At 27.8% G+C, this 144,179-nt stretch overlaps 8 protein-coding genes across 11 annotated transcripts in view; 5 read left to right on the top strand and 3 right to left on the bottom strand.

Moving 5' to 3' along the window:
- The window catches only part of LOC101236943 (O(6)-methylguanine-induced apoptosis 2), a 39,702-nt gene extending 36,145 nt beyond the window's left edge, over positions 1-3,557 (top strand). For both annotated transcript variants that reach the window (XM_065814167.1, XM_065814168.1), the window contains exons 10-11: positions 2,974-3,155; positions 3,280-3,557. In XM_065814167.1, the coding sequence (XP_065670239.1) occupies positions 2,974-3,155; positions 3,280-3,347 (250 nt within the window). In that variant the 3' untranslated portion in view covers positions 3,348-3,557. The remainder of the gene's footprint in view (positions 1-2,973; positions 3,156-3,279) is intronic.
- Positions 3,558-10,655: 7,098 nt separating this feature from the next.
- Positions 10,656-30,428, bottom strand: LOC100201274 (excitatory amino acid transporter 2). 3 transcript variants are annotated; one of them, XM_065814164.1, is made up of 9 exons: positions 29,819-30,428; positions 28,051-28,093; positions 27,613-27,956; positions 23,433-23,666; positions 20,763-20,908; positions 19,002-19,050; positions 18,524-18,658; positions 11,135-11,316; positions 10,656-11,058 (listed from the first exon to the last, which is right to left on the bottom strand). In XM_065814164.1, the coding sequence occupies exons 1-8, from the start codon at positions 30,274-30,276 to the stop codon at positions 11,160-11,162; spliced, it is 1,566 nt and encodes a 521-aa protein (XP_065670236.1). In that variant the 5' UTR covers positions 30,277-30,428; the 3' UTR covers positions 10,656-11,058; positions 11,135-11,159. The 3 variants fall into 3 exon arrangements, with proteins under 3 accessions (XP_065670236.1, XP_065670237.1, XP_065670235.1); XM_065814165.1 differs by having other exon boundaries at positions 10,656-11,053; XM_065814163.1 differs by lacking the exon at positions 10,656-11,058 and having other exon boundaries at positions 11,092-11,316.
- Positions 30,429-37,903: 7,475 nt separating this feature from the next.
- On the top strand, positions 37,904-40,615 carry LOC136088283 (uncharacterized). Its single transcript, XM_065811972.1, has one exon. It carries the CDS (start codon positions 37,904-37,906, stop codon positions 40,613-40,615), a length of 2,712 nt encoding a protein of 903 aa, XP_065668044.1.
- Positions 40,616-47,304: 6,689 nt separating this feature from the next.
- LOC100212535 (copper-transporting ATPase 1) lies at positions 47,305-125,882 on the top strand. The gene is made up of 18 exons (XM_065814161.1): positions 47,305-48,014; positions 55,167-55,352; positions 55,586-55,749; positions 64,872-65,104; positions 67,954-68,116; positions 68,962-69,072; positions 88,927-89,147; positions 104,644-104,692; positions 106,073-106,306; positions 111,812-111,946; positions 112,121-112,309; positions 113,802-113,984; positions 114,160-114,334; positions 114,426-114,572; positions 121,072-121,214; positions 121,289-121,492; positions 121,595-121,815; positions 125,334-125,882. Exons 1-18 carry the CDS (start codon positions 47,348-47,350, stop codon positions 125,497-125,499), a joined length of 3,591 nt encoding a protein of 1,196 aa, XP_065670233.1. The 5' UTR covers positions 47,305-47,347; the 3' UTR covers positions 125,500-125,882.
- Positions 75,918-78,569, top strand: LOC136088932 (uncharacterized). The gene is made up of 2 exons (XM_065814162.1): positions 75,918-76,183; positions 76,285-78,569. Exon 2 carries the CDS (start codon positions 76,631-76,633, stop codon positions 78,536-78,538), a length of 1,908 nt encoding a protein of 635 aa, XP_065670234.1. The 5' UTR covers positions 75,918-76,183; positions 76,285-76,630; the 3' UTR covers positions 78,539-78,569.
- A 2,499-nt stretch (positions 125,883-128,381) lies between the features above and the next one.
- On the bottom strand, positions 128,382-128,702 carry LOC136088282 (SCAN domain-containing protein 3-like). Its single transcript, XM_065811971.1, has one exon. It carries the CDS (start codon positions 128,700-128,702, stop codon positions 128,382-128,384), a length of 321 nt encoding a protein of 106 aa, XP_065668043.1.
- A 900-nt stretch (positions 128,703-129,602) lies between these two features.
- Positions 129,603-130,151, bottom strand: LOC136088281 (SCAN domain-containing protein 3-like). Its single transcript, XM_065811970.1, has one exon. The coding sequence runs from the start codon at positions 130,149-130,151 to the stop codon at positions 129,603-129,605; it is 549 nt and encodes a 182-aa protein (XP_065668042.1).
- A 12,099-nt stretch (positions 130,152-142,250) lies between these two features.
- Positions 142,251-144,179, top strand: part of LOC100214253 (DGAT1/2-independent enzyme synthesizing storage lipids) — a 7,148-nt gene continuing 5,219 nt past the window's right edge. Inside the window, exons 1-2 of the mRNA XM_065814160.1 lie at positions 142,251-143,254; positions 144,046-144,179. The exon at positions 144,046-144,179 is cut by the window's right edge and continues 170 nt beyond it. Of these exons, the coding sequence (XP_065670232.1) occupies positions 144,076-144,179 (104 nt within the window). The 5' untranslated portion in view covers positions 142,251-143,254; positions 144,046-144,075. The remainder of the gene's footprint in view (positions 143,255-144,045) is intronic.

Raw genomic sequence — 144,179 nt, 5'->3', positions numbered from 1 at the left:
TAAAATTAGTGCATTTTTAGCCTGCCTTCTTGCTTTAAAAGATGAATAGTAGATTAACTCTTTTGATGTTCTTAACTCTGCTAGTTCCAGAATTAGTTTTTTAACCAAAAAAATTTTTTATGTTTGAATTTTTTTTTGCCAACATTTTCAAATTGTACTTTTAGCCTTCCCATGGAACTGGAAGTAACTTGGAGCAGTGGTAGTGGTAGTGGTGCTTCTTTGTCTACAGTGATATAAATCTCATTTAACCAATTTATGGACTTTTTTTCAAATACTGTGTTATTATCATCTGCAATCCTTCATCTTTTTTTATAACTTTAGGTGAATTCATTTAATTTGTGACTGCTGATACAAAACATATACACTTTAAGTTTGGAACTTAAATACCTTAAGTTGTTCCAGATTTAAAAGTTGTTCATGAGCTTTAGAGTTAAAAATGCTAAAACTGTTTTCACTTAAAAATATATGAATATTCAATTTTATAATCGTCGTTTCTGAGATATAAACAGTAAAGTAAAAAGTACCCCGGCTTTTTTTTTTTTTTTCAATTAATTCTAATGAATATTAGCATTAATTTTCAATTAATGCTAATATTCATTTATAACAGCTTAAAATGACATTAGCATCTATACTGTGGCTAAGTATTACCTTATAAATATATAAAATAAATTGTAATAAAAAGCAATCAATTCTGGTGTTAGGCGGAAATAATCAACAAAATTAGGTATCCGTAGCAACCAAATAAAATATGAATTTCATATGGAGTTTGAAACTCATTTTAATACACACGCCTAATATAAAACTGTTAAAATAACGTTAATGTAAAAATAGGTTGCTATTTAAAATTAGTTACCATAGCAACCAAATTGTAATCAATGTGTAGAAATTAAGGAAAAGATCTCCTCCATAACTATCATTTTGCCATAATCAAAACAGGCTGCCATATCAAACTTTTACCGCGTTACAAGGAGATACCAAGTCTAGAAGAACCTCTTTTTAAACAATTCTGAGCCGAATTTCGACCAATGGATATTAATAAGTCAAATTTAAATTTTTTGAGTAGCTTACTAACATCAAATCCAAATCATAAAATTACTAACATCAAATCCAAATCATAAAATTACTAACATCAAATCCAAATCATCAAATCCAAATCAAGCAAATTTAATTCCTAAATGGGTTTATTTATGCCTCAACTAGAAAACATTTCCACAAGAAGACTACCTTATTTTGTTTGCATTGGGCATTAGAAGATTGGGCAAAAGTAATTTAAACGATGAGTTAAATTTTTGGGTTGAAAAATGCCAAGTATTTACGTAAAAAGTTCGTAGCTGAGAAATATTACAAATGCTATTTAGAGAGCAAGACGAAAATGCGGTAAAAGCTCATCGACGAAATATAATACGAAAACATTTTTTAAACAAAGGCCTTTGATTTTATCGAGAAGGCAGCTGTTTGGCCAGAAGCAAACAATACATCCTCCATCAAAATAAGACTCCGCCTCACACCACACATAGTATAACCATGGTGGTTATACTATGTGTGGTATAGAATGGAGGGAGAACGAAGCCGAAGTTCGTTTAAAATCGTAGTACAGTCGTTGTTGTATTATTCCAATATCCAGCTGCAAGTCGAAATAGCGTCTTTGCGTTGATAGAGGAAAATTTTAAAATGTAGTTTGTAATCTTTGTAAGCTGTTATCAAAATAGATTACTCTCTTAAAAGTTGACTAGATAAGTTTTTTAACAACTGTTCCAACTATAAGGTAGTAATCACAACAAAAATCATGATTTACGTAAAGTAATCGTTTTTTAAATACCTCGATACTAGGTACAAATATCAAAGTTTTAGACAATCTCTACTACTTGATTGAACTTATTGTTGTCTTTATCTTATCCTTAACCTTATAGCCTATCCTATCTTATCCTTAGCCTTATAAGCTAACCTTTATTTTTTCCTTAACCTTATCTTTTGCTTCCCCGTTTAGCTATAGGTTTGTTACGTTCTTAAAGAACGTTTTTTCGGCAAGGAAGTTATTATATCTCTCCAGAATTTTGTCTTTTGTTGCAGTATTTTTGCTGGATTTAAAAACAAATTGCTATATTTTGAATATAGACATATTAAATACCTTTTTGTAAATCCGACAAAAATACTACCAATTCTCATCTAGACATTTACCAATTCAGTTCTAATCTAGAAATTTATTATTAGTCGTTCAAAAAGCACAGCATAAAAAAATATTGTTTACGAATTTTTTAAACTTTAATCTTTTTATTTGCAATGCTTCAATTACTTATGACCTTTCGAAACAATATCAATGGATAATTTTTGTTAAAAGTGGAATATGATTGGTTAACTTTAAATTAATTACGCGGTGTTTAATAGAAAATCATGTTACTACTAAGACTGTTCCTTGAGAAATGACGTATTTTAACTTTGTTCTCCCTCCAGTCTATTATGTCTCTTTGGTATAACACACAGGTTTAACACAAAGAAGATCAATTAGTAGCTTTGGTGCCCGAGATCATCAGATCTCAACCCAATTATTAAAATATTATTAAAATTATCATGATTGTGATTGATTTGTTAAATAAATCTGTTAGTTGATCATAATTTCATACTGTGGAAGAATATTCTTTTTAGACCACCTGTCACTTTTCTACATTACTGTTAAATAAACGGTTCTCTATTTGCAAATAGAATATTTTGTCCAACATCAATGTCGCCGCAACACTCTATAGCAAATAGATTTTAAAAATGAAAAAAAATAATTAAAGTTATTATCCAGAAACTTTTTAATTGAAAAAATAAAAAATTTATATTCTTTCAATTAAAAAGTTAAAATAGCGCGATTTGATTTTCTCTAATTCAATCTGCTTTTTTTTTGTATGTTTATTTTAAATTTAAGTGTCTGTTTGCAAGTAAATATTTTAAAATAATTGCAATGTTAAATTGCTTTAGTTTTATTTTTAGACATAAACGTTGTTATTGTGTATTTCATCATGCAGCACAACTACCGCCTAAACCTATCACTCCAGGGCCTGGCCATTATGAACTAGTAAAATACGAAGAACCAAAACTCCCCATAAGTAGTTCTATGTTTGTGTCGTCGACTAACAGATGTGCTAAGAATGCATTTAACAGTCCTGGACCAGGTAATAATAAAAATATATTATTAAGTATATAATATATTATATTATAGTTAAGCATTTTTGATGAAATATATCAAATTATATACTACATATCTAAGAATATTTAATTAAGTCTGCTTTATTTTAGCCGCGTATGATCCTCGTCATACCTTAACGCAATCGTTCTTTTACAATTTTGAGAAGAAATGGATATGAGTTTTAAAATAAATGTTTTCTTGTTAAAATTATATACATATATTTTGTTAATAAATTCTTATCAACTTAATAATTTTTAAACACAAACCTTCATTCGCAATATACATTGTTAGTTTGGTTATTTTTTATTACCTAAGTTGCATTGTTATATGTATTTATATTTATGATCAACGTTTTATAAATTCTGATAATATACTTGTTTATTTGTTATATATTTTGTTATATAGTTAATTGTTAAAACAAATATACTTGTATATTTGTTATAAAAATTAACTCTGCTGTGGTGAATTTTTAAGGTGTCTAGATATAAAAATTTAGCTGCCCACGTCTGTTCGTTTGATTTTTATTTTTTTCAGACCAAGCGTATTCTATTATAAAAGTGGAGTTATTTAAAGAATGGCGAAAATATACAAAGAAAGAACAAAGTTCTTTTTTGTGTGTCTTTATTCGGAAAGGCTATAGTACAGAAGATGTTACTAGTCATTCGAAAAAATATACATTTAAAAAATACAATCATATCCGCTAAATTTGCGAAAAAGTGAAAGGCAGCCAATAGAACTATGAATAACTTTTTAAACAAAAATAAAAGTTATATGGCAATAATTTGGAATTTAAAATAATTTTGTATCGGTCCTAAGCTTCCACAATATCTGAAGGAAGTTGGTCTCAAAGTCAGACAAAAAAAAACTTTGAAGAATCATCTATAAAAAGTAAAGTTTAAAACCAATTAGTAATAAGTTGAAGAATTATTACTATTGCGGAGTGATCCGATGAATTAATTATAACTGCTGAAATAGCACATCGTTTGTTTACATTAAGCAAATGGGGATGTGACGGAAGTTCATACCTCCAAGCAAAGATTTGAGAACTCCGATGTTAATCATGAGTTTGCGTTTGTCCCATTGAGATTTAGTGATGACTATTGCAATAATATTGTTTGTCCAAATCCTCGGCTATCGTTAACACTTTATTGCCGACCAATCAGACTCATAATTTCAAAAAAAACACAGGAATTTATTGTAATAGAAACTAACAAAGTTTTGAAAGAAATCTGAACTTCTTCCAATACTGTGTACTGTTGGTGAATTTAAATTTATTGCGAAACACAACCTGTTAGTTACGATGACAGACAAAAAAGTATGCAATGCTTTAACCGATACGCGCTCTACACAAAAATGTTATATATGTGGTGCTACTCCAAAAATGATGAATGTTGAATCAAAAAGTATGTTTAATAAAAAAGTAAATTACAATTTCTGTTTGTCTAACTTGCATGCTTTGATACGTACTTTTGCATGATTGCTACACATTAGCTACCGTTTAGACATAAAAAGTAGCAATTTAGAAGTTAGAAGCAATGAGGATAAATGCTTTATCAGACAAAGTTCGGAAGAGATTAGACAAAAGTTTAAAGAACAAAAAAAAAACTAATTGTGGACAGGCCGATACTTCGTTACGGGAACACAAATGATAGCAAGACAGCTCGCAGGTTTTTTCTAAATCCAGAAAAGAGCGGAGAGATTGCAGGACAAGACATCAAATTGATATAAAAATTTAGTGTTTTGTTAGAATTCTAACGGTGGAATGCAAGAAGCGAACTTGAAATTTGAAGTCATACTTCAAGTCTAAAATTTAACTCGAGCAAATGCAAAGAGCGAGCTTAAACTCAAGTTTAACTAGAAAACCTGCCGTTTTCGAGTTTTTTCAAGTTAGACTTAAAAGGCCAACTAGAAACAGCAGAAATCTTTTCCGAATGCAAAAAGCGAACTTGAAATTTCAAGTTATACTTCAAATCTGAAGTCGGACTAAAGTGTTATGCAAGAAACAAACTTGAAATGAATTCGTTCTTCAAAAATCGGATTTCAAGTCGTTTTTTTAAGTTCGGTACAGACCAGTCTTGAAAGAAAACTTGAAATAAAAAAATAAATCACCATTATTTTGTAAATATGTGGTAAAAAGTTACATAGATTTTTTGTCAATTTAATCAATTCATGAGTGAATTACTAATGAATCATTTTTTATATAAATACATTTCATCAGTGTAACAACTGTCAATTGTATGTCGCTTTTATGCTACTGATTCATTACAGGTGAGAAAGTATTTATATTATCACTTAAAAGTTATATTATAATAACTAATATATATATATATATATATATATATATATATATATATATATATATATATATATATATATATATATATATATATATATATATTGATATTTAAGGCTATTTTGTATTATAATAATAAAACAAAACTCATAGTCGTAAAAGAGTGCTCAATATTAAAAAGATACTTCAAATATGTATATAAATATATAAATATATATATATATATATATATATATATATATATATATATATATATATATCAATCAATCAAATCAATCAATCAAAAATTTATTCACAGGCTCAAGGCCCAATATAATAAATATACAATGGGTAAAATAAAGTGGATTAGAATAAAACAAAGAATAACGCACAAAACCCAAGAATATAAAAAAATTAAAAAAAAAAAATAAAGATAAGAAATTAAAGTGTTATAAATATAACTTAGCTCTCCATTTAAACATCAGTGGAGATTGCAAGAACCTGTCTGAGTTAACAAAAGCTTTTATGACGAGGTTCTCACTATTCTGCAGCATTAACAGTGAGGAGTATTGTTGCTTGCGAATAACAACATTAAGTGAATGGGCACTATGTTGCACAAATAATTCACTTGCACTGTTCCATGGTGGCTTGTTTAATATCAAGCGAAGTGCATTATTATATGCAACACATAAGCAATGGAATGAGTCTTTTCTCCAAAGATACCAAGCAACAGCCTGCAGTAGTTTTATTGAGTAAAACACTAAGATTGTTAATATATATATATATATATATATATATATATATATATATATATATATATATATATATATATATATATATATATATGTATATATATATATATATATATATACATATATATATATATATATATGTATATATATATATATATTTATATATATATATATATATATATATATATATATATATATATATATATATATATATATATATATATATATATATATATATATATATATATATATATATATATATATTAAATAGAAGAGGAGAGAGTACACCTCCTTGTCGCACTCCATTACTGATATTAAATGTTTTGGATAATATTCCACCCCAAAGGATCTGAGCTGTTTGACCAACATACCAGACAATGAGTAAGCGTAAGTTATCAATCTTACACAAATTTTGTTTTTATCATATTTATACACTAACATTATCTTGAAATGTGGTAAATTAACTTATAGTGAAACATCTAAACTGTCCTCCAAAATATCAGCAGATTATTTTTATTTATTGTATTTTTTAATTTAATTGGAGTAATATAGAAATATATTTCTCGGATTATTTTTACTTACACGTTATTATCTTGTTGTAATTGGTATTTATTTTATTCATGTCTCGGAGTTGTAAGCTTTTGAACTTTATATTTATGATTTAAATTTTTATATCTTTACTGTCAATCAGTGATTGGTAACTTGTAATTACTTTGTAGTTGTAAAATAAAACATGTATAAAATAAAAAAATAAAAAAAAGAACTGTTTTTTTAACTCTCTTGCGTCATTTAAAGTTATTTGATGTTTTTCATAGGCTTTAAAAAACTCATATATACCGTAAAATCACCAGATCAATCCGAGATCGAAAGAATGGCTCACTCAAAACATTGTTCTTCCAAATTCAGTAGAAGGTCTGCAAGATCAGGACACTGGAGATGGAAAAAATTGGATCCTGGCTTTCATGTCAATTCAATGAATTGAACAAAAAAAATAAAATCTTAAACCCAAACACACATATAATCCTCAAACTTTTTCCTTTATCTATTTTTCATCTGAGCTGAAATGTCTTTATTTTAATCCAACATCTTTCAAAAATAAATGGGATGAATTTGTAGCCACAATTAAATCACTCGATTACCCACACTTTATCGGAGTAACATGGTTTACTGTTACATCCTTAACAAATGTAGACAATAACACTGTGTACTTTAAAGTAAGAACGATTCGTGGTCATTTATATTAGAAAAGACTTTTATTTAAATGCGATTTCAGTGATAAACAAATGGGTGAGAAAATATGGTTTCAGATTTCAATTGGAAATGATATCTTGTTAATTGGTTGTACTTATCGTCAACTGTAGTTTATTTACCGTTCACTATAATTTACCAGCCAATTGGTCAATCAAACGGGCTAAATCTCTTAATAATAGTGGAAATTTTGCAAGTTTTGGTGAATTTATTCTTTTTTTTTATTAAAATCACTAACAATTTGACTAATGTTGTTGATTTTATTCATAGCAATATCAGGTAGAGAGACTTGGTTGGTCAATGTAAAAGTTGTACACAATGGTCTAATCTTTTTTTATATATCAATTTTATATATCATTTTCTTCCTATCTCAGTTTCTCACCAATCCTACTTTTATCAATAACACGCCTAATTTAGTGCTGTCATATGATCCTGATTGTATTTATAATATTACAATTGGTCCTCCGCTTGGATGTACTCAAAAAAACTCTACATTCATATCTCCACAACTCTGTGGGATTTCAAACTTTATTCATTGACCAAATCTTCCAGACTGCACAAAACATATTATATCGATCATAAATGTGACTATAATGTCTATAATGTCTATAATTAAGGCCTGAAACCAATCGATTAACCGAACTTATTCTCAAACAAATCAGCAGACGACAGTATTATTACAGTGCTTCAAGCAAACTTAAAGACAGAATTCGAGTCTAATACAACAAACAAAATCACCTTGTTAAACAGGTAAATTTAAAGTTATGTTAATGAAAGAAAAAAATTTATATAACGTCACAATATAACATTAAACAAAAAGATTTAGTAACGGGATGGTATCAAATGCCTGCCAACTCCCGATAAGGTATAGTTCATAAATAACGCAACGCAAAACTTATTTTTGAAATGTAAGTAGAAGATCATTTTGCTCTTTTACGCGGCGGTTTTTGCTTGACTTGCAAGGTTGTTTATATACTTGGTTTAAGTAAAGACTCTGCAAGGGAAAACTTTTAATCCTTTCTCTTTTGTCTATAAGTTTAATTTTTTAAACTTTTCTTATATAAATTAAAATAATTTAAAAAGTATTTCATAACATTGCTTATATAACATTTATATATCATCTAACATTATTGTGTTAACGCAGTTAAAACTTGATGTAAATTTAACATGTTTTGCATTAGTCGTTTTAATCATGTTATCACTGTATTCGTTTCATATTAGTTTAAATATATACCCCTTAATTAGATCTTAAATATATAGTTAATAATACTGAGAGAAAAAACAACAATTATAAATAAGAAATATCTTGTTTCAAGAATTATCTTTAAAATAAAATCAACCATGGATAATGCAAGCTAACTTGTTTTTACATGCCTTGTTTCGTGGTGCCCGATCTCGATTATAAAACCTTATATAATAAGATATTCTCATATAAACATAGTGTCTGATTAAATTTTCTTCTAAATGAAAAACATGATCGATATGTACATCATAAAGAAATGTAAAATTGCAATCGTCTTTTATTACTTTAATAATTTGTTGCATAATTTTTTTTTTATATAGTAAAAGTTTCATTTGCGTTATAAAAACAGTTTCCATTTCGTGAAGTAGGTTTTGTAAAAAAGAACTGTATTAAATACGATACTTTCACAGGGTATCACACTTGAAAGAACTTATACACATTTTTGACAGACTTGAACTTTGATGAACATATGAACATAACAAATGAACAAATCATCTGCAATTAATTTCAAAACCTGTTTAATTGACTGTGAAACTGAATCAGTTGAAACATTTTGTAATGCATAAGGTTGTTGTTTGTTTTTAAATAACGCAGTTGGCTGTTTAAAAATCAATCGTTCATTTGAAGAACTTTGATTCTTAAATATTGAGTTGGTAATTGAGTCAATGGTAACTGCAGCTGAGAAATCTGATTCAGGGAGACAATTACTGTTAGAGGTAGATTATTCTACTGAAAAGAGTACTAAAACATTTTTATACGCTGAATTAAACTGCATTGTTGTTGGTCAGTCATTCCAGCCTCCTTTACTTCGTATTAATGCAAAAAAATTTTCTAAACCTCCTGATTAAATTGAGCTGAGCAAACATAAAAAAAAATCCTCATGAAGCAACTCATTAACTCATCAACTCATTTGCAAATCCTCATGAAACTCATCAACTCATTTGCAAATCCTCATGAAACTCATGAAGCTCATGAAACTCATTAACTCATTTGCAAATCCTCATGAAACTCATAAAACTCATCAACTCGTTTGCAAATCCTCATGAAACTCATGAAGCTCATGAAACTCATCAACTCATTTGCAAATCCTCATGAAACTCATGAAACTCATCAACTCATTTGCAAATCCTCATGAAACTCATGAAACTCATCAACTCATTTGCAAATCCTCATGAAACTCATGAAACTCATCAACTCATTTGCAAATCCTCATGAAACTCATCAACTCATTTGCAAATCCTCATGAAACTCATGAAGCTCATGAAACTCATCAACTCATTTGCAAATCCTCATGAAGCAACTCATCAACTCATCAACTCATTTGCAAATCCTCATGAAACTCATCAACTAATTTGCAAATCCTCATGAAACTCATGAAGCTCATGAAACTCATCAACTCACGCAATCTGATTCAGGGAGACAATTACTGTTAGAGGTAGATTATTCTACTGAAAAGAGTACTAAAACGATTTTATACGCTGATTTAAACTGCATTGTTGTTGGTCAGTCATTCCAGCTTCCTTTACTTCGTATTAATGCAAAAAAATTTTCTAAACCTCCTGATTAAATTGAGCTGAGCAAACATAAAAAAAAACCCTCATAAAGCAACTCATCAACTCATCAACTCATTTGCAAATCCTCATGAAACTCATGAAGCTCATGAAACTCATCAACTCATTTGCAAATCCTCATGAAACTCATTAACTCATCAACTTATTTGCAAATCCTCATGAAACTCATGAAACTCATGAAACTCATGAAACTCATCAACTCATTTGCAAATCCTCATGAAACTCATCAACTCATTTGCAAATCCTCATGAAACTCATGAAACTTATGAAACTCATCAACTCATTTGCAAATCCTCATGAAACTCATGAAGCTCATGAAACTCATCAACTCATTTTACTCAATACTCTTTTTTGGAGTTTATTTAAGCCATTTTTAAGTTTGCGTATAAAGCAAAATTAGTTTTTATTAAACGTGACTTTAATTTATTATTCTTTTTAAAATTATTAGAACTATTAAAGAAATTACAATAATAAAATAGTAATGCTGATTTTTTACCTTTATATTTTAAAAAAGTTATAAAATCTTATAAAAGTTATGAAAATAAAAAAAAACGGAAACAAAAATTGATTTTAAAAAACTGACCATGTTGCTATTAACTAGATAAGTGTATGTTTATTTTTAAAGAAATATTTTCTCTATTCACAAAATTAACGACGCTAATCAGGTTTTTCGATGCTAACGCAAATGACTTTTAAGCATGAAGCAATCTTCAAATTTGTTTTTCAAACCATTATTTTACGCCTCGTAAAATTACCTTAAGTTGACAACTGGCATCAGGTCTGATCAAAATGTTACGACTGTGCTAAAAAATATATTTTTCAAAAAATAAGCCATCTTTGGTTTAAATATGTAGCAAATATAAATTTTCAAAAAATTACTGAAGAATATGTAGTAGTTCTAAGTTTAAAATGACGAAACCATCGTTTCATCAACTTCATTGTCTATGCCAATATCTTTTTCTTCAGAATATTCAACATTTAAATCTTGCTCAGATAAATGTTCAACAATACCAGCTCCATAGGCGTCACCAAGTACGTTAATCATTGTTCGAATACGATCTCTAAATAAAATGAAAATCAAATAAAAGTCAAAAAACGATACTTTGTTACAGTTCAAACACGGGTTTCGAAGCGGAGGGGAACAATCATCAATTTCAAAAAAATGTCCTTTCGCCAAATTAAATTTAGTTTAAGCTAAGACGGTAAAATTATCAAATCTCTAAAATGAGCAAATGAGAAAACAAAAAATATATCCGATTTGTTTTGTTCCGTAATTTACATAGACGAACGATTTAATCAGCTACGCTATCAGTCAAATTTAAATCTAAATTCAGATTAAAAGTCATTGTCACAAATTTAGTGTACTAGAAAACAAAATGCGCTATTTAAAATCACTTTCCATTAGTAAAACAATATTTTGAAATTGTCTGGATTTTATTCTTATCTCGATTTTTAGTTAACAATATTTATTAAAATAAAGTATAACGCCAATCTTATGGTCTGAAAATAGTTTTTTAAGTGATTCAGTTTGCCCAGTGTTTTTGGTTGAAAAAATTGCGACACAAAAAAAGCTAAGTCGCTATCAGAGGTCACACTAGATCACTAGATATAATATAACTCTACATAGTTATAATTAAAATGTTGTGGCTTACATACACACAGAAGATCATGGGGACTTTTAGTTGCTAAGGCATTTTAGATACTCAATGTTTAAAAATACACTATTGCAATCTCAATCAAAAAAATTTCAATATCTAAATATGTAAATATATATATATATATATATATATATATATATATATATATATATATATATATATCAGTGGCGGATCCAGCATTTTTTGATCTTTGAGAGGCTGGGAACAAAAAAGCCCCAAAATTTTTGCTACACCTGCCCCAAACATGAGAGCAACAAGTTAATGAAATATTTTTGTATTATTCTCAACTAGACTTATATTCATCGATAATTTTTAAGTTTCATAGTATTATCTCTCAGCGTTCAAAAATTATGACCATATAAAAACTACAACCCCCTCAAATTGAGGGGGTTTAAACTTTATATGGCCATAATTTTTGAACGCTGAGAGATAATACTATGAAACTTAAAAATTATAGATGAATATAAGTCTAGCTGAGAATAATACAAAAAATATTTCATTAACTTGTTGCTCTCATGTTTGGGGCAGGTGTAGCAAAAATTTTGGGGCTTTTTTGTTCCCAGCCTCCAATCACCGCAACTTTTTGCAAACCCTCATTATTTGATATAAGTATAAACATAAAAATGTTTGGAGTTAGCTCCATGTCTGGAAGTTAGCTATCTCAAAGATTAAAAAATGCTGGATTCGCCACTGTATATATATTTACACTTTTAAAAGTATAGAGTATATACTTATATATACTTTTAATTTGTATTGCCCTGAATGCTCAAATACACAACTAGCTTATTACATATAACGCATACTTATTACATAAATTTTTATCCCTGAATATTTTTTAGTTAAAAACACGAGAAATGTTTGTCTTTATTAGAGTTGTGTTTCTAATTTAATGTGTAACATAAGTTGTAAACAACTTTCTCTTCAAGCAATCATGGAACACCAAATCTAAATTAAACTTTCAGACAATGCAACAAAAAAACTTTGTTCTATATTAGATTGAATCGAAAAGATTCAGTTATATAAAATATTTTGCAAAGGATAAATAATCTCAAAAAACATAAAGATGAGTTCTACAGTGTAGAGCAAGTGAATTGCTTTCTAACCAGAATGAGCTTTAGTAATCATTAAAAATTTTTTTGATCATGCATGTTCTTATAGCTCATCTGTAACTTGTAACAGTTTCAATAAATAGTGGAGATGGCTTCCTAAAAATTGGTATGAATGTTTTTAAGGAGCAGACAATAAATTTAAGAATAGTAGATTTTAAAATGTTCTTAAAATAGCCATTGGTAAGATATTCCTAAAATATGAAACTTTATCATGAACGTGAACTTAGTTGAGAAACTTTATTTTGAAGGTGTAACATGTTATATTATTTTTGATCCTAAATTATTATTGGAGCTTTCATCACACGAAGGTAAAAGGCATGCTCGTTTTGTATTGAATGTACACTTGACAGGAAACTTTAGAACTGAGGAAACATAGAACTAACGACAAAAAAGTTGTTGCGATATAGTTCGATATTTTGTGTTTTTTTTTATTTCGAAAACCTTAGAGTACATAATGTAATGTTAATTTTTTTAAATAAAAACAACTGTCGCTGTTAGAGTTAGTAAAAACATTTGTTTTAAAATGCATTATAATATTGCGTCAAAATTAAATAAAGTATTTAAAAAGGGGCGACAAGAATTTAATATTGTAAAACTAAGAAATAAAGTTAGATTAAAAATGAAATCTCAAATTTTAAAAAGTTTAAAGACTATTAATCAATTATTTTCATTAGAGTCCATTAATTTTGTGGTTTTGGCAAAGTAGAAAGATATGTTTTTATTTTAGTAGTAGTAGTAGTAGTTGCAAAACCTAAGCTAAACATGACAGAATCTAAAAGTTAAACATGACAGAATCTAAAAGTTAAACATGACAGAATCTAAAAGTTAAACATGACAGAATCTAAAAGTTAAACATGACAGAATCTAAAAGTTAAACATGACAGAATCTAAAAGTTAAACATGACAGAATCTAAAAGTTAAACATGACAGAATCTAAAAGTTAAACATGACAGAATCTAAAAGTTAAACATGACAGAATCTAAAAGTTAAACATGACAGAATCTAAAAGTTAAACATGACAGAATCTAAAAGTTAAACATGACAGAATCTAAAAGTTAAACATGACAGAATCTAAAAGTTAAACATGACAGAATCTAAAAGTAATCTTGGAGTGATCTCCTCAAGCAATCTGAAAAGTTATCTTTTACCTATTCAATCTTAATCGTTATTGATTATTCAGTATTGATTATTGAATATACCAATATTCGCTTTTTTGCTTTTTCAAAATTATTTTTTTGCTTTTTCAATATTCAATGTTCACTTTTTCTTTTATAATAAATCATACGGAATTTCAGCAAGTGATATAAACACAATTAAAAAAAGCTATTAGTATTGCAACCATTAGGATGTCGGATTAACAAGAAAAACTTCAATGAATGATTCATATTACATTGTTTAAATGTTTTAAAATCTTCATTAAAGAAAGCACTAATTGATACAAAAGCGGACATAAATTTCGGAACTAAAATTTAATTAAACGGAATGAGATGCAGTATCGCAGATATCAAAAAATTTGGCGCCAGTAAAATTAGCTGGGGTCGCGTTATGCCTTGCAGACACCAATTTAATTTTTGTGGGCGCAACATTTACGTTTATGTTGCGAAGTTTAAGTGAGGGTAGGAATGTATATTTTGACGAAGATAAAAAAATCGGAATTCGGAATTCGAAATTAAATTTTTTTATGCTTATAAAAATAATAAAAATAACTTATTTGAGATAATTCATTGATATTTATTGCATAAAAAATACTTTCTTTAAAAATAAAAATTGAACATAAAGTTATACCAAGTTCAATTAGTACAGAAACATTCTGATATGGTATATCATTTAATAATAAAAAATATAAAATTATTGTTTTATTTTCCTAAAATATGCCTTGAGGAAGCAGAGACCACTTAAAACTGCGTCTTCGAGTCTCGTTCGAGCTTTTGTACAAAAGTTACCAGCAATTGAGAAGGCTCGCTTAGACTCCACGCTCGATGGCGGAATCAAAATCAAGTATGAGTAGACGGACTCTAATATTTTGTCACCAACGCCATTCTCTTCAAAGAATTTCATTTCAGATTTAATTTTTGAAATTAAGCAACTATTCTTTATATGTTGAGTTTAGTTGGACGTTATGTTGGACGATAAATTCAATTGAATTTTGTTCTCCAACTTTTCCATTAATGTTAAGGGCTTAGTTTTGTTCTTCCAACATCACTTTTATCACATCTTCAGCTTCTGACTGCTCACCTGAGGAAGTTTTCATGTTAGTATTAAATATCAATCTTTGTGCAAAGTTTTCAATAACTTTATCTATTGTTTTTTTCAATGGTCTAGTGAAAGATACGTGAATCTCACTTTTTCCGCCATTGTGTAAGTGCTGAAGAGTTCCAGACACATTAGTTCATCTTTGGCTTATTCGGTCTTCTAATTTTTTCTTTAATTTTAATAAAAGTTCATCAGATACGAAATTCTCAAGCATAAATGAAAATGTCGCATCAGTAGAAAGCAGATTTGCAACTTCTCGACAAGGGGCTTCAACAGTAAGCTTCACTAAGAGAAGTACATAGATAATGTTTTTAATCGACAAAATTTCACCATCTTGAATAACGATATCAGATGCAACGTCAATCAATGCTTTTCTAACACAGCTTTTTAGCTTGGTAAACCTTTCAAGCATTTCGACTAAGCTATTCCATCTAGTTCTAGTGTCCATAATAAGTTTCGATTGTTTTCCGAATTCTTGTTTCACGCATACTTGAAGAATATCATTTGATGTTCTTGAAAAATCGAAATTTATTTACAATCGAACAAACTTTTTTGACGAGAAAACTAAAACCAAATTCTTGAGTCTCAACAAGCTCAGCTTCATTATAAGTTTGTTCAATCAAGCCAACATTTTTATCATCCGATTCATCGAAGTCACTTACTTGATCTTCTACATTAATATTTTCTGTATATGTGTGAGCCACCAATTTAGTTGTATTCGAATTATTATACAGAACATTAATTACAGCTAAATGTATCGCATATGCGAAGCACAACTGCTGATTACATGGTAAAAACCGTCCAACTTTTTGCATCACAGCTGCCCCATCAGTTGTTATAGACGTAATATTTGTATCGATATTTATATTGTTGTTTTGCAAGGTGGTTTTCAGAACTGTAATGCATTTCTCTGCAGGAAATGTCCTTCAACAGGCATTAAACTTAAATTCCAAAACTGTTTCTTGCTATGGACATTCACATTTAGATAACATCAGTTTCTTGAAAATATCCATTCATCTAGAGCTAAGCAAAATCTTTTTCCATCTTCTTTTAAATTTTTTTTTGCCATCATTTTAGCCCGCATTATTTGTGCGTATTCTAAAATTATTTTGCGAATCGAGTTAGGTGATTTTGGTAATACATAACTTCGAGCGCCTCTAGCCAAAAATAAATTTCTCAAATTAATAGACATAGAGAAAACTTTGAATGGCATATTATCTAAGGCACTTACTTACTTATATGCAGAAAGTAATTCATCTTTTTTGTTGAATAAATATTTTGTAATCATCTTTTTTGATGCGCTGCTTTCTGGACCTTCATCTTGCACGACATCCCGTTTTAAAACATTATTGTTGTGTATTGTTCTTAAACGCGTGTGCTGCGGCGTTGTCGTTGAATCAGCGGTTTTTACTATTTCATAACATATTTTACATTTTGCTGTTAGTTATTTTGATCCTCTTAAAAAATGAATCCAAACAGAATTTTTATTTTTACATTGCTTAGTGTATTCCGAATAACTTTCCTTTGAAGACATTTTAGGATGTACTTTTGATAATAAATTAACTTGTTAAACAAAACAAAATTAAAATTAAATAGTTATCAATAAATGTTGTCAAATTAAAACTGCTATTATCCCTGCTCTTATTTGCTATTATTGCTTACCTGCTATTATTTGCTTACCTATTTAAAAAATATTGATCCAAATAATTCAATACACACCGCACTCCAATAAGCAAATCTCAACACTGTTAAAAATCGTAAAATATAACGAACACGAACACGAGGTTATACCAAATATAAAATTAATATGTGGATATGAAATGAAGACATGAAACCATTAACTGCAATTTAGGAATATTTTCTCTATGCCTACTTGTATTATGCAGGATAACTGTAACTTACAATTGTTTTCTTTATTTCTTCATAAATAATTAGAATGTAGAATATTTATATGTACAGAAACAAAAACACAATTTAAAAGTTGGGGAGAGCACGAAAAAAAAAAATTTTAGTTTCGGAATTCGCTGGAAAAATTTTCGGAATTTGAAATTATACTATGAAAACGAATTCTGGAATTCTCGAATTTCGAATTCCGAGATGCAATCCCAAGTGAGGGTAACGAAATTGGCCTTGAATTCAAAAAAGAGCTAGAAATCCATATGAACCGAAGAAGAACTATTTTATCTGATGTTTTACATCTTACATTTTATCTGCATAGTGGAGATGGATGGAAAATAAAAATTCATGAGAGTATTTCTGTTCATTAAAACGGAAATAAATGGCTTTAATGTAATCCAAGCCCAACTTCTTAATATTTTTATCTGTTTTTATTTATTTTATTTTTTCATTAAATTTTTTTTGTATTGCTAAAATACTTAAATAAAAATTTTATTTCATTTATACTTTTAAACTTTGATTTTTTCTTTCGTTTTTTTTTTTTTTTTTTTTTTTTGCAATTCCGGAATTATATCGGAATTCCGAATTTTATTTTATGTAATTCTAAAAATTTCGGAATTCATTTTTTGATAAAAATTGGATTTCTTAACACTAATGATACAAGTAGATTTTTTTACGGCACAAGAATCATCAAAGTATGGTACTCACTTCCTGAGTTTGCCTTCACTGTCTGTATTTTAATCGAATTTGAAAAAATTTGATCTACAAGTTCATAGTGCAACTTATAAACTTGTCATTTTTATGTTTACTTTTATTGGAGTTTTTATTTTTCTTGATGTTCATAAGAGTATTTTAGTAATTAACTGTTTCACCTTTTTATAGTGTGTACATTTTTCAAATGCAAATTTTATATATTTGCATTTGAAATAAACAAAAATAAATAATAAAAAATATTCTTATTCAAAAGATCGTTTAAAAAACATCAATTTTTTTTCTTTAACGACTTGTTTATAATTCATCATCAATTACTTGTTTAAAATTGTTCATCATTCAACAACTAGTTTGAAAAGTATACTTATTATCCAACTGTACGTTTAAAAATTGTCTGAGTTGTTTGTCGTTTGTTAATAACTAACATGTTCAACTTTTCTTGTTGTCATAATATTACAATAGATTTTCACATAAAAAAACTTTATTTTTTCGTTTTAAAGGTTATTTCCTTAAAAATCATTATAAAATTTTCCCTTTGAAATTTCCTTTTTTTTTTTATTTTCCCTCTAAATCAAATAAATATATACTTAAAATGTATCAAATACATTACAAAACAACTAACTGAATAAAAAAAAACTTACAGAAACCAATCAACTGAAAATATTAGCGCTATCATGTCGGAAGGAAGCCCGACTGTATCCAATACAATCAACATCGTAACGAGTCCTGCATGTGGAATTGCCGCTGCTCCTATCGAAGCCAAAACTGACGTAAAACTAAAGTATTTATTACTGTTAAAACAAAGTCGGCTGATTTGTAAATGGCAATTAAATTATTAGGCCAAAATTTTAAATTTCTATATTAAAAGTATTATTAGGAGAGGTTGGAGCACCATGGGTGATGGCAACATTATCATGTGTCATTTTTTCAGTAATTTATTCTTATTATTATCATTATTATTATTATCGATATTATATTTATTATCATTATAATTTTTTTTATCACCGTTGTTATTATAAAATAATAGCAATTTATTATCAATACTTTAGCGGCTTACAAAAAAATGTGGAACAATCTTCAACAACAATTAGAAAAACGTTCGTAATATTTATATAATACCTTATAGCAGCATATTCACCAAATGTTAGTGTTCGACCAATAGATTGTGCTATTATATATATATATATATATATATATATATATATATATATATATATATATATATATATATATATATATATATATATATATATATATATATATATATATATATATATATATATATATATATATATATATATACACACATATATATATATATATATTTATATATATATATATATATATATATATATATATATATATACATACACACATATATATATATATTTATATATATATATATATATATATATATATATACACATACATATATACATATATACATATATATATATTTATATATATATATATATATATATATTTATATATATATATATATAAATATACATATATATATATATATATATATATATATAATTTATTATTGCTCAGTTCTTTAAGAACATTGAGCACTCTATTTGTAGAATACACTTCATAATTTAAATACATATAAATATACACATATATATATATGTATATATATATATATATATATATATATATATATATATATATATATATATATATTTTCAATTTCTTATTAGATAAAATATATATTGCAATCGATACTTAAAATATAGCCAACACAGAGTCCAACACTTTGCAGATGAAAACAAACCTTCTCTAATTTAATGCCTATTATAAAAATTAACAATTATGTTAACTATGACGTTAAAAAGCTGAAAATTATGGTTTAATATTATCTAAAAGTTGTGACAAAAAATTAGATTAAAATTTATTTATTGTGCTTTATTTCACACTCACCTCATATATTGCCTTCTATTATGAAGTCAAAACATAAGTATTGTGATTCGTCTGTGTATCATCCGGAAAAAAGCAGTCAGAGTTATTTAATTTCGGCCAAAAAATTCACGTACATCCACAAAAACATCTTTTAAGGCATTAAAAATTTTAAAATTAAATGACATAATTGAAATTGAAAACTGTTTATTCACAGCTGTCTTAACAAAAGTCTACTTTATTATATGTCTACTTTACATCCATACTAAGCCTATCCACTATTTGCAAATTATTAATCAAATCCCGATCTCCATCAATGAAAGGTTGACCAAAAAGACAAAAAAATCTTTAACTCAATATAATCAGAATACAAGGAAGCCATAAAAAGAAATACTTTAAAGGTTTTAATTTAAAATACTGCCCTAAGGAAACCACAACAAAAAACCATTTCGATGAACCCAACCATGGTTTTAGCTTGCAATTGAAAACCAGGGTAAAATTTGCCCTATGAATGAAAATTGTAGATGGAAAAACTAACAAACGCAACTATGCTTACTTTACTTTGGGATACAAAAAATAAATTAAAATCAACACCCATTTTACATGGCCAATTATAAAATGATGAATTATGAGAACGAATTTTTACAAGATAATTACAAACCAAAAGACAAGAGTTCTGTAACGTAGTTTTCTTTTTCTTTTATTTAGAAATAATCTCACGAAAAATCATATATTTCTACCTGATGATTGTAATAAGCATGAAACTAATAGTCTTGAAAAATAGGTAGTTTATATATATATATATATATATATATATATATATATATATATATATATATATATATATATATATATATATACATATATATATATATATATATATATATATATATATATATATATATATATATATATATATATATATATATATATATATATATATATATAATGGTAATCAAACTTAACTAAACTACTTACCAATAAAAATAGCGCTAATTGCTTCATAAAGAGCCGTTCCATCCATGTTTATAGTAGTTCCAATTGGTAAGATGAAACGAGTTATTCGTTTATCAACATTCAAGTTGTCTTCGAGACACCGGAAAGTAATCGGTAAAGTTGCTGCGCTGAAGATATATATATTTAGACTAAACCACAGAAAGTAATAAAAAATGGGATGAAAAAAGCTTTAAATGTTATACATTTTAGCGTGTGATTTTTTTTTTAAATTTAAAGTACTTTTTTTTTTTTACATTAAGTACTTATATTTAAATTCTTTCAGCTGGTAAAAATTTACCAGCTGAAAAAATTGTGAAATTTCAAAATTTTGTGATATTTCAAAATTTTTTGAAATTTCAAAATATTATTTTTTTTTTTTCACATTTTTTAGATGTCGTAGAATTTTGTGCTATTGTGCTAAAGTTGCATTTAGCTATGACTAATTCTGTGAGCAAAAACAAAAGGGAGATGAGTCATGAAATGTCACTTTACAGCAGAAACAATATATAATTGGTGCAGTTGCAACTTTTTTAAAAAGTACGATTTCAAGCCTTTTATAATGAATCATGTGCTCATTTTTTGAAGAGATATTTAAGGTTTAAACTTTTTTCCTGGATACTTAATAATATAACTATTCAAATGTTATATATAACTCATTTTCAATATTTTTTGACTCGTCTCCCTTTTCCTTTTGCACACAGAATTACTGTGCAAAGTTTGACGCCCTACGGACAATCTTTTCTGGAAAGAAGCCTGAAATTACTGCAAAATTGGCAAATAAGCTGCTTTTTTATTGTTTAACTAAAATTCATTAAACATAGACATGAATCATACACTTGCATACTATTATAAGAACTATGAAATAAGCATTTAGAATTGAGAGTGCAATAGTGTGAGCTTTGTTTGGTCTTTAGGTTTTATACTGTCTTTTGAACTTAAATTCAGGCATGGCTTTTCTTGATTTGATAGTGTAGCAAATAAATCCGACCTCTTTGTTATGACGTCACATTTTCTTTGAGGCCTCTCTAATTTGGCTGTTCTTCCAGTAGCTCGGCATTGGAATGGTGCTTCGAGCATACTTCTCAAATGTTCTGTAGTCAAATCATTTAGAATTGGTAAACTTTTTAGCCCTAATGTGTCCGACTGTGTTATGACTCTTCATATGTTAAGGACTCTAATTTGTGTTCTCTTATCAGTCCGCATTGCAAACAGACTTTTATCCAGAGATACAAAGTATGCATTTAAGTAATCACTGGGTCGATAACGTTGCGGTTAACTTGATTCAAGTATTTGGATGATAAAATCAAATGATAAACGCGCTTGATTCTTAATGGAATAGTGGAATTTGATGCGGATCTTTTTTGGCACATACATATGGATAAAAAACTCTATTATGGTAGAGTTGTCTGATCGTTCCTTGGTTCCAAAAATTGTACAATCAGTCTTCTCTTCTCTTATCTTCTGATATCTCATCTTGAATCTAACATTTTTATCCTCTCATTCTACAGCTGTAGTGTTATAACAAGAAGTTTATATTGTGCATTAGATGGAGGTGGCAAGGCAAAATCTATTGCACTTGACATTTCAAAGATTTTTGATAAAGTCTTATATATTGGTTTTTACTTATAAACTTGCTTCATATATATCTAATAATTTTTGAGGCTATTGAATCCTCCATTTCTAGTTACAGTATTAAAGTTGTCTTTTATAAAAAATACTCTCCTTTATTTCTAGTAACTTTTGGGGTATCGCAACGCATCCTTGGTTTTGCGTTATTTTTTATTTACATTATAGATCTTTTTGACAGTCTTATATCTAAATTAACTGTGTTCACGCCTCCTTCCTTACCATGACGCGAAAATATGTCCAGAGTTTGTTTCGAAACTGGACTGCTTGAAGTAGCTTGTGAATTTAACCGAAAAGAAAGTTAATTATTTCTAAAAGCTATCGTTATATTGATGAATGGTAACACTCTTATTTAGTCCTTTCTTATTATTCTGACCTCTCATGGAACTACTACTATGCGACTGACCTCTCATGAAAACCATTTTATACTATACAAAGTAACAATTTTAAACACAAAAAAAAAAGTTAGTATCTGCTAAGGTTATCTTTCTTTATTGTACTGGTTATTACGTTACATCCGATTCCATTCACTATCTCTATAATTTGGGCTTGTTCTTCTAACGATGTTCATGACTTTTCTAAACAACGTCAAAAGTTGTATTATAAATTTAGGTGAACGTGCTCAAGCTGCAAAGTTTGAGTATATGTTTTTACCGTCATAGTTTTGTGTCCCTTTCTTTTTGTTACAAAAACTTGTTACATGTTAAAAATCATTTGTGGTTTAAACACGCTATCATCTCTTTTCCGTTTACCAAAATTTACTCTCTCGTGACTCGTTATTCAGCAAAGTTGTAACACTTTACTGTATTTATATTGTTATTTATTCCTTCATGCTCTAAAAGCTTTTATTAATCTTCTTATTTCAATCTTTTATTTTCTCACACATCAATGCTTTGGAATACTAGAGTTTTCCTCACACATCATTCACTTAATACAATATTTACTAATATAAAGTAATATAGTTTAATATAAAATTAAAAAAATATTTAATTAAATAGTTTTTATTTTAAATTTTATTTTTGAAACCTGGAAGCTGTTCCAAAAGCTGTTGCCATGGCACTAAGCATTCCTTTAAGATAACTGTAAGGATTTTTTCTACAAACAACAAAGTATATTAAAGGAAGAACTATGATACCATGAATCAATAGAGCAGCAAGCACAGTACCAATAAATAAAGCTAAACTCGAAAATGTTTCGTTTACTTGCGACATTTCGGCAAATTTTGCTAGAATTAGCGACCCAATACCAATGGGTGAAATCCTGAAAAAAAAAATTAAAAAAACTATACATGAATCATTTGCTGCTTTGAAAGATTTTAAGTTAGAGACATTTTTGCTTCAACATTTTTAATCACTTTTTTCCGTAAGTTGGTATGGAAAGTAGTTAAAAATAAAACCATAAAAAGTAAAGCTTTTGTAAAAAACGTCCCAAAAATATTCTTTATAGAAAATTTTAAAATTTTTTATATCATCTGGTCATCTTTGAGTTCGAAATATAACTTAAATAATTTTTTTTTTAAAACAAGTTTTGATTAAATTTAAAAGAGAACAAATTTTTTTTTCCATCCGCTACAGACTTTAGTGGTATTTTTGTTTATGTAGTTTCATTTATCGCAATCAAAAAAATTTGACACAAATTTTAACGTTCAAATAATTGAATAAGACATTGTTTTCAAAATTGAAAGTTTTGAATATTATTGAAGGAGTTTGAAAATTCTTGAAAGAACTTTGAGTATTCTTGGAAAAAAGCTTTACCTTAGAAATGGCACGAAAATCTATAAATATAAATTTAGACAGGTGAAATAACAAAACTGAAGTAATAAATCTAAAAATAAAAAAACTAAAGTTAATCAACTTATGCTTTAACCATGTTTCAATTTTTTCAGTTTTTAGTCTGATAGTTTGCCTAAATTAAAACAAGTTGTCTGAATGTTGATATTTAAAGTTAAAATATCTTATTATGTTATTAAAGTAAAGAGTCTGTAAAAAGCAAGTCTTTATTTTAGAAATGAGAAATGGGTCTGTTTCCAATGCACAGTGGGCCAGGTGGTGGAAAAAAGTTTTAAAAAAATATTCTCAAAAATGACATTATTATATACCATTTTTTAGCTTAAACTTCCGGCGTTTATAAAATGTATATATTTCTGTATAACTATCATGCCGTTTGCATTTTATGCTGTTAATAAAAAAGGTTGTTTTTTTTTCAAATTTTTTTTTTTTTTAATTTAATAATATTTTTTGTGTTACTAATAAGCATAAAATTGTTATTAATTTTTAAAGCTTCATTTTTTTGTTACATAAATAATTAAAACTAAATAGTATCTATCAAATGAGCTATTGCAAAATTATTTTGCACGTAAGCTATATCAAGTAAATTGATTTATAATGATGGCGTATTTAAAGTACTTTTTTTAGTGAAAAGTTCACTTAAATAATGAAGTACTTTTGCATTCCAGGGTGCTCCAGAAATTTGAGACTTGAAATATCTTGCCCAATATGAACATTATTGATTTATATTTTACCTACTGTCGGCGGATGTCAGCTGCGAGTTATTTTTTAATTAGGTGCCCCAAGAAGTCCTGACGGTCTTATTACAGAGTACCGCGGATGAGCATTTAATTGGAAGGTCACGTCTCCTTCCTAACCGATGTCGATAAACTGCCCAGAGGTGGGTTTGAACCACGGATCCTTTGTTTCTGAGGTAAGTGCGCTACCACTGCGCCAAGGCTGCTCACGACTGTGTCTCTATACATGATTTTTATAAGTTTCATCTTTGGAGCAGGGGGGCCAACAATATATCTTCATTTGTTGCCCAACGATATTGCAATTTTCTATTTAATATAGACCAGAGATTTTCTATTGGATTTAAATCAGGAGACTGTGCTGGCCAAGACATAACTGGTATCAACATCGATTCTAGATATCTTTTATTCCATCTTGCTGTATGTTTGGGATTTTTATCTTGTTGAAAGATGTAGTCATTATTAGGGAAAAGTTCTTCTATACTTGGTCCAAGTTGATAAACTAAGATTTTGTGGTACAAATGCTGGTCCATGGTACCCTCCACCCGGTAAAGCTTACCAACTTAGTGTGCACTAAAACAACCCCAAACAATAATCTTTTTGTCATGTTTAATGGTTGCCTTGCATGTTTGGGGGGTTGAACTTTTCCCCAATTAATTTCCAGCAGTGAGATCGACTATTATGAAACAACACAAAAGGAGAGTCATCGCTCCAAATAGCTTTAGCGCATTGCTCAAATGTCAAATCTTTGTGCTCAATGCACCATTCTAATCTTTTTTTGTGATTGATTTCACTAACAAAAGGTTTTTTTGTTTGCTTTCCAGCAAAAAACTCCCCTGATGCTTTTATCCGACGAGATATTGTCCATTTTGAGATATTAGTAAGGTTCAATTCTAGTTTTATCTCAGAATATGTGAATTTACAATCTTTTTTGACGGCATTAAGAATATAGCGATCTTCCTTTTTTGATGTTTTAGGCTTTCTCCCAGATCTAACAGATCTTTCAGCTGTGCCAGTGTGTTTATATATCTTCACCAATCTACTAATAGTTGAGTTTCATTGTTTGAAACGTTTTCCAATGCTTCTGTGAGACTCTCCTTGGTCAGCAGCTTCAATAATTTGTCTAATGTCTATATTTGTTAGTTGTTTTCTAAAATATTAAATGTGTTTGTATTAATCTGTTTTTTAAAGATTTTATTTAAATAAAAATTAGTGTATATATAAACATACCTTTTCTGTCCAAGGTGTTTCACTACCACATCCAATTTTTTAGTTTTACTTCCTTATACATTATATACGTAAAATCAAGGGAAAATGTTAGTGTGGCTTTTTTTTTGCACCCCACTGTATATGAATATGTGGCTGTAAATTAAAAAATGTAGTTATGCTCAATCATATTAGAATCATCAAATTAGTTTGCATACCAAGTTTAGAAACATTTGGCTAAAAATAACCCTTTAGAACTAAGCATAAATATTTGTTGCTATGCAACTGGGGTTACTATGGCAACCACAAAAAAAAAACATGCTCATTCAAATTATAATCATCCAATTACTTTATATACCAAATTTTGAGGCCTATGGATGAAAGGAAAAAAAGGTATGACTTTTTTCCAAAATATATGGGATTCTGGCCCACTGTGCAATGTGTAGATAAACTAAAAATGTTTTCAAAGATGAACAAGCCAATTATTTAACTAATAAATTAGTTTGTGAACCCTAGATTCAATTGGATCATAAATTTTTATTTAAATGAAGTATGTGTAAAATGCAAAACAAACATCAATCTAAAAAAATCGAACAGATGTTCGACAGAAAGCAATACGTACACATACTGAACATCCAAAACAAAACCATTTTGTGGTTCTTTACTATGCCTTTTATTTCTCTTACTGTACATAAATGATCTTCAACATTAAACCTATTAAGTTTTATTTTATTTCCAAATCACTCTAATCTTTTTTATTTTCATAAAAATATTGAAACACTTTTTAAAGCCGTAATATGCAATATAAGCAACTGTCTTTGAATGTTCTAAAAACGAAATTTTCTTTTTTCCGCAAACTAAATAAAACAAAATAAATACCTAACTTTTTAAGTCTTATAAAGCATACTTATGGTGTAAATTTAGAAAAACAAGTTTTCAAGATACGCTGTTGCTGGCAGAACGGTACCGTCGCTTTAATTTTTTTTCTTCAAGTCACGGTAGTGATTTCTGATTAATTGATTTTTTTTTCTTTTTCTAAATGAATGTATGCCCAAACCAAAACCCTTAATCGATGTATGTACGCTCCACTTCGCTTATCCCTAAATCAGTGGATGTATGTACACTAACTGCGGCTACCCCTATATCAGTCCATGTATGTAATTAATAAAAATCCATGTAACTTTCAATATACAACAATAATAATAACTTTCAATAAAAAATAGTTAAAAAACGTTTTTCTTAGTGAATGACACGACCCCGGATCACCGCGGAGGACGAATTAATGAGACACCATAATGCTAAACGCGCATAGTGAATTTGCGATTCCTTTAAAGTTTTTCTCAAATAAAACTTTCAAAATCAAATAATTATATTCGCAGCCATGACTTAAAATAAACTAATCAAACTTTACTACCGTGACTTTAAGATAAAAAGATAAAGGAACGGTACCCTTGCTATAAATATTATAACTACACTTACCACATTATTCCTGAAACCATTTTTGCAATGATTGCGTTAAATGCGCAAATAAAGTTGACAAATGGCTCTGCTTCTTTTCCTAAGCTGTTAGCTATTTTGCCGACAATAATAGAAAATACAATTAAACCTAAATAGTTTGTTGCAGAGTTTGACACTAAACCTTTTCCGATTTTGTAAGATCTTACAAGATTTTTAGTATACGTTGAGCTTCCATTTTGGTTTAGTTGTAAGGATATAGTATTATTGGATAACATTTCGTTTATTTCTTTTATGGTCAAGTTGGTTGCGTCGAATGTAAAGTTTTGTTTTGTTACTTCGTAACCAATTGTAATTAAAGTTTTATCCTAAACGGCATGTAAAAAAATAATTAAATTTCTAATAGTAAAAGTATCAATGAAACAGATATAAAATTATATAGATATAATAGCATAAAGTTACTTGTTCTAAACATGCTCTGAAAATATTTGATGGAAACATATTTCTAAAAAGAATCACAGAGTAATCAGTCATAAACGAATGCAATAACGAAAAAAAGTTTTTAAAATCTTAAATTTTTTAATGCTAAACAAAAAAACATGTAAATTTTTTGATGCAATTAAAAAATAAAATCATTTAAAGATTAAACAAAGTAATAAAGATTAAACAAATATTTTAAGATTATAAACATAAAACTAATCTTAATCGTTTAAACCCAGCAGAAAAACAGAATAAACTATATTTTAAAAAACAGCTCAACCTCTTGTCTCATGAAGGCCCCAACGTGGGCCCATTTCAATATCTGTAAAATTGTGTCACCAAATTGCGTCATTCAAAAAATTTGTTTTAAAACCAATAACAAAGACTCAAGATTTGATTTTTTATAATATTTCCAAAGTGCATCATTAAAGCGGTTTTTTTTCTTTTTTCCTTTTTTTTTAAACTTAAAAATACACAACTTTTTCAATTTAATAAATTTGAATTAATTTGAAGCATCAAAAAGGTTTGCATAAAGGTTTTAACCTAACAAAGTATTTTGATTATTATTGATTGAGAAGAAAACTAAGTGAAATCTTTTAATTGAACTTTATTTGACTTTTTTTTACTTAACTTTTATTTGAAAAATTTTAATTGAACATTTAAAAAATTTTAAAACAATTAATAAGTTTATCTTATGCCCCCATTCACACTGTCAATACAGCAACTTTTAAAATTAGTATTTTTAGCACGTTTTATATTTTTTGATTCACATAAAACTGGTTTTAATTCCACGCAGAAAGCGCAAAAAGCTATTTAAATAAAACAACCTCGCTATGTTGTTATTATCAATTGTGTTTGGTGTGAATAGGGTATAAGTAAACTTGTTTATTAAATTTAAATTTTATTATGATAAGAAATTAGGAGAGATATGAGAGATAATGATTCTTAAAGAAAAAAAAAAAGAAAAAAAAAATGAAATGTATTGGAAACTAATTAACGCAAGTTATACTCTCTCCACAATCTAAACATTTCATCAGCTTTCATTATGTTAAACAAGTCAAAATATTCTTGGCTAAATATTTCTATTTAAATTTTTTTTGCTCAGGAAGATATTAAGTTAGTTAAGAAACTATTAAGAAATATGTTTATCAAAAAGTGCTTTTTAACCAAGAATTTTTTTTTTCAAACAAAAATATTTTTTAGATGAAATTAAGGAAAAATAAGAAAAAATTAAGAAAAAAATAAAAGAAAAAATAAAAATAAAAAAGTAATACATTAATGTTATTCGTATTATTATTTTTACTATTTTTATTAATAAGATTATTAATAATTTTTAATATCATTATTGTATAGATCAATATATTTTTCATTCTAACCCATACCACTGTTGATGTTTACGTATTGTCATTTTTTAACTGTTTGCTCTGCCTAAAAATCTGTGTTTATATGTAAATATATGAATAATTTTGTTGTTGTTATTACTATTAATTACAATAATATATATATTTTTTTATTACTTGTATTGTTGTTTTTTTGTTTGTTTTTTTGGTTAAAAAAATTTTAATAAAAATTGACACCTAGACTATTTCTGTGAAGTTTATTTATTTTGTATATTTAAATAATGTTGTTAAAACAAATAGATTAATTAAAAATAATAAATATCAACTAAAACCTTTCTAATAAATTTACATTTAATGCGCCATTAGATAGTTAGTAAAAACTTGCTACTACTATCATTGAAAACTTTTACCTAATAAGATCCATAAATGAATCCAACGGGCGAACAAGATCTTGCTGTGTTTTAATTTCTGGATGCGCCATTCCTTTTCCCGGTTTAATAACTGCAACTAAAACTACTCCTAACAACGCTGCTAGGACGGTTGTAGATAAATAGTAGGCAACCGCTCTTCCTCCGATTTTTCCAGACACTCTATTGTCTAAGGTTGAAAGACCAACTATAAGACTACATGTTATTAGGGGGAGTATTATCATCTTCAAAGTTCGAATTAGAATCTCCCCCGGAAATCCCAGTATAATCAAAGCTGTGTATTGATCTGGTTGTTTGAGCTTTTGTATTGGTCCGTTGATGTATACACCAACAAGAACTCCAGTAAAAGCGGAAAAAATTATTAAAAGAACCAGAAGATTTTTTTTTAAAAATTTCTTAATTTTACTTGAGCAGAGTGAGTTACTATGCAGCGATGTCATTTTAATGATTAACTAAAAAGAAAAAGAAAATAAAAAAATATTTATAAAACACTTACGCTTCCTAGCCTCTGTCATTGTAAAATAAACTTGAACAAGCGTTACCAGCCATCTTTGACAATTAATAATTATATTTAATGTTTAAACTGTTATTAAAATGGTATTAGAAATTAAATTTTTCACAATGTACTTTTTAGTAGTTGAATTCTTTTTTCTCTGGAATAAAAAAAAACAGTTGTATACAAAAAGAGTTAATTTTAAAAAAATCAACATTTGCCTGTATTAATAATTGGTATATTTTTAAATAGAAGCAAATAGAAAATTGAAACCATAAACTTATAATGTAACTAATTCATAATATGTTACGCAAAACTAGAAACAAACTAAGCAAACAAGAATAAAATGAATTAAGCAAACAAGTTAACTTATTTTGCTTAAGAAAACAGTCTGACAGATCCTGTTAAGGCTTACTGTACTTTAAATTTTTCTTGGAAATTATTTGTCTCAAGTAAATACAAGTTTAATGAAAGTAAATTTCTTTGTTGAGTGACAAAGTGTTCAAAATAAGAGAGTATTTTCTCAAATTTTTTAATTGAGTCTTGCGAAAATACTTTTCGCAAGACTCAATTAAAAAATTTTTTTAGATAATGCCATAATTTAAAACATCCGCAGAATATACTCTAAAACCCAGTAACAGAGAGGTCAGAAAACTATTTTCTCATTTTAAAAATGTTAAAAAATATTTTTTACCGGGAGGATAAGTATAAATTTTTTATGTTAGGAGAATTTCCAGGATTTTTTTTAAAAAAAAAAAGCAATTTTTTTTTCATTTGTCATAACTTAATAAAACTATGTTTTTAGCATGGTAAAAAATTCCTTTTCTACATCTTGATACATATTTGTTAAAGACTTATATCACTTTGTTAAAAGATCCTCAGTGAGCTTGGATCGTAAAAAAGACGTCTTTTAAATGTCTTTTGAACGTTTTGAACGTTTAAAAGACGTCGTTTTTTGGGTCCCATGCCCATTGGCTCATTTCTCTAAATCTATCTAAAAAACAGACAGTAAACCATTTAATTTTTAAAAAGAGTGTAAACTAAGTTGTAAGAAATACTAGAGCAAGATAGTTTAGGTACGTGTGTAGATTTGTATTTTGACGTAAAAAAAGCGAGATAAAACTGTGAACTAATTAATTTGATTTGGTAAATATATTTTAAATATAAGTCAAGCCATACCGTGCCTCAATTTATGAGCCAATAGTAGTGAAACTTATAACTTAAATAGTACAAAGGTCAGTTTAAATTTTTAGTTGATTTGGTAATGTTCTTGACCCTCATTTAACAAAACTCATTTTACGTCAACAAAACAACTTCTTTAAGACTTTGTTTAATCCACACACTTCTACTTTAAGACTTCTTCTCAGACTTCTACTAATCTTTTTTTTTTTCTTTCTTGCTGTTTAACAATAAATAATCAACATATATATACAAGAAAAAATATATCCGAAGAAACAAAGAATACAGTAAAATCTTGTTAACAAGCACCGTTTTTGCATATACAATAAAAAATAAAAACTGTTCTTTTTTACAATAATCTTTAAAAAATAAAGAGTTAAACAGACAGGGGCTCAAAGAAGAAGAATGACAATACGTCATCGCAATCTTTTCATAGAGCCCCTGTCTATAAACCGTTATTTTATTTATGATAACATATGGTGTAATCTATCTTAGCATAAAAGTTACGTTGTCAAGAAAAATTACGGCATTGTAAACTTTCTTCAAATCAAAGCAAATTTTTTATTTAGAAAAATATAGAATCACTTTCTTTAACGAAGAGATATCGAAGATAACGAAGATAACGAAGAGATATCGAAGATAACGAAGAGACTTTTCCTGCTGCTTATTATTATTTTATCCATGAAACATTAGAAATAATGAATATTATGTTTTCTCATTTAGGTAGATGTTATTTTTCTCGTTTTGGTTTCGATATTATTTTTCTTGTTTTGATTTCGATGTTATTTGTCATGTTTTGGTTTTAATTTTACTTTTCAAGTTCTTGTTTCATTTGTTTTTTGATGAAACTATAGATCAGTAATAAAAGCACTTTTTTTTTTGGTTCTGGTAAAATTAGAATTCTTATATTTTTTTAAGGAGGATGATAAAAGAAATAAGTTTACAAAAATTTCCAGTTTAAAAATTAAATTTTTTATCTACGTCGGAGTTTACATGATTGACATCAACAAATTGATAATGATAAAGTTAAAGTAAAACGAAACTTTAAAAACAATTGATCTAACCGCAATTGTGGGTAAAAAATAAAAAACTTGGCGATAACAAATTTGTATATCATGAATTTAAATATAGATAAGTTTAGAAGCTTTAAATATAAATATAACTTTTTGTACCCATAAAAACAATTTATGTAGTTGTTAACTACACCATGATTAGTGCTAACCTTTTAATTGTTGATTCCCCCCAATTTAAATAACCTTTAGTTGTTAATTACCCTATGATAAGTGTTAGAATATTAATAACACAAATACGTGTCAGCAGTGGCTGACACGTATTTGGAAGGTTTCAGAAAACCAATTTCAGTAGTAAATATAATTCAACTAAAATACTTGACATTGGTGTTGTTGATATTGATGAAATTGAAAATGAGTTTTATGCAGTGTTTCCATTATTTTCCAATTTGATATGTTCTGTTTTTTCAAATACACTGACTACGTGTTTACAAAGAATTCGTGTGTACGAAGCATTCGTCTGCACGAAGCCACTTTAATTTAAAACTATTATTAAACTTGAAAAATTCATTAACATTTTCGATATTTTATATTATGCTTTTTATTACTCTTTTTTAGTTATCTTTTTTAAGACTTGAATGCGCAATATTATGAGGAAAGTTATAAAAGTTGCAAAGGCAGCCAGAATTAAAGTTTGAATGGAAAAAACAGAAAATTTCCAAATGTTGGGGGAGCTATTGCCCCTTCCCCCCTCCTTCCTGTTACTACGCTACTGCGTGTCAGGTAACGGAGTATCTTTTTAATACTAAATTTTTAATAATAATTTTTAAGACTAATTATTAATAAACTATTTCAAAAAAAATGGTGGTTATATAAAAATAGTGAACATATGTACCAAAACCAGATAAAACCAAACATTAAACAGTGAAATCTTTTATATGAAGCTTGATGTAAGTATGGTTAACAATTCGCTCTGCCAAAATAAAAAATTAATAAAAATTTATAAGGCTGGCTTGTATATAACTTTGTCTTGGCTTTTAGTAAATCTTTAAAAACTTAAGTTTCACAAATAAATAAAAAATGCAAGAATCGAAGGAGAAGGTTTGACTGAAGCTGAAACAATCGAGAAATTTCGGAGAATGAGAATAAATGAAATTAAAAAAAAGGTACAAAACGTTACATTGGCTACTCAGACAATGCAACAAAGCTTTATCAAAAGTTTTTGTGAAGTTCAAAAAAATTAAGCATAACGGTTACCCTTTGCAGTTTTGTATGTAATGATGTCAATCATCTCAATCAGATTTGTTGTTGATGATTTGTTCGGAATGAAATCAGTTTGTTCCTCAGAAATAAGACTATTTGAAACTAAATGTTCCAGAATTGTTTCCCGACTAAGCTTTTCAAACATTTTACAAATTGCAGACGTTAAAGATACTGGTCTATAGTTTTCTGGTTTAAGTTTTGATTACTCTTTATAAATTAGCGATATATTTGCAACAGACCAATGGTAAGTGACATATCCAGTGTCAAACCTTAATTTGAAAATATGCCAAATAAATGTTTTGTTCATTTAATATTTTTAAAATAGATTTACTGGGCATTAATAAATTTGTTTTTTAAGCTATTTATTTGAAATATAAATTACATGGTAATCCGATGTGGCCTCATTCAATAGAAAATCATGACCATGGCAAACTGGTTTTTCCTTTCATCAAATCTTATAAACTCGATGAGTTACACGCATATAAGCTGTGAATCCGTTGGTTAATAAGCAACCCAGAGAATATTTGTTTCTTTGCAGAAGCTTCCCAATCATGATCTAGCTGCTGATCAATTGAAGTAAAATCTCTTGTGGAATGAGTCATTTGAATGTATTTACTCTTTATTTTTTATTTATTTTTATTGTTCATTATTTATTTTTTATTATTCTTATACCTTTTAATTTTGCCAATTATTATAAATTTATTTACAAATTTATTATAAATTATTACAAATTTTATAAAACAAAATAGAAAGAAGATAACACACAACCACTTTGATATAAATTTTTTATATTTCTATAATATACACCTAGTACGGAAAGTTTAAACGCACTTGCTTTTTTTTAGCGTATACAATACTTTTAAGAAACGATAACCTGATAAGTAAGGATGTTATAAAAAAGGAGATGAAGGATGGTGATGAGAAAATTAATGGAGTAGCTAACTCATTTTTGAAATAAAGTTTAAACGCACTTTGATAAGAAAACTCGTAACACTCGTTTATCAAGAGATTTTTTTATTGATGTTTTTTGCATTTTTATCATTTAACAGCCCATTAGCGTTAGGATATTTCATTTGGATCCCTATTCTTAATTTATTTCGAATAAAAACCGCAATTAAGATTTGATTTAAAATTCAGAAGTTTTCAACTGATCGAACAAAAATATCATATTTGCATGTATAAAAGAGCTGTTTCGTCGAAAACAAAATATCAACTCAATTGAATGCATAAAATAAAAATGAGCAATAGAGAAATTGGCAGACGCTTAAGTATTTCTGAATTTAGCGTTCGTACAATAGTAAAAAATTACTTATTAACTGGTAGTGTCAATGATAAACCTCGTTTAGGGCGTCCAAAAAAACTGATAGCACGCGATGAAAACATGCTCTAAACGCTAAGCAGACGCAACACAAAAGTAGGAGTAACATCAAAAATGATTATCTTTAGCAATGAGTCGAATTTCGAAATTATTAAAAGAAATAATAAGAGATTTGTTTGTCTCAAAATACGTAAAAATATTCGAAGCAACACCTACTTAGCCGCATTCAAAAAGGTGGTGGTTTCTGCCTGTTATTTTTAACGAAGTGATTAGAAGAAAAATTGAAGACTTATAAACGGTAGTACAACGACAACTATAATTAGATTTTTAAAATGATTTAAATGTGAATGTATCTATTACAACTGTATGGAGACTGGTGACTAATCTTGGATACACATAAAATAACTCGACCAATTTATGAAGGGAGAGACAACGATGATGTCAAAAACCTTTGAATTGAATATATTAGGTATAGAGAAGTCACACCAAACTCAATTATTTGCCCTAGGTAGCGTAACGTTTCGATGATATTGGCTATCAATATCCGGTGGGCACCGGACGTATAAAAAACTTACAATGTACATTCAGTTTGTGTCCTGCATGCCCTAGACCTTTTTGGAACCAAAATAATAATTTTTGGTCAGTGTGGAACGTTCAAAAGACGTACGGTGGGGCAGAATAGCATCAAAAATTTTTCTGAATCTGAAATTTTTTCTGAATCTGAAAATTTTTTAAAAATTTTATATTTCCTAAGTGATAGTTGTGATTGGCATTAGAATGCAAATTATATTTTATTAGAAAATGATACCAAAAAAATATTTGACAAAACGCTTGGTAGAAAATTCTTCTTATACTTATACATAAGTGTAGTATCTGTAAAGAATTAAAGTATCTGTAATCTGTAAAAAAAGTATATCTGTAAAGAATTAAACTTTTCAATACCTAGGACCGTCATGCTTTTCATCACTGGGACCAGGTTTACTAATCTTTTTAAATAGTTAATTGCTTTGCATTCATGGTTTTTCAGGCTTCGCAATTTTAGTAATTTCGTTTTTTAGTGGCTCATACAAATCTTGCGTACAAAAACTAACTATGTACCAAACTAACGTAAAGCAGTTTTTAGTGGTTTATTATCGAAATAAGATTTTATTATAGAAAAGATTAAAACTTTTCAGAAAAATCTTTTCTAAATTTAAAACTAAAAATATATTTTTAAGTAGTTGCTATCGCCCACTTTTTGACGTCATAGAATCTTAATACTAATTTAAATACAATTATTACGAAAAAAAAAGCTGACCACGAAAACAAATTAATATATTGAATAGATAATTTAAATTCCTTTGATTACCACGTAAATTGCCACATTTTTTATAACGGTTTATTCAAAAATGGAGCGCTTCCCTAAATAATTAAGCCAACTAGAATTACCGATGGCTACGGTAGTTGATAATACGATACCAAACAAAGTTTTATTTTTTTTCTAAAAATATTGAGCCAAAACTGAAAAATAAATTTTTTTCCAAAAAGCATCTACAACAAAGCAAGTTTAAGATCATTTTGGGAGCAACTGATGATATAAATCAATAATTGTTCTTCTTTCTATTAAAAATAAATTCTAGAAACAAATATATGTAACAGATTTTGCATTTATCTTACTGACAATAATTTGTTGTATAATAACCAGTATGGATTATCAAAAATATCTCTACAGGTTACGCAATTATCCAGTTAACACGTAGTATTACCGAGTCAATTAAAAAATCTTAATATACCTTCAATTAAAAAATCTTAATATACCTTCAAGTCAATTAAAAAATCTTAATATACCTTTGATATCTTGTAATTCCGGAAAGTTCTAGAACGTTTAATGACGTTAGAGATTTAATAGCTTTAATAGTTTTTACCGATAATAATTGTAAATATGTTTTTGCGGTGATTTATGACGGTGTTTTGAAGGATATTTTAGGAAAAGCATAGAGTATATATATTGAGGAAAAATTTGTAAATGGGAGAGTTTTAGTTAGGAGAAAAGATTATCGTTTATTGATTTGTTGATTACGAGAAAAAACTACAAGCTAACCGGGCATGGAACCAAGTATGAGATTATTTGATATGTTTGAAACGTATGATGGCACTTCGGATGCTGCTGTTTGGATTCAACGAACGAAAGTGATTGCTGAAATTCAGAACTTAAAGCTTGAACTACTTTTTCCGATTCTTCTCAGCGAAGCTGCTTATGCAGTGTACGATGCTTTAACCGCGGAAGATAAAAAAGATGTTGCGGAAGTCGAGCGTGTGTTATTAGCGGCGTTTTCTGTAGATGCCTATACTGCATATGAACTGTTTACAAAACGAAAATTATGTGACGGAGAAAAAGCCGACGTGTTTTTGGCTGATTTAAGACGATTAGCCTATCTTGCTAAATCAGAGGAGTCTGTGCGTTTGGCGTTTGTTGTGGGTTTGCCAGAAGTTTTATCATCAAGATTTCGAGCCGTAATGGACCCGATTGATATAATGTTACCCAGAGTGAGAGCTGCTTTGAACTGTGCAAATGTGATTGACAGTGACGCTATTGGCGCTGTATCTAGACGCCATGCTACAAAAACCGCGTTAGTGTGTTACAACTGCAAAGGTTTGAATCACATTGCAAAGAATTGTTTGCTTGCGAAGAACTTGTCACCGAAGACTGTTAGATGTTTTAAATGTGTTGAGGAAGAACACATTGCATCGAAATGCTGGAAGCTGCGGGGAAACGATTGCAGGAGCGAGGAATCTGCGCTACCTCGCTCCTGAACAACGGTGGAATGAGCGCATTATCTGTTATTCGTTTAAAAGTTAACGGTATGGTTGCGACAGCTTTAGTGGACACAGGATGTTCGAAGACGATTTTGAATAAAAAATTTCTGCCCAAAAGTCAATGTAGGTACTCAAACTCTCAAAAGGTAGTAACGTTTGAAGGAAACGTTCATCAGTGCACTGGGTCAGCGGTCGTGATTCTTGAGGTTGATGGCATTAAAGCACGTGATGAAGTTATTTTAGTGGACTTCCAACCGTTTGGAGTTGATATGATGCTCGGAATGACTTCCATTAAATTACTAGGAGGAGTATCCATTTCTCCTTTGGGAAAAGCGAAGTTCGGATTGAGTTACTGTGGAGCATCGGCTTTGAACAAGGACAAAGTTAAGAAAATCGAAATAAAAAAGAAAGATCATGAAGCAGTTTTTAATGGTGTTGAATGGGGAATCAAATGGAAATGGAGAGATGGAGAAAGCCCCGACCGATTGCGTAATAAAGTGGCACAGTACGGAATTCCACAACACGCTAGAGCAGACTATAGAGAATGGAGAAGAATGGGTAACAAACCAGCAACTATTGATTTACGCAAGGCTTATCTTCAACTAAAAACTGATAAATCTCTTTGGCCCTTCCAAACAGTGGTGTTTCGAAATAAAAGGTATTGTTTGACACGACTTGGTTTCGGATTGAACGTTGCGCCAATGATCATGAAATCCGTTGTGAGTGCCGTCATTGATCAAGACGAATTAGTGAAGAGTGGAACGTCCGCTTATGTTGACGACATTTTCGTAGACGAAAGTGTGGTGAGTCTTGATTTTGTCAAGAGGCATTTTTTAAAATATGGTTTAGAAAGTAAAGAAGGTGAGCAGATTGGTAATGATGGAGTTCGTGTGTTAGGATTGTGTGTGCGCAAGGTTGGTAACAAACTGATGTGGTCCAGAGGGAATCGAGTTGATGCTATCTCGCAAAAGTTAACCAGGAGAGTTGTGTTTTCAATCTGTGGACAGTTGGTAGGACATTTACCCGTGTGTGGTTGGCTGCGAGTGATTTGTAGTCTCTTGAAGAGGAAAGCTGTCAGTCTGACGAAGGGTTGGGACGATGAAATTTGTGATAAGAACGTTAAGTGGGTGCTTAAAGAAGTATTTGCTGAGGTGGAACGTTGCGAGCCTGCTTGTGGTGATTGGGCTGTGTGCGGTGATGAGGGAAAAGTGTGGGTTGATGCCAGTTCTTTAGCGATGGGTGCTCTTATTCAAGTTGGGAAAACTACTGTGGAGGATGCAACATGGTTGCGAAAAGAAACGTCTGATATTCATATAAACATGGCAGAATTAGACGCTGTGATACGTGGAATGAATATGGCTCTGATGTGGAAGCTGAAGAAAGTGACTGTTTTTACCGATTCCGTGACAGTATTCCTCTGGGTTTCTGACGCCCTTACAGGAAAATCAAGGTTGAGATCAAAAGCGACGGGTGAAATGCTGATTCGAAGAAGACTGAGCGTGTTGCAACAGCTAATTGAAGAATACAATGTTAGCGTTGAGGTAAAACTCATTCCTTCTAAAGATAATTTGGCTGACGCATTAGCAAGAGTTCGCAGCAGATGGCTCAACAAACTGACTGTGCCAGAGTGTCGGAATAGTTGTATGGGAATCGTAGCTACGAAGGCTGAATCTATTTCCGATATACACCAAAGAACTGGACATTTCGGAGTGAATCGAACGTTAAACTTTGTTCGTAAAGCAATTCCGACTGCTACTGAAAACGATGTTCGAAATGTGATAAAAAGTTGCGAACCATGTCAGTCAATAGATCCAGCGCCAATACGGTGGGAAAAAGGGAACTTGGATGTTGAAGGAAACTGGGAGAGATTGGCCATGGACATCACGCATTATGGCACTGACAAGTTTTTGAGTCTAATTGATTGCGGACCTTCAAAATACGCGTTGTGGCGACATTTATCAAGCTCATACGGAAGTCTTGCCATAGTCCGAATACTCCGTCTTATTTTTTGTGAACGTGGAGCACCGTCTGAAATATTGACTGACAATGAGCCGACATTTAAAACTAAAGAGATAAGGAGTTTCCTTGATAGTTGGGGAGTACAAATTAGATTTAGAGCCGCTTATTATCCTGAAGGAAATGGAATTGTAGAAAGAAACCACCGTACGATCAAGAGAATAGCAGAACGATCGAAAATGTCGATACCGGAAGCACTATATTGGTACAATGTCTCAGCCGACAAAAATGGTGCAAGTCCGATTGACAAAATATACAGTTATACCATTGGTGTGAAAGGATTGGGAAAAGAGAATCTACCTGCGCAAAATGTCACGAACAAGAGGTTTCGAATCGGCGATAAAGTCTGGCTGAAACCACCAAATGCGAGGTGCTATACAAAGTGGCAACCAGCTACGATAACTCGGAATGCGTCGAAACAAATCGTAGAAGTGAACGGCATTCCGCGTCATGTGAAACACGTTAGACCTCGAAATGATACTCAGTCCTGCATTATCCCTGATGTGGAAATAGAGATGAATACTGAAACTGGTCTAGAGAACGCTAAAAATCAAGGAGAGCAAGTTAAAGATGTATTAGAGACGAACGAGGAAAATGTCGAAGCTGAAGATAGACCCCTAGAAATCGACATGCTTTTGCGACGGAGTGGTCGGGAACGGCGCATGCCTTCGAAATACTTTGATTGCTATTTTGATGATCCGTAAGGATCGAGGAGGAGTGTAATTCCGGAAAGTTCTAGAACATTTAATGACGTTAGAGATTTAATAGCTTTAATAGTTTTTACCAATAATAATTGTAAATATGTTTTTGCGGTGATTTATGACGGTGTTTTGAAGGATATTTTAGGAAAAGCATAGAGTATATATATTGAGGAAAAATTTGTAAATGGGAGAGTTTTAGGAGAAAAGATAATCGTTTATTGATTTGTTGATTACGAGAAAAACTACATATCTTCATTGACTTTTTAAAAGCCTTTGATACTATAAACCATTAAATTCTTTTTAAAAAGTTCAAAATATTCTAGATCAGTTATTTAAGTAATCGCAAATAACTTATTTCGATTGGAGCTTCTTTACCAATTAGTCCGTTAAAAATTACTGTGTTCCACAAGGGTGTAATCTTGGACCTTTTCTATTTCTTATAAGTATTAACGATTACTTAACATTAAACAAACCCTTTTTCATCTGATTTCTGGAAAAAAGTTTCTACTTTATGAAATACCATTCCTTTTTATTGATATATCAAAAAAGTAGAATAAATGTAAAAAATCTTTAGGCGTTTACATTGATAATTTTACATGGAAAAGTCACATTAAATTATTATGTAACAAAGTTTCAAAAAGCATAGGAGTTATATATAGTAAAAAGCATTTTTAATTGCTATATTAACTATGCAAGTATTCTTCTTATTTTTCTAATATAGCAATAAATAAAAAAGTAACACTTCTTTTTTCATTGCTATATTAACTATGCAAGTATTGCACGGGATAGGACGAGTTAAAGCAAACTTCTATCGTCATCAGAAGCGTGTAAGACGTTTAATAAATTTTAGTCAACGATTTTTTTATACAAAGCCTCTAGTTAAGAAAAATAAACGTACTAGATTTAAATCAACTTAACATTTTAAATATTCTTTTTTTTATGTTCAAATGTAAAATTGTTTTTCTTCCTCAGTTCATCTTGTAATGTTTCCATTCATGATTTGTATTTGTTCAAAGATAAAAACACATTTTACACATAATAATAGTTTTATTAAACAATTTTTAAAACAAATTTTAGTAAAATTTGCATTACTTTTCGCAAACTTCTACTACTTTAACACAGATACGGTTTAGAACAGGTTTTAGCAAGCCAAAGCTTCTACTACTCTAACCACAACTCGTACTTATTTTTCTAGTATTGTTTCCTAGTACAAATTTGGTTTTCTTCAACTATTCCATAAGTTCATAACTAAAAAAGTTGCAAAACATTGTAAAAACATTGCTACAAGTTTTTGAGACAAATACGCAAAGAATATAGCCACTAACTGAATATTCTACCATATATCTACAATTGACTTTAAAACATTGCTTAACGTAGAATGCATTTGAATAAAATTAACTTTTTAAACATTGAATAGAGTATTCAGAAAAATATTGAAAACACTGAAATAAATTAATTGCGAAGTAACAACGGACGTATCCAGGGACTATAGGGGGCACCTAACCACCCCATTTGCTGTAAAAAAAACTTCTTTTCATAAAAGTTTTTTTTAAAAGAATTTAGTAATTTTTATACACAAAAAAGTTGTAATAGTTTTACAAACCACCAATAAGTATTAGTATTAGAATGGAGTTTGATGTGGGTGTGACGATGATGGGTTAACTCACCCTTGCATCATGGTTTATTTACATTTTTATTATTATTAAAACGAGTAAAATTAGTATACCATATCAAAATTGCGTTATAAAGGATTTTACATACACTAGTGATATATTTAATTATGGAAGGGACGTGTGGCCCTACCTAAAAAAAATAATATTAGATTAAAAAAAAACTCGAAAATTGTAATTACTGTGTAGTAAGTTAAACAAAATTTGAATTTAACTATCTTAAATTATCAGGGGCCAGATAAGGTATTACACCACCTTCTTTACTATCAAAAAGTGCATATTTTTTCAATTAATAAGTTTTTTTTTAATAAAATTGCAAATTTTTATAATTTTATCATCACCATTACTATCTTTACTTTAATCCATAAAAAAAATACGTTCTTTTCATTTTTAATGTTAAATTATGTAACCATAGTATAGTGGGGGAAAATTTTTTTGCTTTGACGTAGTAGATTTATAGTAATGTTCAATTATCCTACACTAGAGTACGTATGCACTCACGCACTATGAAAAATATTTTTGGTTTACGACATTGATCAATAAGTGAAAATCAATTAAAATCAAAAAATGTAAAAACACAAAAAGAAATAACAATATTGCTCGTTTTTATCTTTGCAATCTCCCATGTTTATTAATAAATTTTTATTAATAAACATGGGAGTTTGTACTGTATTTTATAGTAAATTTTGCTGATTGTTAAGCTTTTTTATGGCGTTTTTGCCAAAAAGTTTTGGATTTCAGAAGTTAAAGTATGGTTTATTTAGATTAAACCATATTTTATAACGTTTGGAAAATGAGTGTTTTTTTTTTTACAATATAGGATCAACAATATAATCCCAAAGTTTTGTAAACATTTTTTTTTAATTGGTTAGAAACATAAGAACAATGCATTAGAAGTTAGTGTACTGTAGGAGGCATAACTATTTGTTTAGCTGTTTTAGTGCAGTGTTAAAGCTATATAGTTATGAGAGCATTATGCAGTCCCATTTCGATTTATTTTTTTCTTTGTTAAATCAATATTGCTAATTTTGTAGGGTTAAGCATTATTTGTTGGATTAAGTAGAATTTGTTTCTGTAAGTCAATTAACAACTTTATTGTCAAACACTGCATGATTGATTTATTGTCAAACACTGTATGTTTTATCAATGAATGATTTGTTTTCAAACATTGTACTTTATTATCAAATATTGTATGGTTTAATAAGAGGCGTAGAAAGAATTTTTTGGTGTTCGAGATAGGTAACTTCCAGACATGGAGCAAACTCCAAACATTTATACGTTTATACTTATGTCAAATAATGAGGGTTTGCAAAAAATTGCGATGATTGGAGGCTGGGAACAAAAAAGCCCCAAAATTTTTGCCCCCCCCTGCCCCAAACGTGAGAGCAACAAGTTGATGAAATATTTTTTGTACTATTCTTAACTAGACTTATATTCATCGATAAATTTTAAGTTTCATAGTATTATCTATTAGCGTTTAAAAATTATTAACATATAAAATTTGCAACCCCCTCAAATTGAGGGGGGTTTAAACTTTATATGGTCATAATTTTTAAACGCTAAAATATTTTAAAATGAAATCTAAAATTTATCGATGAATATAAGCCTAGTTAAGAATAGTACAAAAAATATTTCATCAACTTGTTGCTCTCACGTTTGGGGCAGGGGGGGCGAAAATTTTGGGGCCTTTTTGTTCCCAGCCTCCAATCATCGCAATTTTTTGTAAATCCTCATTATTTGATATAGGTATAAACATATAAATGTTTGAAGTTTGCTCCATGTCTGGAAGTTACCTATCTTAAACACCAAAAAATTCTTTCTACGCCTCTGGTTTAATACAGTGCCGTGCTAGACGCCCCCCCCCTGATCTGTGGGTGGGCAGATTAAAATTGTACATTTTTATCTAGTAATTTGCAGCCAAAAGTTGAAGGGATCCCTCGGAATGTTAGAGTGGTTCCCACTGCGTATTTTTTAAAAGCAGATACATATAAAAAAGGATAAAACTATTTACATGAAAAAATGAAAAAAATGCTGCCGCAATTATAAAGATAATTTTCTAAGAATTAATAGTTCGTATTACTCATCCCTAGTGGGCATAAGATATAAAAAAGACATCTTTCAAACGTCTTTTAAACAATATGGACGTCTTTTGAACGTTCAAAGGATGTCTATTTTAGGTTCTGTGACCACTGGGTCACGTTTCCAGGTTGTTCAAAGTCTGAAATTGTCTTACTCATTGCGTATCCATATTGATTGCAGTCTGAAAAAGTCTACAAAGTTGAAAAACTTAATCATAAAATAAAAAATTCCTTGATATTTACTTCAATTATAACGTTATATATATATATATATATATATATATATATATATATATATATATATATATATATATATATATATATATATATATATATATATATATTTATATATATATAAACAAGTACCAGGTTTAATGCTTACAAAATTAAAACAAATGAGAATTAACAAAAAATTAAACAAACAAACAAAACAAAAAACAAAGAAGTTCTTAATTATCAACTAAAAATATTTTTGTTTTTAGGCATATGGCTCGTTTTCTAAAATCTTTAAGATTGATAAAAACCCAAAACAAACAGCATGCACCTCGGTTTGAATCAATGAGTTGGAAAAGTTTGATTTGCTTTAACAAAAGAAATCATTTGAACATATTCACAAAACTATTCAAAATGGCCATTTTGATGAAGCAAACAAACATTTGATATGTTGCAGCTCCGTAGAACCATAAGAAATTGAATAGAGTTGCTTTGAATAAAAAGCTTTTTTTATTCCTCAAGGAATTGATAAAAAAAGATTTCCCTTTTTTTTTGTAATTGAGTAATTTCAACTTTTGGATTTTTCATTCATCAAATGAGGTTTATTGAAGATTTCGCTGAACAAATTTACCTATGTTGATAAGGAAAGTTGTACATCATCTAAATTTCCAATAGCAAAGTTATATCGATTTAAAAAATACTTCGCCTAATTAGTTATTTCTATTTATAAAAAAAGGATGTACAATTTCTACATTAAATGTTTGGATTCGCATTAATTTTTTCAATGGTGTCAACACTATACAAGAATGACCAATTTTGTGACTGCTATGACGTGATTAGTCAAAGCCAAGTTTAATATACCACTTTTGTAACAAATGCCATACTTTTATAACCAAAATAATATTTCTGCGTTCCGATTGTTTCGATAAATGACTTGTTTTTATAGTTGTTAATTGCTTTGATTTGTTTATTTAGTGATTTAATTTCGTGATGTTAAGCACGCACACTATTTCCGGCAAATCTATAATACTATACGATATATTTATACAGAATATACAATCACATCATAACATTATCATAACAATTTATTTAATTTTATATTTAAGTTTAAACCACAAAAAATGTTTTGATTCTATTTATTTTCATCTTATTTCATTATATTTATTTTCATCAGTAGAAATATAAATTAGGTTCGTTGAAAGCTATAAATTTAATTAAACGATGTTAAAAATTAAAGCCTACAAAAGATTATTTACTATAGAATTCTAGATTTTAAAGTAAAAGTATTATAAATTTTGCCCACATACTTTAATATAAACATATATGCATTCCTGCAATAGTATCTTTTGTATTCTTACACGGATATTTTTACGTATTGCACAGTAGTTTTAAAAGGTTTATTTTATTTGTTTGCATAGCTGTAAAGAAATCGACATCTGTATCATTTGTCATTATTATAATTTTTATTTTCATTTATCCGTACCATTTTATGAAATTTAATGAGGAAAATAATGCATACATATATATGTATACATACACACATACATATATATATATATATATATATATATATATATATATATATATATATATATATATATATATATATATATATATATATATATATATATATATATATATATATACATATATATATATATATATATATATATATATATATATATATATATATACATATATATATATATATATATATACATACATATATATATATATATATATATATATATATATATATATATATATATATATATATATATATATATATATATATATACATTTTATGAAATTTATTGATAAAGTAAATAAATAAATAAATATATATATATATATATATATTTATATACATATATATATATATATATATATATATATATATATATATATATATATATATATATATATATATATATATATATATACATATATATACATTTTATAAAATTTATTGATTAAGTAAATAAATAAATATATATATATATATATAAAACAGGGTTAATATATATATATATATATATATATATATATATATATATATATATATATATATATATATATATATATATATATATATATATATATATAACAGGGTTCCAAAGCAGGGTTATTAATAAAGAAGCAAATATTTAATTCTTTGATAGTTTGATATATATATATGTGTGTGTGTGTGTGTGTGTGTGTATGTGTGTGTTTATATATATATATATATATATATATATATATATATATATATATATATATATATATATATATATATATATATATATATATATATATGTATGTATATATATATATATATGTATGTATATATATATATGTATGTATATATAAATATATATATATATATATATATATATATTTATATATATATATATAAAGTAATATATTAATTTATGTTTTTTCTGTTTATATTGAAAATGATTAAAGTTTATATATATATATATATATATACATATATATATATATATATATAAATATATATATATATATATATATATATATATATATATATATACATATACATACATATATATATATATATATAAAGTAATATATTAATTTATGTTTTTTCTGTTTATATTGAAAATGATTAAAGTTTATATATATATATATATATATATATATATATATATAATATATATATATATATATATATATATATATATGTATATATATTGTTTTTATTTTTCCTCATTATATATCCTTATATTTAGTTATTACTATACTTTAATTGAAATATGAATTGAAAAAGAATGTCAGATTCCATCAAGCTCTCTATTATTGGTATGACATGCATGTCTTGTGTGAAAAGTATAGAATTAATGATGGCTAATCATCCTGGTTTGAATAGCATCAAAGTGGATTTAAAAGCTGAAGAAGCAACAATCCATTACAATAAACAAGTCACAAATATACAATCGCTTTGTTCTGCTATAGAAGATCTAGGATTTGAAGCTAAAGTAAAATCTATAATAAAAACAGTAGTTATTAATATCCAAGGAATAAAGAGCGATATGTGTTTAAAGCGCATTGAAAATGAAATCAGAAATAGAATTAATGTACTTTCAGTTTCAGTTTCCTTTTACAATCATTATATTAAAATTGACTTTCAATTTCCCGAAGAAACAGCATCATCTTTATGTGAAGCTATTTCTAAAATGGGATTTATTGCGTTTTTACTTGACGAGTCATCTAATAAATCAGTAACAATATCTGTTTCAGGTATGACATGCCACTCTTGCGTAAGAACAATATCAGATATGTTATGTCAAAAACCAGGAGTTATAGATGTTTTAGTATCATTAGAAAATAATAATGCTGTTATTGATTATGATCACAGTATAACAAATATTACTTTGCTCATAAATGGAATTGAAGAATTAGGTTTTAATGCAGTGTTACAAAGAGAGACATCCAATGGTAAATAAAAATATATTTTATATATTATATATTTTGCATATACGTTCAGATTATTTTTTTTTTATTTTTTTTTATTTGAATTTTACGCTATATTTTGCTATACAATACTCTTATATCAGAAGATACTGTTGGCTTAGGAACAGCCACAATTAGTCATAAAGACTAATCCGAATTAGCGTCCATTATTGACCAACATTTTTTGCAAACAGATATATTACAAAAAATGTTTTAAGTGCCTTTTTTACTTTTTCTTCTAACTTTTTTTATAAACTTTATTTGTCAATGAATTAAGTTATTTAATAAACTGAAAAGGTAGAATGTTAAAAATTATTTATTATTAAACTATTATTTAACAAGACAATCCTCTTGTCTTTTACTAAATTCAGCTGCTTGGATTTTTTTTATATAAACATGTTCTTGGATTTTAGATAAAGAAAATAGTAGTTCCTCTATTACTTAAACTTTTATCCTTTTTGTAATTGAAAATGCCAAGAGTCAGAAAGCTTTTTAGTAAAAAACCATCTTTTAATTAAACAGATGATTTACCAAATCTTTAAAAACAACTTTAAATTTAGATTGAGGTTTTGGAAGTGGTTTCTTTGAATTTGATAAGATAAGATTTTGATATGCTTTTCTAAAGGTTATCCAAATTGTTATTGTATATCAATTTTTTGTTTAAATCAAACACAATATTAGATAACTGTTTATTACAGTAAGTGGAAAATAATATAAGTTGTTCTAATTGAGCAACACTCTTCTTCATTTTCTGTAACAGGGGTCGCTTAAGATTCTATCCTTGGCCCTATACTTTTTTTTAATTTACATTAACGATCTCCTAGAAATTCTCACATCTAAGGTGGCATTATTCACTGATGATAGATATTGATGTTGTTATGTATTTGTTGTTGCTATATTTAGTGTGGTAGAAATGAAATCTGAAAAGTTATAAAGATCTTTAAGCAATTAATAAATGATTTTTTACTCCAGAGTGTCTGAAATTGATGACATTGTTTGCTGTTTATTATAGTAAGTGGAAAAAAAATATACGGATGGATTTTATAAACTATAGAAATACATTTACATAGTGTACAACATTTACTATAAAAAAACTTTTAAATGTTTTTTTAAATAAAATTTTTTAAAAATGTAGTTTTCACGAAGTGTACAGCATTTTTTTATATTTGACACTGAAGTTAGACTATGGTTTTTAAGTTGTTTTTTTTTAAGTTAGACTATGGTTTGCAAACGTATTTTTCTTGGTGTTAAAATATTTATTCCCTCTGAACACTGAAATTGACAGATATTTTTTAATATAATACTTCTGATAAAACATCCCTCAAAGCCTGAGTTGATACATGAATATCTTATAGCGGAAAGATTTTTACCTGTTGGTAAAATGTTAGAGGAAGCTCAATATAAAATAAAAGTTCTAAAAATTACCACTAACACCATGCAAGAAAAATAAGTTGAGATGCAATGAAGATATGATGAAATGACTTTTTTCAGCTTCAGATCCATTGGTGTCCAACAGAAATTTGAAAAAATTTTATTTGGATTTTTGGAACTTTTATGTTGTCCTATAAATAGGAGCTGGTTTTATTCTAAGTTATTTATACTTGTACTTTTTTTTTAATTTATAAGCACACTATCGGTCAAAAGTTTGGGTTCACATATTTTTTTTTCAATTTTGGAGCTTGTTCCAGTCAAAACAAGCTTAACATTACATTTATGCATTTTGAACTTTTGGTTTTAAAGAACATAAAGTATCAATATAAAGTCTATATTTATCACCATCAGGGTTGGGGTCAAATTCGTATTTGTGTTTGAATTTATATTTAGTAAAAATAGGCAAATTTAGCGTATTTGTGTTTGCATTGTATTTAATTAAAAAATTTTCTTAATATTTGTATTTCTATTTGATTGAAATGTATTTGCAATTCCATAAGCTAGGTTAACAAGGTTCGTTTTTTCCTTTTTTAACACTTGAATAAAATAAAAACTTGTTTTTAAGAGATATTTGTTAACTTATTTTCAATTTTCTATTTAGTAGACTTTTTTATCAGTTTTTTCTTAAAAAAGTACAAAGATTTGTATTGTGTTTGTATTTGGAAAATCCCAATTATATTTGTATTTGAATTTGTCTTTGGAAATTTAGAATTAATGTATTTGAGTTTGTATTTGTTCAAATGTATTTGACCCCAACCTTTGATCACCATTATTGAATAATTTGTGTATATTTTGCTGTAAAACTAATTTTTTCTAAATGTTTTTTTCATAGTTTTTTTAAAGAAAAAAATTATTTCAAATTTTGGAACATTTATAGAACAATTGTCATTCACATTGGAATAATTTTTTCTTTTTGTAGACATCTTTACTTCCAACAAGGCTGCAAGCAACCACTATTAGAGTTGGAAGTTACTGGAAAGTAAAGATTAAGTTTATATAGTAAGATAATGATTAACAGTCCTCTAAAAAATTGCAAATTATATGAATCAGGTAAACATGATGAAGAGAGCGAATTCCAAAGAACTGATGCTCGAAGAAAAAAAACTGGACGAATAAGAATTTTTGGAGCACTTAAGAACAGTCACAGTAAAAAGATGAGACTTAATTGAATGATGAGTAACATGAGAATGAATTTTTAAGATGGCACAAGAGATGCTAGCTCTTTAAAGCAGTGCACATTATAGTATTTATAGAAAAGAGAAAGAGAAATATTGTTACAACGAAGTGAAGGTTGGCTGCAAGAGCAGGCCCAACAATGTTTACAATATGTTTTTGTACCTTGTCTAAAAGAGAAAGGGCATCATTCAAGATCGGCTCCAGATATGGCAACAGTATTCCATATAAGGATGGATTTGAGATTTATCGAGATAAACAGTGACAAACCCAGAGTTTATTTGGGGATACCCTTTTTTTTTTGGTGATGTGAGGGGGGAGGGGAGTAAAAGATTGTACCTCACCCCCCTCCCTTCCCAAAGTTAAAGTTGTGCTGTGACAGTGATTTTTGATCATCATTTTAATCATTTGGGATTATCTTATTTAGTTTTATCAGAAGATATGGAGTTGATTTAAAGGCATTTATTTTAATACATAAATTTACCTGTGGATGTTATCATGTTACTTTAGTTATACTAGGAAAAACAATTTTAAGATTTAAAAAAATGCTTTTGTTGCTAATGCTACGCTATTTGTAAATAATTATTAAAAATTGTTTTAATTTTTTTAAACATTTAGTAACTATATTTAAAATATAATATTTTATTAAATTTAATTTTAGTAGTTATTAATGTTTTAAATAATTAGTAGTTAAATAATTAAATACTTTAAACAATTTTTAATCAATACTCAAAGTTAACACAAAAGTAATAACGCTTACGTCTTCTATTCGAATAGTTATTGTCTATATATAATAATAGTCTATATATCTATATATAATAATAAATAGACAATACCTATTCGAATAAAAAACATAAGCATTTAATAAAATTTACTTTTAAATTAAAGCTAATTAAAGAAGAAATAATTACAGTAAACTTAATGATAAAAAAAATGTTATATTTTTTGATTGAAAAAAAGTATTACATTTTAAAAAATAAATTTTATTTTTTTAATCATTAAGAATAATTCAAAAAAAGTTATGTTTAATAAATAAGTTACATTAAAGACATTGAAGTTTAGAAATAACTAGATCTTAATAAAACTTTTATTAAGTTATTGTAATCGTTATTTTTATTATTATTCAAGTCGAAAATAATATGAAAAAGAAAACTTTCTGAAAAGTTTATTCATTCAAAATTTAATTTGAGACATTGTTATTAAGACTGAAATTTTTACTTAGACATTTATTATCAAAAACAGTTCACTCTTAATTATCAAAAAAAAAAAAAAAAAAAGAAAGAAATAAAGATAAATAAAAATAAATAAAAACAAATATAGAGAATGAAGAAAAGAAAAAGAAAGAAATAAAAAACCAAAAGCTAAAAAAAATTCAAAACCAAATCAAACAAATTAACAAAAGAAAAAATGAGATAAGAAAAACGAAAGACAAAAAACCAAAGTTAAAAGAAAATAAAACATTCGAAATTGGAAAGTAATTAAAAAGAATTAAAAAATTTATAAAAATTGTTCCGTTTTTGAAGCATGGAAAAAGAATATTTTAAATTATTTTTAAAAAAGACTATTTTACTTTTTTATTTTAATATTGTCATTTATTATGAAAACTCTATACTTTTCATGACTAAATGTTTGTGTGTAAGTGGGTGACACATTTTTATTTGTAAGTGTTATTGAAAAATTTTTGTTTGTTTATTTATTGTTATTTTTTAATGAAATATTTATATTACTTTTATTTATATGATTATTGATATTAAGATTATTATATTTATTAAATCATTGTTACTTTTTTATTGGAGTAATTGTTTTAGTTACATGGTAGGTTGTTATGTTTTGTCAGTACATAAGTGTTTGTAACTTTCTTGTCTGTGCCTTAAATTCAATTTTTGTTTTAAAATTGATATTGATTTATTATCATATAGTTTTCTTATTATTCTTATAATTTATCATTATTATTATTATCATTATTATTTGTATTATCAATGCTTTTTCATGGTATTTACTTAAGATTAGTTTTTAACTATTTGTAAATGACCTCAGTTGTAAGATCTTTTATCATAAATATATTGATATTAATTGCCAACAAACAAAAATTAACTTTACTCTGAATGGTTATTTTAAAATTGTTTAATTTTTCGAAAAAGCAAATTTTTCATACATTTCATTGTTGTAAAATTTTGTAAGAAGTTTTAAAAATTAAGTTGGTAACATTCAATTTTTAAAAAAAATAATGTTCCATTACGTCACAAAATTATGGGAAAAAGCAATTGCTTTTTAATTCATTTTATTGTCCTGAGAGAAAAATGAAGCAGCTAAAATAAACAGAAAATTAGTTATATACTACTGTATTTAAAACCAAAAAATAAATTTCTATTTTTAATATGAAAAAAAAAAAAATTTAATATTTTTAGGCGCCCATACCGCTCCAGCAGTACCAAAACAGGACTGGGTTTGTCCTTGATAAAAAATAAAATCTGGAGTAAGAAAGTGACAAGCATGATAAAGAGATGCAATGTTAGCAGATGCTAATTTTGCAATGGATTGAGAGTGTTGACTTCATATAAAGACAAGAATAAATGGTAGTATTGTCAGCAAACAATGCAACCTTAAATGTGTGAATTTCTGGGAGATTATTAATGTAAATTAAAAAAATAAAGGGCACAAAAATCAAACCTTGAGGAACTCCTGAAGTTACAGGAAATGAAGGAGTGCTGTCCATCGAGAACAACATTTATACTACAATTGCTAAGGAGTATTTCAATAATTTTAAAGATGTTACCTGATACACAGTAAGAAGAGAGCTTATGGAGAAGACCATTATGACAAACTTTATCAAAGGCTTTCGAAATGTCAAGAGCAATAGCCCTAACCTCTCCATATTTATCTAATGTATGATAAAACCTATCGGTTATTACCGTTAACAAATTAGCAGTAGAACGAGAAGATCAATATCCATATTGATGATCAGAAAGTAAGTTATTAGATTCAAGATTCAAGATTAAGTGTTTATTAATTAAAGACTCAAAAACCTTGCTTATGATAGAAAGAAGACTAATGGGATGGTAGTTAGATGAGTCAGATTGCTCTCCTCTCGACGAGGCAGGTGGCTCTCATACAACAGGGAGCCCATCTCTACTCTACTGGTATACCCAGATGTTGACTATATTTGCCCCTAATTACAATAGAATTACCCTTTATGATATACATGAAAAGAAATCCTTTTACAATGCCCCAACACAAACACTGCCAACATACATCAGAGTATTACCTGAAGTCTTACCCAGAAGTACCCTCAAACAGTGCCCAAAAACATCTATGTTAAATTTATGATCAAAACATCAAAAAAATTTATGTTAAATCAACATGAAATGACTGCTCTTTAAAAAAGTAAATAATATAACATAAATTTTACTTACTTACAAAGCAAAGTATAAAATTTCAAAGACAAAATTTACTTTTATTTGTAATTGTAAATAACAATTATTTCTCAAATTACTTTTATGTAAGCTGTTTTTGCTAATTAGTTACTTTTACACGTAAAAGTAATTTGGTTTTATGATGTAGCTTTATTTTACTTTGTAAAGTAAGTGTTATGTTTTTTAAATATTATATTTATGTAAGTTTACTTCATAAATAGCTTTTTTTACATATAAAAAAGAAATTGCATTTCGATGTCATTTTTTTTACATAATTATAACCAAAATTACTTTTTAAAGTAAATTACTTTACATGTCTTACCATTAAAAGTAAATTACTTTACATGACTTACCATTAAAAGTTCATTTAAACTTTTGCAAGAAAAAGTAAAAATACAAATTACTTTTACTTTTAAAAATAAATTACTTTTATCAGAAAAAGTTAGTTATTTAAAAAACTTAACTTAAGTAATTAAGTTTTACATGTTATATAAATTATGTACAAAAAAAAGAATTACTTTTAAATTTAGGTAAATTATATCTTTAAATATGAGTTAGTAAAGTAATTTACGTTAAAAAGTAATTCATGTTTTACATTAAAATAAGTAAAAGAGCCATCCCTATTTAATACACTTGCAAAATTTAGAGTATTTAGCACAAATAAAAATCTGCCACTGCTAAAGTATCCTGTTGCTAGACAAAATTAGGTATAATCTTAAATGCCCTTAATTCTTAAATCTTAAATACCCTTAATCCTAAGTATCCTAAGTAAAAAAAAGTATTACTTTCAGAAGAATTGCAGACTTTATATTCATTTTCATGTCAAATTTAGTTAAACATTAGTATTGATTACTTATTAATTTTGTTGCAAACTTGCTATTCTGACCTACTGTGCAATGCCATTAAATTAATTTTGAAAATTAAGTATTTTAAGTCTTAAACTAATAATTTTTCAATTTTTTTTTAAAGTTAAACTGCTGATTTATCAAGTTAAAATTTTGAGGAAATCCATTTATTTATGATAAATACTAGAAGTGTAAATTTTATTTTATATTTATTATATAATTGTGTTATTCCAAATATGTTATCCTAAGTATTTCATAAATATTTTTTTTTCTAGAACTGCCTAAAAAAAGTCACGAAGCACCAGTTTGTTCTGTAGAGGTTGACCTCCATAACAGCGATCTCCAAAACATTGAAAGAGATAATGACAAAGATAAACTTTGCAAATCATTTTTTCATGTATCTGGAATGACTTGTTCATCTTGTGTAAACAAAATCGAAAAAGAAATGAAGAAAAAGAAAGGTATTAGTGTTTTATGTGACATATAATATAAAAATAATGTGAATATAAATCACAATGCATTTTATAATTTTAGTAAGAACTTTTTTTTTTTTTTAACTTTAGTAAAACTTCAAAATATGTAATTAAATATTGTATTTTTTTAATTAAATTTATTATTTAATTCAAAAGCCTTTCCAAATTATAATATTTTTCTGATTTTGATTACATACAGATAATTGGATTTCAAATTTTAGGTATTTCTTATATTGCTGTTGGTTTACTTGCACAGAAAGCTGAAGTTATTTACGATAAAAGTTTAATTGATTCAAATGATGTTACAAATTATATATCTGATCTTGGTTTTCCAGCCACCTTTATAAAAAGTGCGAATGTTATTCAAAAAACTATAGAATTCAAGGTTAGTTATTTTTATTGTATTTATTATTATTTCTTTTTGTTACTATTTTTGTTGTAGTTTATTATTTCTTTTGCATAGCTGCAGCTGATGTAGAAAAGGTAGAGAGGGTTTTTGATGTAGAAAAGGTAGAGAGGGTAGAGATTATTTATAAGGTAGAGAGAGATTATTTATGTTTAAAGTAAAATGTAGCTATCCTGGCTGTGTTTAAATGATTTTTATGTAGTTAATGCAAACTCCTCTGTGCTATTCAAAGGGATTCACTCCCAACAAGACTGCAAGCAACATTGTTAAGTTAATTGTTACTAAAAAGAATAGAGTTAAAGAGCAAAGAAATGGGTGACAGAAGACTTGAAAAGTTGTAAGTTGTATGAGTAAGGAAAACATGAAGATGGAAGAGAGTTTCAAAGGGTTTAAGTGTAGGGGAAAAAATTAGAAAAATACAGGTACAGTAAAAAAATAAGAGTTTGCTAAATGACGAGTCCAGCATAAATGAGTTTTAGTTAGTTGAACGAAAGATGATAGCTCATTTGAGCAGCAACCATGATAGTATTTGTAGAGAAGATAAAAAGATGCAACTTTATGACAATGGAAGAGAAGCTCAAACTTGGCATATAGAACAGGTCCAATTTACAATGAGAAAGAGCATCATCAAAAGAACCAGCCCAAATATGACAGCAGTATTCCATACAGGGACAAATAAAATATTTGTAGAGGTAGTGAGTGGAATCAGGAGTAAAAAAATGCACAGTAAGGAGAAGCAGCAAACCTTAACTGATGTTAATTTAGCAATCAATTGTATAAGTGGTTTTCATGTAAAATCAATAGTGAATGATAATCCAAGAAGATGTAAAGAAGAGGACTCAGTGAGAGGATTGGGATTCAGTGAGAGGTTGCCATTCATCGATATAGAAATGTCGAGAGTATTGTTACAGTTGTTTGTAGTAAATAATTGAGTTTATTTAATAAGATTGGCGGCCTATTCTAAGTGATCCAAAAGAGAAGGCTTTTTTTTCAATACAGGAGTATAAAGTAGAATCATCAGCAAATAAAGCAACTTTAGATGTCAAATTGTCAGAAAGATCATTAAGCAAGATAAGAAATAAAACATGACCAAGGATATAACCTTGAGGTACTCCAGAAGTTACTGGAAACGGAGAAAAGTGTTGGCCTTCAAAGATGATTTTAATAAAGCAGTTAAAATGAAATGATTTGATACTCTCAAAAACTTTCCCAAATACACCACATGAAGCAATATTGTAGAGAAGACATGTCAAAATCTTATATATATATATATATCAAGATATATCAAGAACAATAGCCCTAGTCTCGCGGCCTCCATCTAATGCACCATAAAATCTTTCAGTCACAGCAGTTAACAAGGCAGTGGTAATCAGCGAGAAGAATGCAAACTGTATTGACTATCTTACAGTAAGTTATTTAACTCAAGATGTTAGAAATTTGTTGATCAATGGCCCAAAGACCTTGCTAATAACAGATAGAATATTGATTAGGTGTTTTTGAAAATTGAAACAATGGATGCCATTTTTCAGCAGGAAAATAAAATTCAGTCAAGCACTTATTAAATAGTTTATGAGAATTGAAGAGAGTTCTGGAGAACAATTTTGTAAGACTATGACAGGAATGTTGTTAGGATTAGAGTTGTCTTGAAAACGAATCACAAAGTTAACTATTTGAGTTATAATAATATATAAATTATTAATTAATTTTTTTTATCTGTGTATGTAAGGATTAGTTCATTTTTGTGATCATCCTATATTTTATTTTGCCTGGGATTATCTTACATTAACTGGGCTCTGGTTATCAGGTTATAAGATTTATTATATGAAAATACTTATATTATAAATATTTTAGATTTTTTTGCTTATAAAAGCTATAAATATAAATTTAAGGCTTTTGTTATCTGTTGCCTAGTTACATGTACATGCTATTGTGAAGGAAGAAAATAGTTTGCTATCAGAGAGAAGCATAGCTTAGCGTATAACTCAGTCTAAACAGTTTTCCCAAATATTACTTTGATTAAAACAGTTTCATAGGCATTTCATTTATATTGTAATTAAAAAAAAATATTTTGTGGTGGAGTATTTGAATTAATAGTTGCTCATCTCCTTAACATTGTGCATCATGTGGATCATCATCTATGATCATCATCTGTGATCATCATGTGGATCATCATCTGTAATCATCATGTGGATCTTTACTGTGATCATCAATTGGATTATCTTAACTCTAAAAATATTACAAATTCTCATCACACATTCAGATAAACTAGCATAAAAGCATTTATTAAAAACCTTTAACTGTATAAATTAAATAATCAATCAAAATTTAATCATAATGAAATATACAGTGGTGGCTCAAAAAATTAGAGCCACATCGAAATTTAGACAATATTTGAGTTTCGACTGTGAAATTAATTAAAATACATACGGATGTCCAGTTTTTGTCATTTTGCATTGTTAATTACTTTGTTTTGAACATATTTTTACAATGACAACACTATTGAGCGGTTTAGAGTGAAGTTAGTTGCATTATTGCAGAAGATGTCACATTTTAGTACATGTTGTACTGGGCGATAGTTGTGTTTCTGGTGGTTTTTATTTGTTGATTTTATATTTTTACACCAAAATTTGTTTATTTTACTATTCAACACTTATTATATATTCTATTTACAAGTAAGTTATCATTATTTTACAACTTTTTTATCATATTTAGGTAAATTTTGCTATTTTTTAAAATAATTGGTGTTTTTAAGGTATGGGCAAAGAGAAAGATATTTCTCCCACAAAACTAGGGCTTACTCAAGGATATTTGTCGAGTGGAAATCATTCCAACAGGCAAATTGCCAAGTGTGTGAATGTTTCCAGAGCAACAGTCAATAGGATTAAAAGAAAACTGGACAATAATCAATCACTAAAATTGAATAAAAGAAAAAGTTGTGGACGAAATCGAATTACAACGCCTCGCACCGAAAGAAAAATAAGGGATATTGTGATAGAAAATAGGAGAAAATCGAAAAAAGTGCTTAAGGAAATCATAAACAATGAAGGTATAACAATATCCCTTGCAACACTTCGGAGAAGAATGGCGGAGCAGGGGTTTAAGGCCTGTAGACCAGCCAAAAAACCAAGGCTCACCCAGGCAATGAAGGATAAACGTCTCCAATGGGCTAAAAATCATCGCCATTTTACCACTGATGATTGGGAAAGAATAAGTACTCAGTTTCTCTTCATAAACACATTAAAATTTAAACGAATGCCATATTAAAAAAAAAGAATATAAATATTTCATCAAAAATATTAACCCAATTTTGAAAATTTTAGGTTTGCTTCTCAGATGAATCCACATTGGAAATTCTAATGGATAAAACTAATTTCGTCCGAAGAAGGACAGGTGAAATGTTCAATGAAGATTGTCTTGTGGAGAGGGTGAAGCACCCGCTAAAAATTATGGTCTGGTCAGTCATTAGTAGCCAGGGTACTGGAAGGTTATACATTGTAAAAAATACAATGCGGCAGGACCAGTACATCCAAGTCTTGAAGGAAAGAATGATTCCTCAAGTGATGGAATGGTATCCGAATGGGAACTTTACCTTCCAGCACGACTCTGCTCCATGCCATAAGGCAAAAACTGTAACAAAGTTTTTAGAGGCTGAAAAAATCCATGTATTACCCTGGCCAGGAAACTTGCCCGACCTAAATCCCATAGAAAATTTATGGGAATGGTTAAAAAGGGATATAAGTAAAAATCTTATAACAAATAAAAGAGATTTGATTGAAAAATTAATAAATGTTTGGCACCACAGAGAGGAAATAAAAAAAAGTTGTCAAAACCTCATCAAAAGTATGACCAGAAGAGTTGAAGCCGTAATTGCTGCAAAAGGTGGCCACACTAAGTATTAGTGATTTTGTGTACAATATTTTGTATATCTTATTTATTTTTTCTAAATATACGTTACACTTCTATATTTTTGTCATTTACTATTATTTATATCCTATATTCCCAAAATAAATAGTTGTAAATTTAATTCATTACAAAATATAGGGAAAATCAGCTTCAGAATATGAAAATTTGTAAAAATGTTGGGTGGCTCTTATTTTTTGAGCCACCACTGTAATTAAAAATATAATCAATATGTTCAATTTGGTTCATGATGTTATTAAAGTTTAATTTAAGAACTGTTTTCCAAATATGAACCTTTTATGAAGTGATTTTATATCACTTTTTTCTTGTGACTTTTTAAATATATTTTATTATATGTATATATATATGTGTGTGTGTGCATTATTATAGTATTTGTAGAAAAGAGATTATGGCAACCCATAATAATCTTGCAGCCAACCTTCAACATTATGGCGATACGATAATGGTTGAAGGTTGGCTGCAAGAGCAGGTCCAACTATGGTTACAATGCGTTTTTGCACCTTGTCTAAAAAGAGAAAGGGCATCATTAGAAGATCCGCCCAAGATATGGCAACAGTATTCTATACAAGGGTGGATTTGAGATAGAGATAGAGAATAGAATCCAGAGTAAGAAAGTGGCGAGCACAATAAAGAGATGCAACCTTAGCAGATGCTAATTTTGCAATGGATATGATATATGGTTTCCAAGAAAGATCGGAAGTAAGAGTTAATCCTAGAAGATGATGGTAGATGACTCATCAAGTACATTACCATTCATAAATATAATTAGATCTAAATTATTGTGATAACCATTGCTGAAAAAAATTGGGTTTTATCTGAATTATAGTTCACTAGCCACTGTAAGCCCCATGCTGTAGCAGAAGTGAGATCCTTTTCTAGCTCAAATGCCCCCTCCAATCAATCAGAGAGTGTAGGCTTATCATGACAAGAATAAATGGTAGTATCATCAGCGAACAATGCCACCTTAGGTGTGAGAATATCTGGAAGATTGTTAATATAAATTAAAAAGAGAATAGGGCCAAGGATTGAACCTTGAATAATCCCTGAAGTTACAGAATATGAAAGAGTGCCGTCCATCGAGGACAACTTTTATACTACGATTGGAAAGGAAGGACTCAATAATCTTAAAGATGTTACCAGATACACCATAAGAATAAAGCTTTGGAGAAGACCAGCATTCTAAACTTTCCACCTTTAAAAAGAGTGCAGTCTTGAGATGAAGGAGAGCGATATAGAACAAAGAGAAAGGCCATAGAGTAAAGTGGTGCTAAACGAAAGCACATAAAAAATAGTCTGCAGATTCAAACCTAGATTCAAATGCCCAGGCCAAGCATGTGACTATTGGAGCCTTTACGAATTAAAGGAAGATAACCATCAACACTAAGATCACAAGATTAGACAGCTAAACTCAAATTAGTTTCACAAAGAGCAAGTAGGTCTGGTGAACTTTGCAAGAGATAAGACTCAACAGAAGAAAAGTTACTTCGAAGACCATGAATATTAGTGAATGATAGGTTTAGAAAACTTGGTGATGACTGGTTTTTTGTGTTTTATAGTTTTTGGTACTTTAGTCATTTTGAATTTTTTAAAGAACTTGACTCAAAGCATAGATAGTACTCAGTTCACTATTTAATAGTCCAAGCAATTGCCTCATTACTATTAATAAACCCTAAGCCATAACAAAGGGCTTTGAATGTGGCCTCAACAATGCACACCTAAAGTACGAACAGGGACACCATCCATGCACAGCATGGCACTGTTAGTACTCTAATATTTTTCATCTATTGATGGAATCAGCCTCTCTGCGAGCTACTCTATCTCTATAATTCTCATATCCGGCCTTGTATGGAATACTGTTGCCATATCTTGGGCGGATCTTCTAATGATGCCCTTTCTCTCTTTAGTAGATGGCATCTCTTGTGCCATCTACTAAAGTTCATTCTCGTGTTACTCGTCATTTAATTAAGTCTCCTTCTTTTTTCTGTGACTGTTCCTAAGTGCTCAAAAAACTCTTATTCGTCTAGTTTTTTTCCTTGATCATCAATTCTTTGGAATTCACCTCCTTCATCTTGCTTTCCTGATTCATATATTTTGCTATCTTTTAAGTTGTGTGTCAATTGTTATCTTGCTCTACAATCTTCTTCTTTTCTCTTCCAAAAACTTCCAACCCTAATAGTGGTTGTTTGCAGCCTTGCATTAAGCGTCGCACTCCTACTTAAAAAGGAAATAGGTTAATAATTTGAGAACCATAAAATATTTTTAAATAATTTTTACACAGTACATCATATTTATATTTATAATTAAATTTAAAGAAAATGTAAATATTTAAAAAACCGGATTTTTCTTCTTTTCCGGATTAATTTAGTTTACCATTAATAAAGAGTTGTAAACCGATAGTTTTTCTTACTGAGCATTAAAGCATTTTTATTTATTATATCATTTTGTTATATTATAACTATATATGAAAAAGGTTTCAGGAGAATAACGTTAGTCAGTTTTCTATACAGTTCACACGTATAAAAATGAATTGAAGTATCTTACTACAGAGGTAGCCAGAATATTTTTTTTACTTATGAAAAGTCGGTTAGTTGCATAAAATTTGTATCAAATAAAAAACTGGCTACTTCTGTAGTAACATGATTCAATCCATTAATCTCTGCGGACTGAAATAAACAAGAAAAAACTATTATGCAAAAACTTTTTTTGACTTTTTTTGGCTTTAAATTAATTTAATACATCATTAAGTTGATAATATAAAAGTATGATGCAAAATTTTGATTTTTATTATAAACTATTTGAATATTTACCAAAAGCATGTGATTTTTTTAACCCTAAAATTCCCCCTTTTTGAAAAGGAAAATTAAAAAAATATATATTAATCTTTTTTTAATTAGGAACTATTAACCTAATTCCGTAAGAAAGTATTAAAAAAGTTAAAATTGAAATAATCTTTAAGAAATGTGAGTAAAATCCTATTTTCGCTAAGTGACGCATATTGAATTAATAAGAAACATACATTTGTGAAAAAAAATCTCTTAAACAAAAGCACTTCTCCTTTTTCATAAGAAAAGAAAAATCTATGGCAGAGAGACTTATGTTTTTCATAATGAATTGGTTTGTTTTTTAAAACTTTAATAAAAGTTGCGAAACTATTTTACATTCATTTGAAACTAAATTTTTCAATGTTTTGCTATTTTGCACTGCTTCAAAACTAAATTTAGATTTTTAAGATTTAGTTTAAAGTATTTTTGTTTTAACCATTAAACTTTTTAGTTTTTATTTAGGTTATTTGAGTATTTTATTAAATACATTTAAACGCTGGTACAATTTTCTTCTGTTCTAATTAATAATAGAATATGCGAAAAACAAACTTTGATACTTTCAAAATATAGCTTTATTAATATTATAGACCATTACTTTTCTTTTTATAGAATTCTCAAATCATTAAAATACTAGAAGTTTCGATAAAAAATCAATAGCCACCCTTTTAAGTGACTTTATTACATTGAAGGAATATTTGTAGTCCCCTTCACATAATTCAGGCGTCTGAATATATATACTTATAAGTATATATATTTAATAAGTAATTACACAATTATAATAAAAACGAAAAAATGTTTATTAATTGTTTTGTTTTTGTGAACATCTTAAAGGTATAAAAGTTTGTAATTGAAAGTTTTTTAAAAATGTTTTAACATGATTATTTTTTAGATAAATTTAATAAATTTAAACTTATTGAGTTCAAATTTGTTAAGTTTGTAATATGACCATTGTAAGAATTTCTTTAAAAAACATCTTAAAGAAACAACAACAATAAAGAACTATTGGGCTTTAGTAGTTTTTAAAAGCTATTTAAATTTTATATTTTTAATAAAAACTTTTTAAAAATAAAATTTACTTTTTAATGCACAGAATTTTTAAAATTGCCTTTTAACTTAATATTTAAATTATGACTTAACCAAAGTAAAAATAATAGATTCACTTGTAATCAATTTTAATTATCCATGAGCTTTTATCTAAATATAAAAAAAGCCCAAGAAAATCCTTACTCCTCGCATCACCTGCCATATCTGTTTTAGACTGGTAATTCTCCGCTCGTGCACACATTTATTTCTGTGATTGGCTTGAAGTTTTTTCCAGTTGCCGCTGGTTAAGCCAATATAATGTTTATCAGGGTTATTTTGTGAGGAAGCATTGCATTTGTAAATTATATTTTTTGATAAGCATTTGCCATTTATAGGGCATTCAATTTTTTGTTTGCAATTACAGTTTTCAGTATTTTATTCTTTGAGAAATTCATTTTTATTAATAAATGCATATTGTGGCCTTTTTATAATTTTTTCTATATTTTTGGTACAGCTATAGCTTACTTTAATGAATATTGTGCAATTTGTTAGAGGGAGGGAAATGTTTATCTGTTAATTTAAAAAATGCTTTTCCTATATTTGTTGAAACATTTTTGCTGTACAGTGGGTTGAACCAAAAAGATGGTTCAAGTCTAAATGATTAAATTGAACTAACTTAGCTAGAGAATTGAAAAAAAATATATATATATATAAATTAGTAAAAACGGTTATCTAGAATTTTCTTCAACAAATCATGTACAATATATATTTATATATATAATATATATATATATATATATATATATATATATATATATATATATATATATATATATATATTTAAATATATATATACAATATATATTTATATATATATATATATGCACAATATATAATTATATATATATACAATATATATTTATAGATATATATACAATATATATTTTTATATACATGTACAAATTTGCTAATTGCTGCTCGTTTATAACTTCCATTGTTACATCAAAACATTTGTGCCTGGTTTTTTCTTCCTTCTTTCCTGATAAACCTATAGAAGAAAAAACAGCCTGTCAAAGAAAAAACTACGAAAGATTTTACTAATTTATTTTTTATTGCTCTATTCTTTAAGAACATCAAGCACTCTATTTGTTATATACACTAACATAATTTACATGTGTTTGTGCATGTGTATATATATTTTTTTGTGCACTCAGAAAAAATTCTTAATGGTTTAACTAGTTTTTCCCATTCAAATTTTTTCTGAACAAACTTCTATTTTATTGGAGGCAGAAATATTAAAAAGTAGTAGTTAAAAAAACAGTTAAAATTTTTTAGATATATGAGTGTTCTGATCCAAGTACTATCTACTTGATAGAAAGTTCTCTGCTTAAAAAGAATAAAGCGATAACAAATGTAGTTGTTTCAAACAGTATTGTAAGATGTACATATGATTCAAGCCTATGTGGTCCTCGTGATATAAAAGAGTATATTGAAAGTCTTGGCTTCACAGTCAGTCTCAATAACTTGAAGAAAAATGAATATTTTTCTCAAAAGAGTGAAATAAATCAGTAAGAATTATTTTGTTGAATTTATTGGAGATAAAAATAATATTATAATAAAGCATTATTTTTTTATTATTATTATTATTGTTTTATTATTACTAATTCAAAACTCTCAAGGGGGTAATTTCTTAGTTGTTAGTACATAATATAAACGCTGTTATCGTAAATATGTTAAGTATGGTTAAGTATCATGAAAATCATACTTAATCATATTATTTTTTTATCAACTATTACAATTGAGATAAGTGATAATTTAATCATTTCGATTAATATATTCTATAGATTATCGCATTTGTTTCTATATTTATAGAAATTTGTTGCTAATACTTGGAATGACAAGGTTGTCAATACATCTACCTTTAATTTGCTTTTAACAGTTTCTTACTGTATATTAGATGCTGGTCTAGTATTACTAGACCAGCATCTGATATACTGTGATTATCAATTTCTGTCATTCATTTTATGTTTTACAAGAATGAAACTGGATGAAATGCTTATGCTTAAACAGCTCACTACAATTGAAATGTTTACTGAAAAGATATATTTGATCAAGTCTTATATTAGGGAGGTGTGGTGTGTATAGGGGGCTGCAGTTTATTAAGACGCTCCTCTTCATGTCTCTGCATATCTACATTTTTTTGTTTGGATGATTTTGGATGCAAAACATTTGTTGCAAAGCTGCAGCAAGCAATTGGGCAGATTTTTATTAATCATTTAATTTTATTTTTTTTATTAATCATTTAATTTTATTTTTTTTATTAATCATTTGATATTTTCGTTTTATTAATAAAATAATCTTTCTTTTTTTTAATATTCATTTAATCTTTCTTTTAGATTAATTATTTAATCTTTTTTTTAATAATTTTTTAATCTTTTTTTATTAGTTGTTTAATCTTTCTTTTTTACTAATCATTTATTTTAATGACAATAGATGAAATCTTATCTAGTATTTATAACTTTTTATATGTTGTATTGCATTAATAACATAGTAAGTTAATAAATATACTTCATATAGTTTCACCTATTCAAGATGTAATTGAGAACTTGAAAGTTGTAATTAAGAAACATAAGATGTAATTTAAAACATGAAACTTGTAAATAAGAAATTGTAAGATCTAATTGAAAACATGAAAGTTGTAATTAAGAAAAGTTTATAATATAGATTCTCAGAACAAAGTTCTTTGTATTTTTAATTTTGCTGCTTTAATTTACCTTGTAATTTAAGGTTGAATCCTAATTTCTCTGAGGTGGCCATATGTTTTAATAAATAATAATATACTGTGATATGTATATTTGGGACCCCATTGTTTCCATCAGGTTTAACATTGGGCAATAGGGTCCTAAACCTAACAAGCTGGTAAATTTTCAAACACCCTTTCTAAACAAGCATGACATGAAGCATTTTCTTTTACAAGAACCAAATCCTCTAAACGATTCTTAGATGTAATCTATTGGTGAAACATAGCCACTATCCACTTGTTACAAGAATCTGCATTTAATGATTTGTGTTTCTATCATGATATTTGCTGTTGGTATAGCTGCAATCAACTATATGTTTGCACCTTTTGTAGCAGGTATTTTCATTATTGCACTTCTTCCGTGTTTAACACTTTCTTGCGCTTTTCATTAAAAAAGGTTAAACTTTGTTTTATCCAACCAAACTATCTGATGATCATTTGTGATATGTTCATTGATGTTCCTAACATATTCAACTCTTTGTTTGTTTTCATTACTGTTCATTGTAGAAGGTTCTTTGTGCACTTTTTTTAATGTAAACAATCTGCCTTCTAGGTAACTGGTGATAGTTGTTGTGCTGACACTAATATTAAATTGTCTTAATTTTTTTTTTTTGGGAGCCTAATTGTAGGTTGTCTTATATTTGGCAATTAAAGTTTGCTACAGAGTCACCTAATTATCAACTTATTTGGTTTTATGTATTTTGTACTTACAAATTGAACAAGTTGGTTCTGATAGTAGTAGCATGTAGTGGCAGTAGTGGATGTAGCCAAGTTTGGTCAAATAAATGCTTTCACGGGTTCAATTTAATAACAAACTTTTGGGTCATGATGACCTTTTAATTCCATTATTATTGCTGGTGCATACAAATGCTTAATTTGATATTATCAACTTATTCAAATTCATGTTCCAGAAAATCTTTTATAATGCTTATATATATAAGCTTACATTCGCAGTTACAAATTATTTATTCTCATTTGTATATTACAATTTGTGTATTCTTAATTACATTTTACCATTTTTTAATTACATGTTGTGTTTCTTAATTGTATATTACGATATCTAAATTACATTTCTTAATTGCAACTTTCATACTCTTAATTGCACCTTGAAAAGGTGTAGTTTCAAAGCTTATTTTATAATCGATGTAAAAAAGTTTTAAAATAATTTTTTAATAACTTTGTAAAATAAGTTTTGTATTTTTCAGTTTTAATTTGATTTTGAATTATTAAAGTTTGAGATTTTGAGTGCTTTCGATGCCTCAGGTGTTTTAATATTTTTTCTAACTATTAATGTTCATATCATATTTTTTAATTGTTAATGTTGTACTACACATTTAATTTCAGTAAAAATCAAATGTGTAGTACACATTTAGTTTCAGTATTTTTTTGTGATTTTCAAACAAAAATAAAAATAAAAGTTGCATAAATTTCCATTATACACCTTGTGGTATTTTTTGTGTAACTTTTCTTTGGTTCATTAATTGCTTTTATATTTTTTGTAGGTGGAAACGTACCTTCATATTCTCTGTTTTGTTGCATAAATTTCTATTATACACATTGCGGTATTTTTTGCGTAATATTTCTTTGGTTCATTAATTGCTTTTATATTTTTTGTAGGTGGAAACGTACCTTCATATTCTCTGTTTTGTTTGGTCTGCCTGTTATTTTAATTAAGTTTACATACATGATTTTAATGAAACACAACATTCACGATATATTGTTGATTTCGGGATTATCATTGGAAAATATGATTTTGTTGTCATTGTGTTCAATTGTTCAAGTAATTTTTTAATGTTGTATTATTTAACTGGGTTCAAATTAACACACAAAAATCTAATCATCAGATTGTCCCAAATCCTCTCCTATTTCTAAGTTTTCACCTGTCTTTTTCTAGCTGGGGAAGGAGCAATGTTAGAGGTGGTAAAACCCCTGTAAAGTTGTTTAAAGTTCGTTAAAACCCCCTGTAAAGTTGTTTAAAGTTCGTTAAAACCCCTGTAAGTAAAAGTTGTAAAGTTGTTTAAAGTTCGTTAAAACTATATTGAGTTTTTTTTCTTTAAGATTTAACTTATAATGAATTATTACAAATATTTTTATAAATATTATAAGTTTTGTAAATAACAAAATAATAAAAAAAAAAAATTTATAAACAATAAATGTGCAGTTTTTTAGTAAATAATAAAATCTGTGGTCAGTCATACTTTAATAAACAATTAAAAATCTGTTGTTTGTAATTAAAAAATATATAAAAATTTATGTAAGTTGTTTCTTACTTGAGTAACAAAAATTGTTACTCAAGTAAGTAACAAAATTCTAAATTCATTTTGGAAGTATATTTTAAGGTTTTTGCAGTCATACTTCATTACCCAAATGGTGATAAATGGTTACAAATTTTTAAATAGATTTTGTTATAACGGTTAGTTCTAAAATATTTGTTTCAACAACAACAAAAAAATAGAAAAAATTCAAATATTAAATAAGAAAAGTAAGATTATGATTTAGTTGATCATGATTTTAGTGCGTTAATTTAAGTCCTGTTTATCTTTTAATTTTTAAAATTTTCCTACTCAATGTGTGAATGATATTTTATTTTATTTAAAAAGAAAAATAACAACTTTCTTCTAACAGGTAGTAAGTGGAAGATACTTTTACACTTCTGCTATCAAATCTTTAAGACACCGTACAACAAATATGGATGTTTTGATTGTGCTGGCCACAAGTATTTCTTACATCTATTCTGTAAGTATTTTTAGATTTGTTTTACATTATTTTATTTATGTTTTAAATAAATAATAATAAAATAAATTGAAAAATAGTAGTAAAAACAAATATGTCTTTATGTAAATAAAGTGGTGTTTTTGAACCTTAGGGAAATGATTGTAGTAATAAAAAAAATGTGTCTGGCTTGGCTTTTATTTATGTAAACAAATTAGTTAAATGTCAGACAAAAAATAATTTCTAACATTTTTTGAATACTTTACAACTGGCATAGCAGGCTTGGTCGGGAAGCGGGAGCGATCGCTTTGATAACTGACCACAGGAATAATATTTAGTTGCGAAAAACTGGCCAGATTTTTTAGTCGTTTTGAGAACATTTCAAAAAACAAAAAAAATCGCAAAAAGGATTAATTGGACCGATGAGAGACAATTACAAAAAAAATAAACTAGAAAAAGAAAATAACTTGTAACGCGAAAAAATAAATTATGTTTAGAACAAATATTTTCTAAACATTGCTCTTTTATAATTTTTTTATAAAATTAGGTGACATTTTTTATATAAAGTAACATCTTATGATTGCTTAATAAGGAAACAAATGTTCTTTTATTTATTAAAGAGTTTAATATAATTTTTTATTATATACTCGTGTCTTGTTTCCAGTGCTGGATTAAGGTGGGTTGGGGTTAAAGGGGGCTATAGTTTCGGGCTCCGCAATGTTAGGGGCCCCAAGATAGTTAAGAAGACTTTTTTCTTAGTCATTTTTACGCAGTGGCACATAAAAAGGCCTCCAATATAAAAATAGCCCCCGGCCCCGAAAAGTCTAACAAGATTCTAATAAAATTAACGCTAGATTTAGTTTTATATATCCATTTATTTAACCAACCAAAAATTGAAAATTACAAATTTTTATAATTTTACAAAATAAGGTTAGGTGTCACTCATATAGTTAAAAACTAGTCATTGGAGTGACACCTAAATAAAATTAACAAACAAACAAAAAAATTCAACAGTAATATTAATAAATGAAAGCAAGTGTAAATTAAATTAATTATAAAAAAAATAATGATTAAGCTATAACAAATTAAATAAAAAGACAAAAAAATATGAAAACACTCAATTAATAACAACAATAAAAAAAACTTTACGCAAACGAAAAGGCAAGCACAAAAACTACAAAACGAAAACAAAAATTACATAACGAAAAGGCAAACACAAAAACTTCTACAAAATAAAATAAATTATATTTGTTACTCTTGGCAGATACAGAAAAGCGTACAAATTTTTTAGTGAATTATTTTTGTTTTAAGTAGTTCTTTTTGTTATTTTTTCGAACATTTTTCGAACTCCTTTTCTTTTAAGTTGTTACTTCGCTTTTAATTGATTGTTTTTGTTTTATTATATAAAATCTATTTGTTCGTTTTACTTTTTTATTCCTTTTTTCTTGTTTTATGTTTTTATCAATCTTTTAGTTCGTTTGTACCTTTTAATATTTTTGTTATTTTTAACTTATCTTTTTTATTTTTTAAAATAATTTCTTTCTGTTTTTCCTTTTCTCTTTTTTTCCTTTTCACCGTTAAATAAACACTTCCGCCATTTGCGATGTCATTGCAAAGTATCCTTTATTTAAGCTAAATTATTTTATAAATAAAAAAGTTTTTTTTTAATAACAATTTTATACTTTGCGTGAAAATTTTAACATATTTAAAACATTTCTTCTTAGTAAGATGAACAAATCAAATAATTAAATCATCGAGTTACTGTAGAAATTAAATTAACTAGATAAAAATCAACTAAAAAGGTTAAAAATACTTTAGGAAGAAGAAGCGGAACTGCCTCACAATATTGATGATGTTTAGTGAGTGGGCTTCTTAATTTTAATTAGTATTTAAAACAGAAAAAAATAACTTTAAGTTAAAGTATAACGAGTTTGTAAGAATGGCAACTGAAGCGAAAATATTCAGAACTAGTAAACCAATATCTAATAACTTAAAAACTTTTCTTTATATTTAAAAACTTTCTAAATATATACACAGTGGCGGTCGGTGACAATACACTTTAAAGGGGCCAGGAAATTTTAACCGAACAATATTGCAACGACTTGCTGTCAGTTTAATTGATGCTTCGGTATTTGTTAGGACGCTAGCGTTTTTTGATTAGTTGAGAGAGTTAAGGGACAGCATACTTACAAAATAAAGTATTTAATGACATTGTATCTTTTAATCCTACATAAAAGCCAGCAAAAGCTGACTGCGAACTGCCCTAATAGTTCAAAAGTGTCTTAACTCTTTTTAAAGTAATAAAACATGGTTCAGCATCGGCTGTAGACACAGGCATGACCAAAACAATCTCTATCAACTTTGATACTTCAGAAAATGTTTCAACCAGGTTTTTTTCATGCATAATTGGGATAGGACATTAATTGTGCCGATATCATTAAAAACAGTATTTTCAACAAAACGGTTAATTCCGACATCAACTTAACTTCAATTAGTATTGGTTAGTTATTTTAATACTTATATATGATTACGAGGGAAATGTTGTATACTAAAATTGAAATTTTTCGCATCCAAAATTGGTTTTCGGATCCCAATGACGAGAAACGCTTAGCCAATAAAATGTCATTTTTGTTCATATTAATTTATCTTATTAATGAACCTAAATTATTGATAAGATAACTTTAAACTATATTGTAACTATGACTTTGGCATGAATTAAAAGCAAACCTTATCAACAGTAGTTTAGTGAAGAAGGGCTTCTTAATAACCAATTAATAAAATAATAAAGAATGTAACAATACATATACATTGAACTCTCTGATAGATTCACATAAAGTTTTCTGAGAATGGCGAAAGGGTCAACAAAAACAGAAATGAAAATTTAAAATTTTTTTAATGTTTACAAAATTAAAAAGTTTTTAAACATGTTTTTTAAATATTTTTTTCATAATACAATACATATTTTACTTAATTGAATCCATAATACTTAAATTTACATTTAATCAACATTTACAATGTCAGTCATAAATAATAGTAAACTTCACAAGATTATTTACATTGTCAAAGATGTTTTTCATGTAATTAATGATAAAACAGTTTCATGTAATTAATGATAAAAACTTAACATCTGTTTATAAGCATACATAATAGTACTTCAATGTTTATATAGTTTTAGTTATTTGGCTTTAGCTTTAACCCCAAAAAAAAAATATTTCAATAAAATATTCTGATTATTTTATTTCTATGGTAATGGTAAATGTCAAACATTTTTAAATAATCTAAACTTTGTATATTTTTTTAATTAGTGTCTTTTTGGAAGTATCAATTATTGAAGCTGTATTAAGAAATGTAACAGTACCACCAGTGGTACAGTTTTTGTGATTGAAAAAAAAATTTCTTTATATCTTCTGTTGTTTTAGTTGTTTGTACCTTTGTTGTATCAAACTAATAATAATGACTAATTTTAAAATATTTCTTGAAAACCCAGTTGCATTTTTTTGCTGATTAAAAATTCTTTAAAACTTGTGATGATGCTTATCATCATGGTTGAAATTGGCTCTGGTTCAGCGTTGATCTAATTGGCAACTTAAAAGGTAGAATAACTCAACTGCCACCAAACAATTTAAGCAATTTTCAATGGCTGATTCATTATGTCGCAGAATAAAAACATAAGCTATTTGGAAAAAATAAACTTCAGCAATCCCTCATTGAGAATAGAACAAGAATTTCAAAAGTACAAACAGTTTGTAGCTGTCATTATATTTGTAGAAATGACTAAGCTTTCTAGCGTCACAATATATAAACTTGCTAAAGATTGCCATACACTTGCAATGCATTTGTTCGATTAATACACAAATCAAGATTCTCATTGATATGGCTGAGCCACTATTTTTTCCCTGTAAAAAAATAACAAGCAAGCGTTATAAGTTTTAAAAAAAATAAAACAATATATGCCTGAAAAATTGAAGTTCACTGACAAAAGTTATATAATGTACAAGATTGTTGATTATAAAAGAAATGCGAAACTTTTTCATGATATTTTAAATTCAATTTTCTAAACTGTTCAATTTTCTTAGAATTTCTAAACTTATAATTTTATTCTTTTTACCATTATTAGTCCTGTTATAATTAAATATAAAAAAAGAATAAAATGACTTGTCCTAGAAAATCTAGTTTCTAAAAATTAATATAAATTAATTTTTTTTTACCTAACTGTATCTCTTTAAATATTTATGTCAAACCAACATTTATTCCAGTAATTTCTGTTACATTAATTTAAACATATTTTTGCCATGTTCCTATTCCTATTAATTTATACTCCTAATAACTACATGGTAAATTTTATATCTACATATCCAGGTGAAGAAACCAATATTAACACTGTTAATATTGTTATATAAACACTGTTTATATTGTAATATTAACACTGTTAATATTCACAGTAAAATTGCAATATTAACAAATGTATGATGTTTACAACATTATTTTTACAAATAACCGTTTACATTTAATGTTATAAAGTTTCCTAATATTACTGTACTTTATTGAGTTAACAAAACTTCTGACTTTTTGCAGCAGTAAATTCTTCACTCTTTAAATTGAGAATTAAAAATGGTGGATGAAATTTTACAGCTTAGCGATGTTTTTAAACTTCTTAACTTCTCAGGCCAATTCAATAAGGCCTTGTGGTGCGCTTTTTCATCCCACCTGAAAGCACAATAAATTATGCGCGCGCATCAAAAGTTATATTACTACAAACAAACTAAATAGGGGCAGTAAAAATCGGCCCAGCCTTATTGGCAATGAATTAAAACAACACTACAATACTTTAAATAAATTGCAAATAAACATATCACTTAAAAAATAAAATAATTTAAAATTAGAACTAACTTAGAACTAACTTATAACTGTTTATTTTTATAAAACCTGTCGGCAAATAGTTTAGGCTAATAGATGCATATTTACATATATATAAATACATATTTACATTAACAAATACTTTATTTTAAATAAATCAAGCCGCCACTGTGTATATATATATAGATACAGATAGAGAAAGAGCGAGCGAGCAAGCGAGCTCGCGAGTTACTTGGTATGCATGTTTGTGTTTAGTAATCAGAAACTTCTTTTATGTTTATTTCATAATTAGTTTTATTAACTTCGATGATTTTAATAATTTCATTGAAAACACAATTATTGTTGAAAGTTTTTTTGTTTACAAAATAAATCGTAAAAATTGCTTTAAAAGATTACATTAGAATAAAAAACAGATAAAAAATAATAAAAAACAGATAAAAAATACATACTTTTTAAATAAAAAATAAGAATATAATAATAAAAATCACAAATACATAATAAACTTTCAAAATTTTGACAATTTAAAATATATATTTAAAACATTTATTTATGTAAACAAAAAATATTAGTTTAAAAGATTTACGGCTTTACAGATGTGGCTCTGAGAATGAGCCATAGTATTAAAGTAATAGTTTGTTTGAAAGTATATTCTTAAAACAATTTATGCTAGAAATATCAACTAATTTCAAAATACAATCTTCAAAACAATTCAACAGAAAACTCTAGAACTTTATTTTGCTTAGTCAGCGTATTTTTTGAACCGATAGAATTAGTTTGTTCGTAGATTTAGCGGGTTTTTAGTGTTTGCAAATATTCTGTTTATTCTTCCGCACCACGATGTTTTGAGAACATTCAAGTTTATGTATGTTTCCATGTATGTCCATAAAACAAAAATTTTTTGTTTTATGGACAAACATAAACTTATATGTTCTCAAAACCACTACAAAACCTGGCCAGTTTTTCTCAACTAAATATTATTTGCGTGGTCAGTAGTCGAGAGCCATCGCTCCTGCTTACCGAACTAGCCTGTATCAGTGTGAGGCAGAACCATTTTCCTCGACATTCCCAAAGTTCAACACAATGCGTTTTTAGTTACTGACACAAAATAATAACACTTCATCGCGCTTTAAATTAACGAAAATATCAAATAACTTTTTGCAATATTTTTTATAATAAGGTCATTCCATGCCAAGTGGTGCAAATTTTAATGAGGTCCCTCATGGACCATCTCAGATTTTATTGAAATTTTTTGATTTTGTACATATATATGTTAAAAGCATGTTTTAAAAATTTTAGATCAATATCTAATATGGTTCTTGAGAAAACGCTATTTAAGTAGTGGGCTATTTTGCATAAAATTTTACTCTACAAGAAAAAAGGGTTTTTTCATCATTTTTAACAGCCAATAACTTTTGAACAAGTTAGTTTTATACTTCAATTATTATAAGATAGCAAGTGTGCTGTGGATACTTTGAAAAAAGAAAAAAATATTATTTCTGGCATCTTAACTTTTTCCATAATGGCGGGCTAAAGTTGATTTTTTTGTTTTAAGAATAAGTTTTTTTGTGATTTTAAAGACCTTAATCTTAAAAACTAGTTACAAAGTTAATACAAATCAAATTGCCTGCTGATCTACATGTGGTGGATAAACATTTTTAAAAAAATCAGTTGATTAAAGAGCTGCATTCAAAAGTTATAGGTCTCCAAAATGAGTCAGATCGAGATTTTCGTAAAATTGATCTGTGATGCAAAGCATCTGTTACCTAAGATGGCACTTTTTTTTTTATATAAAATTTTTTATACGCATCAATTAAAGACTGTTAATTAATAAAAACCAAAAAAATTAATGGGCGCTTATTTATAACCCCCAAAAGGTAGTCTCTAAAAGTCAGGTAAATTTTCCATAAAAAATTATTACTTTTTAAAAGTTTAGTTATTGTTTCATTTAATTCTATATTACTAGTATGTCAATCTAAAAAGTACTAATAAAACCAAATAAATTGTTGTATTTTAGAACTAATTAATAATAAGTAATATGCCTGAGCTTTCTACTTGCTGTATTGGTAAAGCATTAAATGAACAGTGCTATCTATCTAATAAAAGTAAAGCTACCAAGAACTGTCTAAACTAAACCAAGAGCTTATTTCTTTGAGAAGCAAAATAAATCCCATAGATTTTATTTGTAGCTATCACGAGAAAGTTTACTTGTCGAGGTATGAAAATGAACATCGCAGGTATTGTTGTAATCCGTTGAACAAGCACGCAAAAAATGTGAAAAGTAAGTTTCAATATTTAATATCTTAATTTAATAAAAATACCTTAATAACACTAAATAAATAAATAAAAAAATATTTAATAATTATTTCTGTTATTTTTTAGATTCTCTTAGAGTTATCAGTCTTTCATATGCCAAAGATTTTGGTTTAATACCTGGTCAAAAAATTTGCACTAGTTGCAGAAAAGTTCTGAATTGCAAACATAATACAAAAGAAAATGAACTCCAAGAAAAAGAAATTTATGTTGACAACCATACATTAAAAGAAGATCTTAATTCAAGTATTGCAAGTTTTGGATGCTCACCTCTAAAACTTGTTTCAAAAAAAGATAGAGTTGCATATGGAAAGCGTAAAATTGATAGCGTAAGAGCTCATACACAAAAGGCTGTTGCCAATGTGCTAGGTTTAGAAATAGCTGCACTTTGTGGAATTGAATCACCCTCAAAAAAATGTTTGAAAAAACAAACACAGATTTAGACAATATTATGACTCAAATTAAGTCAAAATTTGAAAAAACATTGTCAAATTCTGAAAAAATCACACTTCTTACACTCACTCCAGACAGTTGGTCAATAGAGAAAACTCAGAAGTTTTTTTTTACTTCAAAAAGATCTGTAGTACAAGCCAGAAAATTAAGTAAAAAAAGTGGAATACTATCAAAACCTTCTCCAAAATCGGGTAGAAAACTAAGCGAAGATGTAATTACAGAGGTTGTTCATTTCTACGAATGCGATGAATATTCAAGGGTTTGTCCAGGAAAAAAAGAGTTTGTTTCAGTTAAAGTAGATAGTAAAAAGCAACATATCCAAAAGCGCCTTCTACTAGTCAATATGAAAGAGCTACATATTGAGTTTAAAAAGAAATATAATTATCTTAAAGTTGGATTTTCAAAATTTTGTGAGCTAAGGCCCAAGTGGTGCATTCCTGTGGGTGGTGCTTCTGGTCTGCATGCAGTTTGTGTTTGCCAGTACCATCAAAATGTAAAGCTCCTTGTACAGAAAATTCCTGGAGTTTCTGATTACAAAATCTTATTAAAATTAATGGTTTGTAGCATTGAAAGTAGAGATTGTATGCTGCATAGCTGCGATAAATGTCCTGCTAAAAAGGTTTTGTTAGACTACATTGACACTTTGTTTACAGAAAAAGAAATTAGTGAAGTTAACTTTTATCAATGGCAAAAATCAAATTACCAATGTACTTTAGTACCAGCAACTCTACCTTTAGATGAATTTATTGAAATGGTTTATGAACAGTTAGATAGTTTACGAGTGCATCATTTTATATCAAAAAGTCAAGCCACCTACTACCAACATTTGAAAACTAATTTAAAAGAAAATCAAGCTTTGGTTCTTCTTGACTTTGCAGAAAACTATAGTTTTCTAATACAGGATGCAGTGCAAGGTTTTCACTGGAATAACAGCCAAGCAACTGTGCACCCCTTTGTTGCGTATTTTATAAAAGATGGAAAACTTGATAGTCAAAGTTATTGTGTTATATCAGATCATCTGAAACATGGAACAGATGCTGTTCATTGCTTTATCGGTAATGTTATTGATAAACTTAAACAGTTACAAACATTTGAACACATTATCTATTTTAGTGATGGAGCTGCATCACAATATAAAAATTACAAAAATCTTATCAACTTATGCTACCATAAACACGATTTTGACATGACTGCAGAGTGGCACTTTTTTGCAACATCACATGGTAAAAACCCTTGTGATGGTGTTGGTGGAACAGTGAAACGTCTTGTTGCACGAGCCAGTCTACAATCACTAAACGATCCTATTGACACACCAAGCAAAATGTACAGCTGGTGTGTTCAACATGTCAAAGGAATATCTTTTTTTTTTGTTGACAAAGTTTCAATAGAAACACATACTACAAACTTCAATTTGGAAGAGAGATATCGTTCTTGTTCGACAATACCTGGGACACAAAACCACCACAGTTTTATCCCAATGTCACTTACCTCAATAAAAATAAGAAGAGTCTCATTTGATATTATTTGCACTAATGTGGATTTTTCTACTTGCAGAATTTATATTAATAAAATTTCCAGTTACTCACCAGGAGAATATGTGGCCTGCGTTTACGATGCTCAATGGTATTTAGGAAATATTCTTAGTATTTCAGAAGAGCATCAAGATCTTAATATGAAATTCATGAAAAAGTCTTTATGTAACAAGTTTACGTGGCCATGCAGAGATGATCTTTGTTGGGTACCTCTAATGCATATTTTATGCAAAGTGCAATCTCTTAAAGTCCAGTCAAACAGTGGAAGATTTTATAGTATTGACTTAAAAGAAATCAATGAGATTATTTTATTATTTGAGAAATTTAACTTTTTGTAAATTTTGTTATTTTTGTTTATTTTCTTAAAAACATTTTGTTTGTTTTTCATTAAAAAAATTATTGTATTATAAAGAGGGGAGGGGACAGAGGGGAGGGGACTTTATCTATTGGGATTTAAAAGTTCTTTATCTAAAGGGATTAAAAGGCTTTAAGCATTGATATTTTTTAATTGATATTTCATAATAAATAACATTATATAATTCAATGCATTTATTTATTATGTCAATTTCAGAATTTTATGGAAAATTTACCTGACTTTTAGAGACTACCTTTTGGGTGTTATAAATAAGCGCCCATTAATTTTTTTAGTTTTTATTAATTAACAGTCTTTAATTGATGCGTATAAAAAATTTTATATAAAAAAAAAAGTGCCATCTTAGGTAACAGATGCTTTGCATCACAGATCAATTTTATGAAAATCTCGATCTGACTCATTTTGGAGACCTATAACTTTTGAATGCAGCTCTTTAATCAACTGATTTTTTTAAAAATGTTTATCCACCACATGTAGATCAGCAGGCAATTTGATTTGTATTAACTTTGTAACTAGTTTTTAAGATTAAGGTCTTTAAAATCACAAAAACACTTATTCTTAAAACAAAAAAATCAACTTTAGCCTGCCATTATGGAAAAAGTTAAGATGCCAGAAATAATATTTTTTTCTTTTTTCAAAGTATCCACAGCACACTTGCTATCTTATAATAATTGAAGTATAAAACTATTTTGTTCAAAAGTTATTGGCTGTTAAAAATGATGAAAAAACCCTTTTTTCTTGTAGAGTGAAATTTTATGCAAAATAGCCCACTACTTAAATAGCGTTTTCTCAAGAACCATATTAGATATTGATCTAAAATTTTCAAAACATGCTTTTAACATATATATGTACAAAATCAAAAAATTTCAATAAAATCTGAGATGGTCCATAAGGGACCTTTGCACCACTTGGCATGGAATGACCCAATAACGTATTAACATATTTAACATATTTTTTATAATAACAATATTATTAAGATTATTATGAAGTTAACTTATGTTATACCGGAGTTATTAATTTTTTGGTATCTCCTTGTTTAACTTTTTTTTTAAAAAGAAAAATTGTTATCTTAAAAACATTAAATGCACACAATTAGATAAATTTATTAAAAATAGCTAAGTTTATTATAAATAACTAAGCAATTGAGTTCAAATATGTTTTAAACAAAAAAAATTTAATTTACAATCAAACACGTGTATAACAAATTAAAAAAAAACAGAAATTTTTGAACTTTTATATTGCATTAATGCGTAATATGACAAACCTAAAATAAAAATTTTAGCAGATAAGTAGACATAAAAGAAAAGAAAAAAAATAACTGGAAAACAATTTAACTGCTTTTGGTAACCTGTTGTGATACTTCAGTTGCTGTCATGATGCAGCAGTTTTTGTCGATGTTGTTTAATGACATTATTTCATGTTGGCTTTTAGTAAACTTTAGTTTAATTTGAAAGACATCACAATGGATTTAAAATATTTTAATTAAAAAGCAAAATATAAAATGCTTCAAGGAGCCAAACTATAAACATTAAAGATAAAAAATCAAATTGAAATATAAATAAATTGTATTTATATAGCTAAATATATTGTCTTGGCTTTTAGTAAATTTTAAAACCAGTGAGTTCAATAAATGAAACTACCAATTGATTATTTTTAACAATAGAATGTTGCATCATTATATTATGATAATTGGATGATAAATCAATTTAACTATATTTTGAAGTTTATGTTTAATTGGTAATAAAAGAGTTAAAGTTTTAATTAAAAAAATCAAAACAAATATACATAATATATATTAAAAAGAAAAAAGTTACAAATTTAAAAAAAAAAAATGCAAAATAAAAAATAACAGAAGAAAAAGCGGCAACAAAAAAGTCATATCTTCACTGATAGAAGACATTTACAACCTTTTGGCTGCTGTTTTTTCTTTGGTGCCTCCCAACACCCAGGTATGGATGAGCCCTCCATTTGAAAAAGGGCTTTTCCATACTGCCATTATTATACCACTTATTGAAGGACCTCTCTGAGGCCCTGGGTGTTGGGATCGATAAGCTTGGTAGCTCTCAAATGTTAACAAATCTTAAACTACAAATAGAATTAATTTAATAAAAATTATACATATTTGCAATTTTATTTAATCAAAATGTAAAGCATAACCTCACCATTTTAAAAAAATGATTAAAGATATTTAAAAAAAAATTTTTTAAAAGGGTTAAACATGTAAAAAAAATTTATTTTAACAAAAATATATAGTATAACGCTATCAGTTAAAAAATGTCATATTTATTAAATATTTCTTTCACCTATTGCACATATTTCTCTATACAAAATGTATAAAATATAAAACACAGCTCTACCAGTTATGCATCTACCAGACACTTAAGACAAAAAAATATACCTCAAAATAATCAATAAAATAATAATAACATATATTTATATATATAAAAAAATAATTGTTTTATCCATCCCCCTCATTTCCTCCATAAAGTTTTAGTGTAAACTAAAACTATAAACTAAAATAAACTTTAAATCTAAATATAACTGCTTTATTTATTTAACTATACTAATCATATAATTTATACTTAGTTTTTGTTCCAACCAATCATATAATTTATACTTAGTTTTTGTTCCAACCAATCATATAATTTATACTTAGTTTTTGTTCCAACCCTCCTAGAAGAAAAAATAAAATAAAGCTAAAGTACTTGAAGTTTTAAAACTCCAGTTACAGTACAAATAAACAAATTCTTATTAACAAATATCTAAGCAAAAACACTGACTTATTTCATTCTTCACTTCTGTGTCTAAACAATAAAAGCACTTAAATGTATAGGTATTAAAATATCTACTAAATACATACTGTCACATTCAACTAACTAATGTCACTACGTACCTTTATTAGCTCTCTCTTAATCAACTAAAGAATTAAAATTTTAAACTTACTTGATATAAATTGGTAAAAATCTTATGTCTTACTAAGAATTCTAAAATACTTCTCTTTATTATTTACAATATAATTTTAAGTAGGACCTAAGTTCTTGGGCTTATTGTGTAAGATTATAAAAACTTATTGTTTTACTTTAAAGACAGCAACAACATTGTAAAAAACATTTTAGTTACTTTGTAAAAAATAAAAATTCTTTTAAACTTACTTTTAAACTACCACTCTCTTCATTGTTGTCAACTAAACAGAAAAACAAACAATTTATAGTACATTTTCACTTTGGTAGTAGGTTAATAAGTAGATTAAATAGATCTTTGATTTATTTAATCTACTCTAACATTCTTCTTTTTTTCTTTTTTCTTTATTTTCTTTATTATTCTTTATTTAATCTACTCTAACATAATTATTAATAAACTTCAATTATTTTTCTACAACTCAGTGTAATTATAACATGGATATTTTTTAAGTAATTAAAAAATATTTAAGATTATAATATATAAGATTTTAAAAACCTAAAAAATTTTAAACCTACTTCAAAGAAAACAGATATTAAAAAGTATTTTCATTCCTTTTTAAAAAGTAAAAATGCTTTTTAACTTACTTTCTCCAATAATACTGTCAACATCAAAACAGATTAACAAAGAAATATTTAAGTCGATTCTTTCTTAAATCTCTTTTAATTACTTTAATAATAAAATAAATATTTAGTCTTTCTGGATTGAATTAATTTACAAAAATTTAAAGTTCGTTTAAACCATTTTATTATTGTAAAGTTAATTTAAATCAACAAACATATACGAACTGCAATTTATAAAATTTATAACAAAATGGAACAAAACTTACTTCTTAGTAATTCAGCAACTAAAAATAAACATATTTTAAGAACATCGTGATTCTAAAATATTTATAGCAAAATCATGTAATGAACAGCGCTAAAGGCAAAAAATCAAATTGATATTAAACAAATTGTATATATGGCAAAATAATTTGTTTAGCTTTTAGTTTATAAAATAATTTGTCTTGTCTTTAAGTTTTTAGTTTTATAAAACAAATTGTATATATGGCAAAATAATTTGTTTAGCTTTTAGTTTATAAAATAGTTTGTCTTGGCTTTAAGTTTTTAGTTTTATAAAACAAATTGTATATATGAGCCTATGAGAGTAAAAGTGGACCAAGTCCAATTTTTTTCAAATGACCCTTATGTATGTAAAACTGCTAAAAATTTGCTATATTTTTAGAGCAAAAATGGACCTAGTCTATAACACATTTATTTCTTATTCAACAGAGGGCAGCACATTTTTACTCTAACAATAAATCACCAGGTATAGAGAGTAATAGTGGACCAAGTCCATTGATAGTGCTTTAATGTAAGAAATCAAGATTCAAGACCACATAAACTACACATTTTCTTAGAATTATTATTATTATATTAGAACAAGAATAACATTTGTACAGGTAAGATGCTTTAAATGAATATCTGATGGTTTCATATTAATATAGTGAAGTATACAGCACTTTCACACTTTATAAAGTGACAAAACTGAAATAGTTTGGTGAGCGATAATATAAGATTTATTCAATTGCTCTCAGCAGGAATATAAATATTGATTTGTTAGACAGTAGATATAATGGTCTGTCACTACCAAAGTTACAGCCTTTTTAGAAAGGTCTATTTTGTGGCTTTAATAACATCTAGCTAGGGGAGCACTTGCATGCATGTTGTGTACATGTACATTATTCTTTCTAATAATATTCTGAATGTATGTAATATTTAAAAAATATTTATTGTAGAATAGTGTAAACATGCATTCACGAGCCGCACACATGGTGTCACTGGCATTGATAAAGTGCAAGAAGGTTCAGAGATCTCTAGCTACAGATACAACAATTGCAGATCCTAACTTAGCAGCAGATATACAGACAGAACGTTCTACATTAGCAGCTGAATCTCTGATTGTAGCCGATAATTCACCGGTTGTAGCAGTTGAATCTCCGATTGTAACAACTGAATCTCCGATTGTAACAACTGAATCTCCGATTGTAACCGATCAACGCCCTCGAAAACGAAACTGTTGTGTAACGAACTGGAAGAAAAATGTAATTAAGCGCTTACGAAATACAGGTAGCGAATATGTAAAGCATGGCAGAACGTTACAAAAAGCTAAGAAATTAAACAAACATTATTTAATAAATCACAGTTGCAAAAACAAATGTGCTGAAAATTTGACTTTAGAGCAGACTAAAACTCTGTTTGAAAATTTCTGGAAATTGGGAGATTTTGATGCACAAAATCTGTTTCTTGCTGGCTGCGTGAAACAATCAACAGTAGAACGTAGACGACCAAGAGTAAGAAAAAACAAAATTACAAAAAATGAAAAGAAACATGCAAAGGATTTTGCACGAGTATACTCTGTGTTTGCAGATAATAAGCCCGTTACTGTTTGCAAACCATACTTCTTGGCGATATTTGACATTAGCAGCGGTCGACTAAATCGTGCGTTAGTCAACCAACGGGAGAATGGTGGTGTGTCAGGCAAAGATGAACGAGGAAAATATGATCACAAGACACAACGCATTCATGAGGAACACATCACTCGCATTGACGGTATTCACTATGTACAACATGTATAGAGAAAAATGCATGCAGGATTCAGTTGAACCCCAAAAAGAGTGGAAATTTCGGGACATTTTTAATCATGAATTTAACTTGACGTTCCATCAGCCACTAAAAGATACGTGCAAGAAATGTGACATTTTTAAAACAGACATTGAAATAGAAAAAACTGATCACAAAAAATCTCAACTAAAAGCAGCGCATGAGATTCGTTTGCGCAAAGCAGAGAAGGCGCGTCAATCCTTAAAACTAGAAAAGGAAAATAAAGACAATAAACATGCATCTTTTTGTTTTGACCTGCAAAAGGTCATGTCATTGTCTTGCCTTACAACCAATGAAGTTTATTATTGCCGGCAATTATCAGTGTATAATCTAGGCATTCATGACCTTAAAAATGACAATGCAGTATGGCATGAGGGAACAGCCTCACGAGGTGCAGGTGAGATCGGTTCATGCTTATTGGCATATTGTCAAAATCTGGCAAATAGGGATATTACGTCTATTACAGCATTCAGCCACTCGTGCGGCGTCCAAAATCGAAATATAAAAATTGCACTGTTATGGATGCATTTGATGCAGACGACGAGTATTGAACTGGTGAATCATAAGTTTATGGTCTCTGGGCATTCTTATTTGCCTAACGATGCAGATTTTGGAATAATCGAGAGAGCAAAACCAAAATCCACAGAGATCTTCGTGCCAGAACAGTGGTACAAATTGATCGAGAACTGCTCTATGAAGAAGCGCTTCAGTGTTGCAAGATTAAGCACTGATAATTTCAAGAGTGTGGAGCCCTTATTGAAATTAATTACAAATCGGAAAGTGGATGAGAGTGATCAGAAGGTCAACTGGCTGGATATGCAATGGCTGCAACTTAAAAAGAACGAGCCATACAAACTGTTCTTTAAATACTCTTTAGATGATGACGCATCATTCAGTTTCATTTCGCTAGCGAAACGCGGACGTCAAACAAATCTTAGTGAAGTGAGTTTGGCTCCACTGTACTGTGGAGCAACAAAACTGAGCAAAGAAAAATACTCAGATCTAATGAAACTGTTAAAGTATATTCCTCCCATCTATCATGACTTCTATCAAAAGTTGGAACACAGCGGTCACAACAAGGATGTACTAGAAGATGAACTGCTCGATGACAGCGGCGATGATGATCAGTAAATTTGTGTGGTTTTTATTGTACTGTTTGTAATAATGAGGACTATTTTTGCCGATAATTAGTAAATAGTAATTGTGTTTTTTTACAACATAGTATGAATTTGTACTACTTGTCTTAATTTGAATTGCTATTGTAAATGAATAATATAAAATTTGTTCATGATTTTACACTAAAATGATTTAGGGATTTGTTGATTATGTTTAGAGAAAAAATGGACCAAGTCCATAACTATTATTATATTATTAATAATTATTCAAAAATTTATTTGTGCATTTCACATATCTTGTTGTCTAAGAAAAAAGATTTAAAATGATACTAGACATCAATAATATTACATATGGCTGATTTATAATATATGCAAACACTAAGAACGCTTATTTCTAACAATATAGAAATATGGACTTGGTCCACTTTTACTCTTATGGGCTCATATGGCACAATAATTTGTCTTGAATGATTAAAAGCTGTGATCCAATAATGAAACTACTTATTTATCATTTTTTACAATAGGTACCAACGTTAAAGTAAGCCAAATGTCTATTAGTAATATAACAGTTATATAACACATATTACCACATACACAAACAATAAAAAAACATTTTACATTATTGTAAAAACACATTCATAAAAGTTATAAAGCACATATTACCACATACACATACTTGTCAAATCAGCATATATGCAAACAATAAACAAATATAACTTGAATTGTGCAAACAAAAATTTTAATGACATGAGAAAATTTAAGAAGATTTAAAGTAAACAAAATATAAATATATATATATACAAACAACACTCTTTACTTATATATATATATATATATATATATATTTTTTTTTTTTTTTTTTTTTTTTGATAATAACTGTAATCCACATAACCAAATTTAACCTTCACACACAATAACATGTCAGTGTTGGCACAAAATTTTTATTTATTTTTTTAAATTTTCTAAAAAAGAACAAAAATAGTTAATAGCATCACAAATATTTCAAAGTAGTAATAACCAATTTTATAGAAATAGCATTAGTATAACTTTTTTGTTGCATATAAAATGCCTTAAAAATAATTAGGCCTCATCCATACCCCTATTTTCCTTCTAAAAAATAAAATGTAAGTTCAATAAAAACAAAACTGCTAAAAAAAAATAAAGCTAAAAGAAAAGCTAAAACAAACAAAATGTAAATGATTTCAAAAATTAAAAGGAGTGATCCTTTCTACTTTATATCTAAAAAAATATTATATATAAATTGCTAAACTATTTTCTATACTTACTTCAATTATAATATGATCTTAATGGTGATTATTTATCTTAGTATGATTTTTTATCTAATATTTGAAAACTAATAAATAATAATTAAATTCCAAATAGTAAAAAGTTTTAATTCACTTGATCTTTCTCCAATGACTGCGTGCATTTTGAGAATGTGCTCTTTCAAACCCAGAAAAGCCTAGTAACTAATTAAAACTACTTTAAAACTGAAAGTGAAACGACGTTGAACGTTGACTCTAGCAATTATATTAAGATGGTTCAAAACTTTTTTCTCTTTATATTTATTTTCACAAAATTTATAGGGATTAAATTTTAACATAATAGAAAAATGTGTTTTTACAACTCAATAGGAAAGTTTTTTAAAAAAAGATGGTGTAATGTAATCACTCTCATTTATATTCAAATCAATATAGTTTGGAGAACACTGTTTATATTATGAATTTCAAATCTCATTTTTTCTTCTAAAATAATTGTCTTATAATCTTTATGGTATTTTTTGTTAACTTTTGACATTAATGGTGTTATTTTGATTTCACGCTAAGTTATGAATTTGATATTCATAAATTTTAGCAATTTTTTTGAATGTTCTGCAACAGCAAATTTTTTAATTTTTTCTTTAATTGTATGTTGTTGACTGGTATACTTTGAAATTATGTGTTTAGTTTTGTCAATATATAACTTTTTAAAGAAGCACTCAAGTTTGAAGATTCCAGATCAGGTGTTGTTAAAAAGTTTGTATTTTTTATAGTTTTAGTTTTTGAAGGCTTTTTGGTAATTTAAAGACAGGATTCTGCGCTTTTACATAACTTTTTTTGTTGTTATTTTTATTGAGTGAACTAGAACATTTATTATGTGTAACTTTTCTAAAATGTGCATTACAACACGATTGAATCAAATTTTGTGGTGATTTAATGATCTAATGAATGCTAAACCTATTGGACCAGTTTCAATTGCTAAACCTATGGGACCAGTATTAATTACTAAACCTATGGGATTGGTTTTAATTTCTAAACCTGTGGGACCAGTATTACTTGCTGAACCTATAACTTTTAAATTTTTTTTTTTTTTTTTTTTTTTTTTTTTTTTTTTATAATTCACCTCCCCAAGGCCAAAAAGGCCACTACAGATGAGGAGGCTACTTGTGGTTATAACCCTCTCTCAACTCTCTAACTCCGAAACACGAACCTTGACAAACAAGGCCGCTGCGCGGAGAAACAAGTTGAGTGCGGTACTACCAGGGACGTGGCAGGAATCGAACTCGGAACCTCTCGCTTATAAAGCGAGTGCTCTACCACTACACCACTACCACATGCTGCTAAAACTGTTAAACCTAACTGCATTTTCAATAGCAATTGATGGTTAAAGATTATTTGTATCAAACAAAACTTTCATTGCAATCAATATACCATGATTGAGCACATTCAACAAATTGCAACTTAAAGTTTTGTGTTGGTAATTTTAAATTAAAGTAATTTAAGTGAGTTGAATAACTAGAAGTTTTATAACTTGAGCAATTACTTGCATTGAAGCTTGTTTATGTGCCTTAATTGACGGTAAGGGTAGAGAAATCTTGTAAACCTTGGCTGGTAATTTTCCTTGTAAACCTTGGTTGGTAATCTTCCTTTTAAACTTTAATTGGTAATCTTCCTTGTAAACTTTTATTGTTAATCTTCCATGTAAACCTTGGTTGGTAATCTTCGTTGTAAACCTTGGTTGGTAATCTTCCTTTTAAACTTTAATTGGTAATCTTCCTTGTAAACTTTAATTGGTAATCTTCCTTGTAAACCTTGGTTGGTAATCATTCTTATAAACTATGGTTGGTAATCTTTATTGTAAACTTTGGTCAGCAATCTTCCATGTAAATTTTGAATGGTAATCTTTACTATGTTAACATCACAATAAAAGTACTCATTCCTGATCTTCAACACAAGTTAATGTTAGGAAGAGCTTTCGTTTGTGAAAAATTGCTTTAACTATTTTACAATTTCACTTTTAAATAAAAAATAGTAAGTTGTCAAAAAAAAATTGATAAAAATGCACTTTTATCATTCTTAGTTAATAAACAACATTGTTTTATGCATTTAAATCTAATATATTAATTTAATTATCATTTTTGAAATTTTCATACAGTTATATCAGTTATATTATATTTTAAAATTTTCATGCAGTGTTATTTTAAATGCAGTGTTATTTTAATATATAAAACACATCTAGGTAGAATGTATAGACATAATAAAATAATAATTTTTGTATTTTGTGACATCCTGGTGTCGAACTATGGACATTCAACATTAAAAGAAAAAAAGGTGACCATTTTTGAAGTTTAATAAAAAAGAAACATTTTTTTTTTATAGGTTATCGTAATTTTAATAGCCATTTGTGCTGGAGCCAATGGCAGTCCAAAAACATTTTTTGAATCACCTCCAATGTTGTTTACTTTTGTTTCCCTCGGAAGATGGCTTGAGCATATAGCTAAAAGAAAAACATCAGAATCATTGAATAAATTATTGTCTTTGCAGCCACAGGATGCTATATTGGTTACACTGAAGGATGAAAAAAAGCTTATAATTGATAAGTATGTCTTATTTTTTTTTTTAATTTACTTGACCTATAATGGAGCAGTGGTGTAGCATTAGGTTATGCTCCTTAAAGGGCTGTTAAAACATTATTTTAGTTGTCTGCTATGAATATAAATTAGCCTGGCATTGCTTTATTTATTCATTTATTTTAATAATTCCAATCTAGTTTTGATTTTTTTTTGTAATTTTATTTGATTTTAAAAGGAATTATCATCCTCTACTTTCAGACAACCATAATGTTACACTGCTGATATAGAAAATTATAATTTTATTTTTCCCCCGACTCTCAATCCATATTTTTGCCCCTCTGTTTTTGATGATAGACAAGACTACATGGATAAATAAGAAGACTAACACTCGCTACCAGGTTGCCATTGCATCTTTACTACATTTGTTTAAATTTTTGCTTTTTCATTTATTTATTTTTTATGTAATTATTTACAGGCAAATTTTATTTATTAAATGCAAAATTAATTTTAAAATTGTTTAAATTCGAATTTAGTTTTAAAACCTCCTGGATTCAGGCAAAAATGGAAGCTTTTATTCCTTCTCATCGAATTCAAGTTGAGCCTCATTCTACTCCATAGTTTTAACCTTCTTATGCAGCTGCTAAATCTGTTATTATCAGTTTATTAAATTTCTTATCTTATCTCAGAAGTTAGACTAGAGACTTTTGAAAAATTTAATGTCATATTAAGACTAAGATTAACACATTTCACTAAAACAAAATAATAAAGTATACCAAGAAAAAAAAACTTCGTTGTTTTACTCGAAGCTCGCCGTCTCCATGTTAGCCAATCTCTCAAAGTCTTTAAATATACTCCACAATCTACAGACTTCATAATTTATTCAAGCGCGTTTATTTCCAAATAGTTTTAGTAAATGACGTCATTGTAGAATTTCAATAAGAAATCTGAAAGTTCTTTTTTTTTATCAAATTATAGCATTTTTTTTTATTATTGTTATAGATTACTTAAGAATTTGCTTAGTTACTTATTATAATGTAAAAGTTTTTTTTTCATCATAAATTACTGTATAATTTCTTTAGTTATTTTATTTTTAATTTTCGCGAAGTTCGCATTAAAAGTATGAATAAAATATTTCAGATATTTTAAGCTTGTCTGTTGCTATAAATTATTTTAGTGTTATATTTATTGTTATATATATTTTTATATTATATAATCAAGAACAAATAAGATCCATAATGTGTTATTATAAAAAGTTATCACTTGACAAAGTTAAAAATCTTGAGTAATTCTTCATTAAAAAAAACTTCTTTAAATTTAGTTCTAAAATTAAGCATCATCAAGTCTCTAAAATTTAACTTGTAGAAGTGTATAAGTATTTAACTAAGTAATTAAAAACATCTTTTGAAGAAAAACATTATTTTTATACATTAAATGAGTTTTGTTTTGGATTTAATATTTTAATCACTATTTATAAAACAATGATTTTAAAAATTTTGCATTTCTTATTGTTCAATGATGTGAGTTAAAAACTTATTTAATTAAAAAGTTCATTTGTTTAGCTTTTTATTGATATATAGTTTGGTATGCTTTTAAAAAGATTTACTATTCGAATTTTAATTAGCTTTCAATGTTATGCCATCCAAATTTTATTTTAAAAATGTGCATTAAGATTTTTGTTTAAATGGCTGGTAGCGAAAGAGTTAACCTTATAAAAGTTTATTTAACAGCATTTGTTTGCAAAACTTTTCATTGGGTACAAGTATTCTCGAAATTCTTATTTAACTTTTTCTTAAAAATCATGCGAGAATATATTTAATGAAATTTATTCTGTAAAGCTTGTATTGCTTATTTTATTTTTAAAATTGAACAATTATTGGCCAAGATTGCAAAAAAGTGTAGCATTATCGAATAAATCTTAAAATTAAAACCGTTAAATGAAAAACTTTTCATTGTCAATATTGGTAGTTTTTTGATTTGTAATTTTATGAGACAGGTTTTAATGTAAAATACATGCTCAACACGACATATATTGGGAAATATTAAATATGTTTTTTAATGCGCGCTGCAACACATTGACAATTTTAATCACCATCTGTCTTTAGTTATTGCCATAAAACATTTATTATTGCTTTAATTAATAAAAAGCTGTCTGTAAATTTGTTAAGTGTAGTTTCTATAAATATTTTCTAACTAAAAATTTAAGAATTCAGCAAATATCTCTAATAAATGATGTCGTTTATCAAAATTCTTTATTAATTAAAAATTAAGAATTTGTAAAATGTCGTTTCGATAGGAGAACAAAAACCTCATAGTGATAAACAGCTTAGATAAACTAGAAAAAAAGTTTACATTGTTTACATTAAAAAAAAAATTCAGATTATATAATAAGGTGATCAATATCTTTTTTGAATATTTATTATATTTAAGAAAATATTTATTATATTTATTATATTTTAACATAAACATTCTAATTTTATTTGGTTCTTGCGCTCTATAAAAAAACATTCTTGTGTTTAGCTTCCTATAAAATTTATAGGAAAGTCATATGATTGATAATAAACGCCTATTTTTAAAAACAAATAAAACAAAAACAAACAATATTGATTTAAAAGAGAAAAAAATTCTACAATGATGTCATATACTAAAACTCTTTGGAATGAAATGCGCTTCAATAAATTATAAACTCTGTAGATTGCAGCAAATATTAGAAAGACTTTGAGAGATGGGCTAACATGGAGACGACAAGTTTCGAGTAAAACAACAAAGTTTGTTTTTCTTGGTATACTTTATTATTTTGTTTTACTTAAAAAAATTATGGCCCAAAAATTTTTTTATCTTCCTTTTTAATATGAACACAACTTGTTTCAGCACTTTGGGATTCCTTTAACATTTAAAACTTTAAAAAAAAAAATTTAATTCATTCACAATTTTAAGTTACATAAAATTTCAATGTATGTTTTTTTTTACTATTAAAATATTTTATATATCAGATGAGGATATGTTTTGGGTTAGGGTTAGGGTTATTTCTTTTTGAAAATGATAATTTTTAATAATCATAGATAATTATAAAAATTGTTTAAATCAAGTATGTATAGTGTCATGCTTATAAATTTTTAGAAGATGTAGTATGAATTTTGGGGCTTTCAGATATGGCCATTTTAGGTTTATCCAGGTATTATAGAGATCAGCGGACCATGAAAGAAATCTCTATAGCCAGATTCTGTATATTATGGCAGGTAAAGTGAAGTTTTTTGTGATAATCTTTAGCAAAATAACAAAAAAATTAACTAGATATTAAATATTAAATAGTACTGTTGATAGGAAGCAAATTCCTTTCAGTCTTTGCAAATCCCACAAGGCAGCTTGACATGGAACAGGTTGCACTAGGTTACATATTACCAATAGCAAGGTAATTATGAAGACCAGGCTGATCATGAATTACCTTAAGAAAAAGAATCAAATGTTTGACAAGTATATGTAGTGGTTTTCAGATGTAGTCAAGAGTAGTGTGTAACCTAGGGTATGACTTTTTTTTAACCCCATGCTCCTGTACTGTAGTTTGATTAACTTTTACCTAAAAAGCACGAAATGAACTATTATTTGCATATCTTTTGAAAAAAGTTCACCTCACCATTTGAAAATAGATTTTTAACTACGCAAACCAGTTTTGATTGTCGTCATCATTGAAATTTATTTAAGTTCAGTTAAATATTTTAATAAGTATATATTTTTTTTAATAAAAAATCTTTGAGACAATTTTTAAGATGCACATGCATTGACTGAAAAATATATACTCATTAAAATATTTAACTAAATTTCAATGATGACGACAATATAAACCGGTTTGTGTGGTTAAAAATCGATTTTTGAATGGCCGGGTGAGCTTTTTTCGAAAGATATGCAAATAATAGTTCATTTTATACTTTTTAGGTAAAAGTTCATCAAACTACAGTACAAGAGTATGGGGTTGAAAAAAACTCATAACTCTAGTGTAACCACACATGTCCACAAGCATCTTCTACATGCTTTAAAACTTACTTCTGCATGCAAGATTTTTAAAATATTATTTTAAAAACAATATTAAAAAATCTACTGTTAAAAAAGAGTTAAAATTTTTTTTTCGTTAGTTAATTTGCAACAAAACTTTTCATTGGATAGAAAATGATTCTAATGACCATTTTTTGCAGTAGTATAAACGAAAGGAAAAAAAAGTTAAATTTTTTCATTGAATGGAATTATTATTCTTTTATTTTGTAAAAAAATGCATTGCCGATTTTTTTTTTTTTTTACTATTATTATTATATGAACTTTAATGGTTCTTGAAAAATGTTTTTTCAGAAAACACAATCGTTGTTTAAAGTTGTTGTTATTTATTAAAGTTATTTAAAAGTTAGAAATCAATCATAAATTTATTTAAAAGATTAGAATTTATTGTAAAAAAAATGCTTATGTATAAAAAAAATCAGTTCAAGAAGAAAAATATGACTTTAATGTTGAAAACATTTTAAAAAGCGATCTCATGAAAAGGAAAGAATTTAACTTTATTGTTAAAAGCATTTTAAAGCTGTTTCAAGACATAAGTTTATTTTTTAGTCTTAAAAACATTATATGTATTATTATATAAAAACATTATATGTACTAATTTGTTTACTAAGTATTATAAAAAAGCCTACAGTCTTTTTTAAAGTCTTTTATGTATAAAATGCAAAAACATATTTTATTTGTGCTTTACTTTATACTTCATACTTCAAGGAAATATCTTCATGCATTTAAAAAAAAAAAATTTTTCAAAAGAATTTTTTAATTGACCTAATTTCTCTAAAATCCACTCTAAACACACTTATAAATACAAACACCTATAGATGGTATTCTATCACATGACGTTAAAATTCGCAGCCGCCATACTGTATGGCAAATAAAGTAAACAAAGCGAGCGTTTATTAGCATAATGTGTTTAATTACAATTATTTAGATAACATACCTTGAAGTAAATAGATTTTTAAAGAATATTTTTGAATAAATTTATGTAGAATTTAATTCTCTATCTTACGATATAAGTAATTTATTTTTGCTTAAAATAAAACTCTATTAAATATCTTGTTTTCAAAGGTGTATCATATTATAGTACACCTTTGAAAACAAAAATTTTGAATGCTTTGGAGTACTTTATATACAGTTTCTTATTCGAACATTACTAATAATTTATAAGTAATGTGCGAATAATTAAACTGTATATAAAGTACTTCAAAGCATTCAAAATAGAACACAGTGAACACATTTTGGTTGTTTAAGCATGTTAAATAACTTATTAAATTGTATTAATATTTTAAAATACTATGTATATAAATAATATGCTGAATTATTATGAATATTAAATTGTTTTTGTATATTAAAAGTATTTTTTTAAATAATTAATAACAATAATAATTGGCAACAAGCGAAACCACAAACTTAGAAAAATGTGTCATTTTAGAGGCAATCAACACTTGTGCTAAAGACATAAGCAAGTTGAAGGGGATCCAAATGAATATAATTTTATAATAAACTTCAAATTGTTGAAATTATATGTGTATCTTTTTTGCTGTCATGTCAAGAATGTTTTTCATAAAACAGACTTTTTATTGACAAATTAACTTATCCCATGGGTACTGTTCATAAGTTAAACTTTAAATTTAAAAGCTTGCTTAAAAGCAGTGTTTTTAATTAACCGCTCTTTGCATCAAAAACTGCTGCAAATAAAAGTATTCATAGTAGATGAATTTGATTGAAAGAGGACACGAATCAAATTCTAAAATTTTTTGAAATAAGTTTTAACATTTCAAGGACTTCCATAAATAATGCTAGTAAATACATAGTAGATCTGTAAGTATTCAAACATTTTCAAGCAAGGTGTTATAATGCTTAGAAGATCTATTTCATTTCATTGATTAGTGTGCAATGAGTTTCTCAGAAGAGGTGACTCTTTGTCATTTAAAGATGTTGTTAGTTGTGGGCCTTATGTAAAATTCTATATATTACCACTGAAAGTAACGTGTGTTGGACATAAGCAGTTTTTTTCTTATTTCATTGAATTAAACAATGAATGTAAACAACTGGAACTTAATAATGAATCTCAATAATGACTTAATAACACAATCTTTTGTTGATACTATAAACTAACATGATTCTAGACGTTTTAAGTTGGATTTTTAAGAAATCAATTTTCAAATACATATATTTCAAAAATATGCTCAAATTGAAAAAAAATGCTGGACTGGCACGTTTAAAAAAATATACATTACAACTTTTTTTAGAATTGTGTTCTATATAAAGTACAACTTCTCTAATTCAAATTTTATAGGTGAAAATAAAAGTTTAAATAAAGAGACTTTTTAGGCATACAATATCTGCTAAGTATATGTGCATACTTTACGGAAGTACTCCACGGAAAGATGTGATTTATAATTTGTGTCCTATTCGTTAAATTTCAATTTATACAGGTCTACCCCACTAACAAGCTGTAATTTTGTAACATATTTAATTGCAGTAGTAGCCTGTAATGTTTGAGCATATTTCTCCATTTTCACAACAATATATACAGCTAAACTTTTAAACGTTGAAATAAAAAAATATATTACGGATTTGGAAATAAAAATTCAACAACTTGCTGAAAATCCTTTTTTGTGGAGGATTTCATGGACATTTACTACTAATTTTAGGTTTTTGGGTTTATCCTCTCTAACCTTGATATCTTATAGACTTATTATTATTGTAATGGTTCCTATAGAAAGAAAAAATCCTTAAAAAAGTTGATGATACATAATTTTAAATATGTTGATTTGGCGTTTTTGTGTATATTTGAGCATATTTTCAAGTACATGTACATATTAAATACTTTGTTTTAAGAAAGCATAAAAATGAAAGCAAAAATAACTAATAAGTCACAAAAACTCAAATTCCTTTTCAAATGGAAGAATCTTCTTATTATACAGCTGGCTTTAATCAACAAACTTTTAGGATTTTCCGTCATTTTAAATTTTGAGTAAAAACTTAGCTTGAGCTATTTTTGTTTACAGATATCAAAAATTTAAGATGCATCATTGAATTCAATGAAATGTAATGTAAATTTTCCTAACTAATCCATTAAGTAAAATCAGTCTTTTAAGTGATAATCAGTATTTTTATCTGCATTCCACAATTTTACACGATTTGCAGTTACTCTGATTCAGGTATGAATACTATTTAATACTGTTATGAGGTTTACTCTATTCTAACTCTTCTTATTCTAACTATTCTTACTCTATTCTAACTCTATTCAATGATATATGGCCTTTTTTCCAATTTTTTTCATTTCTTTAAGCAGCACAAGCCATAAATAATACTGTAACAGCTTCATATGCTTTTAGAAGTGTTTATTTGTGGCTTGAGATCAACATACAACATACTTGTACTATACAAGTCCTTGAAATGTTACAGCTTATTTTATAAATTTTTTGATTTGATTTATTTTTTTTACTTCTTACATATCTTAAAACCAATGAAGACCTTAATATCAAACTTTTATCAAATGCGTATACTTTTCTTAACTACAGGGTTCAATGTAAAGAGCAGCTACTTTTAAAGTAAGTCAGATCAGGTTATCCTGCTACTGGTAACATGTAACCCAGTACAATCTGCTTCATGTCCTGCTGCCTTGTAGGATACAACTTTTTAGGCAAAGGCTAGGAGATGCCAACTCCGACTTAAAACACCCCCTGCCTTGGGGCTCTTGGTTGAGTAAAGGCTAGAGATGGTGTCTCGATAAAAATACTCATCTTGGGCAGATGTTAAATGCACCCGGCTACTGTCTTGTAGAAGGCCTCCTAGGCAAAGACTTAAGGGGTAAACAGATTCTATCTGTTGACCAGCCTTGCACCCCTTCTTCATCTATTAAGCTGGCGCAGATGTATTTTTAATACATTGTTTCCAGTTTAGGATGTTGAATGCTAGATCTTCTTGACTCAATGCACAGATTTTGCTTGCGTCTCTGTTTTTATGACTAGGCAACTCATTCTATTATCTCCTAATGAGGGTACAGCTCTAAAACTCAGTTTTATGGTTCTGAGGCCGGCTGGTAGTCAGGTTTCCCGAACTCTGTGGTAGGTCTCAGAGAGGCTGATTCCATCAACAGCTGAAAAATATCAAAGTATTAACAGTGTCATCTTGCGCATGGATGGTGTCCCTGTTTGTACTTTTGGTGTGCATTGTGGAGGCCACATTTGGAGCCCTTTGTTACAGCTTAGGGTTTATTAGTAGTAATGAGGCAATTGCTTGGGCTATTAAACGGTGTTCTGAGTACTATCTATGCTTCAAGTCAAGTTCTTCAATCTAATTTAAAAATGAATAAGTACCAAAAACTATAAAACACAAAAAACCATTATCATCACCAAGTTTTTTTTTTTTTTTTTTTTTTTTTTTAGATTATTCACCTCCCCAAGGCCCAAGGGGGGCCACTACAGTCGAGAAGGCTACTCATTTTTTTGTGTTTTTATTTTTTAATTATTATTCGTGGTGCAACCCTCTCTCAACTCTTTAACTCCGAAACACGAACCTTGCCGAGCAAGGCCGCTGCGCGGAGAAACTAAGTTGAGCGCGGTACTTCCAGGGACGTGGTGGGAGTCGAACTCGGAACCTCTCGCTTACAAAGCAACCGCTCTTACCACTACACCACTACCGCATTTTCTCTAAACCTATCATTCACTAATATTTGTGGTCTTCGAAGTAACTTTTCTTCTGTTGAGTCTTATCTCTTGCAAAGTTCATCAGACCTACTTGCTCTTTGTGAGACTAATTTGAGTTCGGCTGTCTCATCTTGTGATCTTAGTGTTGATGGTTATCTTCCTCTAATTCATAAAGACTCCAATAGTCACATGCTTGGCCTCGGCGTGATTTTCTTCGTGATGGCCCTTGGGTAGAAATCTTTCGTCTTCCTGTCGACAAATGTGCTTCTTACATAACTTCGTGGATTCAGGCTGGAATGGAATCTTTTATTCCCTCTCGACGTTTCCAGGTCAAGTCCCACTCTCCTCCATGGTTTTCCTCACACTGTGCTGCTGCGATTGCAAATCGAAACCGTTACTTCCATATTTATCAGCCAAACAATTCTCCAGAAAACAGACGTCTGTTTATTACTGCTAGAAACCATTGTAAAAAGGTTTTGTGTAACGCCAAAACCAGCTATTCTCAGGTCATGAAATCTCGTCTCAAAAATTAGGCTCTCGTGGCTTCTGGAGAATCTTTAATAATATCAATAATAAGGGCAAATCTATAATTCCGCCTCTCTTGTATGGTTCAGACTTAGTCACCTCACCTAAAGACAAAGCTGAATTGTTTGCTAAAAACTTTTCATCAATATCATCTCTTGATTCCACTAGTTGGGTTCTACCTGATATTGCCAACAAACAGGTTGATCCATTGCTTTACATTCATATCACTCCAGCATCTTTATCTAAGGTGATTTCCTGCCTAGACTCTACAGCTTGTGGCCCGGACAACATACCTGTTATTGTCTTGCAGAAGTGTTCTCCGAAGCTGTCGTCTATACTCTCAAAACTATTCAACAAGTGCTTATCAGAGTTTTGTTTTCCAGCATGCTGGAAAGCGGCATCTGTTATCCCTATCTTCAAAAATTCTGGAGAGCGATCTGATTCGTCTAACTACCGTCCCATAAGTCTTCTTCCTATCTTAAGCAAGGTTTTTGAATCTTTAATTAACCAACACTTAATTTCTCATCTTGAATCTAATAACTTACTTTCTGACCATCAATATGGATCTTCTCGTTCTACAGCTGATTTGCTAACAGTAATAACTGACAGGTTTTATCGTGCATTAGATGAAAGTGGAGAGATTAAGGCCATCGCTCTTGACATTTCAAAAGCTTTTGATAAAGTTTGGCATGCTGGTCTTCTCCATAAGCTTTCTTCTTATGGTGTATCCGGCAACATCTTTAAGATCATTGAATCCTTCCTTTCCAATCGTAGCATAAAAGTTGTCCTCGATGGACAACACTCTTCTTCTTATTCTGTAACTTCAGGGGTTCCTGATGGTTCTATCTCTAGGCCCTATACTCTTTTTAATTTACATTAATGATCTTCCAGATATTGAGCTTGAAAAGGATCTCACTTCTGCTACAGCATGGGGCTCACAGTGGCTGGTGAACTTTAATTCCTATAAAACTCAATTTTTTCAGCCAATCGTTATCGCAATAATTTAGATCTTCCTATATTTATGAACGGTGATGTACTCGATGTGTCACCTACTCTTCATCTTCTAGGATTAACTCTTACTTCCAATCTTTCTTGGAAACCATATATCAAATCAGTTGCAAAATTAGCATCTGCTAAGGTTGCATCTCTTTATCGAGCTCGTCACTTTCTTACTTCGCATTCTATTCTCTATCTCTATAAATCTCAAATCCGGCCTTGTATGGAATACTGTTGCCATATATGGAGCGGTTCTTCTAATGATGCCCTTTCTCTTTTAGACAATGTGCAAAAGTGCATTGTAAACATAGTTGGACCTGCTCTTGCAGCCAACCTCCAACCATTATCACATCGATGTAATGTTGCTTCTCTTTCTCTTTTCTACAAATACTATAATGGGCACTGCTTTAAAGAGCTAGCGTCTCTTGTGCCATCTACTAAAATTCATTCTCGTGTTACTCGTCATTCAATTAAGTTTCATCCTTTTTCTGTGACTGTTCCTAAGTGCTCCAAAAACGCTTATTCGTCTAATTTTTTTCCTCGAACACCAGTTCTTTGGAATTCGCTTCCTTCATCTTACTTTCCTGATTCATATAATTTGCAATCTTTTAAGTCGTCCATCAATCGTTATCTTGCTCTACAATCTTCATTTTTTCTCTTTCAGTAACTTCCAACTTTAATTAGTGGCTGCTTGCAGCCTTGTTGGAAGCGAAGATGTTTAAAAAAAAAAAAAACACAGCTTTTAACTTCAAAGTTTAATTTATGAACATCAACCATGCAAGGAGTTAAATTGTAAATAAAAAGTCTATGTTTTATGAAAAAGATTCTGGAATTTCAGTTAAAGGAAAACATAAATTTTCAGCAATTTGAAGTTTATAGTATTTTAGTTTATAGTAAAATTGTGATCATTTGGATCTTCTACAACTTTTTTGTACGAGTGTTGATTGCCTCTAAAATCACACATTCTTCTAAGTTAGTGGTTTTACTTGTTTGTATTGTATTATTGTTCAAATTATTTACAATTTACTTAGTTGCTAAGGTTAATTACCTTGTTTGACAGTTTTAAGCAAATAAGTTATTTGATATTAAGTTGTAGTTTGAACAAAAAAAAATTAATTGTATTATGAGTAAAAGAATTAAATACTACATATATTTATATAAAATAATTAACTTTTTAACTGTTTTTTTGATGGGAACCACACTAACAGATAATAGTAATTATCCTTGCATTAAACTAATGCGCATTTGTTTGACCTATAAGATGGCGTTGGAGTAACAATGTTTACATAATGACGTCAATCGAACACCATCTATATCTTTATATATGCATACATATGTTTATATATGTGCATACATATATATTTATATGTAGAGTTCTAAGGTCAGCTACGCAACGAGCGCAACATGTTTTTAAAAATTTAACTGACTCATTATATTATAATTTTTAATTTTTTTTTACGTTTACACTCAAATTATCCTTTTTTATTATTCACAAAAAAAAAAGGATAAGAAGACAATTTGAGTAAAATAGAAATAAAAGACAGCGGTCAGCTACGCAACGCGCAAAAAAGCTTGTTTTTTTAATTTAAAGTTTGAATTATTTTTTCTCCGAATCTATAATTTATTTTTTTATAAAAACGTTTTTTTCTTCAAAAACGATTATTTCATTGAAGTTATATTTATAAAAAATTTTTAATATAATATTAATTACACGTCAAATAAAAAGTTTTCAAAAAACTATGCAGTCAGCTACGCAACAATCAGCCATGCAACATGCGAATTTTTATTATAATTCAAATTAAAACCCAAAACAAATCTAAAACTATATTTATAGCTTGTATTTAGAAACAATAAAATTTATTTATAAAGTTTATAACGATAATTTTACATTAAAAGAAACCTGGACCCCGGGGTGGAAAAGGGGGAGGGGGCTTTAGAAGCTTCAGTACTCTCACTTTTTTAAATAATGGGGCTAGGGGGTAGGTAATACAATTTCCTTTTAAATGTACTCTTGATATTTTTATCTGTTCACAACCTTATTATATAAACGTTTTTAACTCAAAGATGTATATAAATACATTCATTTTACTTGCATTTACTTTGGAACTTTGATCTTCAGAGCTTTAAAAGCATCAAGTATTTGGACAATAATTGAACAACTAAAATAATTTAAAAAGCAACAACTAGAAGTTCTTTAAACGTGTAAGCTGTTATTGTTGATCGAAATGTATTAGGGATAAACTGAATAAACCTTCCGAGCTTAGTTGCGCAAAAAAAGTCACCCCAAGAAAACTTGAAAAGTATTGAAAAAAATAAGTAAGACTTTCAATAGAATAACAATAACAGGTAAAAAAAAAACGTTTTAAGAAATCATGCAGTCAGCTACGCAACGATCAGCTACGCAAAACAAATCTAATAATTATTTATGGCTTTTATTAAGAAATTTTTACAGCTTTTTAAGGTGATTTTTAAATTACTTGATCACTGCTAAATGTCTAGACGCCTCTATCGCTTTGATATTATGCAGTATTTGGCGAAAGCTGCTCACCTACAACGTTACCGTCTAAAACCTGAAAGTAATGGCATTTATGCAATTCTTTAATTTTTTTTGTTTTCTTAAAAAAGGTGCTCAAACCAAGAGAGTTGTTTATCTCTAGCTTTTCTTTATCAGTCAGTAATATAACGGTAATTTTTAAATTGTTTGTTGCGGCTGCCAAATCGCTAGCACTAGAAATTATATATTTTTCAGTTAAAACATTTTTTCTGGCAACACGTTTTACAGTGGCTCTAATTCCATCCACAACTCCTTTTCCATGCATTGCAGCAAAAAAATGCCAGTGCATTTTAATTGTATGCTTTTTTTCTAAAATTTTCATTGATGCCAAAATATATTTATTTTTAAATTGTGATGTTGCGTTGTCACTGAAAATATGAACTTCTGTAATATCATCTGATAGAAGCTCGATAATTTTATTTATGTTTGGAACAACAGATAATTTTGTATGATCGCTTGAATCACAAACTAGCGCAAAAGATTTAATTTGACGATGCCAAACTGCACATGTAAATATAGAAATGTGATTTTGACCGAAATGAGCTGCTTGCGTTTCGTTTTGGTAAATACAAGTATAATTTTCTGCCCAGTCAACTTGAATAACAGCCTTATTTGAGTCTTTTTGAATCGCTGATTCTATATTAAATTTAAATACGGACGATTGACTGCTCTTGACATTACAATGAATAATAAACTTTGCACGCATTTCTTTAATATGTGATAATAAAACTGCAATTGTTCCTTCTTTTTTAACCTTTTCTATTTTGATATACGATTTTGCTTGAGGTTTCTGCCACTGATTCCATGAAACATCTAACTCAAATTGTTCGAACTGAAGTAATAATTTATCAAACATATTACAAACAGTACATTCTTTGCAAACGGCATTGAAGATTTGTTTTGTTGGTTTTTCACAAATAAAGTTTAGAATCATAGAGTTTCCCGTTTTAATTGTAGTGAATATATCTGAACCCCGCGAAAGTGATTCAAGAGCATAACGCATATTTTCATGTAACATGCAAACGCACACGTTATGAGGAATTGATGATACACATCGAACGTAAATTGGTCTCAACTGACAAAATTTTGACAGGCTTAATTTAACATCTGCATTGTTTAGCTTAAACTCTTCGAAAGCTTCTTTTAGCGTATATAACATGTGTCGAATTTGAACACGCACCTTTTTTTCTCCTATCACTACAGAAGTATAATCTGCTGTTCTTGGGGATATTCGACTTATTTCATCGTCGCAATAAAAATTTTGTATAACCACTAAGTCTTTTTCTCGGAGACTGTTTGTTGATTTAGGAATTGAGTAAGTTAATGGTTGAGTTTCATTGAGTAAACAACACAACAGTTCCTTTTTCTGAACAAGACTTTTGGGAAGAGAGCGATTCAATTTTTTTATATACTTTCCTTTAACTTGCACATTTGCAAATGATGAGTGATTTGATTCGAGAGATAAAGATGCGTCTTTTTGCCGCAGTCGAAATTTTCTCATTCTTTCTAAACTTTTTAATCTTTCAGCTGCAATTTTTCGAAAATCTTTTTTCCATCTTTGTCTTCGAAGTCTAGCATTTTCTTTAGCTTTGAATTTCTTTTCTTCATGATTTCTACTCATGTAATTCTTTTGATTCATTGCTTTTCTATTTTTTATCTTTATAGCTGTAATAAAAAAAGTAAACATTCAAATAAATGTAAAAATTACTTAAAAACTCTATAAAAACACAATGCTCACCTTTTTTATTTTCATTGGATGCGCAAGCAACTGGTTCCTGCAGTGATTCCATATCTTTATATTGACTATAAAGTCTTTTGGAGTTTTAAATAATTTCTAATTGACTATAAATGTTTTGAAGTTCAAAATAGTTTGGGCAAAACTATTTGTTGCATTTAAAAAAATTGACAAAATTTGCGACATTTAAATGTTTAGTTTTGGCAGTCAGCTACGCAACAGGAAGTTGAGTGGTTTTTTTTTAACTATTTGATGCCAATTTTTTTTAACTATTGCAAAACCTTAATATGGCTAATTAGTTGACGTAAATAATCGACAAGGATTTAAAAAAAAAATTTTAATTGATGAAAAAAGACAACTTTTCCTTCCCAGCGGTCAGCTACGCATCATGATTGTGTAAGAAACTATTTTGCTTATATCGCGTGAAATAACTAAAAATTAAATGTTAGTGCTTTAACATATTAAACCAGCTTTACAGCCGACCAATTTAAAACTAATTGGAAAAATTTTGGATCACTACAAGATTTTAAAAAAATAATGAAAGTTAAACACTTTTTCTTAAATGAAATTATACTTTTTCCGTTTACTTTAAAATCTATAAATAGCTTGTTCAATTTTTTTTTTTTTTTTCTTTAATTATTTTTTTTTAACATTTAAGACTATATACTTATAGTAATGGAAAAAAAAATTCATTATTTTTATTTTTTAAAACGAGATTTGTTTTAATAACCGCGTGGAACTCTACATATATATATGCATACATATATATTTATATATATACATACATATATATGTTTTTATATATGCATACATATATTTTTATATATGTGTGTAATAGAACCTTAATCTTCATTGTAGAATAACCATGCTCTAAGGGATCAATGGCATATAACTATGGGATTAAATTTATTATTTAACTAATAAATTAAATCTAGATAGAATTTTTTAAGAAGCAACTTATAATATCTTTGAATAAATTTTTAATTTAGAGTTTTTGTTTTTATATATTTAAAGAGAAACGGTTATTGATGTTGACTTGGTTCAAAGAAATGATGTATTACTGGTATGTTTTTTGTCTTATGTGTTTAATTAATTTTCTTTTTAATTAAGTTTCTTTTTATTAAGTTTAATTAAGTTTCTTTTTATCATTTTTTTGATCTGTTTTGTTTTTTGTGTCTGTTGTTAAGTGATTTAATGTGTGTATTTTTGAATATATGAAAATAATTTGTTATGCACATAAGTAACAATTTATGACCAGTTATAACCAAATGTGTTTATGTCAGCATTTATGATTTTCAAATATTTTTTTGAATGCTAATTTGTGCTACTTTAGTTGAGGTTTAATTGATTTTAAAATGTCTTTTCAAAGTATTATTTGACTGCATGATTTTAAGGGAATTCAAAATCTGTTTATTTTACTAGTTCTATATAAAATTTATTTATTTTACTAGTTCCATATTAAAAAGAAAAATGTAAAAATAGTAGTTTAAAAAAGTTGATGTTTTAACAGGAAAGCATTATAAATTTGAACATTAAAAAACTCTCGATTTTGTAATGACATTACAAATAGAGGAAGTGTTTTTGTAATGACATCACAAATAGAGGAAGTGTTTTTGTAATGACATCACAAGTATAGGAAGTGTTTTAATGGCAAAAAGGAGAAAAAAGGATAAATGAGAAAAGGAAAATTAAAGAAAATTATTTAAAAGTGAAAACAATGAAAATATTAATGATTGTAAATTTAAAAAATTGAAGAAAAGCATTTAAAAAAACGAATCAACTTAAGCAAAGTTGAAAGAAAAAAGTTTTTAATAAGTTTGAGAATAGAAAACTATAATAAGAAAACAAAAAAATCATTTTTTAAAAAACAAATTTTTTAAGTTTTATTATTTTATGTTGTTTGCATTTGTTTATATTGTTGTTATTAGTGTTACATTGTATTTCTGTGTATTGTTTAAACTGTCATGCATTTTTGTACATTGGTTATATTGGCCTGTATTTCTGTGTATATTTTATATTGTCATGTATCTGTATTTTTATTTATACTATTGTGTATTTTTGTGTATTGTTTACATTATCCTGTTATATTTTATAAGATATCACTCTATATGAATGACACCAAACCTGATTTTGTAAAATTATAATTAAATTTGTAATTTTTCAACATTATTATTAAGTAAATGGATTTTTAAAAGAAATGAAAAAAATAATTAGAATGTCCTGTTGTTTTTGGCTTTTTTTTTTAATTGAGTTTTTTTAATAAAAACTGATTCTGATCTTTTTGGTTTTTCTTATTTAAAAAGCCGAATAAAAAAATGTTCAAAACTTGATTTAAAAAGTAATTCTTATTTTAGTATATGAAAAAAAGATTAAAAGGGTTAGAAAAAAACAAAATATACATTTCAATTCATTTCATTCAATCACTTTGTAATCTTCATTATAGGTGAAACCAGGGTCAAGAATTCCATGTGATGCAACTGTTCTCTCTGGTAACTCTTCAGTTAATGAGTCTCTAATTACTGGTGAATCTATGCCTGTTACAAAAACAGCAGGAAAATCTGTTATTGGAGGATCTGTAAACCAAACAGGTGTTTTGTTGATCAAAGCAGTAAATGTAGGTGAGGAGACAACTCTTTCTCAAATTGTAAAATTGGTGGAGAATGCTCAGATTTCCAAGGTAAATGTTTTAATATTTGCAGTTTTAATATATATATATATATATATATATATATATATATATATATATATATATATATAAATATATATATATATATATATATATATATATATATATATATATATATATATATATATATATATATAAAATCAGTTATCTTTATCAACAGCCATCTTCATCTGGGCACACTTTGATGCAACTGGAAAATCTTTTCAGTAAAGATCAACCAATCAAAAAAAGAAACTGCTTTTGGTTTTCATCTTTTGTAATGCTTGAGTTAAAGGATGTTATAAGAGCTTTGCTTTGTTCTGCTCAATCGTCAACAACCTTCATTTGATGTGTTGAATCTATTTCCCACTCTGAAGAAGCTTTCATTAGAATTGATTCAGCTTTTTCTTTGGTGTTCTTCAAAATTAGATCAAAAAGTCCTGCAGTGTGTTGTGTGATGAAGGAAGACAATGGACTGTGACAATCGAATGTGACAGCATCAAGTCTTTTGAGAGATTTTGGTTGTTGTTTCAGGTTGTTTGCCATGTCTTTCTTGTTGTTATTATCGACACCGGAGGTTGCAAAGAAAAACTTTTGCTGCAATTGCATTTGTATGATTTGGATATTCTTGAAACCCTTGAAGAAGCTTGGCATCATTGAATGGTGCTCATTCAGCTAACAGAGCTTCATTTCAAGACTGTTTACAAATAAATGCCACAAAAAGACATATGTCTGTTATTACTTTTGCTTTTCCTTGCAGTAATAATATCCTGAAATCAGTAATCCTGAAACAAACATATTTTTAGACATTATATACATTTACCATCCAATTTGCATTGTGTGTTGCAACTGTAGTCCGAAATTTTTCATTTAACTCCGATGTTGTAGTTGATACTCCAAGAAAATATGGTACAGAGTTCTAAGTATTTATTTCTTGGATTTTGCTTTGGTATTCATTCCTTTGGTATTTAATAATTGTATCACAATAGTATACTAACATTTCTTCACAGAGTTTGATGAGAAAATCCCTTTTAAAAAGTTTTTCATTTCCTATAGTGAACAGCTCCTTGTTGATTGCTGGCCATTGTTTCTGAAAACGTTTAAAAAGTCTCACTTCAGGTCCTCCACTGGTTTCAAATCCAGTCCTGAAAATGGTGGAAAGCATGACTTTAATGACGGCAATCATAAATCTTTTACTGAGTGACCAAGATCCTGAGCCACTGTTCCAATCATGAAGGGTGCACAGCGATTAAAAATAATGACTCAATCAAAAGATGATACAACATTATCTGTTGAACTTTCATCTTCTTTTTCATTGAACCACTTGTGCTGGAAGTGTAAAGAATCTGATATTCATATATATATATGCATATGTATATGTATATATGCTTATGCATATGTGTATATATATATATATATGTATATATTTATACATACATATATATATATATAAATATACATTTCACTTAATGAAAATTTTTCTCATTTAACACTGTGTTTCATCAATAAAGACTCATCAGAAATGCATTTCTGATGAGTCTTGATTTATGTATATGTGTATATATATATATATATATATATATATATATATATATATATATATATATATATATATATATATATATATATATATATATATATATAAAATCAGGGCTCAAAATAGCTGCCGGATATCTGACATTGTCCGGCACTTGTCTGATGAAAAATGATATCTATCAATGATTTTGTCTGATCCATATTTTGCTTGCATTTAATTTATAATCAAGAAAGAAACCTTTTATATGACACTATTAAGTTTGAGATTTCATTATTAAAAATGAGAACTTTTTGCTATGAAAAGTGAGAAGTTTTTCGCTATGAAAAGTGTTTATAAAAGTATAAAAGTGTTTATAAAAGTAATCATAGAAAAAGTTTGAAAAGATTTATCAAAAAATATATAGTTAAATGTATAATATGTATTTATATAAATGCATTCTTTGATAATTTAAATAAAATAGAGTAATTTTAAACAATCATTAGAATTAATTTGTTACTTTATTTAATAAGTAAACTTAATAATTTATGTATTTAATATATTTATAATTTATAATAATTTACAAAGCAATTCGCATAGTAAAGTAATTTTTAAAAAATGTAATGTAAATGTATTTTCTTTTTCAATTTTTAGTTTTTTGAGCTTAGGTTTTTTTTTTTTTAGATTTTCTTTTTTTTAGATAAGTTTTTTAGTTCACTTTAATCATTTTTTTTAGATAAGTTGTCTTTTTAATTTTTATTTAAAAAATTCGCTTTAATATGCCAAATAGTACATGAGATTGAACATGCACACACTTCTAATTGATTTAATTAGAAATAATTTTTTTTATTTTAAATACTTTGGCATATAAAATTCGTTGAATGGTCATACACGAGCAGTGAATGCTTGAGGGAAGAAATGAAGTACATTAGAAAAAAGGAGAATCATTTTTCAAACAAAGCATATTTTGACAGTTGTCAAAAATAAAGATTTATAGAGGAATATTTAAAATATAAGACAGACAATGCACCTAAACAGTACTAACAATAATAATAAAAAATAAATTGTTATATAAATACTAATATGAACAAAGATATACAAAAAATGTCACCAAACAAAAAATAAATAAAACAAAAAATTGATTACAAAAATAAAAAGTATGCACACAACAATGAAAGGCCTCAGAATGGAAAAAAAAACATTATTGCTAATGTGTAAATAATATATAATATTATTTACACATTAGCAATAATGTTTTTTATTACTTAATCACTACACATAATTTGTGTAGTGATTAAGTAATAAACATCTCTTCAGAGTCGCATCTATTATTACTGGCATTTCAATGAGGATCAACACTGATAACTAATTTATCTCGTCAGACAAACGTCATCGCCACTTATGCTTTACCCCGCGACTTACGCCAAATCCATACTGCAGTAAATATTACAATGATAAAATGCATGATATAAAAGCAATTTCAAAAGCGGATAAAATATTGTTCAGAGGTAACGTTTTCTCTAATATTTTAGTAAAAAAATACAATAAAAGAAAATCAGACAATTTTCGGTAAAATGGGTATTTATTAAATAGAATAACATAAGAAATATACCAAAATACAAGAATAATGTAAAGAGCGGAAAAACATATTTTAAAATGAGGCTTTCTCTACAGTCCAAATTAACGTATATTTGAGACCATAACAAATGCACAATAAAAAGTTTAATTCTAACTAATTAAATATAAATAAAACTAGAAAATTGATGTAAGGGTAATAATATTATAACACCTAAATAGTAACACCTAGGAACTGTAACTTAGTAAAGAAAAAACAGATTTTTCATTTATGTTTTTTTATGTGCCATTTGGATTAGAAATTTCTTGATCGATTTAATGTTTTTGCAACTCGCAATAGGTGGAGTTGGCCATATATTTTTTTAATATCAGTATCCTGTTCAATAATATTTCAGTGCTTTTTTATTATTTTATTGATAAGTTTTCAGACTTTTCCAAATATTGTAACTATTGGTAAAATTCTCTCTTTTTCTCTTTCTTCTTTATATTTGTTGTAGACAAGTTCATGTTGTGTATGTCATAGTGCTTTTTTAAAACCTTTGTAAATAGATTAAAAAGGGTAGCCTCGTATAACTAAAATTTGTGCTAGTTGTTTTAGCTCTTTTATTAGGTTGTAATTGTTCGATATAATCTTATTGTATCTTAACGCTTGGCTATATACTAAGTTACTTTTTTGATGAGGGGGATGGAATGAATTATAATGTAATAGTGCTGTTGTATCCGTTGCCTTCTTGTATATTGTTGTTTCTAACTGTCCATCTAGTTTTTTGATAATTGTGAGGTCCATGAAATAAATAGAATTGGTAGAATAATTGAAAGTAAATTTGATCGTGGGGTAGATGGTATTCATAAATTCAAAAACTTGTGTTAATTTCTCCAGAGGCCTATGAAAAATAAAAAATGTATCATTTATAAATCTTTTATAAAAAGAAATCCGCATTGAAAATTGGTCAATTATTTTCTCATCAATTCTTCCCATAAATAAATTAGCATAGGGCGGGGCCATACGTGTTCCCATGGTAGTACCTGTTAACTGTAAAAAGTGATCAGTCAAAAATTAAAAGTTGCTATGGGTTAATATGGTTTCTAATATGATGTCAATAAAAGCAATAGGTAGGCGATTTATGGGACCGTTATATGGTGGCGCTCTCTTAAAATAAAATTTCACGGCGTCAATATCTTCGCAGTGAGGAATGTTTGTATACAAAGATATAACATCAGCTGTGGCAAGGATGTAATTGTTGGTTTCTAGTACATGAGATTGAACATGCACACACTTCTGATTATTAATTGATATTAACTATGAAAAAAATTAGTATTATCAATATGTTATGACTTGATAGTTATTTTGTCAGTTGATGAAACAGGTTGGAATGCAATATTATTAAAAGATGTATTCTTTCATGCATGGATGAAAATTTCCCTTAAATTAAATTAAGTTTAATAATTTTATTTTTATTTTATTATAATTTTTCTTCTTAATTAACTGTTTTTTAAAAAACTCAAATTTAAATATACCAACAATAGCAAGATGATTAGGGCACATTGAAAACGTTTTTTCTAAATTAGGAATATTTTTGACTGAGCTAGAAGTTGAACTTGCTTTTATTTAAAATTTTGACCAATCATTCTAAATTACATTTTACCTAATTATGCAAAAAAATAATAAAAAAAGCAAAAAAATGTTTTTTTTTAATCATTTTTTTAAAAACTCGATAAGTTCATTAGCGCACTATCAGCATGTGCACATTGTCAATATAATTGTTTTAGACTGACATCACTGCTTACTCATCTGCTCTTGTCGAGACCTATATATATATATATATATATATATATATATATATATATATATATATATATATATATATATATATATATATATATATATATATATATAACATTTTAATGTTGTCCAAAAGTTAAAACAATTAAAGTAATGTGGAAGTACATTAAGTTTTATTGTTTTCAAAAAACTGCAATATTAATGACTGGAATGTTTGTTTAATTAAGAGTGGGTTTGTTTATACCATATAGCCTGCTGCTACAGGGAAGTGTCACTGCATTGACTGAGGGTTTGGTTTGGGCAAGCAATCTATCTTTTAAAAAAAAAGACTTTATTCAAGTTTTTAGACTTTTTCTGGTCTGGTTTATTAGCATTCTCTTTAAAACTACAGTTTATGGTAGAATATATATATATATATATATATATATATATATATATATATATATATATATATATATATATATATAAATATGTGTGTGTGTATATATATATATATATATATATATATATATATATATATATATATATATATATATATATATATATTAGTTTTGAAGTGTTCTTTTCTATAGTTCTATTTTCTTAATTTTTTTAAATTATTTTTAATTATGAAAATAATTACATTTAACTTTTTTTTTCCATTTAGGCACCAATCCAACGATTTGCAGATCGGTTAGCTAGTGTGTTTGTACCAGGTATAATCTTGCTTTCAAGTTCAACTCTTATTGTTTGGCTAGTGATTGGTTTTAACCACCCTGAATGGATAAATACTCATAATATGGTAGGATTGGTATTTAGAAAATGATTATTAAAGCATATATATCAGAAAAATACAGATTGTTATTCTTTTCCATTATTTTTCATATGTTATGCTTTCATTATTATATTTTTCTTTATTTTTTAAATATATGAGGTAAATATCAAAAATGGTTTTAAGAATTCTTTTTTAATTTAGTATTCAATGCATGGGCATAATGAGATTGTAATACAATTTGCATTTCGAACTGCAATCTCTGTTTTATGTATTGCATGCCCATGTGCGTTAGGTCTTGCAACTCCTACTGCAGTTATGGTTGGAACAGGAGTTGGTGCATCAAATGGTATTCTTATTAAAGGTGGAGAACCACTTGAGTTAGCTCATAAGGTATTGCTATCATTAATTTAGATAAATTGATTATGATTTTATATGAATGAATGATTTATGAAAGATATGAGTATTTAAATTAACATTTTGTTTGGTTTTTCATAACAAAAGGTTTATTTACATACTCTTCTCAAAAAAAGCCATCTTTGTAAATATTTAAGTTAATTGGTACATTAACTGTTATATTTTTGAACAAAATAGTAATATATCAACTGTTGCATTTTATTTGGATAACTATAATTTAACCAATTGACTTTTAAATTCAATGATTTTCTTTTAGTCTGGTTAAGTTATATGAGTTTATGTTTTAAGAAAATTTGAATTTAAAGCTCATAATCTGTTGTTTTTTGATTAATTGCTGTGTTTTTTTTTAACATAAAATGTTTTGTGTCATGTATGTATAGCGTTATGTTCAGTAACTGGATTACTGAACTGATAAAAACAACTGGTTAGAAAAAAAAAATTATGTTCCCCGCTTTTTCCCTAGATATCTTGCAATTTTAGATACCATTTTTTTAGCAACTGTACCTGTAGTACAGTTGTTAAAAAAATGATAGTTGTTTTACTATCAGTATTTATTTATGGAACAGTAAACTGTGGTCATTTGGAGAGCATGTTTTTCCCCAGGTTTAAGTTAAATGCTAAATTTTTATTTTAAAATTAAATAGTTTATCTGTCAAAGGATTTTTTTTTTTTTTTGTTGCGTCAGGTTTTCTGTATTAAATCTCAAATTTACTAAAACGCAAATAATAAACTCACCTCAATTAACTAAAGGATCTAATCGATGATCTACTGAATCAACTTGATCCTAATAATTTTTTGGTATAGGCTCACAAAAAAATTTATTTCATTCTCTTCCTGAACTTGACAGGTGAATTTAAAGTATTTCATTGACATATTTGTAAAGGTATTTCTTACTTATTAAACAAGACACTTGTATGATGTGCAATTGCATTGTAAAAAAAAAAGTCATGTAGGGTGTTATTCCTTATTTTTTTGCATCCCTCACTTAAATCTCAAAAAAAAGAAATTTATGTTTTTTTGATCATATTTTTTGTCTTTGAAATACCTACCAGTTATCTACAAACACCTAGCAGTTATCTACAAAGTAAATCTTTTAGTACTAGTTATCCTATATTTTTTTATAAACAATTCCTTTTAAGATTATGCTCCCACTGCAATTAAGTTCTTTTCTCAATTATTGGTTCTAATACCTCCCTTGTAACAGATAGGTTCTGATACCTCCCTTGTTACAGATAGTTACCTCCCTCGTTACAGATAGATACTTCCCTTGTTACAGATGGATACCTCCTTTTAACAGATAGAAACAAAATAAGATTCTCAAATCTTGTCAAAAAATAATTTAAAACCTTTTTAGTTAAATATAATATAAAAATATATAAATACACATTTAAATGTTATAAGTTTGAAGTAAAAGATATTTATATACTTATAAATAGTCCATAATGGTAATAGTAAATTAAACATTTAGGTTGATACAATCGTTTTTGATAAGACGGGTACATTAACATATGGCCGTCCTCAAGTTGTTGCAACAAAAATATTTGTTGATAATATTTTTTTGCCATGGAAAGTGTTTTTAGCTATTGCAGGTGCTGCAGAGTCAAACAGTGAACACCCTCTTGGTGTTGCCCTCAAGCAGTATGCCCAAGAAGTAAAGCTTAAATTTGTTTTTGATTCATTTATTATTTAAATTTTTATTTTAAAATAAAAATATATATATATATATATATTTTTAAGTTTTAAGAAAAATAAGATTTTCTTTTTAATTGTGTCAAATAAAAAATCCTAATTTTGAATTTTTTTAAATAAAATCAACATTTTGTTAGATTCTAAATGTTGAAAGACTTGGGGAGGTAAACAACTTCAATTCTTTTACTGGTCAAGGAGTGAAATGCACAGTTAAAAATGTAGTTAGTTCAACTGTTGAAGAAAATGCACCATTAACTGTTCAAATTGATGGCATTCCAATTGATACAATTACAAATGCTAACACTCAGTCAGGTTTTGAAAATATTCTATGTGTCTTGTGTTTTGCTTTAGTCTTTTTCTAATATTCTTAAAGCAATACTCAATGTAGAATTTTATTTTACAGAAAGCATTTTAAAAAGCAGTTATGAAGTAATGATTGGTACAAGAAAATTTCTTCAAGAAAATTCTATTCTATGGAATGATCAGGTGGAATTGGTAATGAAAGCACATGAAGAAAAAGGAAGAACTGTGGTCCTCGTAGCTATAAACAGTAAGTTTAGTTAAAGTTACAACAAGTGTATGAAGGAGTGGATAAATTTTTATTTTGTAATAAAAGTTTTTTTTATTTTTTTTCTATGATTTTTTGTTAAGTTCAATAATTGGATTTATCTTTGAAATTTTTATAAAGACATTTGTGGAAACCAAAAATCATTTTTGTTGTTGTTGTTGAAAACTAAATTGTCCCAGATATATAGCAGTAGTGAAAGTTGTGATTCGTAAGCAAAAATTAATGATCTTTGTCATTTTGCAAAAAGTACTAATTTTGATCCCCTTATGTCATCAGTAATACCATACTAAACATTTTTTCCGCGATCCCCCTTGTGTCACCAGTCAGTGGTGTACACTGGATTTTTAGATGTTTGAGTTTTGACACTAACAGGCATTGTGCAAACTCCAAACTTTTGTATGTTTATGCTTATATCAAAAAAAAAATTTTGCAAAGAATTAAGGTGATTGGAGATTGGGAACAAAAAAACTCTAATTGTTGGGCCCACCCAGCCCTTAACGTGGGAGCAATGAGTTTATAAAATATTTTCTTTACTATTTTTATCTGAATTTATATTCATCAACAAATTTCAAACTTAATGCAATAATCTCAAAAACTATGACCATATAAAGTTTTAACCCCCCTCAATTTGAGGGGGCTTTAGACATTGAAGGGTCATAAAAACTGAACACTAAGAGATTATTGCATGAAACTTGAAATTTGTTGATGAATATGAATTTAGATAAAAATAGTAAAGAAAATATTTTATAAACTCGTTCCTCCCACGTTAAGTTTTGGGTGGGCCCAAAAATAGGGGTTTTTTGTTCTCAAGCTCCAATCATCCCAAGTCTTTGCAAAACATTCTTATTTGATATAAGCATGAACATACAAAAATTTGGAATTTGCACAATGCCTGTAAGTGTCAAAATTCAAACGTCTAAAAATCCAGTGTATACCACTGCCAGTAATACCGCGCTAAACTTTTTTTAAGATAAAGTTATAAAAAAAACTTGACTAAATAAAAAGCTATTAAAATGACCAATCAATTCATTTTTTCGAATTCATTCAAATAATCCATAAAAAGTGTGAGCATAATGAATTTAGCTTTTACAGGGTGTCTGCCAGATATGGGAAATCAGGGAAAAGTCAGGGAATTTAGATGTCTTCAAAAAAGTCAGGGAAATTAGGTCAAGTTTTAGAAAAATTAGGATTTTTATTACTTATCTTATTTTAGAAGCTCTTTAATTATGAGTTTTTTGTTTTTTTAACACTCAATTTAACTCTAAGAAAAGCAGTTATTTTTGTTGAGCTTGAGTAGCTAACTTTTAGTAACTAACTAGTACTAACTAACTAGTAGCTAACTATATGATGTTATTAATCAGTTTTTATTTTCTTTAAACTAGAACAAGTTTAAGTAAATTAAATAATGAACTCAACATAATTTAATGATCAGTGGTTACAAATACCAGAATATAAAGCTTGGTCAATGTGTGGGGATAGAAATACCTAAGCAAAATATAGAGTTTGTCCACATCCAAGAAATATAATTGAACTGTCTAATAAGAAAGCATTGTGAATATTTGTCTCCACTTAAAAATGACACATATACCATTTACTAATGTGTCAAAAAATATATATGTTATAACAACCGCTTTATCAGAAAACACAGTTCAAGTTTCCACTCTTCATTCGTATGTTGTGTCAGATTCAGTTATTGATGCATAGATCAGATGGACACTTAAAAATGTTTCATCATTTTTTTGTTCAAGTGATGGAATTTCGATTTTTTTTAAATCAATGTTTCCTGACAGTGCTATAGCTGAAAAGTTCTCTTTTCAAAAAGACAAGTGTTCATATTATATAAATTTTGGAATAGCTCCTCATTTTCAATCAGATCTTATTAGAGATACAGATAAGTCAGACTTTTATGCTGTTTCTTTCGATGAAAGTCTTAACTCAGTTGTGCAAATAGAGCAGATGGATTTTGTTATTAATTATTGGGATGGTGTTTCAAACCATGTTTGTACTCATTACCTGACTCAGACTTTATTGGATATAGTCGAAGTAGAGATCTTCTGCATAATTTTTTAATTGGGTTTGAAATCTTTGAATAAAATTAAACTTATTCAAACTTATTTGGGCCTTCTACACTGAGTTACAAAACTATCGTGTCGAAAATGACATTAACAAATTCCAACTGGATCTTGTGGTCTTCATTCAATTCGTCTATCATTCAAAACTGGGGAAAACAAACAGACTGGGGTATTAAAAAGATTTTAAAAGCTCTTTATAAACTTCTCCATAATTCTCCTTCAACACAGGGAAGACTTTACTGTTGTGACTGAAAGTAATCAATTTCCTCTCTATCTTATTATCTCTCTATTTTTGTGGTACTCGATGAGTTGATGATGAAAAGGTGGCTTTCAGAGCTGTTAATATTTGGGAGAGCATTTGTAAAAAGTGTAGGTTTTGAAAATCTCTACCAAAGAGTAAGCAGCCTTTAGGCATGAGCTACCAAATTGTTTTATCTGCTACCAAGGACCCTCTTTTATTTTAATTTTAGCAAAATTTTATTTCTTTGCTCATATAGCTCATATTATGCAATCCTTTTTATCGGGTGATGCGGAAGTTATCGGACAAATCCTAATTTCATTATTTCAGCATAATAATTAGTTTTTGTGGTTTTATGCGTATGCATAAACATTCTATAAAATATAAACTTTATTATTTGAAACACAATTATTTAAAATGAGGTTAAATGCAGCTGAACGAGAATCTTTTCGAAAGCAACTAAAAATGTTTTTTGTAAATAAACCTAATATAAAAAAAAAAAAAATCGTAAATCATTTTGAAAAGAAAGGATTTGCTCGAAGTACAATATATGATAACCTAAAAAGACTTGAAACTGTTCAATCGTTTTCTTATAGAAAGCACCCTGGTCGTCAAATTAACGAGACTTGTCAACAATGGAAAAAAAATCACATTTAAATAAAATATACGGTAGTATAATAAATATATAGTATAATATATATAGTATAAATAAATATAAAAGTAATGGAATAATAATTAAAAAAAAGCAAAAAAAAAAATTATTGTTACCTTTTTGTGAGCGTTTTTAAGTTAAAAAAGTTCGTAATTAAAATTTTAAATGTTTTGACATTTTTAAAAAAAGTACCTATTTTTCAGTCAGAAAAATAGGTATTAAATTTAGTGTAAATCAATCGACAATTGGTCGTCAGTTAAAAAAAATGAATATTAAATATAGAAAACATGAAAAGACTCCAAAATACTCTATAGAACAACAAATAAAGGCAAAAAAAAGAAGCAGGAAACTAGTTAACCAACTCTATAACACAAAATCGCTTCTAGTCATCGATGACGAAAAATACTTTTGTTTTGCAGGGGACAACATGCCTGGAAATTCTAGATACTAAACAAACAACAAAAAGACATCCCCAGAAAGTGTTCGTTTTATAGGAAAAGAGAAATTTCCAAAAAAATTATTAATGTGGATAGCCATATCTGACCGTGGTATGTCCGAGCCATTGTTTCGCACTTCCAAGGCTGTAGCGATCAATTCATCAATCTATATTAATGAATGTTTAGAAAAACGACTTCTTCCATTTATTCACAAGTATCATGGAGACTTTTTATTTTGGCCAGATTTAGCTACTATTTATTTTGGCCAGATTTAGCAAGTTCTCATTATTCTAAAGATTCTCTAAATTGGATGGACCAATATGTCTATTACGTTGATAAAGAATCCAATCCCCCAAATGTGCCTCAAGCACGACCAATTAATAATTTTTTTGGGACATTTGGCACAGAAGGGTTATGAGGGAGATTAGCAAGCTTCAACAGAGCAAGTTTTGATTGATCGCATTAAACTAAAACTACAAGAAATTGATTTAAACTTTTTACAGTCGCATATGAAAGGCGTCAGAGCAAAATTGAGATCAATTGCAGATGGTGGTGTTTTTTCATATAAAAAATAATATATTTTTATTAAAAGATAAATGCTTTATTTAAAAAAATATAATAGTAGTTTTTTTTTTTATTTATAAATAAGTTATTGACGTTTTTATTTTGTCCGATAACTTCCGCATCACCCATTAACCATATATCAATATGCTAAACCTATGATGTTATTTTTATATTATGACTTTTATTGGCTATTAAAAGACATAATGTCAAAGTTCATTATAGCTGATATTATTCATTAGATCAATGTAAAACTGCAAATAGCCTTTGCAAATTTGATTTTACAAAAGAAAAAAAAACTATTTAAAAAAGCCAGGTATTGGATGTGGTGCCAGTACTGATAAAAAGAATAAAAAAACAAATGATGAAATCACTCCAAAAGATATTAATGCTTTCAAGTACAGTTGCATATGTTTTCTACAGTCGTTGACATGTAAGTTTGTGAAAAAATTGCCTATAAAAAATGCCATTGTGCGAAATGTAAAATGTTTTGATCCAGAAATAATGTGCAATGAAAAAATGGCTGAGGAAAAGATAAGTGATTTGCTTGATAACTTGATTCAATTCTATTAGGTTACCCCAAAAGGTGGGGATGAGGTAAATGCTAAATTCTAGAGATATTTAGAAAAGATTTTCTATAAAAACGGGAAACATTTCATGAATTTCAACAAAATAGATGATAGGTTGGATGAGTTCTTTTTTTCTAAAACTGGTGGTTGAGATGATTATCCGGCACTGTCCAAATTAATCAAAATTCTTTTTCATGGTCAAACAGCAGTTGAAAGAGGGTTTAACATTAACAAGAATATGTTACAACCTAATTTAATGAGTAAATCATTATTAAGCTAGAGAATTGTGAATGACTATATGAAAGCTCTTAAACCTGGAACCACGTTAAAACCTGGAATTTATAGTTATCTCGAAGGAACTGAGAGAATCTGTCAAAAAATCATGGAGTCAACAAAAGATTGAAATGGCTGCTTTAAAAGAAACTGAGTTTACAGTTTTTTTGCTTGAAAGCAAAAAAGTGACTTACTTGCTATTGACATAAAGGGCTAACAATCTAAAAAAGTTATTCTGGAAAAAGTAAAAAAAAAAAAAGACACTAAAAAGTGATTTAGAAGCAATTCTTTTGAAAGCTGAAAATGATGCTGAAAAAGCTCATACTCATGCTATTAAACCAAAATTCTTTAAGAGAGGAAAAAGAAGAAAGAAGAGATTAAAAAATTAGATGAAACTTTTCATCTTTTAAAAACATGTTGATTTTAGCTTTATATTTTACTTTTACATTACTTGTGTAATTCAGTTTATTTTGTTCTGAATGCTATTTATCAAAACAGTTTATAGAGTCAATAAAAGCATAGCATTTTTACATTTTACGTTGATTAAATTTTAAATGTACTTTAATGATAACATACTAACAATACTTTGATAAATGTAATAATGATGCTTTATTTTGAACTTTACATGATTTTTCCATGTATTATTTCCCAATTAAGTCTGGAAAAGCTCATAATAACTGAAAAAAAAATCAGGGTAAAGAGGTTGACAATCAGGGAAAAGAGATCCACGATCAGAGAAAGGTCAGGGAAATCCACCTTAAGATTTTGGCAGACACCTTGTTTTACATCTTGTTTTCAAATTACGCATTGCTTACCTTGATTTTAGTTAAGGGATTTTTCTTAGAGACATGTTACTAGGAGACATAATGTTGAAGATAGATAACATTATTATTTTTTGTTTTTATGGTAAAACCATGGTTACTTCGGAAAAAACTTTGGAGTTCTCATTTGAGAAATTCTATTATATTAAAAAAAAAAGATTTTTTTATCTTGTTAGATTTTACATCCAAGCCCAAAAACAGGAAATTTACTTGAGAAACTATATGCAAATGGTTAAATGTCTCTAATTAACACAAAATGTTTGTTAAGAAAAAATGTTCAGTTGTAGCCTTAAAACTCTTTGATTGTAGCTATGAAATTGTTGAATGTAGCCTTGAAACTCTTGATTGTAACCTTGAAACTCTTGATTGTAGTCTTAAATCCTTTTTTGGAAAATAAAGAAGTTTTATTTTATAAGAATAAAATGAACAAAACGAATAAAAGACCAAATAGGAAAGCTCATAAAGCTACTTGTGGCTTGTCAAAAATGTTAGATTATATTTTGGACAAGCATAATAAATAACATATAAATAACCACTACAACAAAATAAAACATATAAATAACTGTTACAACAAAGTAAAACTTTACAAGCATTACAACAAAGCAAACTTTTTTTAAAAAATTTTTTTGGCTTACTATTTTAAAAAAAAATTTTTGGCTTACTATTTAAAAAAAAATTTTTTGGCTTACTATTTTACATTAGTAGCTTTTATTTGTTTTATTTCTTTGAATAAATATGTTTTGAAACTGTTTTAAAAAAACACCAGTTATAAAAATTTTTACTTAATATTATTATTAAATGTTGCATATGATTAAATATTTTTTAAAAAGTTTTAAAGTTTTGTGTTGATTTTTTTAGATGTGCTAGCAGGTTTAGTTGCATTTGCTGATTCTGTAAAAGAAGAAGCGTCCAAGGCTGTTAAAACATTACATAAAATGGGAATAAATGTTATTTTACTAACCGGTGATAATATTCGCACTGCTACATCTGTTGCCCAACAGGTTATTGTTATATTTAAACAACAGAATTTTTTTTTAAGTCAATGTAGTATTAAACTTTGTTTGTTTTTATCTAGGTCAATATAGACAAAATTTATGCTGAGGTGCTTCCTTCTGATAAGGTCAATAAAATACGCTCTTTGCAACAAAATGGCTGTGTTGTTGCAATGGTTGGAGATGGAGTTAATGATTCTCCTGCTTTAGCACAAGCCAATATTGGAATAGCAATTGGAACAGGAACAGATATTGCTGTGGAAGCTGCTAACATTGTTTTGATAAAAGTGAGTTTTTTTATCAAGGAAATTTTATTACTAGTTTTCTGGCTGATGAATTGTTAAATATGTCAATATGTCAGCCATTATGTCTACATGTTGTTTTTTAAGGATGATTTAATGGATGTTGTGGCAGCAATTGATCTCTCTTGCAAAACTGTTCGCAGAATAAAGATAAATTTTATTTTCGCAATAATATACAATATTGTTGGTATACCCTTAGCTGCTGGAGTTTTTCAACATTTTAACATCATGTTACATCCATGGATGGCTTCTGCAGCAATGGCATTATCATCTGTATCAGTGGTTTGTTCTTCATTATTGCTTAGAATGTGAGTGTTTTTGTTTGTTCTTCATTATTGCTTAGGATTTGAGTGTTATAGTTATGTTTGTACAATATTTATACACTTATGTAATATGAAAACAGTTGTTTTGATTTTATAAATTAAGTTTGTAAAGTAATTAAACAGTTAGAAGTGGAAAAAACTTTGCTAACTAATATGCAAACAAAAGCAAGTTAGTGTTATGCAAAAAAAAAAAGCTGATAGTATAAAGCAAAGTTGTTGTGTTGAAGTTTTATCATATATTACTGAAAATAGATTTTTTAAACTTTGAGATAACTTGTTGGTTACTAATGGATAACTTGTTGATTACTAATAGCTTTAATCACCAAGTCCTATAGAATATCATATAAAAATTGCATAGGAGATTACTATCAGATGTTAAAATAGGGTTTTGCATGTGATAGTTCTATTAATATATCTTATAAGAATTCCTCTAGATTTAGAAAAATCCTGTTTCAAAATCTTATAGGAACTTTTATATTTTTAAAGAATCCTTTAATAAATCTTTATGGAATGGCCATTTGAAATTTGTATAGGATATCTGTGTATGTATGTATGTATATATATATATGTATAATATATATATATATATATATATACATATATATATATATATATATATATATATATATATATATATATATATATATATATATATATATATATATATATATATATACATATATATATATATATATATATATATATATATATATATATATATATATATATATATATATATATATATATATATCTGTGTGTGTGACTTATAAAATTTATAGTCTAATAGTACCTAGTACTGCAGTATTTTTTTCTTAGGGGATATCTTATAGCCCCCGGAATTAGGGTTGGCATTCAGCAATGTTTACCTAACTTCTGACCTAGAAGTGTTCAAGGTTGTCAAAGGATCACCGACCTAATTTCCATGGTATATGGTACAACCTTTGTATCAATTTTATTTGCCAACCTCTAAAAGATAAAGATTGGCAAATTGTTGCCGACCTCATTTTTCACAATTCCGAGGGCTGTATATAAAGTACTGGTCAAAATTATAGCACAAATATAAATTAAAAATTGAATGATAAAAATTTAACAGAGGGTTGAATGAAAAGTTATAATTTTTTTTTTTATCTGAAAAATAACATTTTATTTTTTACAAAAATGAATGAAAATTGAAAATATACATTTTCAATTTTCATTCATTTTTACACCAAGTGAGTGTCTTCTTTTTCTGAGCCTTATTCCGATAATAACGTCGTTTCTGTGTTTAGCTTTTCAACCCTTTTTCTAACGAACAACGACAAACTGTACTTGCACTAATGGTATTTTTTTTCGCCGCATTTAACTCCATAGCAATTTTTCTACTTGAATCAGTACGATTCAAATAGAAAACTTGCTATGGAGTTAAATAGTACGGTCTTCTGTAGAATTAGTGCATCTACGATTTTTACCAGGTAGATTTTTAATTTACGAATTAAAAATCTACCTGGTTGATTTTTAATTGGTAAATTCAATTTAATTTTATCAGCATTATTGTAGACAAATTTTCTGGAAGTTTTAGCACATTTAGCAATATCAGCAATATTAAATTGCTGTTGAAGTAAGTTTTTTACAAGTTGTCGTCGCTCAGAGCTCACTGCTTTGCAACCCATTGCATAAATTATGTTTTAATTTTAAAATTACTGAAAAAACATTGAAAAGTTATAAGATTTGCTATTTAAATAATTAACAATGACACTAGTAGATAAATAAAATATCAAGCACAACAATGCGTTAATGCATTTAATCATACACACTGTCAAAATTACGTATGAATGTGTTATAAATTTGACCAACATTTTTTGTATATGTCTGTAAAATTGATCATTTCTAAGATAAATAATGAACAAGATTTTTATTTTTATGTGCACATTTTAAATGACTTTCAAAAATACAGTACCTCCCAATAATATGATTAATGCATACAAAAATTTGACATGACAATCTTATTTTAAGAGGTTGTGCTATAATTTCGACCGGTACTTTTTATAGATAGATATAGATATGGATATAGATATAGATTTATATAAATTAGTAGAAAATCGCTTTAAATTACAAAAATTAAATTACAAAAAATCATATATGTCCTAAAATCGTGAATGTCTTAACTTAATATTTCATGTACATAATAAATGTTGGATATGAGCTAGTGGTGAGTTTCTATAGAAGGTCTTCTTATTGAGGGAGCAATGAATTTAGGCAAAACAGAGCTTGTACTCCATCTGCTTAACCGGCAACCAGAAGCTTTAATATTTTTAATATGCCCAACCATTGACTACAATGAAACTTATAAAAGTAATGAGACATTTGTCCAAACTATTTGTTTTTTATTTATAATAAACAAAAAATAAATCTTTATGATATGATCAGATACTCTAATATAATTTAAATTACAAGATATTTTATTAGTTTAGTAATGCATGAGTTATTTAAGTTGTTTCTCTTTGCAATAATGGAAACTTTTTACTTGTTAATTCACAAAAGCGGTTTAGACCTACAAAAGTGATTCACAAAAGCGGTTTCCTAACTGTTTTTTAAGTAGTTCAACAAACTTCTTGTGGTATTCTATGCTAAATCCAAATTTGTTGTGACATGCCCAATATACTTTGATCCTAAATTGTCAATGAGTGGTATGCGTTTTTTTTAATAAACAAATCTAATTGGTGCAAACAAAACGTATGGTTTTTTTTAGTAAAAAAGATGTCATTAAAATAGGAAATCTTTTCTTAAATTTAATTGACTTAAATTTTGCATCAAAACACACAATCATAATAAGTTACATCTTTGTATCAAATATTAGAACTGTTATTAACTCACACAATCAACAAATTTTGCACAGTATAAATACCACTAATGTTTTAAACTATAACTCTATTGATAAAGCTACAAATTTCCATTAGGAAATCAATAGCTAATTAAAAGTGTTGTTTATAAAGCTTTTTTTACATTATCTAACGCCAATCATACAGAAAAATCTTAAATTAAAGAAAAATCTTAATTAAGTTTAAGGTCAGGTATGCTAACTGCCTAAAAAAATTTTTTTTCAGTCAAGTATAAAAATTTCTAAAGATGTCTGAAAACTTTAGGAAACAGGTATTAAACCTATATTGTAATCCTTCCTCAAAAAGGTGTAATCTAATTTCTTTTTTCTTTTTTTTTTTTCAATCATTTTATGATTATATATTATTTATAAAATAAAAGAAAAGAATTTTTCTGCATGTTATTAGTTTATTCTTATGAGTCCGGTAAATCTAGTAGATTCCTATAATTTTTATAGGAACCTAGTATTAATCTATTAACAATTCTATAGTCTTGCTGCACATCTTGTATGATGAACAGGAATCCTATAATCCTATAGTATCCTATAAAACTTTTTGACTAAGAAATTTCCGAGAATTTTAAAATTATAATACGAGCAAAAAGATTATAATCTATTTTTAAATTATTATTTGTAATTTTTTCTTTAGATATAAAAAGCCTATCTACAACAAAGATGGATTTAAGAAAAAGAAAACTTTATTTAAAAGAAGTTCTCGAACGTTTATTTGTAATTTACCGTTTTCAAATTATGTTAAAAAAAGACGTAGAAGTTTGTCTGGAAGTCGTGATTTTTTACTAGGAGATATTAGTTAAATTTTTCTTTATCATTTTAATTCGTCTTAAGATTTTAAACATTAAATACATTAAAGCGATGTAAATATTGTGAATTGACCTCGTTTTTACCTGGATTTGTTTTGGTGAATTGGTCGTGTTGCATTGTAAATATGATGAACTGACCAAGATCCAACGTAACCATGCTAAAACCTTTTTCACTTTTTTATATTGAATACATAAATTTAATTAAAATTTAATTACAGAATTTGAATCTTTATATATAACTTTGTAATAATAATAAAAATTAATATAAAACCATGTAATATTATCTTAACATATTTTTGAATTATGATTTTAAACTTTGAGTATTTGTACACATTTTTTATGATATAAGAATCTTAAATTATAATTCTGCATAAAAATTAGTTCTATATGCTTCTTTGATTACATTTTCTATAGACTTTTGCGGGCTTCGCTTTTTGCGTAAATAAATCTCGTCTGTAGTGTGAACGGTGATCCGGATCCGAAAACCTTCCTTTCTCTTACACTGGTAGGTTAGCATAGTTTACGGAAACTATACATTCCTTTTTTCTTTTTTTTTATCAACGTTTAACATTTCACAGCATGTGTAAAATTAGCGTTGCGCATACACTAAAGCATAAGATCTTTAAATTCGGAACGATGAATTTCGTTTTAAAACTTGTCACTAACACAATCAAAAAAATTTTTTTTACGTAATTACATCAAGTAATGATAGCGTTAATTAAAAACATCTACAAAGAGTCAAAATATTTCTCTTAATTAAAATGTCATTGAAACAGAAAAACGAAAAAAAAATTCTGCACAACTATCTACAAAATCCTTCTGCATTGTTACTTTCAGATGCTAAAGCATCTGAATCTAGCAAAACTACTGTTAATATGGTCATAAAACGATATAAGAGCTCTTTGTCTATCGAACGAGCAAAAGGATCTGGAAGAAAGAGTGGCTTTAAGAATAAGAAAGCACCAATTAGTAAATAAAAAATGGATTTTTTATTTTTGCTTCAACTGCTTAAATCTGCCATAATAATAGAAAATTTTTTATCAAAAACTTCCAGCCCAGTAAAAACGTTCTGAAACCTTGTAGTGCTTGTTCTTCTAAGGTGATAAGTAAGATGTTCACTATGACAAAAACAAATAACTTACTTTCTCTGCTCTTTGCTAAAAAATAATCTCAACCCATAAACCCTTCTTTATTATATTTTTTAATTGATTATCTTCCATTCTAAACCTTGAAAATATATATTCTCTTTTCATTGGGAGTACAACTAATGGGATAGACTGCTTTAGTTAAGTAAATATTAACATATTAATATAAAATATTAATATATTATTAAAAATATTTTATATTATTAAAATATATTAATATATTATTAAAATATTAATATTAACATATTAAAATATTAATTAACATCGAGAAAGTCTTGTTTTTCTTTTTCATCATTCACTTAATCCATTTTATTTAAGAAACTAAAGTAAGTTTTTTTAAAAATTGCATCTACCAAACTAGTTGACTTTGTCAACCAAATTATATATTTTGACAAAAAAAACCTAATAATGTAGGTCATTTACAAAAAGTTAAAGTAAATACCAGCTAATAATATTAATAGTAATAGTAATATATTTAAATAAGTCCTCGTAGATAAAATGACAAATAATTAAAAACCAAATTATACAAAAATATATTGTGAAATATAAACTTTATGGTTTGTGAAAAAACTTGTGAATAAACTTTATGGTTTGTGAAATATAAACTTTAAATATAAAGTTTACATCTATGACAAATAGTATCTAAAAAGCCAATATTTGCAGCTGCTAAAGCACGAATTAATAAACGTGCTGCTCATCTTCAGTAAAAGATGTACTGTTTGCAGCTGGAGAAAAAAAATACTTCTCAATTCTATTCTTAAATGCGTTAACTGACGGAACCTTTTTGCATGCTGACGGCAAGTTATTCCAATCATTGACAATACGATTTGTAAAAAAATTGTGACGAGCATTATTTTATGTGAATTCACGCATTAGGACGTTGGAAGATGATCTGCGAATTGGTGGATTATGCCAATTGATACTCTCAAAACTGTTTTCCAGCTTAAACTGTTGGATTAGGTCGCCACGTCCTGCGAGTTTCCAAAGTAATAAAATTGAGCCGACATGCAGTTGGGATGTAAATGCCTTCACGAGCCAATTGCTTGCATTTGTTAGTAGCTTTGTTTGTCGACACTCTTGTGCAATTTTGCTTTTATGATGTTTTCTGCTTGGTGTAGGAGTAGTCTCATCTTCTTTTTCATCGTTTTCATATTCAATGTCGTCAGCCTTGAGTCAGAATCACTAAAACCAGGATAGTAAGATGATGAGTTGGATGACCTATTAGAAAGTTTTTGTCTTTTTGAGGGATGGATTGTTTCTTTACTGGCCGCTTGGCCTGTAGAGTATCCCACTGTTCTTTTGCTTTCCACTTGGAGATGGTACAATCGCTTGTCCTCTGAAGATAACCATGTTCCATCCACTTTAGTAATATCAAAATTTCATCAAGGGTTTTGTAGCTTCCCCGCTCAACAAATTCATCATAACATTTCAGTAAAAACATTTCAGTTGGTGGGGCATGGCACTAAATAGGTTGGGAAACAGTGTTTCCCAACCTTTTTAGTTCCATGCCCCACCAAAGTTTATAAAAACTTAAAACGTCCACCCATGTTACATATGAATAATTTTTAATATTATAAATTTTTCATAAGTAGCATAAATGATATACTGCAGGAAGAAATCACGAAAAGTTATTTATTAAACAGAAAAACTGAAGTAAACAAAATATACTAAACAATATATAAGTAAATAAAATAAAATACATCAGATATTCAAGTCTAAAATAAATGAAATTTAGTGAGATCCTTGTGCTTGATGTTGGTTACAAAGAAATTTTACATTGGGTTCCAATTTTGTTAGCTTCATTATTAGATCTCCCTGTTGTGTTATATCCAAACGATTTCTTTTAAGTAATAAATCAGTTATGGCACTAAATCTGCATTCAGCTAAATATGAAGAAGGAAACGGTAATAATAGTTTTCTTGCACATTCTGTTATGCTTGGATATTTAATTTTGGTCTTTTCAAAAAACCTTGCCATCGATCCTTTTATATTAAATAAAGTTTTAACTGACTTACCATTCTGCATTTCTGCTAATTCTTCTTGGTACTGCATATTTGAAATATGAGATAAATTAACTAACATTGGCTGCATCAACCAAGTTGGAAAATCAATTTCTTTCAAATTGGAAAATCTTCCTTTTCAATCAGTTGATAAGTTTTTTAGATGCTCGATAATATTAAGTATAGCGGTATCAGTTACTTTACATTTTTGAAGCCAATAAAACTTTTCAAATTGTTTTTGGTAAACGTCTTTTTCAAATAGTTCAATAGACGTAATAAAACCAAATATCTTCGCTTTTGCATCGACAAGAGTTTTATTTGTTCCTTGAAGTTCTTTATTCAATATATTTAGTTTTTCAAAAATATCGGTTAAATAACTCAAATATGAATTAGAATCGATCGTTAACAGTTATTGCATTTCAGTTTTGTCGCTTAAAAAATCACTAAGAGTATCAAACAGTTCCATAAATCTTTTTAAAAAGTTCCCTTTCGAAAGCCATCTTACCACAGTGTGAAGTAAAAGCCTCACATGGGCTTCGTTTTTATCTTCACAAAATAATTTAAAAATGCGCTCTTGTTTTGCACTTGCTTTAATAGAATTAATGCATTTTACAACCAAGTTCATTATTTTATTTAGAACAGGAGAAAGATTTTTAATTACCAAGTTTTCCCTGTGAATAACACAGTGCATAAGAAGCATATTTGGATTTTCATCTTTCATCAGTTTTAAGCAACCATTTTTTTTTTGCCCATCATATTAAAAACACAATCAACAGCACAAGACGTTATATTTTTCATCGGTATTTTATTCGTATCTAAGTAACTTTTAAAAGTATTATATATACCTTTAGCGGTAGTGCTGCTTTTTAATGATTTGCAAAATAACATTTATTTAGCAAAATCATTATTATCAATGTATCTGACATTTTTAAGTAATACTGCTTCGCTGTCTTCAATGTTGACTCGTCCATTTGCATCGAAAAAGTCTTGCTTTTAATTTTTCGATAAGTTGTATTTCAACATCTTTACTCATTTCGTCGATTCTTCTGCTGACAGTATTGTTACTTAGTGGCATGGTTTTCACGTCTTGGTCATCTTTTCCAAAAACAGTTTTGACAAATGTTAATATTGAAGGCTTGATTAACTGCTCTCCTATTGTATGATATTTCCCAGATTTAGCAATGAGTAATGAAATTTGATAGCTAGCCTCAAGAGTGCGATTAATATTAACATTATGAGCAGTAAAGAGAGACTTTAAAGTTGCTCTTTTTTCATCATTTTTCTTTACAATTTGAAAATAATTCAAACTTGAATTAATTTGATCTTTATGTTTTGCCTTCAAATGTGCTTCAAGACGACCTGGTTTTATTGATTCATTGCTCAAGCATTGTTGGCATAATAGACAAAAAGGTAACCGTGCATCATGGATAGCAGGTATGAAACCAAATTTTAAATACTCTTCCGAGTACTGCCGAATTTTTTTCTTGCTAGCGCTACTCATGGGATAAAAAATGAATTTTAAAATCAATTAGGAAATTAAAAATATATATTTTGTCATGTTTCGTATTTCTATTTATTATTGAAAGAGAATCCACGTTGGTTTTTGTATTATATTTATTTCCATATTTGAATATTAAATTATAAACAACTAGTTATATATAAACTGTGTGTAGTCTTCTCGACTTGTTATTCCAACTGTTATTATGTTAAGCGCTATGGCTTTTAAGTGAGAATTCCTCGTGCAGAATTAGTCTCTCAAGGGAATACTTTTGCAATAAGTTTTAGTGCAATTCTCCAAAGGGATTTGCTTATTCCGCTATCGCTAATCGTTATTCTGAGCTAGCGTTTGAAATGATTGTCCAGAGGGAATTCTTTTCGTAACAATCACTACATATTTCTTTATTTTTCTATGAGGCATCTAAATTCTAAATAATTAACTAAATATATTTACAATTATATTTACTTACCAACTATATTTAAATATCACTTATATTTATTTATAAAATGTATTAAAAATTTGAAAACAACGATAAAATCAAACAACTGCTTTTATTTCTTGTGAGCACTGCTTTTATAAGCACAGCACTACTTTTATTTCAAATTAACGGTAACGCACATTGACAGAACGATACAACCAACTGATAATCCTAGTCCAAATTCTTGTTTTCCGAATCAAATCCTAGTTTTCTGAATTAGTTTTCCGAACCCTAGTTTGCCGAAGCAAATCTTAGTTTTCCGAATGAATGAATTTCAAGTTTTAAATGCTTTTCAGCAAAGACGCAGGTATTTGTTGTAGCAGTAACAAGATTAAATAAATGACGATTCGTAATTTTAATTGCGGAGTGACCTTTGTTTTAAAACCTAGAGGAATTGCACATGTTTTCAATGTTTTCTAACAAAAGTTCATCGATTTATGACACAGGAAAATTTTTTTTTTTCAAAAAGTCATAACCCTAATATATGTGTTTGTGTGTGTGTGTGTGTGTGTGTGTGTGTGTGTGTGTGTGTGTGTGTGTGTGTGTGTGTGTGTGTGTGTGTGTGTGTGTGTGTGTGTGTGTGTGAGTAATACAATAATGCAACAAATTAATAAAAAACAATTATTACAAAAAAGTTAAAAATGTTTTTAAAAAGTACATAACTGTACAAAAATAATTTATTTTACAAAAAATATATAACAATTAAAAAGTAACGTATTATTAATTTAACTCACTAGAATAAGTATTCTCTGTAAACAGGTTTGAGAAATATTCTCATTTTGAGTGCATAGTGTAAACAAACTAAACTATTAATTTTAAAATCAGGCCCGACGACACGGGTTTCGAAGTGGAGGGGCACAATCGTCAATATCTAAAAATAGTCCCCTATATCTAGAATTTTTTTTAAAAAAAAGATCCTTTAGAAAAAAAGTGAAGGGGGAGGGGCCTCCCCGGCGTCGCCGGCCCTGAGAATAAATTCTGTTCATTTATACTAGGTTTCTCTTCGAAATGCTACACTCAAAAAGTCATTTTTTATACTTTTACCAAATAGTTTGGTCACAGAAACCACAGCGACATGGTTTAAATTAGCACACCATAAAGTAATAAATTCAGCAAAATTAATTACTCAAGTGAAGCTGTTTATAAAATCTGTTGATAATTTTTATCCAACTATATTGAGCCACTTTGTAAACAAATATTTAATATATATAACTGTTTTATAAATTTTATCAACAATATTGAACCATTTTGTAAACAAATAGCTGATAGTGTCAGTTGATATCAGCAGCTATTTGTTTACAAAATAGCTTAGTAATCCCAAAATTGAAAAATATTTAAAAACAAAGTATTACAGATTAGAGCAAATCACACAAGACTAAAATATATTACAGTTGGTTTGTGTTATTGCCATTTAATATTATTGTTTTGCTTCCATAGCCGCTTTTTTTCGTTTGAAAGCCGAATAACCTCTGCGCGCGCATCATACATGGTTGTACAAGTTGCAAATTAAACAGAGCCAGTAAAAATCGACCAAAAATTGTCATTTATCAATTAAATTAATGCTACAATACTTATAAAAAAAAAGTACACACATTAAAATTTATAAGATGTTACTTAAAAATTAGTGAAAACCTAAAGTTTTCACTAACTGTTTAAGTAATATCAAGATAATTACTTAAACAAATACTATATTTTAAACAAATATTGATGGGGTGGGGCACATGCATGCACGCATGTATGTATACATAAAATTTTAATATACGTTTAAATAAACAACAAATGTAAAATGGAATTTAACGTTTGTTGATGCAAGGAGGTGTAATAGAGGTATAGTTCTATTATACTTCCTTGGCTGATATAAAATGGAATTTTTCTTTTTTTTTATGTAAAATTGAATTTTAAGTTTAATATTTATTTAAACGTTCAGTGGATAATGAAGTATAGGGCGTGGGGGACGGGCTGCCCCTGCCTCCTCTAAAATATAAGTTTCTCATTACAAAATTTTGCGTTTGTTTTAAATGGAAATAGAAGACTAGGCAACAACAAACCATTGTTTACATACTTTATTACTTTGCCCACATTTATGGTAGAAAACAAAACGACTTTGTTTTATTTTCTGCCATAAATACGGACAAGGTTGAAGTTTAGTTTGGTGTATCAAAACTACTGTGACTGTACAGTGACGTATGTTTTTTAAAAAAAAAATGACTTTGCAAACGGTAAACGAATTTTTTTTTTCAAAGGATAAAAAAAATAAATAAACTGATTTTAAGATTTTGCGGCAACTTAGATTTATTTTAATGTGTTAGAAATGTCTATACTCTACAAAATCGACTAGATTCTTCCTCCTATATCTGCTTATGATGAGAGAAGATTCAGTAGACTAAAGATTATCAAAAGCTATCTGTGATCAACAATGACAAAAGCATGTTTAAGTAACCAAACCATTGCAATGGTTCGGTTATCTAAAAATATATTTACACTATATCTATTACTGAAAGCAAAAAAAAAAAATTAATATTATTGCAATGCATTGCAATAATATTAGTTTTTTTTTTTTTTTAACGGTAATTGTTAACCAAAGTAAACTTAGCAAACTCAAATTTTAGATTGGTTAGTGTCTAAGACGTTCTTAATTATTATGACACAAAGGCAGATAAAAACATCGATAAAATACATTTATCACACGTGCGATTCTCGAAAAAAAATGTTTCTGGGGTTCACTTTTTTGAGTAACCTCTACCTCCCTAAAAGTACCTACGCTTTTAACCTACCCATCCAACATTTGATGATATTTTTTTAATTTAGTGTTTTCTTACTTTTATAATTGACTCTTGTGCCCCCCCCCCCCCCATCTGATATACGCCATTTGCAGACCCCCTATTCCCTTACCGTACGTACATTATGGACGATCCCTAAGGGAACATCCATAAATTATGCAAAACTAAATTTTACAAATAAACAAAATTAAAAATATCAAATGTTTTTCCTCGCAGAGCCTTAGGTTAATTATATAATCAAAATAGCGCATTACATGTAATGAAAATTGCCGCGTAAAAGAGCTCAAGATCTTCTACACCTGTTTTTAAAATAAATTAGGCGTTGCGTAATTTATAAACGATCCCTAAAGGAAATAGACATATATTAGTTTAAAAAGTCCATAACTATTTCCATCGAGGTCCATTTAAGGTAATTTTGTCTCTAGTTGGGTGAATTACTTAACTGTTACTCTAAGTTCATTTGTAACCGATGACCGTGATATCATGTATCTCATGAACATGTCAGTCTTAGAACTCAAGTATCTCGTCCATACTATTTCTGACGCACAAAGTACGGCTTATGTGAGCCCTATGCTCTATTTGATCTCTGTTGGGCACAGGAAGTATAGGAACCATTAAAAAAGTTTCTTTTTTTCAATACTTCAATTATGTAATTAAAATGATTTTGTGTGTTTTATATAAAATCCACACACCTGCTTATTGGTTTCAGTAACCATTTTGTCACTGCCTGGATAATTCGATAAAAAACGAATCTCAATTGTTTAGCTACAACAAAGGTGATTATATTTCAATATCAAACTTTAATGCATCGATCGATTGGGATATTTTCTTTCTACTTCTTCTTTTCAGTACTTCAATGATGCAATTAAAAAAGTATTGTGTTTTATTTAAAACCCACACACCTATATAGATGATGCAATTAGAATGATTTTGTGTGTTTTATATAAAATCCACACACCTGCTTATTGGTTTCGGTAACCATTTTGTCGCTGCCGGTATAATTCGATAAAATACGTAAAAGTTTTTAGCATAAAAACTCTGAAGAATTTGATTTATTAACTACTTTCTTTTATTAATTTTGATAACTACTTCCTTTTACATATTTTAAGATCCATAAATCTTTAACCACAAATAGGTAACCAAACTTACACCTTTTGCAAATATAAAGCTTTCAGGTTTTTGGGCCTGTTCGGGCCTGGTTTAAGGAAAATCTTTGTAAACGGCTTGTTTATATTGTTTTAAAACTTCTTATTTTAGATATGTGTCATGTGTTATCGCATCATCACGTCGTATCCACACTGTAAGTTTAAATCTTTTTTTGAATTAAAAGTTTTATATTGTTACTTGCATTTGTTTTGACGGGCATATTTTTTTGTTTTGTTTTGGTTCATCATTATTTTGCCATAATTTATGGTTTCACCATAAGCCATAAATGATAAGTTTAGATATATAGATGGATAGGCATAATCTTTTTTTTCGTCAATATAACTTTTTTTTTTTACAAAATTGTAAATGTTAAAAAATTGACTGGAACAAGCAGATACGATGGTCTCATCATCTTGCCCCGTTATTTTCAGTTATATTTTACAATCCATATCAATAAAATATAAAATAAACACAAATTATAAGATATTTGTAGCATATATATATATATATATATATATATATATATATATATATATATATATATATATATATATATATATATATATATATATATATATACAGTATAGGACAAAACGAGTGCAACCAAATAATGCTAATTTAGTTTCTTTATATAAAAGTGCTGCATTTTTTCAATTTAGAGAAACAACTATGTAACTGTTTAGAGGCAAAGTTCTTCAAGTTTTATTCATCACAAAGCTCTTTATTTGTACACGAAAATTAATAAATTAATCTAAAGTATTAAAAAAAGTTGATTTCTTTCTGGACAAAACAAGTGCAACTCGACAAACAGGAGTCTTTTCTTTTGGTTTTTTAGTGAAATCAGCGGTTTCTTTGCAGGGCGTCGAGAAAACAATCCGGTTTCAACAGCACCTCGTCTGATTGTTCGGTCCGATACAGGCAGCTCTAATTGCTTTTGTATCTCGACTGATGATATCCAGGGATCCTTCTTGACGGATCTGACGATCATAAAATCCTCTCTAGAAGTGGTTGAATGCGGTCTTCCACCTTTGTTATCTGCTGCCAACTTCCCCGTAGAACGATATTTGGAACATAGTCTTGATACGGTCCATTTTTTCACGCGATATTTATCACAAATACTTTTTTGTGACATTCCACTTACGTAATCGCCAATAATTTTCTTTCTTAGTTCCAATCCAAGACTGTCGGGAGCCATTTTTGCACTTGAAGTCATAAAAATAATAAAAATAAATAATCACGCTTCTCAAGGCTTACCGTGTTACATTTACCTTGTGATGATACAATAATGCTCTGTGGAACAACAACGTCTTGGTTGGATGTGGACTGTATTGATGTGATGAAACACTTGTTGTATTTCACTTCTTGTATTGATGTTCTTCGATAAAACACTTTGATAAAACTCACTTCGATAAACTGTCTTGATAATACTGACTGATTGACTTCCATATACTGACTGAATTACATGTCGATTTACATGTCTCTTATATAGTAAAATGAACCTGTGTGAACCTGTTCTGGAAGATTCTTGATGCTTCTTTTCGATGCTTCTGGAAGCTTCTGGATGCTTCTGAATGTTTCTGGATATTTCTGGATGCTACTGGATGCTTCCAGATGCTTCTTCTGGAAACTTCTGCAAGCTTCTGCATGCTTCTGGAAACTTCTGGAAACTTCTGGATACTTCCTTTAATTATTAAAAAACTTCTGTGACGTTGACACGGACCAGACTTAAGAAAATGAAACAAACCAAAAAAGTTGCACTTGTTTTGTCCGCTGCAAAATAGCCCTTGTTAACGAAATTCTGCCTGTGTGCTGTCACCAGTCAGCTGATTGCTCATGTCATGGCATGCTATGACTCCAGACTCCTGAACTGTTTGCTGTGGTAGTATAGTTCGTTTCGTTTTTAAAACATGTAAAATTAGGAACACTTTTTAGCATTGTTCGATGTTGGTTGCAAATGTTTTGTCCAATACTGTATATATATATACGTCCGACGTCTCATGGACGTATTCCAGACCACGCATGCCCACTGGAAAGTAAATGTATTTTTATAAATATAATTACAAGTAAATGCATTTTTATAAATATAACCATTAACATTTTCAGCTACTGTGTACATGAAAAAATTTCAAGACGTGTAAAAGTTTTAAAAATTAGAGATTGTTTCAGTAATGTTGAGGTCAAGTAACTGTTGTTTAACAACGCGTTTAATATGTGGAATTGAGTTTATTTATTTATTTCTTCCTTTGAAATAAGCCTTACAATGTTTTAAAACATAACTGTATAAAGTTTTGTAAATTCCGACAGGAGCTGGCAGAAAACATGGTCTTATCATCAAGCCACGTTGTTACAAATTTAGATATAATCTTGTATATAACATAGAAGCATAAACTTTTTTTTTTAATTTTATTTTATCTTTTCTTTATTTATTTTTTTTCAATTATTTTGTTTTTATTAGTTTATCGTTTTAATATCATTCAAAGAGAAATTAAGCAAGATTTTTTAGTATAACAAAATAGTTCTTATATTTATGAATATATTATTCAATTGATATTCTATATTAATACACATTGATGCTTAACATTATAAAAATAACAATATTTATAATTATATTAACTTCTTTATTTCAATGTATTGACGACCCCCAACCTGATGCAAACAACAGTTCTGAAAATGAAAATGATGCAACAAATGGCGCCAAATTTCTTTTCTTTGTTTTACTACTTGAAGTATCAAAGTTTACCTGAGGTCTGCCAGATACTACAGTTAGATAAGATCAGAGTTATCTTTATCAAGGGTAGCAGTTAGTAGAATATTCTTACTATCAATTACAAATTGAACCAACATCGGTTCATTTTGTAGCCATTGTTTGCTATTCTCTTCAGAGAGAATTTTAAAGTTTTTGCATATATACCACCTTTGTCAAATATGCTTTATGATATTATACAATTTATTACTTGCAGTTAAGTTCATGCCATTTACAGCTGCATCTAAAATATTAGAAATAGGTAACTTCAAGTTTTCTTGTATTATATATGAATAAATATTAGTATTTTTTATCTTTTAACTACATAAAAATATGATTTACATTTACAAAATCTCATAAATAGGTATTTTAAGATGTATTAATATTAAAACAAGTTTGTAACACTAATCTCACTAAAACCCAATTATTACATAACCATTTAGAAAAATACATATAATGATATCGCCATATAAAATCATTATTTAACTTATAAAATATATACATCATTTAACTTATAAAAATCATTATTAGAGACTATGCGGACATCCGCGGATTATAAATTAAATTTGTATTGATTTTATACATTTTAAACAATGTATTTTATGTCTCAAATTATTGGACCACCTTGGATCGCAAAAGTATTTGACTATATAAGTAAAATTTCAACTGAAAAAAGTACCTCTAATACGCCGTCATTGGAAATCATTTTATTAGACATAACTTACGTGCAAAATAGTGTAATTAGTCATTTGAAAGATAATTCTTATTTTTATTAAGTTATGCAATAAAAAAAGAGATTCTAAAATTAACAACTATTTTATGTGTATAGTAACAAATATCAACCGACTTCAATCTGTTAAAATTTTAATTCATTAATTTAGCGGATTATCCATTAGTGCAATAATGACGAATTGATCTGTTACTCAATCCGTTGTATTCAACGGATTTTATTTCAGAGTGTAGAGAAAAAAGAAACTCCCTTTTGCTTCAAATAGTTTATTTTGCTTCAAATAGTTCAAGATGTCAAACTTGTTATAAGTCAAACTATTAAACTCTACAAAAATAACAACTTATTAGTCAACCACTGTTCCACTGATGCTGAAAAAGCATCAACAAAGTATTATAGATATATCAACAAAGTATTGTAGATACATCAACAAAGTATTGTAGATATATCAACAAAGTATTATGGGCACATCGATAAAGTATAATAGGTACATCAGCAAAGTATTGTAGGTATATTAACAAACGTAACGGTTTAAATAAATTAAGTCGTCTGGGGTTATAAAAAAAACAAAATGCTATTTATTTGAGTGAAACCTTCAAATTCAATCTTTGCTAAAAATAGAAAATATAATTTTACGCTTGCTAAAAAAATTTTAAATTTATATATTTTTCTTTTACGCACAGCTACCTCATATACGCAAATAGAGCTTGGGCAAGTACGCATTTGTGTTATTAGCCGCAACTACAAGTACGTGCGCCAAGGCTGCGTGGTTATATAATTAAAAAAATATATTATTTTCATTAGGGTTATGACAAAAAAAAAAATTTGGCCAGTTGTAGGAATCAATGAACATTATAATTCTGATTAAGAAAATTACGATTATTTCGTTCAATTCAAAATAAAGTTCACGCAATGTCACTTGACGACATGGTGTGTGCCATATATTACTCAAAAATATTTCTCTCCAAAAGTATATCAAATTGGATTTCAAAAGAAGCAAAATTTCATAGAAGTTTAATAAAAATAAAACCTATAAATAACATTCAGTTTTTTAAAATTTATTGTAAAAAAAGCTAACATTAGCATAAACAAAAATTTAAAAAAAAAAACACTTTTAAAGACGTTTTGGTTAACAACACCTTTTTTTTGTTTGTTTTTTTGTTTTGATCGCTCATCGTTTATTGGTGGCGCTAAATATATCCAGAGCTCCTTTTGAACCCTGGATCTCTTATTTGTAAAGCAAGCTTTCCAACCACTGAGTCACGGCCACACTTTCTGTATCTGCAAGCTAAGCTTGTAAGCTAAATATTTTTGGTAAAATAAAACACCCACTATGCTATTGGATCTTTGATGCACAAAACTTCATTGTGTGCGACCACAGGAGATAAATATAGGACTATGACTAAAATTTTTTTGCAAAATTTTGCAAAAAAATTTTACACTAAACCCTATTTTTCATGCAAAAATACAAACTAGGTCAAGCACCATACAATTTTATAAATAACTATTTTTTAAATAAAAATAAATATTACTAAAGGAAAACAAGAAACTTAATTACACCATTCAAAAACACAAAACTCTCCCAGTTCACTGTTTTGTGTCGTAGCCTTTATTTATACAACAAACTCGTATTTAATATTAAGTTAAAAAATCGGATCCTGAATTTAAAAATATTTTGAATTTTTTATGTCGAATAAATAAGATCTATATATATATATATATATATATATATATATATATATATATATATATATATATATATATATATATATATATATATACAGCGGTGGCCAAAAATTAAAGACCACTCATTTTTTAGTTGGTTTCTTAATCTTTGAATTAAAACTAAGAAGATTCTAAATGACATATTAAATTTTTTTTTTAATATCTTGTTAAATAAAACATACGGATTAAAGTGTTATAATTTTTTTAGTCTAATTCTATTTAAATAGCGTTTAACTTATTATAAAACTGATGAGTACTTATCAATCTTCTTTAAATAAATTGGACAAAATTTAACGACCAAGAACTTTCAAGACTTTAATTTGCACTTATTAAAAATAATAATCCTTTTTTTTTTTTAACTGTCTTAATTGCGTTGGCTTTAAATAAAATGTCGAAACCTGAGTTTCGATATCAAATAAACATTTATTTTTTGAATTGCAATAAGGGTATAAAAATATTGCAAAAATGCGTGCAAAGATCAAAGAAAAAGACAGATACGCGGCTCTTGTATTAAAAGAAGAAGGCTATAGCATCAGAAAAATAGCAGAAAAGCTCGGAAGGTCTCACATTGGTCTCGGAAGGTCTCACAAGGTCTTGCATTATTAACATAATTCAACGATACAAAGAGACCCGGTCAATTAATGATCGTCATAGGACTGGACGCAATAAAATTTCAAATGACCGCGATGTTCGCTTGTTAGTGAGATTAATGAAAGAAAACAGACAAGCATCATCTTTAGACTTGTCTACGAAATGGACACTGTCAAATGGTCTGAAAGCAAGCCCTAGAACTGTGCGAAGGGTCCTCCACAATTTAAATTATTTATGGCGTGCTGCTGCAAAAAAACCACGCTTAAACAAAAAACAAAAATTTGCCAGGAAAGAGTGGTGCAAACTACATAAAAATTGGTCAACAGATCAGTGGAGCCGTGTGGTCTTTAGTGATGAAATAAACGTTGAGGTAGACAACAGAAAAGGTCGCGTAATGTTGCGTAGACTTCCAAGCGAACGGTTCGATGAATCGTGCATTTTGAAACGAACAAAACGAGGCAGTGGTTCAATAGGCATTTGGGCCTGGCAGTTGCAAGATGGATTTATTTTCCAGCAAGATAATGCGCCGTGTCATAAAGCGCATGTTGTCAGCGATTGGTTCAATTCTAATAAAATTCAAGTGCTTCCATGGCCTGCCAATAGTCCAGACTTGAATCCACTGAGAATTTATGGTCGTGGCTTGATCACAAGCTTGGTAAAGAACAATTTTACAATTTGGAAGATTTGAAATCTTCTATCTCTAATCATTTGAAAAATGTGTCTGATGAAGTAATCAAAACTTTAATGAATTCAATGCCAGAACGAGTACAAGAGTGCTTGAAAACAAATGGAGGAAGGACACGTTTCTAAGTTATTTTTTTATTGCTTTTTGAAATATTTTTGAAACTGGTCTTAAAATTTTGTCCAATTTTTTTTCCCATTTATATTTTTTACTAGTCAGTTTTTTAATTTTTTAACATTATTTTGTAAAAAAATTGTAAATTCTTTTATAATAAATATAAAATACAATAAAAATTCTTTCTAAAAATGTTTTTCATTTTTTGATACCTTTTTCCAAAATAAAATTATACTAAGGTTAAAAATTTTTGGCCACCGCTGTATATATATATATATATATATATATATATATATATATATATATATATATATATATATATATATATATATATATATATATATATATATATATATATATATATATATATATATATATATATATATATATATATATATATATATATATATATATATATATATATATATATATATATATATCAGGCCCTGATATATATATATATATATATATATATATATATATATATATATATATATATATATATATATATATATATAATATATATATATATATATATATATATACATATATATATATCAGGGGCGGATCCAGACCATTTAGTGAGGAGGGGGGGGGGGAGTTTTAGGTATTTTGATTCTTTGGATGCAGACCATTTAGTAGGAATATGAGGAGGGGGCGATATTTAAGTTTATGATTTATGAGCAGGCAAGCCCAAAAATCATTAAACTTTTTAAGTTAATTTTTTTAGAATATTGTTTTTACACAATGCTGGATTAAGGAGGGGGGGGGGGGGTAGGCTTACGGAGGCTATAGCCCCGGATCCCGCAATTATAGGGGCCCCAAAATAGTTTTGAGGACCTTTTTTTTTTTAGTGAGTTTTTACGCTGTGGCACACAAAAAAGGCGTCAAAAAATAAATAGCCCGGGACCCGAAAAGTCTAAATCCACCACTGGTCTTAGACGGTCTTAAACAATATAACTGTTTAATTAATATAACTAAAAAAATACGTTATATATTGATATACAATTTAACAAAATTTCTTATTACTTTTAAACATTTTTCCTTATTGACTTCAATTCTCAAACAACGTGTTTTGTTAAATATATAAACTAAAATAAATAAACTTGTCGAAATAAAAGGGAGACCTACGCTTCTTGGCTCCAGGAGAAAAAAATCTGAAACATTTTTCTATTTTATTATTTCGAATATTGTTAATAACCGGGATATAAATACTTTTCCACTGGATCAAATATATTTTAAAAACAAAGTTTTTTATTAAATTTTTCTTTTAATTTCGTTGGTAAAGGTTTGTATTTACAAATTAGACTTTTAGGATTCTCCTTTATTTGATTAAGTTAAAAATAATAATATTTATTTATTTTTAAATAAAGTAAGTAATTGAAAATTAAAATTTTTTTTAAAAATAAGGCATAATAAAAAGTATTTTTTAAAAGACATTTTAAAGCATAATAAAAACTTTTTTTATTGTGCTTTATTTTTTAAAAGACCATTTTAAAGGCATTTTTACATTTAATTATTTCTTTTAAATGCATTACAATCGAAACTAATAGTTACTCTACCTTTATAATAGGGGTAATGTTGTAAAATAAAACAATCTAATTTCTAAAGTTAAAGTTAAGTTAAGTTTTTTTAACTAATAAGACTTATTTGAAATTTTTATCCAGAACTAATGAATTAGTGAACGTCTTTAACTTAAAGTTAAAGTGCTGTATTTAATATTAAATATAAATATTTTGTATTCGTTTTTTGTTGTAATGGCGTAGAAAAGTAATTTCCTATTTATCCAGTTTGTTTGACAACCTATTTTTAACTTTGCTTTAGGGTTATTATTTTTAAAAATATTTTTTCCTGAACCATTTTTTTAATTTATCCTTAATTTCTTATAATAAAAAAAAGATTACACAACCAAATATATTATGTAATAATAATTTTTATTGAGTTTACACAAAAATTCTATATAAATCTTAAAATTTTAAATTGTGTGTACAAAAATCTGATAAATTAATAATATTTCAACCAAAGCTTTTTAGTAAAAACAAACAGTCGTGGGACCAATATTGGAGGAAACCAATATCCAAGATGTCTCACTGTGTTTCTTTATGGCTTCATCACAGATGGTTAGTAGTTATTACAATTCGATATAATTTTTTGTTTTTTAATTAAAAATGAATACATTATTGTAATTTAATTTTATTACTACAATTTACTACTTTTATTAATACAACAAAAAAAAAATTAACAGTTTTTTCTGTTATAATTATTATAAAAGTTTTTTGCTTTTATAGTTAAAACTTCTAATTTATGTTTTCTTCGTGTCTCTATTAAATTTAGTTTGTATTACTAATTTTTTAATTTTTCAAAACTTATACATGTCTTGACATGTTAGTTCGTGTCAACAGATTACTTTTTTAATAGTATAAATTTATATTTTATCAATAGATATATGTATCATAATGTTTACACACTGATATGTTTGATGTAATGTATGGAGTCTGTGTGTGGTTTAGTATGTTTGCATAACACTTGAGATTTATTTTTATGATAACAAAAACAATTCATTTTATGTTATCTTATTGACAAATTATAGGTTACCGGTTTTTAAGTCATTTTTATCTACTATATGCATTTTAAAAGATGGGTGGCATAAGACAAAACAATTTATGTTTGTTTTAAATAAATTTGATCAATAAAAAAATATTTGGCATAAAATAATATTTTCACTGTTTTTTTTATATTTGATTAACATTTTTTACATAATTATAAAATATGAAGCAAGCTGTAGATTTTAGATTTAAATATATAATTTTATTTTGTGTGTTATATAATATTTATATAAATATTTTTTTGCAATTTAATTTTTATATAGCAGTTTATCTTTGTATATTTTTTTAATTTTTTTTATATATAGGATTTTTGGTTTAGTTGAGAAAAAAACAGAATGATGGAATCACAGCATTTAAATGCAATTTTTGAATTTTTTCTTTGCATAGTTGGTGACTGGTATACATATGTTTTAACTGGAGTCATAACATTGTTTTTTAT

The sequence above is a fragment of the Hydra vulgaris genome, chromosome 12 (assembly GCF_038396675.1).
Source record: "Hydra vulgaris chromosome 12, alternate assembly HydraT2T_AEP".
NCBI lineage: Eukaryota > Metazoa > Cnidaria > Hydrozoa > Anthoathecata > Hydridae > Hydra > Hydra vulgaris.
Note: the sequence above shows the minus strand (reverse complement) of the source record. Positions and strands in the feature narration are given on the sequence as shown.

What these genes read in the sequence shown, in the direction of transcription:
- LOC136088932 (XM_065814162.1), top strand. Translation starts at nt 76,631, where the DNA reads ATGTTTGAAAAAACAAACACAGATTTAGACAATATTATGACTCAAATT.
- LOC100212535 (XM_065814161.1), top strand. Translation starts at nt 47,348, where the DNA reads ATGTCAGATTCCATCAAGCTCTCTATTATTGGTATGACATGCATGTCT. An exon ending in CAAAAGAGTGAAATAAATCA is followed by an intron (nt 65,105 to 67,953) that starts GTAAGAATTATT and finishes TATTTTTTGTAG; the next exon opens with GTGGAAACGTACCTTCATAT. An exon ending in AAAAAGCTTATAATTGATAA is followed by an intron (nt 89,148 to 104,643) that starts GTATGTCTTATT and finishes ATATATTTAAAG; the next exon opens with AGAAACGGTTATTGATGTTG.
- LOC136088283 (XM_065811972.1), top strand. Translation starts at nt 37,904, where the DNA reads ATGAGCGCATTATCTGTTATTCGTTTAAAAGTTAACGGTATGGTTGCG.
- LOC100201274 (XM_065814164.1), bottom strand. Translation starts at nt 30,276, where the DNA reads ATGACATCGCTGCATAGTAACTCACTCTGCTCAAGTAAAATTAAGAAA. An exon ending in TCATTTATGGATCTTATTAG is followed by an intron (nt 28,094 to 29,818) that starts GTAAAAGTTTTC and finishes GATTCTTTTTAG; the next exon opens with AAATATGTTTCCATCAAATA. An exon ending in AATTAGCGCTATTTTTATTG is followed by an intron (nt 19,051 to 20,762) that starts GTAAGTAGTTTA and finishes TATATATAATAG; the next exon opens with CACAATCTATTGGTCGAACA.
- LOC136088282 (XM_065811971.1), bottom strand. Translation starts at nt 128,702, where the DNA reads ATGCAGTACCAAGAAGAATTAGCAGAAATGCAGAATGGTAAGTCAGTT.
- LOC136088281 (XM_065811970.1), bottom strand. Translation starts at nt 130,151, where the DNA reads ATGAGTAGCGCTAGCAAGAAAAAAATTCGGCAGTACTCGGAAGAGTAT.